General features: G+C 47.5%; 2 protein-coding genes across 2 annotated transcripts; one reads left to right on the top strand and one right to left on the bottom strand.

Moving 5' to 3' along the window:
- The first annotated feature begins 37,130 nt into the window (after window positions 1-37,130).
- C5H5orf58 (chromosome 5 C5orf58 homolog) lies at window positions 37,131-43,554 on the top strand. The gene is made up of 3 exons (XM_076855747.2): window positions 37,131-37,195; window positions 37,964-38,057; window positions 43,403-43,554. Exons 2-3 carry the CDS (start codon window positions 37,964-37,966, stop codon window positions 43,552-43,554), a joined length of 246 nt encoding a protein of 81 aa, XP_076711862.1. The 5' UTR covers window positions 37,131-37,195.
- Window positions 43,555-46,091: 2,537 nt separating this feature from the next.
- On the bottom strand, window positions 46,092-89,470 carry Lcp2 (lymphocyte cytosolic protein 2). The gene is made up of 21 exons (XM_076855683.2): window positions 89,195-89,470; window positions 84,862-84,924; window positions 81,993-82,039; window positions 70,996-71,061; window positions 70,521-70,552; window positions 69,378-69,412; window positions 65,753-65,954; window positions 64,452-64,561; window positions 63,039-63,105; window positions 62,864-62,947; window positions 60,083-60,108; window positions 59,971-59,990; window positions 59,763-59,870; window positions 58,298-58,328; window positions 56,396-56,408; window positions 55,599-55,728; window positions 54,561-54,610; window positions 50,472-50,566; window positions 49,973-50,050; window positions 48,314-48,469; window positions 46,092-46,840 (listed from the first exon to the last, which is right to left on the bottom strand). The coding sequence occupies exons 1-21, from the start codon at window positions 89,270-89,272 to the stop codon at window positions 46,718-46,720; spliced, it is 1,614 nt and encodes a 537-aa protein (XP_076711798.2). The 5' UTR covers window positions 89,273-89,470; the 3' UTR covers window positions 46,092-46,717.
- Window positions 89,471-120,967: the final 31,497 nt, after the last annotated feature.

Below are 120,967 nucleotides of genomic sequence, written 5' to 3'. Positions count from 1 at the left end.
ATGTCCTCGGAAGCAGAATCACCTCCGTGGATCTCTGGCAGGACCACAGTGTGAGGCTGAGAACAAACTTGGGTGTGCAGGGCAGAAGTATAAAGGCAGCTTCTGGCCGAGGCAGAAACTCCGGCTCTGGAGTAGAGTTGAGTGTGAGCTCCACTGGCACATCTGGGACAGCAGGACGGCAGAGAGCTGGCCCCACACCTGGGGTACCGCGATGGCCATGAGGCTCACACCCAGGAGGGACTGGCCCAGGCTTCACGCACAGCCTTCCTTACTCCTCACGGTGACCTTAGTTGGCATCCACAGGAAGCACACCGAGAGCCAGGCCCAGTGACAATCTCAGCATAAATCCCAGCCACTCAGGAGGCTGAGGAAGGAGGATCTCAAGTTCAATGCCAGCCTCAGCAACTTAGCAAGACACTCTGTCTCAAGATAAAAAAAAAAAAAAAAAAAAAAAAAAAAATGACTGAGGGATAGCTCAGGGGTAGAGTCCCCCTGAGTTCAATCCCCAGTACAAAAAGAAAAGAAATGAAAACACACCAAGGTTCAGCCATAACTGGTTAAGAGATGGAGGTGAGTCCCAAGGGGCAGTGGCTTTGAAGCTGGACATATGGGCATGCGGTCATTGCTGTTAGAATGACACACAAACTCCTAGGATCAGACCTGGCGACCTACATGATGCCAGATCTCCTCTCCCCAGCTGCGCTGCGACTTATTTGATTAGAAGGTTTGTATTTCTATTTCCTGTCCCATCCCCACTCCCAGGGCAAAATGACTCCCACATTACAGAGGCCCGTGAAATATCCACCAATTGACATGACCAGGCTTTGGAGAGCCTGAAACTTGGACTTTTTAGCAAATGGACTTTTCTTTCCCTCTGCCTATTAAAAATAAAAGGTCATCTTAAACATAAATGCCCCAGTGTAAAAGTTAAGAGATCAAACGCAGAATATTGAGAAACCATAAAGGTGAGAAGGAAAAAAAGTTTACCATCCCACCCCAAGGCACCATTTTTTCTTACTTCCTTCCAACATCCTTATGCAGAAGTTTATGTTATTGCTCTTGATGTAAGAGATGGCTCTTTCTAAATGTTTATGTTTTACAATAAGAATAGTGTATTGGTGCATTGAGAATGGGAAAATAATTGAAAAACAATGCCAGTCACTCACAATGTCACAACCAAGAGTTAATTATTCACGCTGGTGTGTTTTAACTTGACTTCATGCTCCACTCTGGGGACCCTGACTGCCAAAGTGCTTCTTCGGCTGTTTCAATCTAATACTGAGTGTGGAGAAAAGAAGGATGGCTAATTGACTCTTAATAACTGCATAATATTCCGCTGTGTGGTTAAATAAAAAAATCATTTAGCCAGGTCCAAGTGCCACCAGTGCCACCGCCATGGGAATCTGTGGTCGCTGGATGGAGGTAGGGGCCCCTGGGGCGTCCCCTGCATGGCTCTCTTCCAAGGCTGCTCTTTTCAGTCTCTGAGCCACCTGTTGCATCTGAGAGCCACCGAAGGCTTTGATTCTTCTGGAGGAGCTGGCAAAGAGACCACTCCATGGGTCCCCAGGGCATCTCTCACCACCTTTCTAGAGTGTTGTCTGGTCTCTCCTGTGGACAGATGCCCAGGAATAGAGGACAAAGAAGGAGAAAGGAGATTTAAAACAGATTTGTGCACATGCAACCATTCAACAGTCAGAGAGCAAGGAATGAGCAAAAAAGTAAACTTCCCCCCTCCCCGGTACACACCCCCCAGGCTCCCCATGCCTTTCCAGTGGTGCCCATCATCCACAGTTTTCCATGCATTCTTCCAGAACTGCCCACACGCACACCATGACCTCCCCAGCCACATGCAGCCTGTCCCTGTCTACCCACCTGTCTGCTCACTCCTCCAGGCCTCTCTTCTCGCCCTCCATAGCTACCTTGCCTACCTGCTTCCCACCCATCAGTCCATCCATTCCCGACTCTGTCCATGCACATTTAAAAACCAGGAGTCTTTCAACAAATGGCTATCACCGAGCAGCTCAGAGGGGACATCAGAGCTGGCCCCCTAGCTCCCCAGGACAGCCACCTGCTCACTTTGTAACCCTGGCCAAGATGGCCTTGCTGCTCTCTGACTCAATCTCATCTTAGGTAAACCAAGGCCCCGTCCACCTACGACGGTGCCTTGGAAAGTGGAGATATGGTGGCCAGGGAAAGGCCGAAGGGGCCAGGCTCTCCTCTGGCCGGCAGGAGGTTTTTCCATATCCCACGTGGTGGGATGGTGAATGTGGGCGTGGGGAGTCCAGCCACCGCGGGCACTGTTTGGTCACGCCAGCACCCTGCGGCCAGGTGGAAGGGGACACAGTGAGCTTCCATAAACATTACCTCACGTGTTTTGCAGGAGATAAGATGTTTGCTAAACTTTGTCTCAGCAGCAGGTCTGGGGGGGGCCTTTCTCGTGACCACCCCCCCCCCGGAGAGCTGATACCTGCTCTGACTGGCCATGGGGGCCGCCAGCTTAGTTTGCCCAAAATACAGGAACCAGCAAGTAGAACTGGCTCTATTTAGTGTAAATAGAGGCAAATGCTCTCAATGTTGAAGGACGAAGAGGTGACACTGGGAGAGGGACTATCCTGGGGTCAGGAGCCGGTACCTATGAGCACACCGTAAGTCAACGTTTTGCCATTGGACCTCAGCCCCCGTGGGTGGCATTAACCCAGCCTGGGGTGCTCTCTGGGTTGAGGCTAACACTGGATGAGGGGTCATGGAACAACCACACGGGCACACTTACATACACCCCACGTGAAGGCTGCCCCTGGAGTTGTGTCATGGGAAGCCTGTGGCCACCATGCACTCACAGGGCCTCTGTGACCCTGGGGACCCACGTTGGCCATTGGCTCCCCAACCCCCGTCCTTTACTCTCCCCTCAAACAGCAGGGCGCGTGGCTGTGCGGGTTGCCACTGGGTGGTAAGAGCCCTTCCTCCCGCCCCACACGTCCATGTCCAGTGAGGGTACACGAGGCCCTCCCTGGACCCGTGCTCCCTGGGCCTGCCCCAGAGTCAACAAGGAATCGACAAGGAGTGTCCTTACCAGGTCCAGGGCCCTCTGAAGCCTGGGACGATGACTAGGTTACATCCTGCTTCCTTTCCCATTTAGGATTCCTCGTGAACCCATGGGGACATGCTGATGCACACCTGCCAAAACCCCGTGATAGAACTGAAACCTTGGCATTTTAACAGATTGAAAAGAACATTCACTCAGAGAGGATGGGAAGTCCCAAGTGGGAGGCCTTCTTGACCACGAGGCCAGGCACATTTCCCCCGGCCTCGACCTGTCATCCGAACACTAGCATTTAACTCAGTTAGTAGTGACGTCCGTCCCCATCCCTGGGGACAGGCAAGCAGAGAGAACGCAGCTGTCTGGGAAACGTGAACTGCAGGGCCTTTATGGCACCGGAGGTCTCTTGGTCCTGAGTGTAGGTGGAGGGGACAGACCTCCGTGCTGGCTGCTAGGGCAGCGGCAGCGTGGGCGGCACCCCAGCCTGGACAGCATCTCTGCAAGATGAGAGCGAGGATTCCCACCCTGCTGGGCTGAGATAGCACGTGAGCAGACACACTCAGTGTCAGGCGCACAGTCAGCACACGTCTCAGGGGCACAAGAGGTGTGAGCAGCCCCTGATGAGCGGGGCTCAAGCAGGAAGCCTCTGGTTTTAGGCTGCGCGTGCCTAAGTGTCCCTTCACCACTTCTGAGAACAATCCCCAAGTCCCACAGATCACTAGGCCAAAAACTCAGACGGAAGGGCTTCCTCCTCCCCTTGCCATTCCACAGCTCTGCAGTCAGCACCCGACGCCCCTCCCCTCTGAATTCCAAGCCTGGTCTTGTTCTGCAGGGTGAGTTGCACAGTAAGACCAGCCTCTGAGCAGCGCAAGCGACCTTTCTTGGAACTTACCTGCAGCTTCCAGGCACATGTTATCTGTGGGTCTTATTGACCTTGATCATTGGGCCAAAAGACATAGATACTCACCTTATAATAACTGTCATGTACACTGCTCTTACTATTTGCTACTCTATTGCTGTGTGACCTGAGCCAAGTCACGTACATCTCTGAGTTTCAGAATCCTTAAGTATAAATCAGAGAAAATAATCCTGTCTATTCCTAGGGGAATTATGAACATACAAGTAGTTCTTACATATAAAACAGAATAGTGCTTGAAGCACAGCAATTTAATATGCAAATATAATTAACAACGTACACATCTTAAAAACAATATAAAATGTGTGGTTTGCCTGGCAGTGGGCTTTGTAAGTTTTTTATGTGTCTTCTTCTCAGATCAACCTTTTTGTTATAATCCATATTATAGTTGAAGGAACTGGGAAGGAAGGAAAATATTGCCCTAGACAACTTGGCCAGTAGTTGGCACATCCAAAGTTCAAAACTGATTGTCTCATTAAAAATCACACATTTCTGCTCTTTGGGTGCTTATCAGTTAGTGTCCAAGCAGGGGATGGTCACAGGTCAATTCACCCCCACTTCCCTCTTTCCTTAACAACAGCCATGGTGACTATGATGCCAACAGCCAGGACCCTGAACTCCATGTGTTCCCCCAGTGCTATAAGCTGATGGCATCCATCTGGACTTTACTGAAGGGAAGCCCCCCAGAGATCCCCACATCCAGAGTCCTGAGTCTAAATTCTGTACTAGTCAGAGACTTCTCTGCGGGGGACTCAGCTGCCCCCTGTCCTGGGGTCTCAGCTGGGGAACAGCCCCCAAGTAGTCATGTGCGCCTCACCCACAGCTAGGGGGAGGCCAGCCTCCCCGAACCCGGCCTCCTTCCTTCCTACCGCTGCCCCAGGCTCCTGCCGCAGCACCACCCTGGAGCTTAGCCTCTCGGGCCATTTATCACAAACCCTCCTCCTTGGGACCTGCCAGCCATGCAGGTCTCAGGCACACTCCTCACGCACGCCCATTGGTCCTTGGTTATTTAAAGATTCTGTTAATTCAGCCCTCCGAGCTGTCCTGCAGGCACCGGGCCCATCCACGTGTGGCTCTGGCATCCTGAGCTTCCTAATTCCATTCCTGGGGCTTAATTATGATTACACAGCTTTATTACATAGAGTTGATTTTAAGTAATGGCCCTAATTAAGAGTGAATCTTAATTAAGCTTAATTCAGCGCCTGCCTCTGATTGCCCAAGATTTGCAGCCTGAGATGAGGAGGGGCTGCCGTGCGCAAGACTTGCACGTGACTTTGACTTTGTGCTGCCGAGTCGTCTCGGCCAAATGGGTTTGCTTGACTTTCTGGCCTCAGGAGCTCATTTCTTCAGCAGGCTGCAGGGGGTAAACTGTATTCCACATCCCCTCCCCTCCCAGAAGCAACCTGGGGTCCTGGCAATAAAAGAATAAGTCAACTGGCCTAGAGGTGGGCGCCTGCACCTTGGGGAGACATGAGTCAATGCTCTCTCTCTGTCCTAGGAACTGACGCTCCCTGCTCTTCTCCAGCTGTTCCTCAGACCCACTTTACAGATGGGAAAACAGAACCAGGAGGCCAAGGCACACAGTCAGTGAGGGCTGGGAAGATTGAAATCAGCTCTGATCCCACAGCCCGGGCCCCTCTGTTCCCACCAGCCTTGAAGTAAATGGCCATCATGCCTGGGCATCAGAGAAGCCAACTTTCTTGAATTTCTAGCCCAAGGCGGCACATCCCGCACTTGGGGGCTTCCTCCACTGCCTCTTGAAGTCTTGCCATATCTACATCCACAGACACATCAAGGTTGTTTTTGCAAACAACCTTAAACTGATTTATTTTCAAATGAAATTTTTTATCTTATCTCAAAATTGCTATAAAGCAGGGTTATCATAAATTTTTTTTCCAAAAGGAAATAAAACCACTGTATCTAAGACTAAGGTCGGATCTGTCTTCATCTAAAACCCAGAGATGAGGAGGAAGTTGCAGACACAGAGCACAAATTTAAGACTTTGTCCTTCACAGGCTCAGAAGGATGGAGCCGTGGAAAGGTAACCATACGTCACTGTGGGATTCGGGTTATTGCCATCTCCTCCAAGTGCCACCTAAAATCAATTTTCATTTGTCGGGCTCTTTGAGACCTGGGCTAAAGCCCGTGCTACCAGGCTTTGCTGGGTCCACCTGCCTGCCACTGCCACACAGATGACAAAGCTCTGGATAGGAGTCCAGCTGTCCCAGCTTCCCAGCCACGGCCCAAGGACAAGGCGTGGACATTCCTCTGGTATTTCAATTGAAAACACAGTGACATCGATATGTTCTCCTGGGCTGTGTGGGAGACAGCAGAGGCCGGTCCTGACCACCCCTGTCCTGAACACCATCCCCTGTCTCCTCTGTTTGGGGACACTGACCTCCCACCCTAGGAAACCACCCTCTGAGGAGTCAGCGCAGCTCTACAAACATTTGCTTTTCTGGTTAAGTGAAAATTGGATTTGATTACCTGGAAAACAAAGGGGGCAGAGTCATTCACAAATGTTCTCCTTAAAGGCTCGATTTGAAAACAGGCATTTGACTAAAGCCCCCAATAAGTTAAAAGCAAAAAGGAAGGAAAAAAATTAAAGGAAATCATGTATTCGTCCCCTTCCAACTGCCGCTCTTTCTTGAACCCTCCTGAGACTTAAAATAGAAAAATGGGCACGGTTTAAAACACAATAAATAAGCATTTTAGGGATTTGATAATTAAAGCCAAGAACTTTTCCATTAAACTTGGGTATTTTGAGGACCATTTCCTTAACGTGACCTAGGGGCACAGAAAGTGCCAGGTCTGGGACTTTCTTCCAAAAAGGGCTCACTCAAGCAGGGGTTGCCTGCCCCACTCAGAGCTCTGTGAAGACATCATCACCAAACCCCTCAGCCGAAGCCTCTTCCCTGTGCCTGGGCAAGGGAATCCCATCTCTGCACCTGAGAAGCTTCCCTCAAGAGCAGGGAAGACAGCCTTGCCTGAAATAGCCAGGTTGTCTCCCAGGATGCCTGTGCCGAGCCACTCGCCACATTCCACCCTGTTACACCCACTACCCGGTTCATTCTCTGTGTTCTGCAAGGTCATACATGCAGGCAGCAGGAGGGGCTTCATGACCATCACTAAAGGTTTCCCAGAGAGTCATTAGTGTCCTTTCTCCTGCCACCAATTACTCTCGCCAGACCTGTCCAGAGCTTGAATTCCTATTCTGCAGGATTTCAGCTGAGGAGCTCTAAGCCTCAGCTTCCTGGTCTGTAAAACAAAGATCACAGTAGCACCTACCTTGTAAGGCTGTTGTGAGGATTACATGAGATAGTGCTTAGCACAAGGCACGGCACACAGAAGTGCCCAGAGGGCCGTCAATGGTCAGCACTAATAAACTCAAGCCGTGCCACAGTTTATCTCTGCAGGTTTTTACTGACTTGCCTGTTGGAACAATGCTCCTGCTCTCAGAAGTATTCAGAAGCCCCGCAGGGAGTGGTGAGAGACTCAACTGCTCTACAAGCCTCTCGGATGATTTATGTCCTCAGTCTCATGTTCTGCCCCTCACCTGAGCCAAAGAGCTTTGGCCAGAGCTGACACAGGTGCTGACCACTTCTCTGAAGAGCCAGCTGGCAGGGATGGGCCACAGGTAGCACATGGAAGAGGCACATGCACGGACCGTCTCCCTCTTGGAAATGGATTTTGATTGTGGATCCAAAAAAAATTACGGAGGCTTCACATGCATATGTTCAAGCCTGCGTGCACATCCACAAGTCTTCCTGTCCATGTCTTGCCCCTTCACAGCAGGGCAGAAGGTAATCCCTGCAGGTGACATCCTGGGCACATAGCTGTCCGGCCCCGTGACAAAATGCACCATTCTTTCCTGAGTGAAGCTTAATGCTCCTCAGCCTGGGGATTTATATCAAGCAATAAAATCCACAGAATAGAGAAATGCAAATAGATTGTAGGATATAATATTATCATTGTCAACATGAAAGGCTTTTATTTACTGCCCCCCAAAAGAAAATATGCCATAGTGTCATTTGTTTCAGGGAATGCAAAAGAGGTTTCAACAACTAACAGGGCATGTTTCTGAGCAAAATATGCCCCGTATATGATGCTGGAACACATATTGTCAGTGGCCACTTGCGCGTCTGTGTTCTTGCAAACAAAACCATGGAATCGAGTCACAGAAGGTCACTTGTCTCCATGTCCACAAATGAACCAAACAGCACAGATATTGCAGGGGGAGAGGCCCCCAGGGCAGGCCATTCTGGAGGAGCGTCTCTAGAACAAGGTGTCAGAGCAGTTGGTGACTCGAACTCCAGAGGAATCAGGGCAGAGGCTGAGCAGGCTGATGGTCCAGGTTGAGGGCGAGGGAGGTGGGAAGGAGGAGAGGGAGCAGAGGTCAGGAGGGAGGGGTGACTGCCATTGATTCCCTGGGACACATCCTCACAACACTGCACCTGCCCCCAGATGCTAGAGGTCATTAACCAGGTTGTTTCTCTCTTGCACAGAACACAACAACGCACAGGACCAGTGAGTTCAATGCGCTTGGGGATAATACGCCTGTTCCTGTATTTAGGGGGTTCAGCAACCACTTAGTTTCTGAGTGGGAAGGATCTAAATTTATAAGGCCTTAAACAGCAATAATTTCCTGAATAGCAATTTATGCAACAATATTCTGGACAGTCCTTCCAGTAGCCCCAGGAAATATACGACTGTCTCTCAGCACCCCAGGAGCCCTGAAGGTACCAAAATCCACACATGCTCAAAGCCTCTCATGTACAACCACGTAGTATTTGCATATAACGTGCCATATCCTCCTCTGTTCTTTCCACGACTCTAGATGATGACTTATACCTAATACAATGTAAATACTATGTAAATAGTTGTTATTCTGCATTCTTTAGGAGATAGTGAGAAAAAAAATCTATACATGTTCAGTATGGATACAATTATTTTTTCTTTCTTTTTTTTGGGTACCAGGGTTTGAACCTAGGGGCACTTAACCACTGTACCACATCCCCAGCTCCTTTTTTTATTTTTTTTTATTTTGAGACAGGGTCTCACTAAGTCGCTTTGAACCTAAGTTGCTGCGACTGGCTTTGAACTTTCGATCAAAGTTCAAAGAGCCAAATATATTTCATTTGTTCTTGGTTGAATCTGCAGATGTGAAACCCAAGGACACCAAGGGTCAACTACATTATTCTAGCCAATTTGCAGGTGAGAAAACAGAAGCTGGAGAGAGGTGACAAGCATTACCACCAGTCACCTGTGCTGTGGGGGAGTCGAGATTCACACTCAGGTCTGACAGGCTCCTGAAGCCTCCATCTTGGGCTACACTGATCACGCAGGTGGCTCTCTCCTGAGGCCCACGCTGGGCACTCTGTGTGGGCAGGACACTCTCCTCACAAGCGAGGCAGGGGTTATTTTTCCTGCACAGGAGGACACTGATTCTCAAGAGAAGAAAAGCATTTGGCCAAGTCATGGAGATACATGTAGCCTGCCAGGGATTTGAGCCCTAAGTCCTGATCCCGGATGCTGAGGTGGGAAACCAGAGCTTAAAGGTGTCCTACACCTTATAGGCCCAGGCACCCTGGTCACCCCTGAAGGTTGAATGAGCTTCAGGACTTTCAGTAACCAAACCATAAGCTTGTTTCACACCCACAGACTCTTTTCCCCCCTTGCAGCTCAGCTGGACAGGGAATGCCCCGACACTCCCAGGGTATCTGCACCCACGGGGAACCGATGGGATCATGAGAACCAGTCATCTCCAAAGAAGAAATCCAATCCCAGGGAGGAAGCTGGTTTTCCTGCTCCCAGGGGTCAAAGCCACAATCCTGCTAACTTGTCCTAACTCACCCACCACAGAGACCCTCCCGAGTTCCCAGGTGTGCCCTCAAGGTCACGCCGGGGCGTGGGCCATGGTGTACTCCACCACTAGCCTTTGGGACTCGTCACCACAGAAGGGCCAGAGTGGAAGTGGCTTCACTTATTGAGGCAGCAAATACTGGTGACCAATGAAATTGGTGACCACCATGTCATAGACTGGGCATTCGTTGGAGAGGAGCAGAGGCCTGTTCTCCAACATCTGTGACTTCCAGATGGTACGGGGACATGAAAGTCAGCTGAACAGATGTGAGGCCAACTGGCACACTCTGCTAAGAGACAACAAGACGGGGGCATAATTCAGGAGTGGGGGGCCGACATCAGATGCAGATCTCGGGAAGACTTCCCCGAGGAGGTGGCTTTGAGCTGAGACCTGGCCCTGGGGAGACCTGGGGACACATTCCGGAAGGGGGTTGCTGAGCCCTAGAGGGCTCTATTTTGGGCATTTGGCTCACATCAGAGTTTCCATGATGACTTGAAGGTCATGTGGATCCCCAGACTCTGATTTTGATCAACAACGAATCACAGCCACCAGGGACTACCACCATCCTATCCCTCCACCACACCCACCATGGCAGCCTGTTTGACCAACACAGAGATTACCCCAAAACATGCTTGGTGAAAAACAGCCACAGGGAGGGTGCCATTTTCCAGTTTCTTCTTTAAACAGCTATCATCTCTGATATTTGGACCTCTCACACGATCACACCTGCTATAAAGGTTTCACCCCATCAGTGATGGCCACAAAGCTGGCATTGTCCTTTGGAGAATTCCGCATGTAAGGGGTGCGGATGGGGGAAATGGAAGCTTTATTGGCAAGAGGGGAGTCAGCACTTGCAAGAGGAAAGGGAGCCAGCTTTGAGCTCGTCAGCACCAGCCGCACATGTTTCCTTCAACCCCAGGAGGAAGGTATTAAAAGCCCCACCCTTACCCCTGAGAACGCTGTGTCTCTCAGAGGCAGAGAGCAACTTCCTCAAGGTCACACATCCAGAGGTGTGACAAAGCCAGAGTGGATGACATCACATTAATTACTAACTACTTTATTTTTTATTTTTTTTTTTATATTTATTTTTTTTTTTTAGTTTTCGGCGGACACAAGATCTTTGTTTGTATGTGGTGCTGAGGATCGAACCCGGGCCGCACGCATGCCAGGCGAGCGCGCTACCGCTTGAGCCACATCCCCAGCCCTACTAACTACTTTAATCGAATGCATTGATCACTTGCTAGGTAACAGGCACCTCGTTAGGAGTCTTAGGGCCATGCATGATTTCAAGTTTATCTACATATTTTGCTTCCACTTCCATCTATTTGGATGCTATTTCCACTTCATTACTCTCCCCATTAGGCAGATGAGGAGACTGAGACTCAGGAAGGAGAAGTAGCTTGCTTTGGGTCACTCAGCTAGGAAGCAGCGAAGCTAGGATTCAAACAGGTAATTCTGATGCCTCCTGTTTTCAGAAAGTGGCTGATGTCAAAGAGAGTGAAAGTTGGAAATGTTCTGCATTAAAGGAGCTTAAGGAGACATGACAAGCCGATGCACAGCTGATGCCCGAGTGGAAACCGTCCTGAAAGGGGAGACGCCACCCAGGCGTGTTATGGTCACTTGACAAAACAGAATGTGAGCAGCCTTGGAGACAAGAGTCGTGTTGAATTTGAACGTCTGTGGTGGGATCTCTGCTGCGATTGTGTAAGGGAATGTCTTCGTCTGAGGTATCTAGGGGTCAAGGGCCGTGTTCCCTGCACCTCCTTCATGTGGTTTAGGGAAAGAAGTGTGTGTGTGCACATGAGTATGAGCATGTACAGAGACAGAAAGAGCCAATGCGGTAAAATGCTAACATTAATCTAATGGGTGCATTTACTATTCTGTAGTTTGAAATTATTTTCAAATATATATATTTTTTAAACAGGAAGAAGCAATTGTTGGGTGTCATATAATGAGCTGATGGGTGTTTCCTGAGACTCACTCCATGGACCTTCCACCTCTCTCCTGTCTCAGTGCGTCCCCTCTGTCTGAAACCCCAGCATTGCTGATCCATTCCTGCAGGTCCGCCCGCCCCGGGTGGAAGTGCACATACCCGGGACAGGTATCCCTCCTTCAGATCTTGAGGATGTCGAGCTGTACTGCAACGTCTCTATTCGTTGCTAGCCGAGACCTGGGGTGAGGATTGTCACGTGCTTGTGGCACAGGGTGGTGCCAAGGACAAGGCATCCTTGAGGGAACTGTCAAGTGGGCAAATGACATAGTATGAAAAACAGTGGGCTGGGAAAGGCACAGAGCTGGGAGCTGCCGGAGGAGGAAGAAGGAAAGAGCAGAACAGATCTGACGACCACCCACCACCTCACCTGGCATCTCCAGAGGGCTGCTCCAGGTTCCCTGGGATGGGGAGGAATGCAGTCTTCTTACCCTCCCCTGCCAGGGCTTCGTTGTCTCTGCAAAGTGAATACACAGCCACTTTGGTCCAGGGACTCCCCACCCAGTGTCACCCTGTACGTGTCTTTTGTTCTAATAATAATGATGATGTTTTTCCACGTAAAGAAACTAAAACTTAATCTTGCTTGTTATTAAAGAAATGGAACAAAATGAATAACTATTTTAAGTGATTTACACAGTCTCCTGCCTCGCCACATCGCCTGCATCTCGGTGATGGTAGGGAGCTTGACAGCAGTGACGACACAGCAGTGTCATCAGGCATCTCCTTCCCAGGTGGTCTCCCACGGGCAGGCCATGCTCCTCAAGTGGGGCCGTAGAAGGCTGGTCACTGTGGCTGATGGCTCATGAGAATCCCAAGCTACAGCTTTTTTTCTAGAAGCTCCTGCCACCCCAAGAATCAGGTATGAACTCTTGCAAAGCATAGAAACCCCTGGACAATCTGGTCCTTGACTCTCTACTATCATCTCTGACTGTCCCCATGCCCTACCTCCAATTCAGAGTATACTGCATTTCTTCCATTTCCCAGATATTGTCTTACCTTGACTCATATGTAAGCAAATAATCTTCCCTTTGCCCAGAATGCCCCTTCTCCTAACTTTTCCTGCTAAACTCTGGATTAATTTTGGTGGTGGTGGTGAGGGGTTTTTGTTGTTGTTTTGGGGGGGTTATTTGTTTTTTGTATTGAGGATTGAACCTAGGGGTGCTTTACCACTGAGAGACAGCAGATTCTTGCTAAGTTGCTTAGGGCCTTGCTAAATTGCTGAGGCTGGCTTTGAACCTGTGATCCTCCTATTTCAGCCTCCTGAGCCACTGGAATTACAGGCATGTGCCACTGTGCCCATCTGACATGTTCTTTTTGTCCAATCTAAATACCACTTCCTCCTGGAAGCCTCCCCTACATCCTAACCTCCTCCTATTGGCTTGCTGGTACCAAGGTCTTGATGTAGGATCCTTCCTAACCTGGTAAAAGCCTGTGTTTCCGATGACAATCCCAGGAAGTAAGGACTACATCTTATTCTCTCAGTTACTGTCCACAATCTAGTACTGAAGGATGACTCAAGAAATATTTGTTTCAGCAATGAAGAGAGAAAAGGGCACCAAAGAGTAATTTTAAACTGACTCTCCAAGTCTACCATGCGGGCTTTGAGTGAAGCTCATGATTTTGGTATGTGACAGGTAGTTTTGGAAATTAGCCGGTCTCCGCTGTACAGGCCTGGTTTCAAAGCCCACACCTGTGACTCGCTAACCTCTGTACACCTCAGTTTCCTCACCTGTACAATGCAGATGGGCACTGCCTCCAACTCCCCGTGTCACTGTGCAGATCAAAGAGCACCAACCCATGCCATGTTCATGCTGTCCCCAGCCCCAGTACACTCTGGATAAATGTTAGTCATCATGATCAGTGTTTGTCATGTTATTATCATGATTACGATGACAAAAGTCACATTAAAAGTGAAGAAAAGTCAAGCATAGATGTTCAGGAGGCTGCTGCCATGGAAACCTGGTTAGGTAGCTGAAATGTAACTGATGCCTCAACCAGATGTCGGATGTACCACAGCATCTGGGCATCTGCAAGCAGAAGCTACCTCCACAAACAAGATCTCAGTTTCCTTTGTTAAAATCAAACCTGATTAGGTAAAAATAAAGCATAACATTTCACAATTCTGGACCTCCGATGCCAGCAAAGACAGGTGTGTTCTGCTAAATCTGGTCTGAAACCAGAGTACCCTTACCAGGCACATTTACCTATAGAAAATAGTGTCCTAGCTATGCTCAGTCCTGCAGATGTGGCTCTAGCAGGTCCTGGAGCCCACGAATGGAAAGGCAGCCTGGCAGAGGTGAGGCTCACTGCCTTGAGGAACACCACCCCAGCTTACCAGCTGTGCCACCTTTGGGAAATGACTTTACTTCTCTGTGCCTCAATTTCTTCATCTTTGAAATGTGGCTGACAACATCATCTATCTCATAGGATTCCATAAGGGGAATAAATGAGTTAAAGTTTGTAAAATGCTTAGAACAGCATAATATCCTATGTATTTGGTTAAAAAAAAAGTAATAAAACTTTGAATCCAACTCAAACCAGAGAGAAAATTATAGACTGTGACCTCAGAGCCCCGGGGACTATGGATGTGTGTATTTATTTCTGCATTTGTGCTTCAAAATAACTGTTCAGAAGGGCATAAAGGAGGCAGAAAGAAAATCCTATTTGTTCTGCCTGTGAAGCTGGCAATTCCTATGTGGGAGAAATCAATGAGCATTTGATAAACAGTCTGCAACCCTCCCCGGTAAATCCCTAAGATGGATTCTGCTAAGATCCCTGGCTTTCAAGCCTTCCATGAGGAAGACAACAATAAACCCAGGCTTTTCTCTAAGGAGGAGGTGAAATTTCATCATTTTCCGTAATAATAATACTTTTTAAGAAGTTACTTCTGAGGGGCTTTTCAGGTTTGGAATATGATAGCAGAATTCATTATAATAACCCGCTACAAACACACAGCATTGCATGCTGCTGGGCTACCTCCAAACATAACTGCGTGTCTTAATTGACTTCCAGACATGTCCCCTCCTCATGGACTGCAGGATAAAGGGCAGGCAGGCGACCTGGAATTAGGTGACTGCCAATGTTCTGGATGAACTTTCATGAATAAGCAAGCGATTTTGTGCCTCTGGGGCTCTGTTTCATTGTCAATGAAATGGAGCCATTATTCTCCACCTGTAGTCTATCTCAAGCATTAAGCCAGTGAGCTGAGTCTGTAAGGCCCCTGGCAGAGTGACTGACGTGGGTCTTTGGTATCCTTGCTTCACATGATTGATTTTGAAGATAACCCAGTGTGAAAGCCAGGGTAGATGAAAGAGCCGCGAAAACGCAACATCACAAGGTAGATTTCAAGGGGGGACATAAGCAAAAGAATGGCTGTTCAATCGCTATGTGTAATAATAGTTACAGGATCCTCTTTTTGAAAGGATTCTCCTCCAAATGAAAGGCTCTCAGTGCCTGGGGAGGATGGCGAATTCCAGCTCTGGAGAAGGAACAGCACCATCTCACGCCAGTCAAGGGAGCCAGGGGAAACACCAAGCCTGTGACCAAAAGACTCCAAGGCTGTTATGGGTCCAGAAGGGGGAATTGGGGCTTTACTCACTTAATCCTTGCAACAAAGATAATAATATAAAGGACCACAATACATGAACCATGCTCAAATTCTTGAGTTTATACCTGATGTTTCAAAATGACCACTTTTGGAAGATGCTAGGGAACTAGATATCATTTTCAAAACCACTTAATAAAGGAGGGGGATCAAACCTGTGTCCGACTCTCCCAGGTGAAGAGTTCCTCTGCAGAATCCAGCAGTGAAAGAGGCTCCTCTCACTTCACGTGTTTTTCAGATTTACCCATGTTGAAGCAGGGATCAGAAGAACTCCATTCCTTTTTAGGACTGAACAGCATTGTCTCCTACATTTGGGTCATTGATTCTTCTCTGTATGGAGGATCTCAGCCAATAAATGCAGAGGGCAGGGGAGACGGCCACATACTCGCACACCCCAGGGAATTCATGGGTCTGGCCAGTGGTCGTCTCTGTCTGCTCATGCCACCGAAGACAGGCTGTTGGACATGGTGTGCCCACGAGGTGGTCATCCTTCCAGAGACACAAAACAGAGTCTTGCCAAGCTTCTAGAACTAATGGTCAAATCACAGTAAATGCAGGGGACAATGGAATATGTCTAAGAGCACCACAGGGGACCGTGCTCAATATTCAGAATCTACAAAACAAATGGACCAGTCTCTTCAATCAAAAGAAATTAGGAGAAAGAGAGATAGGGTGGGGGGGGGGTAGAGAGAAGCAGCACATAGAAGAGGAATCTATAGATTAAGAGGCAAGAAAATATGTCAACCATTCAGAATGTGTGAACCTCCCTTGTTTCCCAGATGAAGCAAGCTGTTGTGTGTTTTTATAAAAACAGGAAAATTTGAAAACTGCTCAGATATTGGATATTAAAAAAATTAATGTTAAATTCTTAGCTCTGAAAATGGTAGTATGGTTATTTTAATTGAGGTCAAATTCACAGAGCATAAAATCAATCATTTTAACGTGAATGATTCAGTGGTGTTTAGTAAGTTCACAGTGATCCAGAACGTTTCATCACCCAAAATGAAGCGCCCTTTCCCCCGAAACTGCCCATCTGCGCCATCTCCCTGGGTCACCTATTCTGGCTATTTCACATAACAGATTATACAATTTGTGGCTTTTGTGTAGGCTCCTTTCACTTTACGTGTTTTTGAGATTTACCATGTTGAAGCAGGGTTCAGAACTTGATTCCTTTTTAGGACCGAACAGCATTGTCTCTTACATTTGGGTCATGGATTCATTTTAAGTTACTTTTTGTGTATGGTGTGACGTAGGGGCTCAATTTTATTATTGTGCATATAGACTAGTTTAGAGACATAAACTGTTCACATAGGCATTGAAATGTCTACAGTTTGTCTCAAAATAATCTATGAAAAAGAAGAATGAGGAATATAGATAACATGAGATTGGCTCATGGATTTACCATTGTTGAAGTCAGACAATGAGTACACGGAATTCATCAACCTACTTCTATATTTTCATTTTTTCATATTAAAATGAGGGCATTTTTTTAAAGTATATTTTTTTAGTTGTTGATGGACATTTATTTTATTTACTTACATACATGCAGTGCTGGGAATCAAACCTAGGGCCTCACACCTGTGAGGCAAGCTGAGCTTCAACTCCAGCCCCGATGAGGGCATTGTTTTTAGAGGGATATTCAGAAATATTTGCAGATGAAAATGCATGAGGTCTAAACTTCATTTCAAAATTCTGATTTTGGAGTCAGGATGATGTAAATGAAATGAGATTGTCTATGAGTCGACAGTTATTAGAGTCGTGAGATGATACATGTGGGTTTATTTTTTTAAATATATATTTTTAGTTGTAGATGGACGCAATCCCTTTATTTTACTTTTTTATTTTTATGTGGTGCTGAGGATGGAACCCAGTGCCTCATACATGTGAGGCAAGCTCTCTGCCACTGAGCCACAATCCCAGTTTCATGTGGGTTCATCTTACTGATCTTTCTACTATTGTTAAGTACATTTGAAAGTTTTCCACAATACAGTTCTTTAATGTGATCTATAATTCATTCCCTAAGATTTTACTTAGTAATAATGAGAATCTTTGCAAATGAAGACAAGAGGAGACGGCTGCAGAAGTATTGGTAGCTGATGTTTATCCTCCTGAGAAACCACCAACCTCGGAACTGGATGAAAGAAATATGGTGGATGAGCCAGGTTAAGGAATTAATTCTTCCAGAAAAGAAGGAGTGGCATTTGACTGGGCCTAGAAAAGTGATCACTAAGTGTTTAAGTAGACAGCAGACAGGGGTGAAAGGGACAGAATATTTGACAGGAATGGGGTATAGAAGAGTCCAGGAAATCAGCAACGGACATTGGCGGTTGGCTTTGAATATCATGCCAAAGATGGACTTTCCAATAAGCCAGAGTTGAAAGCTGATGGTCCATGGCTGATATAAAGTCTCTGGCCTGTCTGTGTAATATGTGTGTTTCAATTAAGTCAACATTAATAGAAAAAGAAGATGTAGGAGACTTTACTTAAAAATCTGAATTTCTTTTAAAAAAATATAGAAGATCTAGATGCACTAAGAACACAGGGCCTGCATCCCCCTCACCCCAAGCAGGCCTTTCATACAGACCACACCTTCACTAAGTTCATCCATCCTGTGTCACATGTGGCACAGGAACAGCAGCAGGGCTATTTGTCACCACAGTTTAGCTGGAGTTTTGGGGTTTTTTTCCTCATAATGAGGAATATGCAACTCCTTTGGCCTCTATGGAAAGTGAGAAGGTGAAAGGTGGACACGGGGTCTGAGTGTCTCAGCGAACCCTTGAGACGGCACATTCCTCTGTGGTAGGAAGACAGCTCCACTGGACAGCTCCCAAGGTGTAGAGTGCAGCCACGGGGACAAAGGCCATCTAGGGTGCCAAAGTAACAACGAGGACAGTAACACCCCCAGGAGAGCGCACCGTGCCCTTCCTCCTGCCTTCCAGGTGTTTCAAAACTTTCTTCCAAAGACCCTCTGTCTCTCTTAGGAGGAGGGCATTTTGTGGTGGTGTTCACAGCCAGAGGTTAGTTAAGATCCAAGGAAGACCCCAGAGCTCCAGAACACCAGGCCAGGCACCAACAAGGAAGGGGTGGCTGAGAATTCCCCAAGACTCCTGGATGGTGAGCTGGGGGCTTCCTCCCACGCCCCCACCTGCCACATACTGAATGCACCTGCCTGGCATGCGTCCTGCCCCGACCTCCGTGCAGTTATGTGGGTAGTTTATGTGGGATGTCACGTCTGAGCTGCCTAGGAGGAGGAGGAGCCACCTGGAAGCCGCAGATCTGGAGGTGCGAATTCCTGCGCCCTCAGAACCTTCCAGAAACCCTTCCTAGGGCAGCGGCTTTCCGTGATTGCGATGATACCTTCACAGCATGCCGCCCACAGGCTCTGGGGTCAGCCCAGTCTTGGCTTTCACTGAAGTTAGTGACAAAAGCAGAAAGAGGCTGGTATGTAGGGTTCCAAGCTTGGGAGCGACACTCAAAAGATTGCTGTTCAGAACCTGCCCAGTTCCTGCGCCTCAAACTTCCAGCTGGAGTCTCAATCGCTCGCCTTTGGCTCATTATTGAGGAAACGGCGCCCCCTGCTGGCTCTCCCGACTGCAACCGAACCTGCTTGGCAGTCTGTTCGCGGGGCTGCACCTAGAACAGCCCAGCTCTATTCACATGTCAGAAAGAAGTCCAGCCAGACCACGAGCTTTCCTTTCGTTTGTTCTTTTGCAAATTAACTAGTGCTGAGAAGTTGGGAACATTATCTGACAAATCATTTTTACCAATAATAATAATTACTAATTATCAAACTGTAGAATGTGCCAGGCAGTGAGCTAAATGCCTGATTTATTCAAATCTCTCTAGTTTATTCAATCTCTGAAGATTATTATGCCCATTTTATGGATTAAGAAACTGAAAACACTGATCAATTGGTGTGATTGTCATCTGATAACTTGAGCATTACTTATTTACTGAGCTCACCTGTGCTGGGTGCTGTGGTATCTCCTGTTGTGGAGATGCATGGATTTCCTTAAAAAATAAAATCACAGCACAGCAAGAAGGGGACCAAGCTCTAGTCTGTGCTGCTCTGCCAGGTATTTATATTTGACCTGTTCATCACATCCTCTAGTGGTGAGGACCTACTATGTGCTAGGCCTTTTACTGGAAGCCAGGGAGATGGTGATGGCCAAGCTAGTTCGATGAAGCTTAACCTCTGGGAGCTCATTGCTGGGGGAAGGGACCTAGCAGGGTGGTGGAACTCCCAGCAGCCCCTCCAATTGGGATCAAGTTCAGGGAAGAGAGAGGGCATGCAGAGCCCCGAGTGAGATGGTGTGTTTGGGAGGCCTGACTGGGATGTCACGTCTGAGCTGCCTAGGAAGGCCGGGAGCACAGAGGGCCACGTGGAGAGAGGACAGAAGAATGGCCCAGCTGGGAGAAGGTTCAGGTCAAGGAGCAGGTGGGAGCAGGATTCTGTGCAAAGGACCCTCAGAGAGGAAGATGAGGCAGTGGAGCAAATGGAGGGCTTGAAACTTCAGGCGTGGAGCTAGCTGTGGAGACCACGAGCTCTGCTTTGCCTCTCCTCCCTCACACTCCAGGCTCTCCATGAAGTGCAGTCTGCCCTCCATAGCCACGGGCTCCACATCCATGGATTCAACCAACCAGGAGTTGAACACATTGTGGGGGGAATGTGCCTGCACTGAATACCTGCAGGCATTTTTTCTTGTCATTATTCCCTAAATGATGTGGATCAACCGCTATTTGCCCAGCCTTCACTTCCTGCTAAGTATCATAGGCCACGAGCGGAATTAGAGGATATGGGAGGATGTGGGTAGTTATGTGCAAATGCTGCTCCATTTTGTAAAACGGACTTCAGCATCAGGATTTGGTGTCCGCAGGGCTCCTAGAACTGATTCCCTCTGCATACCAAGGGATGACTGTACAATAAAAAATAAATTAGCAGAAAAACAAAATGAAGAAAGCAAGACATGAAAACATGGCACAAATTTGCTATAGCCAGACTCAACAGATAAGAAATCACTCACACTGCTGTTACCGTACTCCCTCATCAGGGAGAGTTTGCTCACAGGTACTTACCAAGGACCCATTTTGAGAAGACTGCTTTGGAGCCCCAGTGAGCCACAGCATCTGTGTCAGAAAGGGTTAAGAGTCATTCAGCCAGGGGCCAAGGAGAAAACACCAGGTGGAGGGCATCGTGGGCAGATGCAGAGCTGCAGAAGCTGGCTGGTGTGTTTGGGGACTGACAGATTGGCTAGGTGGGCTGGCGAGGTCAGAGGTGGGGCATGCAGGCAGGCTGCAGTCCTGGGGGCGCTGTTGGCTGTGATAACGACTTGAGCCATAAGAACTATCCTGAGTAGGTCTTAAGTCTCAAAAGCACATGCAAACCCAGCCAAGCTCTGCCCCACCAGCATCCACTGCTGTTTTACCCATTGGATTTTTAACCTCAGCACACCTCTTGCCCAGCCAAAAGAGAGGAAGGAACGGAAAGCACTGGCCTTCATGAGATCAATACAACTGACCCTTGAACAACAGGGTTTGAATTGTCCAGGCCCACTTAGACTTGGGTTGTTTTGTTTTGTTGAAATTTGTGATCATTTTGACAAAACTCAGGTGGTCAAGAATTAACACTGCATAGCCTAGAACTATCAAAAACAGTTAAGAAAAGCTACAGTTAGGTATGTCATAAATGCATAAATTAGATCCATAACAGTCTAGGTTATAATCACTACTATAAGACATACACAAATCTATTATAGACAGTTAAAATTTAACAAAACTTTCACAAACACTTACGGACCACCCACGGCACCATTCACAGCTGAGAGAAATGTAAACAAACATAAAGATGCGGCACTACATCATAATGGCAGGAAGTTGACTGTGGTACACAGACCGAAATGCTGTGATCATTTCGTAGCCACCTCCTGTTGCTATGGCACTGAGCTCAAGTGTGCTGAATAGCCTCTTAAACACCGTGGGATGCCAATCATCTCTGTACGAGCAGTTCATCTCCTCGGTAAATTGTGTGTTGCAGTAAAAAGTGATCTCTTGTGTTCTCCATTATTATTATTATTTTTTTCTCTCCTTTTTTTTTTCTTTTTTTTCTCCATTATTTTTAACCACGTATTCTGCATACACAAAATACAAGTTGATCCACTGTTTTGTTATCGCTAAGGCTTCCAGTCAACAGCAGGTTACTAGGAGTTAAGTTTGGGGGAGTCCAAAGCTGTGTTTGGAACTTAGACTGTGCTCAACCCCTGCATTGTTCAGGGGTCAACGGCGGCTGTCCACACCTTCGTTATGGAACTCAGCAACACAGGAGCTGAAGAACTTGAACCGGGAGGCGTGCCCTAGACTGGATAGTAATCATTGGACCCCATCACTGGGATTTCATTTTATCATCCCAAGTATAATAGAGGCTCCTCGAGGGTAAAATTAAACCCTAAGTATAATGGAAATAGTTTTCATTTCCAAGCCCTGGATCCAAATGTCTGTCAAGCTTTATTCATGAATGAAGAAAGGGCCTCACCCAATTCACACGAGGAAGCCAACGGCAGCTACTGGGTTCCACTTGGGCCACCTGTGCCCTGAGGCTTCTGCTGCCCACACCAGCCTCTTGTGGGGTTGGGGAGCCAGGTGAGCTCATGGAGGAACAAAGTGCAGCTGGAGGGTACACATTCAACATCACTAAACATTTCCACAGCCAGAAAAGCAATGACCAGCAAGCCTCTTGCAGTTTTTATTGAAGTGGAAATAAAAAACTAAATGACTTAAAAAAAAAAAAAGATCTGTAAGCTAAGTGGCTAAGGAAACTAAAACTAGATCATTTTAAAAGGATCCAGCAGACGTGGCAGATGAAAAGTCTGATCCAGCTTTGCCATCACTGGTCACCGCCACTCATGGAGCACGTATTCAGTGCCTTGTCTGCGCCATCGCAGTCTAATCTTTATAACCCCAGAAAGCAGGTTTGCATATTCCCATTTTGCAGATGGAAAAGCTGAGGATCAGGAAAGTTAAATGAATTGCCTTGCATCTGGAGCTAGTAAGAGGAAAATTCAGAAACGGAGCCCAAGTTTGTTGGGATTCAGAGCCTGAATGCTCAAGGTCATTGTTGCCTCCCAAGCCAATGGCAGACAATGCTGTGGCCAGGGAAGCGGAGGTGACAGGGTCCTTGGAAGGCAGCCTAGTATGTCTCTGTGACTCCTGATGTTGGGAGAGCCAGTTCCTGATGTGTCTAAAATGTCGCAATTCTTCTTTAGGCACCAAGTAAATGGAGAACCCCCTCCCACAGCTCCTCTCGAGTAGCTTATGATAAATTATCTGGTTGGACATGGGTGAGTTTATCTAGCAAAGGAATGTTCCACCTGATTCCTTAAAAAGTGCTCATCAGGACAGGAAATCCTCTCTGGAGGCTGGGTGGGCCTCCCTCCTAGCACCCTGCAATGTGCAGCCCACAGACGGGGTTGATACAAATCACTGGCTAAGATGAAGGTGACCTTGGCTAGGTCACTGTGGTTCTGATGATCGGCCATACCCAGGGGGAGATCTGAAAACCAGCCTCAGCTCTCGCCCTGAAGAAGGCGTCCTGGAAGGGCTGTTCCCGGAGGCAGCCACCAACAATTCACTCAGCTGCATCGATCACTCCTTAGGCCTTCTGTGCACAGTCACAGTGGTGCACAGTCACAGTGGCACTGTGGAAATACCCCCCACACCCACTTCGCAGGAACACTTGATAATAAACGAGTCAAGTCCTTGTCCTTTTAAAATGCACACTTGGGAGGCAGAGAGACAGTAAGGAAGCTATTCCATAGTCAATGAGGTGACTCCTGACAGTGGTTAGCATGGGGGAGGACACAAATGGGGTGATGAGTCCGAGAACAACCATGGGGACTCACCTGGCCTCAATCTGGGTGATCTCTCCAGCAGACAGTTTGCCGTGGTGAGGGCAAACCTGGAAAAAGGAGAAAGTTATGGGGGTGTGCCCCTGGGGCTAAAAACAGGGGGGCTCTGTTTCTACCCTAAGGCCTAAAAGGGCAAGGGAAGAGCAGTTTCCAGAACCTGCAACAAGAGGTCACTGAAGAGTCCCTTCTTGACAGGAGTAGTGACCTTCGGAAGAGACACAGCCAACCAGAGGGACCCAGCAGAGAAGAAGCGGGATAACAGTCAGGACTCTCTCCCTGGGCCCTCCCTGGGAGGCTTCCCTTGCAGGAGGAATTTCTCTGGATGTGAGGCTTGAGGAAGCCAGGGTAGAAGGTCAAGATGGCCCGCTGACAGCCAGGCTCAAGACCATGGTCCTCCCACAGTGACACACACACACTCTTCAAGGACAGGGGCTTAACAGTCCCCCTGGGACCTGACCCGAGCGAAAGGGAATATGTGCAAACCAGGTCAATTTGAAAAGGGTGAACTTCAGCTTCCTTCCCTGCTGGAGGGAAGTATTCCTTAGACCTTGAGGATGACCTTGGGCATCAATATTGGCAAGCCTAAGTTTTCTCATTCCCCAAAAGGGGGCCTTAGGCTCAATGACCTCCAGGTCCCAGATAATGCTGGGCAGAGGAGGAGGCACAGGCTCTGGGTCAGGCAGCTGTTGACTTCAAACCTTTTGTACCACAACAGTCAGCTGACCTTGTGCTTGGGCCGAGGCTGGGTCTCAGCTTCCCTCTCAACAGGGGTGACAATACCTATGGCTCTTCCACTTTCTAGCCAGGGAGCCTGGGTAAGTCACTTACACTCTGTAAGCCTCTACTCCCTTTTCTGTAAAACAAGGTCAAAAATGCTACATTCCCCCTTAGTGTTTTTTTGCCAGGATCTAATGAAATAATATATATTAATCACTTAAATTACAAAGAGCTTTCCAGAATGTTCTATGAGATTTTTCTGAGTACTTTTAGTTCAATGAAGTTACCTGGGGTTGTTATATATACTGTTGCCAGAATTTTCACTGTATGGGAATTGTACCCATAAGTCCCTAATATGTCCTTGCTCAGGGTGACAAGCATCCAAGATGGCAGGCTGTGTGTGCCACAGAGCACACCAGAAGAGCACTAATCCCAACTCTCAGCATCTCATTTTAGGGCCTTCACTGCTTTTTTAGCCCCCTGGTATGACTTGGTATGAAGCACTAGAAATTCAGGTGACCGAGGAGGGAGCTGCTAATTTAAATGAATGGCTTTGGCAAAAAGAGCCCCCTGAAGAACTCAGAGGGAGATAATGGCTGCCCTGTTTGGAGGCTGGAGTCTGGAGCTGTTTACTGCCTCCAGGGCCAAGCATCGCTATAGCAACAAATGACTTGGCAACAGCTTTGAACAGACTGCTTCTTCGAAAGAGTTTACATAATAGGGATTACTCAGGTTCTTTCTGAAAGGGATAACATAAGGACTTTTTTATCCCCTCTTCTCAAACATAAGGACATTTGAAAGAATAATCCTTTTTCAAAAACTGTACAATAGAGGGGGAAGGACTAGAAGGCTTTGCACTAAAATGTTAGCAGTTAAGTTTCCTAAGTAGAGATTACAGGGGTTTTTTTTGTTTGTTTGTTTTGTTTTGTTTTTGTGGGTTTTTTTGGACACTATTCTGAGTCTTCCATGATGCGCATTTGGTTTTTGTTGTTTTATTTTTTTCTTTTTATTTAAATAGTGTTCCCATTCACTTCTAAATAACATCAATGTATTTTTTTAAATTTTATTTTTTAGTTATAGTTGGCCACAATATCTTTATTTTATTTATGTATATTTTATGTGGTGCTGAGGATCGAACCCAGGACCTCACACATGCTAGGTGAGTGCTCTACCGCTGAGCCATAATCCCAACCCAACATCAATGTATTTTATTCATTCTTCTTTCCCACTAACCCATAATATATTTGTGAAATTAAAATTAAATATTTAGATTTCTTTATTAAATTTATTTTTAAGCTAGTAATGAAATGTAAAAGATATACATTATAGGGGTAACAATTGATATTTTGGTACATATATATCTTTAATGTTTAAACAAATTAAACATATCTATCTCCTCAACCAAGTATCATTTCTTTATGATAAAAGGTTTCAGTTTTGTACTAGAAATAAATTTACATTAAAAGCAATAAATAGATCATGATAAGGCATAAGACTAGAAATGTGGAAATGATATTTGGGGCCCAAGTAAGGGTTAGACCTGGCCTTGATGGAGAAGGATACATACGGGTTTCACAGCACCAGGGTCTTCTAGCTTTTGCTGGCTTGACTAAGAAAAGCAGCTTGAAGGTTAATGTATGACACATGGCCAGGTTACATCTTGCTGAGGGGACACTTGGATCCTGTTGTCCTTGGAATGCAAAAAAAGGGGCCCCACCAATGCCCACTCCCATCTTTCACCACCTCTTCATTCAGCAGTACATGCAGTGATTGTCCTAAGGAAATCAAATCCATGTTTCATTGTGGAAAGTAGAAACTGATTAATAGGAAAAAAAATGTTAGTTGTTAAGGTGTGATGTGAGGATTTACCCAGGATCTCATGGCCTTGGAGGAAAAGGAGATTGAAGAGACAGCTAGCATGAAGTGTGGATGTTGACTTTTATATTATGGATGTACCAGTCAGCTCTCCTTCACTGTGACAAAATACTTGAGAGAAACAACTTAAAAGGAGGAAAGGCTTATTTTGGATCATGGTTTCAGATGTTTCATTCCATAGTTGCCTGGCCATGTTGCTTTGGGCCTGTGGCAGGACATTACCTCATGGCAGGAACATATTCTATTTTGTGATAGAAGAGGCTATTCACCTCATGGCAGCCAGGAAGCAGAGATAGTGAAATTAAGAGCTGGGATCTCAATATGCCCTTCAAGGTCAAGAGCTGGGGTCTCAATATGCCCTTCAAGGTCAAGTCCCAATGACTTAACTTCCTCCCACTAGGCCCCACCTGCAAAAGGTCCCACCACCTCCTTAGAGCACCAAGCCATAAGAGTGAATTTGGTGATTCGTGAAAATCTAAATGTTTTTCTCTAAAATGCTTTTTCCAGTAAATAATAAAATTGTTTCAAATTTTTGAAAATAAGATGGTAATATTTCCATGTGCATTTATTAAGCTACTTCTGTATACTAGGCATTCATTTGAAGGAACTCATAGTTGTGCATTAAAAATGTAAGCAACTATGCCATGCTACATTTACAAACCATGCAGTAGTCAAACACTAGTTTTGGGATCAGACTTGCTTCTGAATCCAGTTATGCAAATAATCAATCGTGTGACCTTCAGCCGATTGCTCAAGCTTAGAAAGTAGAAAGTGCAGCTGGAGTTTGCACCCTTGCATTTGTGACCCTGGAGCCCTGAGATCCTTCAATCAAATGGGCATGGACTGGAAGGATTTGTGGCTTTGGGTGGAATCCCCAGATTCCTCTGATCTCTTCAGACAGCTGCAGTTCTTGCTCCAGCTGCTGTTCTGGCTGGGTCGTGTTCTGCCCACAGGCCCCTGTGCCTGAGTGTCCAGGCTTTGGGACACTGTTTGCTTATGCTTTCCCACCTGTCTCCATTTTTAATTTTGTCAGAGCCATGAATTAAGCAGGAAACAGATCTGATTTATTAATTCCATTCCTGCTCCACGATTGTGCCCAGAGGCTTGTAGACACACACTGTAAATCACAAAGAGTAATAATAATAATAATAAAGGGCTTTCTGTTGAAAGCTGCCTTGGGGACATCTGTCAACTTGTCGGGGACCCCCAGAGAGCCAACTTCTTCTTTTGCCATTCCAGAATCAACCACAGGAAGAGGCATCAGTAAGTGACAGGAACTTTAGGGCTGAGTGGAGAACAGTCCCTAGTCCATCGGCTTTCTGGACTAGCCTGCAACTTCTTCTCCTTCTTTTCTACAAAGAAGGGGCTCACACATTAACATGTCGAGTTCTTGGCACAGAAGATCAAATGCAATCCTCGCAATAGCATTACTGGATAAATGCCAAATTATCCTCATTTTACACACGAGGGCACTGAAGACTTAGGATGAGTACCTGTAAAATATACAGTTTCTACATCGTAGAGGTAGTGTTTAAATGCAAAGCCCTACTCATCCAAAGCCAGTGTTCGTTCAAACCCACTTGAATGTTCCTTCTTGAATGTCCTTTTGAGCATCCCAGACTGAGTCCCAAAGTGTGGTCTTGGTGCAGGAGAGAATCAGGCCAGTGAGAATGCTCTTAAATATGCTTTGTCCTCACTCTGAGCCAAGCACTGAACTAAAGGCAGTCGCCCCCTTATCTGTACTTCCCCTTCTGTGGTTGTTGTGTTCCGTGGGACATTCTGAAATGTCCCCCAAAGCTCAGGTGTTCAAGGCTTGGTCTCCAGGGCAGCAGAGTTAGAGGTGGGGCTGTGGGAAGAGACTGGATCAGGAGGGCTCTGACCTCATTAATGAACTAAGCCCAACCCTTGATGGACCCATGATTTGCCAGTCTGTTGGGAGGAGGTGGAGCTTGGGTAGCCTTAGGTCCCTGAGGGCCTGCCCTAGAATATTTCTTCTCTCTTGCCCCCTCTTCTCTGCCTCTCTGCCTCATGGTGACTGCTTTCCTCGCCACGTGCTCCCCGCCATGATGTTCTGCTTCACCACAGGCCCAAAAACAACAGAGCCAAGGGACCATGGAACGAAATCTCTGAAATCATGAGCCTAGATAAAATGTTTCTCCTTGTAAGTGGCTCATCTCAGGTATTTTGTCACAGTGACAGAGAGCTGACGAACACAGTGTGTGACCACTCTCATGGTGATCACAATATTAAGTAAAAATTTCCAGAATAACCAATTTAAGTTTTAAATACCTTTTATTACTACATATAATTATAAAAATAACAAAATTCTATTTTGTTATTGTCGCTGTTAATCTCTTAGTATACTCAATTAAACCTTATCATAGGTCTGTATGTATGCAGGAAAACCCACAACATACATAGGGTTTGCCATCTCATTTCCATCCCTTCTGCCACCATTTTGAAGAAGGAGCGGTCATCTTTTGTGTGGGCTACTGCGATACATGCTACCCTGGACGCCTCCTCTCTGTTCTTCCCCCTTCTCACTATGTTCTTCCTCCTGAAGTCACGGTCATCTTTTCAAACCACAAATAGGTTCCTATTGCCCACCACTGTTCCATGAGAACTCTCATGGTAGTTTCTGTCCTGTACCAGGTCAGAGGTCACATCCTTGACACCTTAGATGACCCCGGGCCCATCTGCTCTTGGCCTCTCCTTGCCTGGGCCAGCCTTGTTCCTCTGCTCCAGTGAGGCTGCTTCTTCTCAGTGCCCTGCAGGATGCAGTTCCCTCCACCTGAAATGCTCTCTCCTCCTCATCAGTGCCCAGAAGTCTCTTCCTCAGGGAGGCCTTTTGTAAAAGCCACCCTGGCCATGTCACATCCCCTCATGACATGCCTCCCTCCTATGCAGGGTCTAATTAAACTGCCTCTTAACATTCATAGCCACGTGCCTCATAAGAATGCCTAGCGACGTCCTAGCTGTCTTGGTCATTCTGTGATGCCCAAATCACAAAGACTCGCCTAAAGACCCATTTCTCAGAATGCCCCTCGCTGTCTAGCGCTTTATGGTGGTCTTTGTGGTCTTTGAATTCGGTTTGTCTCCATCAGTCCACAGGCCCTGTATTAAAAAGAGACCTGTGGGTTTAGATTTACCACCCTGCACCTAAAACTCGGCACAGTGTCTGACACACAAGAGATTCTTGAGAAAGACCCACTGCATGAATAAATCCATGTGCACAGTCAGTTTCCAGAAGCAGGAGTCCTTTTTCCTTGCCTAGGCTCTTAGAGTTGAAAGTTCAAAACATTGGCCTTTGTTTGGTGGGATTTTACTGAAACCGATGGTTTGTCAAAACCTCCCAGCAGTGAACACTATTTTTTCCTCTGCAAGAGATGGTCAGCAGAGGGCCCCCCAGGAGCAATTATTGAGGTCCAGTCAGTGAAAGCATAAGTCAGCTGGGAGACAGCAGATCCTGTTCCCGAATCTGTGGACCCTTGAGCAGCTCAGAGACCACCAGCAGGCCCTACAGTGCAGTGGCACTCTAGCCCAACACCCAGAAACCATTTGGTCTATTCTCCAAAACAGAACTCGGAGGGCAGAAGGGCAGAGCCCTCTGCAGATTAGTTGAATGCAAACCCACAGCTTGCTTCTGCAATTGTCAGTTGCATGCTAAGCAACTTGTAATCAAGATCTCACACTGCTTGGTAGAGTCATGCCCGAGTGTCAGGGGAGACTCGCTTTCTGTGGGGGCCACTTTCCGCTTGCCAGTCAGTAGTTTTATTTCCATTTTAATTTTCAGAGCATCTGCCCCCCAGCCACAGCCTGTGGTTTGGAATTCATGACTCTGTTGTGTGTTTACGCTCTACGCTTGCTTGTAATTGACAAATTTAAATTCTGGTCATATTTCATTTATTACGCAGACCCAGGGAAAAAATCCTAGGCGAAAACCTAATTATAGGGAAAGTGCCACAAGGTAATTGCTGTGAAGGAACTCCTGCCGTGGCAGGGCTGAATATTTCATCCACCCATAAAATGATTATGCTGACAAGATTCTGAAAAATAATAAAATCTGTTTAATAAAAAAGAAGCAAAATATCAGTGTTTTTACACACAAAGTATTAAAACATCCTTCATTTTGGACAGATCCTAAGTCATTTGATTTTTATTCAAATCATGACCCACAGCCCTGATAGTTCTTTAATCCAAGACTGGAGTACTGCAATCCTTCCACACGAGGCTGTTTGGAAGCTTTGGGGCCTGGTGTGGGCTTTCAGAATCCACTTTTTATTGCTCTAGTGGATCTTTGGAAGATGCTCCAGGATCAGAAAACAGACAAAACAGGATGAAGGGCGGGGGGCAGTGCCCTTAGATTGGACTGCTGTGTCTAGATTGCTACAGCACATCCACTCTCTCCCCAGCTGCCTTGCAACTGCCCCTCCTTTAGAGGGCTCAGGAAGCATGAAAATGTGGCTTCTGCTACCAAAGCTTTGCTGAGAGTCCTGCAAGGTGGTGTCAGGGGGCAATGCACATCTTGGCTTCTCAGACCATCCAAGACACTACAGCAGTGCTCCATCTATTCATTCAGCTACTCAACAGAGACATTTTGAGCACATACTCTGTGCCAGGAATTGTGCTAGGTACAGAGTAGATGAGGGAGAATAAGACAATCCATTCCCTCCCTTAATTAGAAGTACATCATAGAAAAAGAGACAAAGCTAAAACCCAAGCCGAGAGAAATAAAAACATAAACAACAATATAACCAATTAAATCAGGTAGCATATGGAAACAAAGAAGCCACTCATCTAAGAGAATGTACCCTAAAACATGAAAAGAAGCCCCTTGGGAGGCTCAAAAGGAAGCAATTGCAGAACCACTGTTGGCATGGACCAGGGTTGAAAGGAGGGGGAGGAAGGGCCTGGCACCATGCAGACCAGGGCAAGAGGGCAGCGTTTGTTCCAGGTTCTAGAAGGAACAATGGGAGCAACTGAAGGACGTGATCCAATGTACACATTCAAAAGCTTGCCCTTGTAGTGTGTAGAGAGAATCGTAGAAGACAAGAGTCTCAGTGAGAAGCCAGTAAGGATGCACTTGCAAGCAGCTCAGGTGGCGGGGCCGATGTCCTGAACCAGGGGCATGGCATCAGAGGTAGTAAAGTTCTGAGTATAAAATGTACATCTAAAATAGATATATTTTAAAAATCAAACCACTTCTCAGTCTCTAGCTCTTGGCTCTCCATTATGATGGCAAATAAAACTAGAGACCAAAGAAATAAAATAAAACAAAGGCCAGGAAACAGAAGAAATAAGACCTAAGTTAAAATGAGGCTGGTGCACCCATCCCTCCCTCCCCCACCTGAGAGCACAGCAGACCCTGTGAGTTGTTTCCGGCTGGCCCAGGGAAGGCCTTGCAGACCATATACTTTCCTCTCTCATTAAGTGGACCTTATTTAGATCTAAAATTATGTAAATAAACGTTTTGAATGCACTGAATCCTGGCATCAGAGCCAAGGTGAGTTTCCATGGTGCTCCTGCACTTGTGGCTTATGAATGCCCAGGAAGCTGAAGTCAGTGTTCCGCCAAGCAGGGCACACAGACCACGTGGGGTACAAGAGCAGGTGGTGTAAAGGTACAAATCTGGGGAGCCCCACCTTAGGTTTACTAAAGCAGAGTCTTTGAGGTAGGCTTCCAAACCTGCCTTTCACAAGCTCCCTGAGTTAACTGACATACAGCATAAAGCTCAAGAAGGTCTGCTTTAAAGTGATTGATGTACCATGCTGAGATGTGACCTGAAGATAAAATAGATAGGGTTAGGGTGAAAATTGTAGCTGGCCTAAATAAATAAACACAAAGAAATAAAACCCCCTTAAACCTTATAATCATAAATGCTAATAATGATTGTTAACATTTTGGTGAAATTCTTCCAAACTTAACCTTCACACACATTCAGTCCTTTCTTCATAAGGAAAGATGAGTGCACTCTTACATTCTAGTGTAACTAACTTCATAAACACGTCATATGTCTTTTCATAAAGAGGCTCATTCTTCATTGCACAGCGGGCTGCTGAGGGTGCGGTGTGGGGTGGGGCAGTGCTCAGAGGCAGAGGACCTTGGATCAGGATCTATGCCTTTAATAAACAGAAAATATCGTTATGGGGTGGATGGCTGACATAATAGAATTAGAAACATGCTTTTATTTGGGGACAGAGACAGGTGTTCTCTGATTGGTGGATCTCTGGAAATAAACACAACTTGTGTCATGAACATGCCTGACTGGAGGAAGGCATCATCTAAAGCAGAGCACAAAGAGTTTGCAGACAAAAAGACAGGCAGGCAACAGTGACAACACACTGCCTTGTTGAAACCATCAGCGTCTGTCCATCGCTGTCTCAAACACCCAGAAGGAAGAGGAGAGCCCGTGCTACCTGGTAAGTGCATCCAGGCTCCTATTCTGAACATCACCTTGGAAGCCTCAGCATCTCAGGCTTACAAACCTTCTGAATCCCAGGGCTCCACACTGTTTGCCTTTCTTCTTTCTTGGCTGAAGTATGCAGGGTTAAGACTCGCCAGATTTAGTAAATAAATAGCAGGATTTCCAGTTTCATTTCTGAATCTGAGTGCCACACGACACTCAGGACAAACGTACTATAACAATCATTATTTCTCTGAAACTTGAATTTAACTGGGTGTCCTTTTTTTTTTTTTTTCTTTTTCTTTTCTTTTTCTGGCAACCTTACTTGGTTAGCTTCCTATTTTAGAGGGAAATGTTGATACAGAACTGTAATTTCTTAGAAGTAAAAACACCTCAGCTAACCTAGGAGCAAGGTAGGTTTTTGGTAATATCTTTTTGTGTTGCAGAGTGTTTTCTTCTCTCCTGGAGGGAAAGAACATGCTTCTAATATAACATCAGCTACTTGAAGACAAGAGTGGCAGCAAATCCAACTTTCATTTTAGATCACAGAGGCTGTGATCTGCTTGTTTCTTACTTCCTTTATGTGGCTGGCCAGGGGAAATCACTGGTTGAATACAGAGGGGTGTCTTTGATCTTTCCAAGGTGGTCCTGCTTCTCTGGTAAGAATCCAAGTATGTGCAGGGTTGCTACTTCCAAAATTTGTGAAGACTGGATTGTTCAGAAGGGAGTTGGCGCTCTGGCAGCAGCAGGCCCTTAGATACCCAGGCCAGGACTTTTAATTGATAATGAGCAGGCAGAGGAGGGAAATGGGAGCCCTGAGATCCAGTGGAAGAAGTGAGATAATTTACTCAATTTGTTTTCCTGGAAACCAGGACTTTGTGTCAATGATTTGTAATAAAGCTAACTGAGGCACAGACTTGGCTCCATAAAATGCTTAATCGCCCAGTTTTGATAACTGCCATTCTCTTTAGGGGGGAATTTACTAGCCTTTTAATCTCCTTCATTTGATTAACATTAGAATCAACAACAGCAACACAACCTGTGTTGGGTTCCAGGAAACTGTTGTATTCACAGACTGATTGAAGAAGACAGATTTTTTTTTAAGGGTCTTAACTATAATAGTCTCACACATTAAGTAGTATATCATGCTTTTAAAGTTTTATCTTATTAGGGAAAAACCAAAAAGACAGATGTATAGTTGTTTAAGGAGGTAAAAACACAACAATAAGTAGTCATCATTCCTCCAAGATAATTTTATGGATGAAAATACATTATTATAGTTTTTTCTGAGTTTTTAATCTGTTTTTTCCTCTTATAACACTTAGTTAAAAGAAACACAAAGTTGAAACTTCTTTGTGAATGAACAGCTCAATGAGGTCCTGTTTCAAATGCAGTCATTTGAATCTATTTATAAGAAAAAAATCAGAGCTTTGGGGTGGGTAGACGGGACTTTAGATCCCATGAAAAGTTCTGTGAGTCTGGTAAGGTAGATCCTAGCCATGGGTTAGGCAGGGCAGTTCCTGAAAATTCCTGGTTCATTCTTGAAACAGTTCCATGAGCTTGGGAGCTTGGGACACCATGTCCTGCCTAAGCCAGCTCTGCCATCGCTTGATCTTCAGGGTCCTCGGTCTTAATGCTATGCGCCCTCACCTACTGTTTTCATCAACTTCTCCCAAATAGCTTATTTTCTTCTGCTGTTATCTACAGGGTGCTTCCAAACATACAGAGGGAATCCTGTAGGTCTGGGGAAAAGTCTTCTTTTGTCTGCATCGAAATAAGGATATATCTGGTAAACTTTCTGTTAGGTTAGCCTTATTCTGAAATTGTATTCTTCCTTTTATTTTTCCTGTTGTTTTGATGTTAAATTAAATTACCCTTGCTTTTATAAAACAGCAATGCCGGCTCTTGTATTTATTTGTATTGTTAATGTCCTTAATTCAGCCCAAGGCAGGTGGCACTCTGTTCTACAAGGCAACATATCATAGAGGAAATAATGGAAGGACCCAGAATCGCACAAATAGGATGTACAAGGTTCTGTCCTTTCCTGGCCTTGAACCCTTGAGCAGGAACTGAGGTGAGATTAAGTTTCTTTGTCCACAGATTGGGTTATCAGAAAATTAAAGCTTCTGACATACATATGACACACAGTGGGTATCCAAAGAGTTTTGTTCTGTTGAGCCTTTTTTATACCTTACTCAGCACTCAGAGTATTACATGAAACACACTCAACACACATACAGAAACAAATACCACCAGTGCTTACATTTAAACTATCATGCGAAGCATGCATCAGCACAGAGGCTTGTGTGAAACTGCAGAGTTGGGTAAGGTTGATTCAAGAAGCTGCCTATGGGATTTTGAAAGGAACATACAGCACATTGAGAATTAAGAAGTCTTAGAAGGGGAAGAATTATTGGAGAGTATAAAATGCTAAATTCTAAAAAGCAGGGAACATGTCCCACCAGTAATATGAGGGATATCTACATGTGGCAACATAGGCATTAAACAATGTACACCCAAGCAATGAGAGTTATTCCTCTTTCAGCTCTTTAAAAATCTTTGATTTTATTCAGAAGAATGTCTGTTTTCCCTACACTGCCTTTTACACTTCTCTAACATTAAGACCCTATATATTTTTTTTTTTTTTTGAGAGAGAGAGAGACAGAATTTTTTAATATTTATTTTTTAGTTTTCGGCAGACACAACATCTTTCTTTGTATGTGGTGCTGAGGATCGAACTGGGTTCGCACGCATGCCAGGTGAGCACGCTACCGCTTGAGCCACATCCCCAGTCCAAGACCCTATTTTAACAAAGATCCCTCATTGATCAGGAAACAAGCTCATCTAATTATTTAAAATACTGTCTTATTTTCATTGTCTTTATTTTCCCTCTAACCTTCTGTTAATGTTTTATTCCATTTACACTGATGACCTACAGATTTAAAAGTAAACTTAAAATTTCAAAGGAAGTAAATTTTAAAATATAGAGGTAATAATAGTAATGTCAGTAGTACGAGGTTATGTCAAGCAGACATTACCCTGACCATCCCTGGGTGAAATCTGGAAAATACTGGTATGGCCCATGTGTCTCACCTAGCTTTGGGTTAGATAATAAATTCTCCATTGTTAAAATGAATAATAACGAACCGGCTACTCTGTGGCTTGTCAGGAAAGCACTGGTTCAAGTGGCTACTGTGCATTACAGAGGAAGCTTAGAGAAGGTGAAGACCTTCCCAGCACCTGAAGCTGCAGGAGACCTCACCAAGACTAGGACAATAACCAGGGCACCACGTAAAACCTGTGGGCCAGCACCAAGGGATGAGTGAGAGTCCCCGTGCAATCCAGCAAAGATGGCTTGAATCCCAGCCTCTCCGCTTGGCCAGACACCATGGTACCTCTCAGCTTACTGTACCCTTTACTCATCTGTAAAAAATGTATCGAAATAATAATAGCTAACAGTTATGGGGCACTTATACAGCACTGAGCACTTTGAAGGAATTATCTCAACTCTCAAAATAACAAAGACAGCTGTCATCCCGTATGATAGATGAGCGCACTGGGACTCGGTTACACTGCAGCTAAACAAATGGCGGAATAGGATTCAAAACCAAGCAGTCTGGGGCCCAGGGTCTGGCCTCAAAGGGGGACACGTCAGCACCTTCCTCACCCAGGGGTTCACTTGCAGCCTGGCTTCCAGAACCTTCTCCTTAGTGACGAAGCCAAGAGCTGCACTTCCCAGGATGCCTCGGGCTGTAGAGCTGGCCAATCAGGTAGTCCCAGGCGGAGGAGCCGGCCAATCAGGAAGCCCTGCCTTGAGTCAGCGCCTGCTCAGTGCGCCTCGCAGTCAGAACTTCGGGGACGGTTGGCCAGGTGGGTGCTGAGGACCGGCGCTTGAGGGGCAGGCCAGGGTTACTCAGTTAACTAGCCCAGTGGGGTGTCGGAGGGCGAGGACGACCACACTCTCCAGGCTCCTTCTTCAGCCACCGGGCAGGCAGGGGGTCCTTGCGGGGGCTCTTCCTGGGATCCTCCGGGTGGTTAGGTGGGAAGGACCTGGGCTGGCAGGTGGCCAGGGACCCCCTCAGCAGCGATCCAGGGCGGCTGGGGAACCATCCATTTACCCCGGGTGCGGCGGCCGTTGGGCAGCAGTTGGGCACCGGGAAGGCCGGGGTGGGCTGCCGCAACAGTTGGGTCAACAGGGCGGGGTTTAGGGAAAACCTGCCCGTGGTCCTGGCCACTGCGGACCCTGCCCCTCGGGAAGGGCCAGTGCTTCAGTGACCTGGGTGCCTTTGGTCTGTGACACGTTGACTTCCCTGGACCCCGAAATGCTGTCCCCAGAGCAGTGTCTCCACTTCTGGCCTCTTGCCTCACCTCCTGGTGAAGTGCAGTTTAACCACCCCACCACACCGCCAGGTGTGTCCAGCTCCCTGGAGAAGGCCAGACTCTTCCTGGCCCCGGTCGCCTGTTGGGTGGGATCTGCCCACCCACTGGGCACTCACACCCAGCCGGCAGAATCCATTCACTTGGGCATTTCGCTACCCACTTGGTTTTACTCTTGCTTTTAATTTTTAGTTTTTACACATATTCTTTGCTTTTAAAGTACTTTAATTCCACCACCCCAGCCCTGCCCACCCTCTTTATTACTTTCTCTCTTTTTTTTTTAAATCGTGTTTCCTTTCCCCTCAGTCCTTTATCTTTTGGTTTGGCATGCCCAGCTAAGGTTGTTGACACTCCTTTTGTAGCACAGAGAGCCTTAAAAGGGGGTGCGAAGTGCATTTTACTGATTGATGTCCGGAAAACAAAACTATTTCTGTTACAGTGCCTCTGAAGTGAGTGGAATAGGATAAATTCCTCTGGTTCAAGAAAAGGCAGTTGCAAGGATTGATTTAAAGGTTAGTTTTCATTATTTTGGACAAACAGCCTGACCCTTAACTGCCCAGCTTTCACACTGCTGGAGGAATTGTGTGCTAATTGTGTGTTATTTTTCTAGTCATTTTGAGAGACATCTGAGGGCTGAGGTTAGTTTCCATTCAATCACGAGTCTTTATACTTGTATCTGATTGGATTAAGGACATGTAAAATACTTTGTATATAACATGGTAATGTGTTGACTTATACACTTCCATTAACCCAAATTAAAATGTGTGCTGCTTAACTCCTAAACCTAAAGTAGTCATTTTGTCATCTGAGTTATAATCAAATCCTATTTTGATTTTACTGTGTACTTAACAAAAATCATAAGTGGATCATGTCATTCAAGAATAAATTAGACACATTGACTTACATAAACAACATCAGAAAGAGTGTTGTACAATTGCTGAATTGTAAGGTGGTATATAAGTACTGAGGCTTTCTGAAAAGAGGCCATCTTCATTTCCATTGTAAGGGCCCCATCTTGTGGATATGGTATAATTAAAGAAGAAGAAAAAACCAAAACACCTTCATCCCAAGAATTCCAGTAGGAGTTGTTTTCATTTGGAAAAATATTATAAAACACATTGATGATGTCTTTCTATGTTAGATGAAGCCAAATACTAAGCCTAAAAATAAAGTATCAGTTCTGAAGTAATTTTTTTTTTAGAAATACTAAAAGTTCAAGTATTTTTAAAGTCCACATAAATACTTCTGGTTTATATGTCATTTTTCTTCTTTTAAAACAGATGTTTAAGAATAATGTTACTGATCATAAACAAAAGGTGGAAGCCATGATTAAAGACATTAACACAATCTCTTTGGAGTTGAAGAAGATGAAAGGTAAGAATAAAATCACTAAATTAAAACGTTTGCATGTTGTTATAAAGTAAATGGTAGAGCAAATTTGTGTTGGATTTCTCTATTAGGAAATGTTGACAGTACAATCTGTATTAGATCTATAAAAATGAATCAGGTCAACCCAGGAATTAGAAGATCCATGTTCTTATCCCTAACACTAACAAGCTTCTCATGTTGTCTAATGTCTAAGTTTAACTCTCTTCCTTTCCTTCAGCACACTATTCAGTGATTATGACACATTCTACAAAATTCTGCAACTTTATTGATGAACTCAGTAAGTCCGTAAGGTTCATTCCAAATTAAGAATTTTGATTCTGTGAGTTACAGATTCTTTATTTCAACCATGTTCAGAGAGTGATAGCAGACCTTATAATTCATGTTTAGTCAGTCACCAAACAAAAATATTCCATTATTTTATCTTAGGTATGTGAAATTTCCATGATATGCTATTTCCATGGATAATCTATCCTTGAACAGACATTCCGTGACTTGGGGAACTCCGTATCTCACCAGTCAACCCAACCCGTTTTTGACAGTTCCTCTTTATGGACTAGCTGAATCTGTCCCCTTGTTCCTTTTATCTGTGGGTCTTGTTCTAACCATGAAAACTACATCAAATATGTAGTTATTCTTCTTGCCACTCTTGAATATTTGAAGATAGCCTTTATTAGTGGTGAGTCCTCCAGCATCAAGTAATAAAATATCAACTTAGCGTGACTTCTGCAATAAGGAATGTTTAGATCTAATGGAGGGCATCCCCAGAATGAATTCAGAGGCTTAAAGATTTCATTAGAGACCAGATTCTTCCCATCTTTTTTCTCTGTCATGTTCACTCTCTTTATCACTCACTGCTCATGGTCATTACCTTCAGAGATGGCCATATACAGACATTATCTCTGCCTGTCTCTATTTAAGTCATTCCCCAGAGGCCTGCAGCACATTTCCCCTCTCCTTTCATTGGCCAGATTTGCATCACTTGCGGATTCCTACAGCAGCCAAAGCCAAGGGGAATGGGACTGCCAAGACCAGTTTGGACCAGTCAGAACACACTGCTGGAGCTGGGGAAAGGAGCACCTCAAATGGAACCAAGTTGTGCCACCAAGAAGAAGAAGGGAGTGGCTGTTAGTTAGGCACCAAATAGTGAGTGCCTGTTCTGCTTTGTCTCCACGAAAAGTGCTCCCTAGGGTAGCATTTTTCAAACTTTGGTCTGTGAACCCTGCTGTCTCAAGAAATGTTAATAGATGATATGCAATAAAACAGAATATGTTCTAATGGTCAAAAAGTTGGGGAAGTGCTTTATACTGTATATTTCACAAATTCACAGTGAATATTAATAGAATGAGAAGTTTGTTACAAAGAAATCTTATTAACTTTTATTATCTCTCAAAATATCAACACTATGTGAAGATTCTCTTCCTAAAATGAAAATCTTCTGAAAACCTTCCTTGATTCAACATTATCCTCAGGACGAAATCCAAGACTTCTAGAATGGATTGTATAATACATCCTTTTGAGATCTGGCCCTACCTCCCTCTCTAATCTCACCCTTTTTTCCCCTGCATATTTTGTGCTTCGACCATACTGAATTATTAGCGTAACCATGCATCTGTTTTGTGTCTGTGCCCTAATACATAGGCCTTCTGAAATCCCATTACTACACCTCACCTTCTCCATACTAGGTTAACTGCTCCTTATTTGTTGAGGTCATTTACATTGCTTTTTTTGAACCTATATGTTTTCCTTTTACCCTTCCCTATAACGTATCATATACTGTGTTGTAATTATATATCTATTTGCTTTTTCTCTCCCTGCCCAACTGGAAACTCATTAAGAGTATTTCTATCACTTAACACAGTTTCTTGATAGGGGTTCTTGGAAATTTTTATTAAATAAAAAATAATGTTTCTGGATGCTTGAACTCATTTGAAACAATTAGTCTTTCCATTCCTCCAAGGTTTGATTATTTGTGAAATATTCTTTCAAGAAGTAAATAGAGATGATAAATATGATAAACATGTTCCTGAAAAGTTGTGTGGGTAGGGTAGTCAGGCATTTAGTATATGAGGACCTAAAGAGTTAGACTAGAAGGGTAAATTTCTGGTAAGGACTAAATGAATGCTCCATTTATACTCACTTCTTCCCAAAATAATAGTGTCAATGGATAACAGAATTTAACATGATTTAGGTATTCTTCTAAGAGCTCCACATAAGTGAATTCATTTAATTGTAATAACAGTGCTATAAGGTTGTACAATGACAGATGTGTAAAATAGGTTAGTTAATTTTATCCAAGACAAGCAAAACTAGTGGGTAGTAGACCTAATTTTAAAATTTATAAAGAGTCAGAAATCTATATGGTTTAAGAGATGAATAAATAACAACAAAATAGATACAAAGGGAAGCAAATAAGTCTAAACTCTGATGTCCATAAAATTCTGAACTCTTAAGATGACTGGCTAAAACCAAGAAATAAACTCTCAAGACTCAATACATGGTGACCACAGAACTGTCCAGAAATGAGGGTGGATCAGAGCTGGATAACTGGGAACACTAGTTAAATGTTAAGAAATCATAAATCCCTGAGGTCTCTTCTGCCCTGTAACTGGGCAACCATCCCCCTTCTGTGACATTAAAGCCATGGTTAAAACAAGGAATGTCTTCCTGGAGCCACCAGACACAGTTTAGGGAGAGGACTATACTGAAAATAGGATATTAGACAAAGTTTGCATACTAAATTGTTAGACATCCTAAAATGGCCACCAAAACACTTAAAGCCAGATTTATACCCTTCAGATTTTTTTTTCAGGAATTTGATCACTCCACCAGGCCGCCCGAGATGGCTCTCCCCTCTGGCTCTCCCCTCGAACCACCCAGTGGGGCAGCAAGGCTTACTTAGGACTAGCAGGAGAGAGAGAGAGAGAGCACGCCAGGGAGTGGCCTTTTATTGGGGAACAAGAAATTAAGGGGAAAATTCCATCCAATGAAGGTCCAGGGGGGCAGCATTCCAAAGTCAGGGTTAGTGATTGGTCTCAGGGTCAGTGGTCAGTCACACCCCCACAGGGACAGGCTCTCGCACCTGGAGAGGGCAGGGATAGCTCCGACACAGTTTGGCCAGAACGCCTCACACCCAATCAGGGAGGTGCCAATCACCTGCGAGAATGGCTTCCCACATACCTAAGAATAAATACCTAAAGAAAGTAGAGATTCCCCCAACAAAACAATCCAGAATGGTTACCCGATAATATAAACACTGTGAGATAGAGTTTCCAGTTCTTTTTATTGTCATGATCTTAAACATCTTCCAAAATCTGTGGTGTAATAGATATTTGAGGAAGGCATTAAATATGAAAAGCAAAACTTAGAAATCAGTGAGAGAGGGGCTAGGGATGTGGCTCAAGAGGTAGTGTGCTCGCCTGGCATGCGTGCGGCCCGGGTTCAATCCTTAGCACCACATACAAACAAAGATGTGTCCCCTGAAAACTAAAAAACAAATATTAAAAATTCTCTCTCTCTCTCTCTCTCTCTCTCTCTCTCTCTCTTAAAAAAAAAAAAGAAGAAGAAGAAATCAGAGAGAAACAATTTCTGAAGGGAGATAAAACTTCAGGAAACTACTGTTAATATCCACAGAGAAGTTGGGAAAGATGCTAAAGCCACTAAAAAGAAATAAGATACTATAAAAATATTTAGGGAGCAAAAGGGAATGCTTGGAAATTAAAGTATGAAAGTAGAAGTGAAAAACTCTAGAAAAGACTGAAAAGTAAAGTGAAGAAATCCCCCTAGGGTATAGAGCAAAACAACAGAGATGGAAAGTTTTAGTAAGAATAGTGACAAGATCAGTGAAAGAAGTCCAACATTTAATAAATATTGTTAGAAAACAGACAATAAATAGGAAGAATTCATTGAAAACATAATCTGAGAAATTTTCCCAGAGCCAAAGGACAGGAATTTCTACAATGGAAGAGCCCAGCACAATGGATGAAAATAGATACATACCAAGGCATAGTATTGTGAATTTTTAGAATACTGAGAGAACAAAAAAAGCATTCAAATGTCTGAAAAGATGATAGGGATTGAGAATATCGTAAAAATTCTCAATAGCAACATGGAAGTTAGAAAACAGTGCAGCAATACCTTTGGAAATCTGCAGAAATAGTTTCCAATTTGAATTTCTATAGGTAGACAACCTGCATAATTGGACATTAGTATATAAAGAGAAATTTTTAGATTATGTACCTCCTCTTGTCCCTGGAAGTTACTGAACCTGTGTCCAAACAAGTAGCAGACCAGAAGGGAGATGCATGGAGATTCTGGAAAAAGAGCCAATCCACAGAAGGGAAGGGGTAGAAAGGAAGTCCCTAAGATAGTGGTGAAGGGAGCTCTCTAGGCACACACAGTTGCACAGCAGTCCTAGAGAGCAGTTGTCTCAGAGTGCTGCAGTGGAACTGCTAAGGCTTTGAGATATGGTCCTAATACACAATGAAAAAAGTAGAATACAATTATTGTGCTTGGGAGGTAGCTTGCAAGAAACAATGTATCCTACTTACAAGACTCAGCTATGAAAAATATTAATATAATTAAGCATTAAATATTTGAGCTACCAAGAACTGTCCTCTTATTGGAGGAGTAGGGATTGAGTGAAAAGAGCTATATCCACAAGCCACAAGCCTCCAAATTAGAAAGAAATGCCAGTTAGAGATATAGGAATAAACTACTTAATCCCCCTCAGTCCAACAAAAAAAAAAAAGAAAAAAAAAAAGGAAGGAACATGATACAACAAAAGCAACAAAGTTAAAATGAGAGAAACTATTTTTTGTAACTTGCCTTGTAGACCTGATTCTATGTGCATGTATAACTTAAATAAAGATGTTTAAAAATGTAGCCAGGTGCAGTGGCACATACCTGTAATCCCAGGCTGAGGCAGGAGGATTGCAGGTTCAAAACCAACCTCAGCAACAGTGAGATGCTTAACAACTCACTGTGACCCTGTCTCTAAATTTAAAAACTACAAAATAGGGCTGGGGATGTGGCTCAGTGGTTGAGTGCCCCTAGGTTCAATCCCTTGTACCCCCCCAAAAAAGTACAAATCAAATTTGTAAAAAATCTAGTTAACAGTATAGGAAAATCGCTGACTATTGGGCCTAGAAAGTATTTCCAGTCAAGTTTTACATCATACCTGTGTGTAGTATATAAATCTAAGGCAGCCTGAATTGTAGTTTGATCAGTAATCATTTGAAAAAACACACTAAATTAGGAATAGCTTCTTAGAGCAATAAGAGTTACTTATGACATGTGTTCTATAATGTCTGCCATGATTTTGTTTTACTCAGAGCTCTCCCAGTTATTGCTTTGTGACCTTATTCTACATTTTAATCACCCTGTGAAGATGGAAGACTTAAAGGAAGCAGAAAGAAGCAACCCCCTGTTTGAAGAGTCTGAATTATCTGATGTATCCCTTACTTCTAACAAATATTCTGTCTGACTTCTTTCTTTTTTTTTTTTTTGGTTTATAGTGCGAGAATTTTCTATTTTTATTGTTGAATTAACAAATTTGTGGGGGAATTGAATTTACTAATATACTTAATATACTAAAAAAAATAATAGCTGTAAATAAACACTTCATGTTCTCGAAGGTCGCTTCATTATTTGCATGTTTCAGAGTGGCTCAATTGTTTCACCATGGCAAGAGCATGACATGGGATATCCACTATGGGCACTGTTATCCTTTTTGTCTTATGCTTGAATTTGGCTTCGGTTGCCAGTTACTAAATTATTAATGGAGATCATATGAGTTTACATTAATCAGAGCTCTGCTGGTATTGCACACACAAACAGGGAAACATTTATTGGGTCGTATGACTTGTCCACAGTTGGAGTAGATTTCAGGGACTTTGCACATCATCTGATGTCTCTGTTATGTATCTGTGTGTTGACCTCATTCTTTCCTTTGATTGACTGGTTTCCTCCACAGGGTGGGGAGAAGGAGCTAGCAGACAACTCTAGGCATATAGCATTGTCTTAGGGGGCCCCCAAAGAAGAAAGATCTGTCTCTCTGCCCATGTTTTAGTTCAGAGAAGGACCCCAACTGGTCAAAGATGCTTATCCCTGAGCACAGGCCTGTGCAGTGATGATTGGGACCATAAGGCCTGAGGGCAAAAAAGGAGCAGCTCAGCCAGAAGAAGGAAGCAGCCCCTGTTTAAAGAAAGGAAGAAAGTGTGGGTCACGAATGCATCAGATTTCCACCACAGCAGCGGAATGGAACACCTTTATCCTAAAAGTTCCCAACTTCCCTCCCTTCCCAACAGGAGACTTAAAAAACTAAGCTCTGGGTTGTCCTCATGATTCACCACCAAATAGATATTTTTTAGCAAAAGAGAATGCTGTGAGGCAAGACCCAAGTTGATTTCACTTCATCCTGGAGTGTAGTGTCAGCTGACCTCACTGCCCAGCACCTGGCTCAGTGTTTAACCCAGAATTGACACTAAATAAATACTTGTTATAACATGTCCTGTTGAGCAAGCATGCAAATGAATACAGGTCTTTCAGCTTTTGAACATCCAATTCTGGATGTTCATTGGTTAAAAGCCTCCATATTCCACATACTCCTTATCTTAGCATATCAGTTTTAACGAGGTAACTTGTCCTTCTTCCAATGCTCTATTAGATTGTGAAATTTAAAGTATAAGATAACTCAGAAAACTGGTAGGTTAAGCAGAGAGCCCAAAACTTTTTGTTAATAAAACTTGTGTAGTAGTAAGTCCCCAAAGGGAAACATCTGAAGGTAGGTTTTTGTTGTTTTGCTCAATGTGGGTTTTGCTTCCTAAATACCCACCACAGATTCTCCTTGATTTATGATGAGGTTGCGTCTTTGAAAAAAACCACTATTGGTTGAAAATACTGCAAATAAAAAATGAATTTTCCACACAGACACCACAGCCCAGCCTACCATAAACATGCTCAGAACCTTTCATTAGCTTACTTTTGGGTAAATCATCTAACATCATCTCTTTTACATTATATTGAATGCCTGTATCCAAACACTAGCAACATGGCCACTAGCTAGAGCGCTGGTGGTTGCCCTTGGATCACATGGCTGGCTGGCTCATCTGCTGCCTAGCTTCCTGAGAAGATCGTGCTGTATAGCACTAGCCCAGGAAGAGCTTCAAACTACAATTTCTGCTTAATGAATATTGCTGTCACATCATCATAAACTTGAAAATAAGTCAAACCATCACAAGTCAGTGACTGTATTTTTTGTTAAGTGAAATTTGTAAACTGAAGGAAAGCGTTTAATTGCCTTTGGGAAGAAAGAGAAGGGACTTTATGACAGGTTTATCGGGAATGAAAAGACCCAGAAGAGCAGTGCTATTATTTGGATAAGTATCCCTGAAAGGCCCATGGTGTTAAAGCCGGTCCTTAACCTTTGGTGCTATTGGAAGCAGTGCTGCCTTTAGGAGATGAGGCCTAGCAGAAGGGAAGTTAGAATACTGGGGTTGTGCCCTTGAAAGGGTAGGGTACTGAGACCTCAGCCCTGTCTCTCTGTTTCCTGGCCATCACGAGAACAAACCTCTTCCACATGCTCCCACCTCAATGTACTGTACCACCAGAAGCAACAGGGCCAAGTAACCATGGACTGAAACCTCTGGAACCATGAACCACAATAATAAACTTTCCCTCCTGAGTTGATTATCTCATTTATTTTGTCATAGTAACAGAAAACTACCTAACACAAACAGTGTCTAATAGCAAATTTTGATGAAATTGCATCACCGTCTAGGCACTGCTCCTTCATCTCCCCAGGAAACTCAGTGAAGCCTATATCACTGAGCATTGCTTTTGGGTTGGGTGGTAGAGGGTGTGATGGGGGTGCTAGGTACTGGGAAGGGATGAAATGTCAACATATTTGATACCAAAGTCTCATCTCTAAATTTAAAATGTTTCCTTTTGATATCTGTAGATTAAATTTGCTTTAAAACAAACAATAATAGTACGGACTAAACAAAAAAGTCAGTGAAGTCGTTATAGGAAGCCAAAAGAAAGGCAAAAGACTAGTTTAATCCCAGGAAGTTATCCCAACATGCATTTATCTTGTCATTAAAAAGTACACAAAAATCCCCCCAGCAGAAAACACCAAATAAGAACCAGTGGCATTATATTTTTGAAGCCTCAAATTATTGCTGCTGAAAAAAAGAATTTTAGTAACTTTTAAGTTATATAAAAAAACTGATGATTACCTCTGACTGACAAAGGCTTGCTATGTTCCATGTGATATCAAAAACTACTACTGTTTCAGTGTTTCTAAACTTGCCCCAAATTTGCTGTGGCTATGTAAACTACTTCACTTCAAAATGGGCATTCAAAAATACACATCTTTTTTTTTTTTTTAAATGAAGTACGTAGTACACTACTAGACTTCAAGTGTGAACAATATTACCCTTGCACTTTATAAACATTGAAGAGGAATAAATAAATTATGGTATATTCGACAGTCTTCATTTCAAACACTGTTTTTAAAGGGAAGTACAAAACGCTCGTGTCCATGTTGAGGGGTTGGTTTCAGTACCGTTGTCCATTCGCCAAGGTCGGTTGATCTTCTCAGGTCCACAACAGAGGCAAAAGGAAAGTCAGTCTCCTTGACTCACTTGCTACAGACACCCTGCAGCGTGCGTTAATGTGCATTGGTATCTAGAGCCTCGATTTTTCCCATCAATGAGCAGAAGTGGCATTTTTCTGAAGTAGTCAATAATATCTGACACCGACAAAAAATCCTGGAAAGTTAAAAGAGGAAGATAAGTCATCACTGAGTGGATAGTGTGAATTTCACTGTTTTTTTTTTTTTAAATCTGCATAATGTAGCCCCTGTAAGTAACTAGAATGCGGGGGGGGGGGCACATAAATTGTGGCAGATGTTTTAGTAATTTTTGCTATAGAAATTTGAAAACATTCCTCATCAACACCCAACAAATAATGAATAAAAACCAATTTCTTAAAATTTTATATAGTGAGTCATAATCCTAAATATTGGTTGCTCCTTGGGTTTCTGTTTTGGGTCTTGGTTTCTATACCTCCTATTCACCCCAGTAATTAATGGGGTTAGGAGGAAAGGGGAATCAGGAGGTCAGACACCATTCACAGTGTCTGGAGGTGACAGCTACAGCATGACATAGAAGTTCCTTCACAGCCTCTGCTGCGTGCCCATTGTACCTCCTCAATCACAGAAACTCAGCAGCCAACTGTTCTCACCCACAGCCTGTACTATACTATCCCTGATGGACAAGAAAGGCCCCATTCATCCTTATGTATGTGGTCAGAAGTCACATGGTGCCCCACAGAGGAATGTGTACTCCTCCAGGACTCGGGGCCTGGGTGCCTCCCTCCAGGGCAGTCGCAGTCAGCAGTCTTTTGCCTGTGTGTTTCCACCCTAGGCCAAGGAAATCTGGGAGGGCAGAGCCTCCAGTGGTTCCAACATTTAAACAAAAGCACGTGTTTTGTCCCACTCATCCACATTGTCATCGCTTAAAAGTGTACATCATGGGTGAGTTTTTTCTCATTCTGGAGATGTTCACTTCCACTGGTCTTCCTCCTGCAGCTTTGAACTCGAAGAAAAGCACGATTCAGGATGGTGCATTTAGTTGACAGCTGTCTTTACACAAGGCAGCCCAGAGGACCTCTTTCATATCAATTCTGACAACCACCCCCAAAAATGTCTGGCACGAGAATCTAAGCCTTAGCCCAACAATTTAGTGATCTGGCCATTGTCACAGAACTGTACCTCCTGCTCAGTAATAAATGACCCTAGTGTCCAAATAACCACCACAGCAAGTGTTCTGGTTCCTCCCCTTTCCCAGAGGTTATTAATTTAAAATACAGCCTTCTAGGTACATTGTAATCTTACACTAAAAAATATATGGCAGAGGTCAATAACAGAAGAGACTGAACTTTGATTCCATCTAACAGAGTTTTAAAAAATGCTAACCTATTTTTTTTTAATTTTGAAAGTTATAATGTGAGGTTGGATTATTTAGACTAAAAAATACAAGAAGGACTCCTACGGCTGAATCAGTCACTGTTAATGTTTTGCTCTATTCCCCTCCAAATAATGAAGGACTTTGCTAATGGGAATTAGCTCTAAGTTGCTGCCCGGCACGAGCTCCCAGAGAATATTAAGCGAATCTCCCTGTGGGGAGGCAGGCAGGCGTAGAAAGAGCATGGGGAGAAATTCTGAAGCTCCAAGTCCTTACCTCCTTCCCCCGGAGTCCAGTTCCCAGCATGTAGACCTGGCTTTCCTCCTGATAACGGATCTGGATGTTGTAGACTTTATCTTTGTACAATACCATGAGGACATACGGGTTGCTTATTGTTTTTTTAGAGCTGTCTCTAACCAGAAAAGTGCCATCCTACAAAGGGAAATTCTTGTTAGTAGGGAACAGTAAAAGTCAGGACTCTGTTGCCTCTGAGAGCAGCTGACCCTCTCCCAGGACCAGAAACTTGTCAGTGGAGACCACTGGCCTTCAGCGGCAACCCTAGCAGTCACAGATCCGTATGCCCTGTGTTTCTTGGTTATCAAGAGAGGCTGCAGAAATGTCATCAGAGATGTTTCCAAGCCAACCTCTCCAAAGCCTCTTCCTAGAAAAGGAATCTTTTTTCAGTAATAAAACACATAATTGTTGGTTGAGAGGATAAAGGGCCAAAAAAGAGGACTTTAATGGCCAGCCCAAGATACAGCTTTCTACTCCTGCGAATTAATTCCCTAAGCTTTCCTTTCCAGATCCACAGTCAGAAAACCCCCATAAGCCAATGACATTCACCCCTTTCTAAACCTCTTGATCTCTAGATTCAGCGTTTCTTCCATCAAACACCTGAACTCACAATTGAATGTGGACCATGTGTATTCTTCCTACCTTTTTAAAATAGTTGCTGAACTTTAAAAAAAATATATTTGTTGTGATTCATGCTTTCCTTTAAACTTTCACTCAATAAATCACCACATCATCATAATAAAGAACTAATATTAATTGAGCTCCTTAGGAAGACTCATTTAAACCACTTCTTCTCCACCTACTAAATCAGGAAGGCTTTTACATAATCATCAATCTACAATAAGAGTCTTCCTTTGTTCTTTTTATCCCAAGTTAATTGAGTCAGTCAGAACATCCCTGTCAGACAAACACACCTCTGGATCCGTGATTCACAACCTTGGCTTGGAATCAGAATCTTCAGGGAGCTTCAAAGACTCCCTCATCCCACAAAGTACTTGGTCTAATTAAAATAAAATCTCTTCAGGTGAGACCCAGGAGTCAGGATGTTCAGAAAATTCCCCAGAAGGTTTTAAAGTGCAGCCAAGGTTGGGAGCTACTGCTGTGGACTTTAAATGGGAACGGTGAAGAACCTTTGCTTTCCCACCTCTGATAAAGGGATTTAAGGTTAAAGGTCAGCACTGGGCCACAGGGCATCTGCTTAGGACTTGATATCAAAGAAGTAGCTAAAAATTTCAGGAGGAAGAACAGAAAATGGCTGCTGCCTCTCTGCACAGAGAGGTTTGTGCCTAGATGAGAAGGGAGACTGCATTAAGAGGCAGACAGAACTGGCAAGACGTGGGAAACTTGGGAGCATCTCCTTTTGACGCTAGACAACAAGACAGACTCTCGTTAACAAAAATCTCCTAAGATCCTGCCAATCAGATGATTGCCTTGGTTTAGACGTTTCTATCAGCCAAATGAGTCCTGGTGCCAGGAGTCACTGCTATGGACCCTGACAGGTGGGAAGCTAGACCAATGGGTGTCCTCGGAACAGCACCTCACAGATCTCCCAGCCAATAATTGGGACTCAGTCCAGGTCAGTTCCCTTCTTCTCCTTCCATTAATATTTATAACTACTTTCAAATAACTGTAGCACAATACCTGGTTTATCTTTCTAAGGGCAGCTTCTGCCTCCGGCCGGGTAATGTAGGAAATGTACCATTCTTCATCCAGTGAATTCTGCAAATGTAAAAATTTTTTTTAAATGGAATAAATTTGGCTGGGGTAACATGCTTAATGAAAAAAAAAAACTGTGTTCATGGAGCAGTGGTGCAACTTTTTCAAGTTCATAAGCTGAGAAACAGAAAATGGGATTATTTTTCTTATTGTTTAAAGCAAAACATACATTTGCCACTGCAAGGGTCTGAAAGAACCAAGGAAAAGGCACATGTTATTTTTCACGTGGATCCTCCCCTTTAATAGAACCCAGGAAGTCAGGCATAATGGGCAGGTGCTCAACTACTACTGAGCTATGTTCCCAGCGCCCTCCCCTTTAATTAAAAACAAAAATAGAAGACAGAGGCCTGGAAGAGTATTCAACAGGGTTTCTTATGGTCCATTTGCTAGGGAAAGAAAATAGTCAAAACATGTGCTTTATTACCTCTTCTTCCCCAGCAGACGGGGGCTGAGGTCTGCTCGGCACTGGAAGGGGCAAGGTCCTGCCTTCAGCTCTGAGAGGTGGGCGGTTGCTGGGGCCTTAAAGGAAGTACAACATTTTGACAATTAAAAATGCAGCGTGAGCTACTGTTTACTTCTCCTAACACTTAACCAAATGCCCTGTCGCTGTTCTGATTATTGGCATCTCAAGAAAACGAAGCTTTAAAAATAATTCCTACCTGCTCAAAAACACAAGGGCTACGTTATTCTGTAACCATATCTGTGAGACTTTAGAGCAGAACCTCAAAATTTAGAGATTTCCTCAATGTTCTTGCTCTGTCATATAGAGGGCCTAGATTTACTTATAAAAATGTCACCATTGTTTTAATGTGAACATCAGTAAGAACATTCAAGCTGTATGTCTAAATGATTAGAACAAAAAAAAAAAAAAAAAAGAACATTCGAGAGACAGACCTTTCAGAGACCCTGGTGATATCAGTACATGCAATGGATTCTCATCCACCAATGCATGGTGATTATCTTTCCCTTGTCTTCACAAAGAGAAATCTGTTACCCGAGATGCGGTGAAATCACCTTGAGAGTATTATTTCTCAGCTCTCAGAACCAACATTTGCTCACTGCTGGTTTGGTGGAAAGTCATCACTGGAACCTACAAGGTATCCAGTGCTTGTGTCTCACTTCCTCTAAGACCTTTTTCTAGCTTAGGGTTCCCTGAAAGTTTCTGAGAATGTGTCTCCTCATCTCAGGAAAGGTTTGATTGAGTGTGTGGACTAGAGTTGCAAGGCTGTTCAATTCCAGAAGAATTGGACTACTGAGTGTTCTCTTAATTATTCACTCATTTGCTCATTCAACCCATGCTTTCCAGCTCTCCTCTGTTCAGATCTTGAGCGAGCACTCTTAATCCACCCAGCAGCAGCAGAGGTGGGTATTATGCTCATTTTGCACAGGAGGAAATGAGCTCAAAGAGTTGAAGCAAATCATGTGACAGTGTCAGGGCCAAGACTTCAACCTGTGGTTCTCAAATGTCACTGTGCACCAGTGAGAACCCCCCAGGGACCTTTGAATCATAGGAATCAGGGTCTGCTCTGCTACCCAGGAGGAAGAGAGTCACCTGGGAAGGGCTGAGGGGTCCTGGACTATGTCACCAGGATTATTTAAAGTGCCCTTCCTTGTTTCTAAATGAGTAGAAGACTGACCCTGAGCTGCCAGTGCCTTCCTTCTCCAGGATCCCAACACCTAAACAGGCCACATTTTGTGGTCCAGCACTTATATATTTTTGTAATGCTTGCTGAGTGGATGAAATCGAACAGTATAGGAAATAAATAGAACCAAAGCATATTCCGCACGGCTGTTTCAGTGTTGAGGAATTACTCTCTGCTTCTGCACCCACTGGCCAGCACCAGAAGGCCATAATTCACAGCACACGAGCACATATGTTCTTTATTACAGTCACTCATCACCCTTAATATCTGGCTTCTCAAGGGAATTGCAACTGGCTTTTGACAATGCATGACATGACTTCTCCCTTCCTGGGGTTGCAGTAGCCACAGACGAAGGAACAGGTATCCTGGCAGTCTTGGGAGAAAAGGAATCAATTTTGATTTAGGTAATATCTGCCCCAATTAACTGTTTGCATTAATAATCCCCATGTCGCCAACTCACAAAACAAGAAACCTGTGGCATGCACTTAAGTAAGTACTTATATTATTGCTATCAGTGAAGTGTCCAGAATCCAGATGCTTATAGGGGACAGGTAGGTAACACAAATGTAGGTTTGAAAACAGTGAGTTTGAGGGACTGTGAAAAGTTAGGGCAGGGAACGGGAAGCCATATAGAATAAGGACACTGATCTCAAATGCTTAGAAAACGTGGAAAAGCTAGTAGGTGCCGCTGGCGTCAGCAGTGGTATCTCGCATGTGGAATGATGTGTACAACTGCATACAGTTGGTGTGCTCCAGAAGAACGTTTGCTTTGGGGCTACAATTCAAACTTACTAATGGAATCTCCTATTTAAAATCCACACTGGTGTTGCTGCACATGGACCATGACCACCAAAAAAGGAAAACAAGAAAAAAGAAGAAAAGTCTTCTGTTTGTACTTCACAATGTTTTCTTTCTTTTTTTTTTTAAATATAAGTCAACATTTAAAAATTGGGCACTTTCACAATAAAGGCCATATTTTCTTAAAAAAATAAATTAGGGAATTCAGTAACACTAAGTCAGTTTCCTGGCATATGGTGAAGTCCACTTAATAGAGTTGCAACTTTGTGGTCTTTGGAGATTCCATCGTTCAATAAGCATTTTAAGAGTTCCTTGTGCTAGTCACTTGTTTAGGAGTAAAAATAAATGCAATTTAGTCCTACTTTGGCTTTTGCTGCTACTTCAGAGTGGACCAGTAATATCTGAATTTCGTGGGAACTTGTTAGAAACACAGCATCTCAGGTCTTAACCCAATCCTACTGAATTCCCAGGTGATTTTTGTTTTTTCAGGGCACAGAAGAAATTTATTCACATCCAGCCTAGACTGGCCAGCTGCCTTCTATAGTGTAAGAGGAAAGAAGTGGTCTACAGGGAGGCCAGGCTGTTATAAAACTGTTTTAATGTGCTCCTGGCCTCTGAGCTCAGATAAAATACTGAGCCTGTAATCGCTGTTATCAAAACATACACGACACCATGAAGAACCGCAAAGCACCACCTCTGTGTCTCCCAAGGTATGAAAACTTACAAATATTTACAACCTTGTCACACTCTGCTATGGATCTGGGGACTCGAGGAGACCAACCCTGCTGCTGGGGTGGTGTGGAGGGTGGTCAAGACCTAGACATTCCCACTGCCTGGGGACCCAGCATCAGAGCAGGCAGGAACATACAACTTTAGTCCAAAATTTGAAGGATTAAAACCCCAGAAAGTTCTAGAACTGGTCTTCTAAGCAGATGTCAGGGAGGCTGGAGTAAGGCCACTGGAGGCCGAGCAGGGCACACATCGGGGTCGTGGCTCAGTGGTAGAGTGCTGGCCTCACACGTGTGGAGCCCTGGGTTTGATCCTCAGCACCATATAAAAATAAATTAATTAAATAAAGATATTGAGTCCATCTACAACTAAAAAAATATTTAAAAATAAAAGAAGAAAAAAGAAAGTACAACATACGAAGTAATAGCAAGATGACACAGGGGTACAGTTACTTAAAACTATTTCTTTTCCATATAAATGAAAAAAGAGTAGGATATTTGATCGACTGGAAATATTGCTCTACGACCACATCAGAATATGATACAAAGACGATATTAAAAAGCTAAAAGCTGAAGAAGGTCAGATTGGTGCCCTCCAGGCCTGGCTGGGCAAGGAAGGGACCTGGGTGGCTGGAGGACAGGAGGAGAATCACATCACTTGATTACATAGGGGCCCTGGCTGGCACCCTGTGGTCTCTCCTCCCACTCAGCACTGGGTACATGATCCTCGGGAGCAGGAGGCCATTTTGCATTTGCTGAGAGCAGGACCCCAGACTGGGGTCCCTGGGTTGCTCCCAGGTGATTTGTATGCACATTAAAGTTCAAGAACACTATAAACCCACACTTAGAAGCAGTACCATTTGAAATATCTATCCCTGGGCCTCCCGCGGACTCTGAAACTCACACCCAAAGGCAGATTCACCATGGGAACCTAACACTGCAGAGAAAGCCAGCAACTCTTCTGAGCTCTGTATGGAAACAGCAGGAAGGAAAGGGGCATCTTTGTGGGAACATCAGGGAGTGGGGCCGATTTCCTGGTGAAGAGTGTGTGTGTGTGTGTGTTGTGGTATGTGTGGTGTGTGTGTGTTGTTGTGTGTGTGTTGTGGTGTGTGTGTGTGTGCATGTGTGTGTGGTGTGTAGGTGCGTGTGTGTGTGGTAGGCTGTGTAGTCTCCTATCACTCCAGCAGTCCTCGATGCCCCGCAGACATTGAACTAAACCCTGGATGAGGACCTCAGGTGCTTTGGGGAAACCGCAAGACCTTTGCTGAAGGCCTGTGAGCCAGGCGGGGATCCAGTCCCACAGACGTGGTGGCTGGCAGGGGTCACAAAGGCTCAGGTACCAACCTTGAGAGAAGTACGGCGGCAGAGAGGCACTCTGTGGGAAACTGCTGTTACTGTGGAGACAGAAAAAGAAAGGATTTTAAGTGAGTTGGGTGACGGGGCCAGAGTGAGAACTGGGAGAAGGAAACCAGGCTCTCCTTGAATCCTGCTGTCTTGTCACCTCTCCTCCTTGAAATCATGGGATCTGAGCACAGGAAAGGAACTTAGCTGACACAGTTTGGTATGTCCCAAGGTGGACCACGGAGGACCTCTGTGAGTCCAGGGGCCTGCGAGTCTGCAGGGAGAGGACAGGTCTGTGCCCATGTGAGCACCAGGTAGGGCCACATCAGGGAGTGACAGTGTTTCCCAGGACTGGAGGGAGGAGGGAGGGTCTGCTCCTCCGTGCCAAGCCCTTAGAAGTCTGCTGCCCACCACCTCTTCTGGGGGGCATTCCTCAGGAGTGAAGGTTGGGGTTGGGGCCCTGGGTGGTGAGCAGCAGGAGAAAAAGGCGGACGTGGCAACGAGAGAAAACCAGCCAGAAGACGAGAGGAAACTGCAGGAAAGGAGGACAAGAGGCTCCCAGGGAAAGAGAAAGATGTCGAGCATCTTGCCAGATCTTGGGCAGGACTGGACATGCCTCACTGGACACAGGCCTGCAGCGGGGAGGCTGTGCCAGGAGCAAGGCATGTCTCGTCAGTCTCCTCCAAGATGCAGGAGGAGCTCTAGGACTGCAATTAAATGGGTTTCTGAACATCTGCTTGTTTGTATTTTTTTTTAACTTGTAAAGTCAAAACATTTCCCATTTTCTGCCAAAAAGTTTGTTCCATCTGGAATAATCCGGGAGAAGTCAATGCTGTGCTCCTCCCGCCCAAGTACAGAACTTGCAGGGGCAGGATCAACATCTGTACTGGAAGCTCAGCTCAGCTTTGTTTCCTTAGACCCAGGGGTTGCTCAGATGCCGCTACCCCAGACTTTTTCCCCCTCCAGCCACCTGCATTACCTCAGCATCAGGTGGCCCTAGACGCGACGTTAAGTGAGAATTTGACGACCACAGCCACAGACCTTTCTGAGAATGTCCCAGGCCCGTGAGAGGACAGGAGCGGGTGCTTGAGGGCTGGCTTGGTGGATCTTGAGGGGAAGGTGTTGGAGCTCATGGAGAGCAGTGCAGGCTGGGGCAAGGGTCTTTGATGCACTGTGGGAGAAGGAGGAAATTAATCTCCAGTTTCTTGGAACGTTCTAGAGATGCTCCCTAGTTGAAAACAGCTGATATAAAATCCCAATGCTCAGATGTATTGGAAAGTGGTAGGAGGGAACCCCCAGCCTCAAATCTTTTCTAGATGATTTACCACCCAAGGATGCATTATAAAAGTATTGCTATTCTATATAATTCTCTATAATACACTCCCCTCTCCCCCACTCATTTTTAAAGTGCTAACTTGGCTGAAAATGGTCAACTAGAAACTTATAAATTTCGGAAATGATTCACAAGTTTTGTTTTGCTTTGCAAAAGCCAAGATTGCATGCGATTCACCTGCAAGTTATGATCCTTTACCCATCTGTGTTAGAGGACGTAAATATTACAAGCTTTTCTGTCAAGCTACACATGTAATTTTAATTTTATTATACAATTAGTTAATCTGCACTGTTACACATGAGCTTAAATCTCCTTGGGAACTCAACCAAGTAATTCCTTTTACCATAGCTATGTAGCATACCAGTTGACACATGTCGACTTCATATTAATTTAACAGTTATAATTGGTTTTGCTGGGCTCCCAGACTACGTGATCCCATTGGAACACCTCAGCAGAAAAATGAGAGAATGAGATAGAAGTGGTAAGAAATCTTTTCTGAACCTACCATCATCTTCATCCTGGCAAAGGGAAAGAAAAAAAAATTAAAGATATTAACTTATCATCAGAACACAATTCCTAAAATGATAACTGCATTTCTGAATCCTATAAATGTGTCTGGTTCTTTCCTTAGTTATAGCTTCCCATAATACATATATTGTGGATAATAGTAGAATTTGATAAGTGGTTTACAATTTTCTAATAAAAACAATCACCTGAGGACACTCCAATTTGAAATTTCCTCATATACTGTGCTTGAATTAGCTCTGAGGTTCCTAATAGGGCTCAAAGATATAATAATGTTTATAATATCTGTGATGTGCCCCCAAGATGCATATACAGTATTTCATTCAATTCCCCGGTGACCTACTGAGAACTTACCATCCTCATTTTACAAATGGGAACATGATGCTTAGAAGAATTCCTCATCTACCATGGATTGCAGAAATAGATCCAATTCCAAATCTATCTGACACAAGGCTCAGAGATACAGGTCTCACTAAGTTACTGAGGCTGGCCTCAAACTTGCAATCCTCCTGCCTCAGCCTCCCTAATAGCTGGGATTACAGAATTGTGCCACCATGCCCAAATCAGCCTTCTTTTAATCTCTGCTTTATGGTGCCCACTCTTTTTAAAATCAGTAAGACATTTCTTTTTCCCAGTGTGGCTTATGAGTTGCATCTACAACCCTGGTTATCTTTATCTTCAAGGTCACCTTGTGAACTGGACAAGAGAAGAGCTATTTTCTTTTCTCCTCAGATAACAAATGAGGTTCCAAGAGACAAAGTGACTTTGCCATGATGCCTTCCTGGGAGTGTCCTGAGGATTCAATCCCCTGCTGTGGGCTCTATGCCCTTTAGTGGGTTTGCCATCGTTGGTCTGCAACACGCTGAGATGTGGAAAGGACCACATTTAGAATTGCTTGTCCCAGTGGGCCACCTGGAGTCCTGGCAAAGGGCTGCACAAATAAACACACACAGGCTCCGCACACCCCAGGACACCGTTGCTCTTCAACAGTGTGGCTGCCGCGTCCCCTCTGGCTCCTTGACCTGTGTCTTCCCTGTCACCTAATGACCACCACAAATCTCTCCTCCCTTAAGAAGTCCTCATTGGCTCCTTGACCCTCATGGACCTCTCATCCCTCTACAGTTCACTCCATGGAGGTATGCTCCCTAGCACATGTGCCATGGAGGTGCCTGTCACCATAATACCTCTGCACTTCATTTGACCAAACAAAGCATGGAGCAGAGAGCCATGGGAACAGTAGACTCATTGGCCGAGCACTGGATCAGGGGCAAGCATCTGATGGCCCTCAGAGGCTTAGACAGGCCTGGATTCAGAACCTGACTATTTATTAGCTGTGCAACTTGAAACCAGTGTATTACTCTTTCTGAGCCTGAAATTCTTCTCATGCAAAGAGAAAGGATAATTCCTCATGGAATAATTAAATATAAAGCCTAAACATAGCTGGTAATTATTGATCATCCTGGTTTGCATGGGACTGAGGAAGTTTCTGGGACATACCCTGGAGCATTCAGTAACACTGATTCCCCTGTTCCCCCAGGTCATGGAGGTGGTTAAGGGAAAGTAGAGGCATTGGGAATTTTTGTGTGATGCTCAGATTCTTGGGCATCCCTCAATCCCTGCCCCTTCACCCCACTAATCACCCACTGGCTACAGGTCTGTGAGGAGCCCAGCTGGGGTGGGGGAGAGTGGGGCTCAGAGGATGGGAGCTAGGCATCACAGATGGATGGGCTGCAGAAAAGCCCCAGCCCCCAAAGACAGAGGAATTATGCTCAGGTCTTGCTCTAGTTCAGGGAAGACCAAGGGCGGATAAAGCCCCGAGCTCCACAGAACCTGCATTGCTTGTCCCTGTGCCAAGCACTTACAAAATGACATTTGTACTCACATTCTCTCTTCTGTCTGGTCCCCATCCATGCCTGAAATGAATGAGGGTAAAGAAAAGAAGTGAGCGACCAGACTTTCCAAGGGTCTGCTTCAGAATGCAATTTTCTAAATCGCAGGAGGAGACATCAAACCCACTGAGCCATGGTGGAACGGGCAGCTGCAAGTCCCATCAGAGAGACCGGGGAGGAGAGGGGAGAGGGTGGGCTCCTCCGTGCTCTGCTGTCTTTGCAAGCCAGGCAAAGCCTTGCTCTGTACAGTTACTGCAGCAAATAATTATGTATATGTATATAAAGGTTTAGTCAGCAGTCTACTCTTTAGTAGCTACTAAATTTCACTGAGTAGATGTTTCTCCAAGCAAATGGAAACATTTTAGGTTATATTCTTCTTTGCTGATGTTTTAAGCCAGCCACCCTTCAAGTAATGGGAAGACAGTTGGAAAATGTGGCCATTTGGGGACTTTTCCAAATGGGGCCCGGTACGTTGGCCAGGATGAGCAAGCCAGTCACACACACATGGTGACTATGTGCCTGGGCGCCCCTGCTCTTAGAGAGGGAGGGTGGAGGAGGACACTTTGCCAAATACCTCCTGGGTCTGGGGTGTCATGTGTGCTGAGCTCATGGGAGCTCATTCTGTGTTTAGTGATCATTTTGATATTTCGGTCATTATGATTTTTTTTGCATCAATTTTTATTTTTTAACAATAATGCATTGCAATGTTGTTAAATTCAGGGTTGGTTTTTTTGTGTGTGCATGCATGGGTGTATGTATGTGTGTGTGTGTGTGTGTGTGTGTGTGTGTTTCTATTTTTTGGTTTGTCTATTTTTTCCTTTATTTATTTTTATGCGGTGCTGAGAATCTAACCCAGTGCCTCACACATACTAGGCAAGCACTCTACCACTGAGCCACACCCCCAGCCCTGTTTTTTTTTTTTTTTTTTTTTTTTTCTTTTGGGCACATCCCAGCCCTGGTCCTTTTGAATCCTCATAGCAGCCAAGCGAGGGCAATTGTTCTGAAACCCAACTGCTCAGATGAGCTAAATAGAAGCCTCAGCAGCTGGGTCTTTCCTAAGCAGCAGGGCTGGCCTGGACACCAGGTACGTTTGTGCCATTTGTTAAAAATGACTCTACAGCACAGTTAGAAATACTACAGTGGACTGGTAAGAAGTGGACGGACAATAAGCATGACATTTATGTTGATCTGCAAACCTCCCTCTGCTCTCTCCACTACCTGTGCTGAGAAACAAATAGGCAGGGTGGCTCTGCTCACCCAAGTTCCCCGCAACACAGTTCCCCCGTGCTCCCAAGCAAGCATCCCTCCACTCGTTCCTGAGCTAGATCCCCCACATCCCAAGGTGCCCACTCCCACCCGGGAATGCCCGAGATGCTCCATGCCCCGGGGAGATGGCCACGGCAGGCTGCCTGTGCCATCCACTCTGCAGGGTGAGCTCAGGCAACAAGGGACGCTTACTTTGGCACAGGTGGCTTCTTCCCAGGCAAGGGACCGCTTCTTTCATGTCTCTCTGTGGCTGGTGGTAAAGGAGGCTTTGGGATCTTGGGTAAATGGTCCCCAAGAGTCCTGGCGAGTTCAGAGAAAGGCACGTGAGACGCAGGTCACGGCTGGGCAGGGCCCTGCAGCCAGTCCCGCGACCCCTCGCCTCGATGCCAACAGTTCTCACCTTCCCGCCGGGGCCGAGGGCTGCAAGACAGGAGGGAGATGGGTGAGTGCCAGGCACTTCTCAAATAAGGACAAAGCCAAAGTGAAACCATCAAACCAGAGAGGCAGCTTACCTTGTCAGAAAACGCAGGCTTCTTCCCTGTGGACAGAGAAGCAGGGCTCAGGACGAGGGCGTGACACGCGGGGTTGGTTGAGTGCCAGTCCCTCGGGGCAGGCTGGGTTAAGCGTTGAAGAAGCCCAGACTCTGGATTTGGACGGGTCCCTTGCAGAGCCCCTAACCTTATAGGCTCAGAGAGTAAGTGGCTCTTGCCAGGGACACAGAGCTCTGTGTACATAGGGACTGTGGGTCTGTGCCTCTTTTCAACACTTTACTCAACATAATCCATGACCAAAAGAGGTTTTTGTGCCTCTGTCATGGGCAGAAATGTTCTTCGTACAGTCTCAGTTTCATTCCCGTATCTGAAATAAACCCGGGCCACGGAGGGGCTAATGCTCCTCCAGCCCTGGGGTACCCTTGACATCGCATAAAGTGACCACTTAGTTTTTTCACTTGGAAGAGAGGTTTTCGGGAGGTTCTCTTGGGGGGGGGGGCTGTTGTTATTTTGGTTGTTTGCTTTTTTACTTTTCTCTGAGAAGAAATGACATTCCTGAAGGTGTGCCAGGTATACCCGAGAACTCTGCCTTGCCAAGCTACTCAAAGCAATTTAAGTTTTATTCCATCTGGAGTCCCCTAGAGGAGGCAGGCCCTTTGTTTTCAATGCGATACAAGTATTACTCGCTAACGTCCACTAGGTCTGGCACCGAATCCTGCGGACCTTGAATAATGCACAAGTTTAGCTGAACATGTTGAGCCTCTATGTCTCCAGCTGTAAAACAGGGATGACGGGCAAAGTCTGCACAGGTTTGCTGTGTCACATGACAACCTATATGTAAGATCAGGGCACGATGGGTAGCTGCTGACAAATGCTAGCTGACTGCTCTTTCTTTCCCTCCCTTCCCTACCCAGACACAGCACCCAGGGTGACCGGTGGCCCCATCTCCTAGGATCATAGCTCCTTAACATGATTCATTCTGTAAGCACTGAGGATAGGCCAGACCCATGATGAGTGCTAAGTCTGCTGTCTCACAGTGGAGAGCTCCCTGGCTAATGCAAGAGAGTTTTCACGGTATAAAAGATGTTTATTATTTACCATACTTAATTTGGGGTGGAACTCCTAGTATAAAGCAATTCCCAGGAAATGAATTTATATCCTTCAGCCTGAATTGATTTATCTTTGTCAAAAATCTTCAGATTTGCCAGGTACAGTGGTGCATGACTGTAATCCCAGTGCCTTGGAAGGCTGAGGCAGGAGGATCTCAAGTTCAAAGCCAGCCTCAGCAACAGGGAGGCGCTAAGCAACTCAGTGAGACCCTATCTCTAAATAAAACACAAAATAGGGCTGGGGATGTGGCTCAGTGGTTGAGTGCCTTTGAATTCAATCCCCAGTACCCACTCCCTGAAAAAAAAAAACCTTCAGATTTATGCATATTCTCTGGGCATGTTGGGACTGTCATGTTGGAAGTTTAAAAGGTTTGTTCTTCCAAAACATCACAGACAATGGAGTAACTCCAGGGTCAAACCGTTAAAAAAAAAAAAAAAGAATCCTTTACAAGGGTCATGGGTGTGGGCAGTTGTGAGGGTCTGATGTCAGAATCCCACCCTTCTGATGCCCTGCTCAAGGAAATGAGCAGGGTTGGACTCAAAGTCAAGTCTGTCTTCTATTTTGTTATCTGTGCAGCTCTGCCCAGCGGTCAGCTCTAAACCCCAACAGACATCGCAGCCTTGAGCGCCTCAGCACAGCTGAGATGCAATTCAGGAAAGCAGCAGCTTCAAACCCAGGCACAGAAAGTCCTTTTGCCCAACAGAGGAGGAGACTGAGACTGTGACGGCTGCAGTCCCTGTTCAGAGCATCACCAAGGAGGAGCTGGAGGGGCGGGGATTCTGGAGTTCTTATCTGTCCTGTTTCAGGATTCCTTCCCCAGATCCACTCATTTACAGCAAGTTAAGACCCTAGGTCCTCAACTGCAGTAGGATGTGGTGGGAAAGATCCCCACTTTGAAGTCAGAAGGACAAGGTGCAAATCTCCTACCTCCTTATGCAATCTGAGGCCATCACTCAACCTCTCTGACCATCAGTTTCATCATCTGAGAAGTGGAAATAATAATGCACCTGCTTTGTTGGGTGGGCATAGGATTAGAGAAGGTGTAGGATAATTATTTGGGGTAGGTAAGGCACTTGTCCCATAGTAGGTAGTGGATAAATGGTGGCTAAATTTTAGAATTGAGCTGTGGATAGCTGCATGTGGAGGTAGCTGGGATCTTGGAATATTGTGTGTAAATCTTTGGGGGAATAGACAGTAGTGGGCCAGCGTGAGTTGCACACATCCAGGCATCCTGGAGCTTTATGAGCACTTCCTCTTTACAGAACACTCGCCAAACAAATAAGGATCTGTGCCCTGAGAAAGTACTACCCTGCCGGCCAGCAAGCTGTTGGGAGACCACAGCCCTCCCAGACCTCCTGTCTCTTAGCCCATCTCCCGTGCTGCCCTACGGTGCCTCCTGCTGCATCTTGGCTGAGGACAGCGAGATGTGTGCCACAGTGCACACCCACGGAGAAGCAGGCACAGTGGGCGCTGAGAGCGGGAGCTCCCCAGTCGGGCTGACCTGGCACCTGGTTCTACCCCATCCCCTGGTAGCTGAGCAATCGTTATACCACAGTTTCCTCCTTTGAAAAATGAGGATGATTTCCCAGCCTCCTCCTCATGGTTAAATGAGATGGTACACGTGAAAGGCACACAGCAAGCACTCTATAAATGGGGGCTGCTGTTCTGGTGCATCAGATGCATCCTACCAACCTGGTATGATGGGCTCTCTGTCAAAGGGAGCTAGTGAGCGATCCAGGGGTGGTTTGGTGCTTCTGTCGATGGAAGGGGGTGGCACTGGAAGGAGAAAGGTGAGGTCAGGGAGAGAAGGAGGCGCTGGCCGGGGTGGGCGGGCTGGTGGGCAGGAGAGGGCAGCTGGGGTGCTCACGCTTCGCAGTTTTGTGGTTTCGGCTTCTGCTTGGCTCTTCCTGGTTGGGCTGGGGTGGGGGAAGTGGCTGCATAAAAAAGATACAAAAGTTAGGAAGCGTTTCCCGTGTAGGGGCCAGACCTGGCAGGCCCCTGCCCAGATCCACAGCCTCTGCGCCATGACCCACCGGCCCTGCCTGAGCTGGCGCTGGCCCATCTGCCTGGCCCAGTTCTGGTTCTCTCCAGCGGGGCCCCACCCTAAGGGTCTTCTTGCAGCTCTTGGAAACTCTCAGGTTTGTGCCCTCTAGGGCAGCTCTGTGCTTGGGTCTCCTCTGCCTCGAATGTTCTTTTTCCAGCTCTTCCCACAGCTGGCTCGTTCTGTCCCAGCTGGATGTCATCTCTCTACCACCACCCTCTGTCTCCCTAGCCACACATGACCACTCACATCATTGCTACATCTGCTTAGCTGTGTATTCTCTGTCTCCCTGACCCAAATGAGAACTTGGTGAAAGCCAGGACTTGGTCTTGTTCATACTTTGTCCCCAGCACCCAGAACACTGCTGGCCCCTGTGTCTGACTGACTGAGGGAATTCTGCATCCCACTGCGGAGTTGCAGGGCTTTGTATTTCAAAAGCAAAATGTACTTGTCAATCAATGCAGCCCCGTGAGCCTCCTTTGAAGTGGAACCCTATGGGCAGGAGGATGCATCTGTTCTCAGATGGAAGGTCCCCACTGTAGTGCGGCCTGAATTTTGAGCCTTGGTTAAAAAAACCTGGGGTCTCCCTAGCACTTTGGCATGTGCTCAGGTCACTTGTGAGGAGAGCATATTCCTAGCTACTAACTCTTTGGTCTGAGCTTCTCAGGGCCATTTTGGGGTTTACCAGATCCCTAGAGCTAGAGTGCACTCTTGAAGACAAGCGAGGAGTGTGCCCCCACCGCTTCCCCTGCAGCTCATTGTATTGTAGGTCTCCTGGTTTGAAAGCATCTGCCCTGTGAACTTCAGGATCTGGCCAGCAGGTGGCGCACATCTTTTTGCAAGAGCCAGCGAGGCCAGCTGGGACCATGGACCCCAGTAAATGCCCTTGCCTTATTGAGGTTCCCATACTGTTCACTTTACAGGGTCCACCTATTTTAAATAGTGGGAAACAATAACACAGTGCATATTGGACGGGGGCCTTTTTATTAGATAAGTAGTTTATACTGTTTATGGTACAAAGAAAATGCCAATAAGCATGACAGTGTCCATAAAAATCTCTAGTATTTCACTCCCCAAGGAAGCACAGAGCTTGTGGGTAAGCCTTTTCCCAGCCTAAACGAATCTCTTCTTGCAAAATTAGGATTAGATAAAGGTGTTTCATTTTTTTTTTTTTTTTCTGTCTGGTAGAAGAAATAATGAGCAACTACAAAGTGACATAAAAGAAAGGGAGAGACCTACCGAGTGGTTCCGGCCGGTCGTGCTGGTGGCTGGCAGAGGAGGAAGGGCAGCCATGGGTCTCTGCGGGGGCACTGGAGGCTGCTGAGGGGCTTTCCCCGCGGGGGGCCGGTCTGTAGAACCAGGAGAATATTCCCATGAGAGAGAGCATGCCGCCAAGGTGAGCCACCCTCAGGGCCGCTCTCCAGGAAGGCACTGACCCTGGCTTTGGGAGTGTCCGCTCCTTGACCTTCAGAGTGCCACCTGCACCAGCCAGAGCCCCAGCCCTAGGGACACCTGGCCTGGCTGCTACAGGCGGGCGTGCTGGACCCCAGCTGGCCCTCTCCTAGCCTGATTCACGTCTATACAAGGAAACACCTCGTGTCACTTCTCAGGAACAGCAGAGAAGTTCCCAGAACAAAAGGCCTCTCTGGAATGAGCTCAGCCCGTGTTGGGCAGGAGTGTTTTCAGACAGAACTGTAAAAAGTCAACACACAGCTTCTGCCTGCACACACAGTCACGCGTGTGCAGGCACATACACACATACGCACATGTATGTGCACATACATGCTCACCCTCGTGTGCACACTCACACACCACAGCTGTGTGTCAGGTCTAAGTTGGTCAAAACCGCTCATGAGGACCCTGCACTCTGTCCCCTTCCTTTCCCTCACAAAGGCTCTGAGTCATCTCTCTCTCTCCCGCCTCATCCTTTTGCTCATCTCGCCCCTTAAAAGGCAGAGCTGGCCACCAACTCCTGTCACCAAATCGAACAGTCTTGCATGCTACCTGGACCTTCTGTCCCCCAGTAGGACAGCCACCACTTTTGCTGAATGAGGGAGAAGAGACTGGCAGAGCAGGAAGGCGATACAAATTCTAAAGACTGTCCACGGGTTCTTAAAGTTGGCGTCAAACCCCGCTCAATACCTTCCTGTCGATTCTGACTGTCTGCCCTGAGCAGTGCTGCATGACAATGATTTGGTTCAAAGATGGCAGGAACAGAAACACGAGTAACACTCAGAATAAGTTATGACTGCCAAATGCCCTTATGTGGCCGTTCATGCAGATGGCAGCCGGCCTAGGCAATGATTTGCCTACACTGGTAACAATCCTCGTGGCAAACCAATGTGGACCATACTCTTATTATCCCACTTCACAGATGAGGAAATCGAGGCCCAGAGAGGTGGAGACGCTCACCCAAAGTTACACAGTTGTTGAGAAGCTGAGCTGGTACCACCACCCAGGGGTTTCTGCTACACGGAAAACTGGGGCGCTGACTGCCCGGGCAGCAATGGGGAGCCCGGCGGGGGCTGCAGGGGGCTTACCGATGTACATGGAGTTGGTGGTGGGGAACGGCTTGGCAGGCAGGATGGAGTTCTGCAGAGCTTCCTCGTCGTTGGAGGGCGGTGGTTCGTACTCTGCATCGTCCTCCACTGGTGCCTCTTCTTCCTCCTCGTTGGGAGATTCGTAGTCCCCATCGTCCTCCCCGTCCGGCTCGTCATTGGGGCTTTCATAGTCGTCCTCCTCCTGCCAAGGTAGAGCAGGCTCAGAGCAGCCGCAGAGGGTGCGGAGGACCCGGAGGACCTGGGGCACCCGGAGGACCCCAGGAGCCTGCTCTCTGCAGGCCTCACAACGGGGCATGCCATGCCACAGGGCCAGCAGGTCAGGGACCTGGGACCTCAGACACTGCCTTTGGACTCTTGGGTGGTGAGTGATTGTTCCTACACCTGTGTGTTCCGAGGAGGAAGAAGGACAGGGCTGTGTGCTCCGTCCTGGGTAAATGCGGCCTCTGCCCCAGGCACCAAGAGAAAGGACAAAGGCGCAGGACATCGTTCGTGCCACACTGGTGTACGCCACGCCTGTTCTTAGTGTGCCTCGGCTCAAAGAAACTCTGCTCATCGTGAGCTACAGCAGCACTGAAGGCCAGGTCCGCGGAGGACAGGGAAAGCAGCCTGTGCCCCCCAGGATGGACTCCACCCGTCAGGGAGGGCAGCCGGCCTGCGCCGTTCCTCCTGCCGAGAGCTGCGTGGACAGAAACGACTGCCCTTCACGACATGGGACACTGAAGTCACAGCTGCCCTCTTGGAAAAGAATTTCCACCACTTCCAAGATCTAATTGTAATTTATTTTTGCTTCTTTGTGGGCCTCAGGGATAGGAAGTCCGTGGTACTGTGTGATGGCCTTCGCAGGCATCCATGACACCAGAGGGTCATGGCAATGATTTCCCAGCAGCGGTGGCACCTCGGCCACCAAGGGACAAGCAGCTCATGGCTGTCACAGCAAAGTTAAGCTGGTGAATGAACATGCCCCAGGGCTCCGGGAGGAGGGCTGCAGGGGAAGAAGCAGCAGTAAGGGGAGGACCCTGTCTATGGGTCCCCTATAGGTCCCCACAGCTTCAATGGTGACTTGGGGAAGATTCCTTGTGCGTTCCCAGCTGAGGAGAGAAATGCAAATCAAAACCACCCTAAGATACCATCTCACCCCAGTAAGATTGGCAGCCATTATGAAGTCAAACAGCAACAAGTGCTGGCGAGGATGTGGGGAAAAGGGTACTCTTGTACATTGCTGGTGGGACTGCAAATTGATGCGGCCAATATGGAAAGCAGTATGGAGATTCCTGGGAAAGCTGGAAATGGAACCACCATTTGACCCAGCTATCATCCTCCTCGGACTATTCCCTGAGGACCTTAAAAGAGAGTACTATAGGGATACTGCCACATCGATGTTCATAGCAGCACAATTCATAATAGTTAGACTGTGGAACCAACCTAGATGCCCTTCAATAGATGAATGGATAAAAAAAAGTGGCATTTATACACAATGGAGTATTATGCAACACTAAAAAATGACAAAATCATGGAATTTGCAGGGAAATGGATGGCATTAGAGCAGATTATGCTAAGTGAAGCTAGCCAATCCTTAAAAAACAAATGCCAAATGTCTTTGATTTAAGGACAGCAACTAAGAACTGAGCAGGGAGGAAGAGCATGAGGAAAAGATTAACATTAAACTGAGATGAGTGGGGAGGGAAAGGGAGAGAGAAGGGAAATTGCATGGAAACGGGAGGAAACCCTCAACATTATACGAAATCACATATAAGAGGTTGTGAGGGGAAAGGGGGGGAAACAAGGGAGAGAACTGAACAACAACAGATGAGGTAGAGAGGGAAGATGGGAGGGGAGGGGAGGGGGGATAGTAGGGGATAGGAAACACAGCAGAATAAAACAGTCACTAATATGGCATTATGTAAACATTGTGAATGTGTAACTGATGTGATTCTTCAATTTGTATTTGGGGTAAAAATGGAATTTCACAACTCACTTGAATCAAATGTATGAAAGATGATATGTCATGAGCTGTGTAATGTTTTGAATAACCAATAAAAAAAAGAAAAAAAACCCTCTAAAATGCAAAGCTGAAAAAAAAGGTCAAATTTCTTTAGTAAGACAATAATGTCAAGCCAGTTTATAATTTTAAAAATAAAAATAATGCTGCTTAAAAAAAAAAAAAAAACAGTGACTAAGAATGCAAAGCGAGGGTCGAACACCTTCCTAAGCTTCCCTGTCCCTGTCTCTGAAACTGCAAGCAGTGGACCACACCTTTGAAGGACGGGACTTTGGAACAATGGCCCAGCCATGGACAGATGGCCCCTCTCCAGCCTCTGCCTCCGAGGACCTCAACACACCCCCCTCAGCCTGTCTACCTCAGACCGTGGCTCCTGACCTTCCACCAGCCCCAGGAGCCTGTCTCCAAGGCACTTCTCCTTCTAGAACCATGATTTTCTCCCACCTGTTTGGCCCTTAATGTGCACCTGTGTTTTGTTGGTGACCTTATTCTGCCGTGTGTATGCTCACGTGGTTGGGCTCTTCATCTCTGCCTATGTGCCTGTAGTCCCCAAGCAGAGCGGGGCACTAACGGAGCTATGGAGTTTTCTAGCCACCAGCGACTGGAAACCCCGGGTTTACAGAGGCGTGGGAACAGCTGCTCAGGCTGAGTGCAGGAGTGTGAGGCAGACTGCTTCTCCACAAAAACACAGACAGTTTTTGTTTTGGAAGTTCTAGCCTTATTTTCCCTTCTGTACCAAATAAATCTGTTGTGTCTCTTTGTTTTCCCATAGAAACACCAAATGTAATGTTTTCATTTACAGGAGCCCCACGGAGACAGGGCAGCGGGCACTGCTCTCTGCCGGCCCCAGAGGTGGCGCTTACCAGAAAGACGGCTCAACGCGGGGTCAGGCGGCCTGGCCCAGGGCTGCCCTTAACTGACCATGAGCGCTAGCTACACCAGGCGCACCCCAGGGGGCTCTGTGGCTCCTGAACTGCTCCTTGGACACACTGGACTTTGATCCTTCAGGGTTCTGAGCTGAGTCTGGCTTTGTGGGCGCTGGGTGTGGTTTGCGGGGAGGGGATGCACAGAGCCCTTCAGACCCTGAAAGGGGCCACTGTGACCCCTCAAATGTAAAAGTCAGCTGCAGTCGGGAGGGAGGTCTCTTCAGGGCTCATGATCTACTCTGAAATCCCTTTCTCTCTGGGCCACCAACGGGGACGTAAGACCATGAGGAACATCACTATAGCCTCGAGCTCTAGGAAGGAAACGGTGGAATTGGGACAGGGACGGGGAAGGGACTTCTGTGGGCGAGACAACGGTGAGTGACGGCATGGTCGGCAAACTCCTGCGGGGGACTGGGTCCAGCCCCTTCTGCTTTTGTGACTGGAGCTTTGTTGGCACCCAGCCAGGCTGGCCTGTGGCACACTGTGGGTGGCTGCTTCGTGTTTCAGTGGCAGGGCTGAGCAGGAGGCAGGACCTAGGGCTTGCAAAGCCGAGCCGTTTAGCGCTTGGCCCTGGGCAGCGCACACGCTCTGAGCCCCGGGGGAGCCACCACCTTATCAGAGGCCTGTCCCCCTGGGCACTGCCTCTCCTTACTACAGAGGACAGCCCCGCCATACTCACAAAGGATGACCAGCCCCCGTCCTCTTCACGGCTTTCTGTGGGAGGAGACAACACCGTCATCAGCACCAAAGAAGCCATCTTGAGGGAAAGTCAAAGCGGCTCCCCCACCGGCGGTCCCTCCCCAGGCCTGCGTCCTTCCCTCTGTTCCAGTTTGGATGCCATTAGCCTCACAGGCTCCTGTGGAAACCTGATCCCTGCAGTGGAATTGAGAGCGGGTGGGACCTAGAAGAGGTCCTCAGTCCTGGGGGCTCCCCGCTCCCAATGGAGTGAGGTCTTTCTGCAGAGATTGGTTAGGTCTCTTGAGACAGGACCAGGTCTCACAGGCGCGATTTGAGTCTCACGGGACTGGATTAGTCACCGCGAAAGCAAGTTGCTATAGAGAAGATTACCCGTGGTGTTTCGGTCACTTCCACAGTGTGCCACCTCCTCACTTTCTCAAGGGTCCCACTGGGTGAGGACATCGGCCATGAAGGCCTCTCCAGAAGCTGAGCAAATGCCAGCACTGTGCTCTTGGCCCTCTAGGACCATGAACAAAATGAACCTTTTTTCCCTTTATAAACCTCATAGCCTCTAGTTTTTTGTTATTGTAACAGAAAACAGACTACAATAGCAACTTGCTATCACCCTGGAATTCTATGTTGGAGCTCACTCTACCAGAAAGTAACAATGACTCTCAAACTTTCATGCACATAGAAGTCATCTCAGAGTGTTTTAAAACATGCAGTCCCCTGGGACCCTATCCCTAGGGCTTCCTGTTCAGCAGGACTAGGTGGGGCCCAGGAATCTGCCTTTCAACACTACATGCAATTTAACAGCGGAAAACTGCTTTGAATCTACAGAAGCAGGGGACCTGGCTCAGGGCAGGTGCTCAGGCAAAGGCTGGGAGTTTCCAACAGCCCCACAGAGCTCCCAGAATCCCTCATTGTCTCTGCCAAGGAGCCCAGTGGCCTTAATCCAGGCATCCTGCAGAATGCCATCTTTCCTGCTCTCTGAGACCCAAGCTTTCTCTAGGTAAAAACTGATGGGCAGGCAAATGAGTAGGGTCACCTCCCTGGCACCCGAGGAGCCCTGGGAATCAGAGGACAGAAGACTTGAGGAATCTATCACCCCTAAAGCAATGCCTCTCATCCCTAACACCCTTACCTGTCTCTTCTGGAAACCGCTGGACTTGGGGTCTGCAAGGTAAAGAGCATGGCATTAAGGGTCCTGCAACTTGAGGAGCGCCCCTCCCTCAGTGCCCCCCTGCCCATGAGCCCCCAGCGGATAGCATGCCTCACTGCCCAGGAGGGTGTCCTGTGGCAACCAGGGCTCTGCTGCCCCCCAATTCTGGAAACCACCAAAGCCACATTGGTGGAACCACTGGGAGTTTGTGACTGCCTGCCATCTTGGGGGGACATCCCCCTGATGTCCTAGATGCCAGGACAGGGCAGGGCAGGAAGAGGGGACCCCTCCCCTCCTCGGGCACCATCTTCAAAACCCCCCAGGACTTAAAGGATCCCTGCAGGTCAAACAGTGGAACAAAACTAGTTCTGTGGCTTCCTTTGAGGGTTCAACTTGGGTTCAAAAATTCTTGGGTCGGTTAGATCCACCCCGAGCCCCACCTGAGTGCCCCACTCACCGGCGTGTGAAGATGCTCCTTCTCTCTTCGTTCTTGTTGATTTCTTGACTTAACTTGCTGAGAATCCTACAAATTAAAAAGAAACAACATCATCTCCTGGCCTCAAGGTTTCCGCTGAGCCCAGAAGTGACCTGGAACTCTCCGGCTTCAGAGCCCCTGGGCCGACTTTGACCAGCCTTCTTTTTGAAGGCCCCCAGCCAGACTCACACCTTCAACTCCAAGGGGGTCTCCTCACCTCCTCCCAGAACTTGCCACCTGACCTTGGCATCAGAGCTTGCCCTGCTGGTCCCCCAGCTTCTGCCCCTGGGCTGACCTGCATCTGGATGAGCATCTAGCTCTGAGCCCGTCCTTGGGACTTGTCAGCTCAAACCTGGTCCCCTCCTCTGAGATGCTGCTGCCTTGGGATCTGGATACTACAGGGGCAGAGTTTATGGTGCTGTTATTCCTGAGGATGACAACCCTTGACTCTTGGTCAAACATCCTTGTGCTGTTTTGTTGTCTTACTCCCAGCATCCATCAGACCATCTCCTGGCCTTCGAGGCATCAGCTGCCCGTTGCATATTTTTTATCACAAACTCTGCTCTTCCCTGCCCCCTTTGGCGGTGCTAGGGCTGCGCATGCTGGGCAAGTGCTCTACATCCCCGCCCCTTACTGCAACCTCTCATGGGGTGTTCTGCGTCCTGTCGTCTACCATGCTCTCCTCCCTGCCTCTCCTCAGTGACTTGGGTTCTCATGGAGACTTGGAAAAACCGTCTGTCTCCTCGAGGGCACAGAGAGAGGCTTCCTGAGTCGCCCATCCCGAGGCCAACCTTGGCCAAGACTCCTCAAGAACCCCTGTGTTCAGGGGCTTGCGTGTCGGAACTGGCAAGTCCTCGGGCCCCAGGACAGAGAGTGCCTTTGCCACCAGGACCACACCGCGAGCGCACCCCAGCAGCGGGCGTCCATGCCAGCTCTCGCGCCTTTGCTCCCCAGAGACTTGGTGCAACTGTGAGGGGCCGTGGAGACGGTCGGGTCCAACTTCATTCTACAGAAGAGGCAATAGAGGCCCCAACAACAAGAGGGACACGGAGGCTGGGGGCATAGCTCAGTGGTCCAATGGTTGCCTAGCGCGAGTGAGGCCCTGGGTTCCATCCCCAGGACTGAAAAGGAGAAGGAAGGTAATGTGGGTGCCCCCCAGTCTCCCAGTCTCCCCAGTTCACACAGCACCCTCCAAGCCAGCCTCTCTGGTGTCCAAGCCAGAGTCCTTTGGATGCCCCTGTCCTTGGGTTACTTCTCTGTGTGGGAAGCTCCCTGGGAGTAGACACAGTTGAGCTCTGCCATCTATGACAGTGACCTGCCATCTACATTCCTTCACCTAATGACCATCTCCAGGTGACAAGTTTGGTCTAAGACACACTTGCTGAGTTAGCAAGTGCAGTCCTCAGCCCTTGAGATCCACTGCTCCCTCCATCCCTCCATCGACTCGCACCCCCTCCTCTCCACTCCCCAGGGAACTGCGGCTACCCAGGACAGTGGCCAGGCAGGTGAATTTGATAACATACTGGGAGCTTAAGAGGACAAAGAAGGAGGACAATGGTTAAGCCTCCACAACCACATCATTGCTGGAACTCAGACTTCAGCAACCCCCCGGCCGGGTGCTTTAAAGCAGGGCCCAGGGCTCCCTAGGCACCTCTGGATCATGCCATCAGAATGTTTGTGACATGATTATTTGTGGCTCCTTTAAATGGTTGCTTAGTGAGGAGGTGGGCATGCTGAAGGTCTCCTACCTGTGGTCGGGGAGGCTTGCTCTCGTCCTGCACTGTGGCCAGGTCAGGTGCTGGCTACAGCGGCCACTCCCATTCAATGCTGAGTCACTCAACAATATGCACTAAGGACCTCCGGGCCAGGGAATCTGCTGGGTGCCCAAGGTGCACCAGTGAGAAGAGCAGACCCAGGAGCTCATGGCTTGAAGGGCAAGGCAGGTGATAAACGGTGAATAAGGAGGTGACTTCAGAATAAGGAAATGCCATTATATACACGCAGTGGTGGGGGGCTGGGCGGGGGCGTGCATGTGCAGGGCTGGGCTGGGTTGCAGTTTAAAACACTCCAGCCTCAACAAGGAAGGAGGTGACACTTCAGCGAGGCCTTGGGAGGCAGGCTGAGCCTCACCTCAACACCCCCGTCCCACGGCACTCAGGCCAGCTCACAAAGCTGCTTCAGACCTCCACAAGGCCTTGCGCTCTCTGCGGTATGGCTTCTTACCGTATCACCAACAACCAGACTGCGGCTGCTCCAGCTCTAACGGGGTGAGGAAGGAAATGCCAAACCACAGAACCCACGGAGCGAGCGGCACAGAGCTGAGGGGGCAGCGTGAGCCCCGAAGTCCAGCCTGTAGCAAAACATGACCTTCCAGGACCCTCTTGTTTTGACGGGCTTCAGGGAGCCCCGCTGAGCCAGTGGGACCCTTATTGGCCCAGCCAGGTGGCTGGGTGACCATGCTGCATACAGGGCTGGGAGGTGGCTGCTCCCTGTGCGCAAACCTGCAAAGTTATGTGTCACCCCAGTGACAGTGAGTGGCCGGTGGTGACTCATTCTCCCTCTTGTCAGCAAACACCAGGTCTCACTCTGGACCAGGAAAAGAGGCAGAGGGGAGAGGCAGCCTTAGACAGTAAGTAGTTCTCTCTGCCTCCCCTTGTGTGGGGGCTGTGCTGGCCCCAGGGAAAGGGCTCCACCACCCACAGGAAGTCAGGCCTCTGCAGCAAGGTGGCATCCTATGATGATCCAGGTTCCAGCCCAGTTGCATCCCTAAGTAACTTCATGATGGAGCCATATGTCATCTTCACAGTCTGAGGTCTCTCCTGATGACGCACAGGCATGGAACCTGCAGGCACAGAGACTTTGACTGTGATATGTCCTTCTCCAAGGCTGGACCCTGCGTGTGACTTAGATGAGGCATTGACCCTTCCTAAATCCCGGATTTTTTATAAGCATAATAAGGGGTTGGGTCTCAATGGGGAATCCCCGGCAGGCCTGATCATCAGGATTACCTAGGTGCATCTGCTGCAAACCCAGATCACAGGGCCCACCTGAGGTCTGAGTGATCAGACTCTGCAAAGAGAGGTCTGGGGCTCAGTCACATCAGCCAGTGCCCAGGTGGCCCTTATGACCAGAAAAGCTTGTGAAATAACTCCTGTTATCCTTGACACTGAGGATTCTTTTAAAATAAAAAGGGGAACCAGGAGACTTGGAGACCACCTCACTACTAGTCAATACCTAATATCCCTCGTCAAGGACTGGAGACCCTGAATCACCCAGGGAATGAGAGGAGGTGAAGTCAAATCAATAGCTACTTCCTGTTGAGTAGGACATAGGCCTGAGTAATCGCAGTGAAATGCAGGCAAGGTCACAAGTGTTCTTTAAACTACTTTAGGGTCGTCTTTGAACAATTTCCAAAGGGTGATAGTTAATTTTGTAGAAAATAAACAGAAGCAAGGGAGCTAGTTGGAAATCATGTCACGAGAAAAGGATAAATGGGACTAACTCTTGAGAGGGTCCGTTGATGTTGATGTAAAGCTAAGAATTTGGGCTATCAGTATCTCCAGTTATCTGGGAAGAAGAGTCCTTTAGTAGCGCAGGCGCACTGAGGTAACTTCTGACCAGCTGTTGACCCGTGTCCACACTAACATGGGATTGACTCGTAGATGAAGCCCCCCAAATAGGATGGCCACCATGACAGTTCTGGGGAGGACCGACTAAGGTTAAAAACTCCTCCACCCACATGGAGGAGGAGTTGCACACCTGATTGTCAAAGAATACAGAGGTAGTCCCCAGCCCTCCTGGTGACATCAGACAGTAACAGATTTGGAGACAGTGTTGTCTGCTTTGTCCTTCGATGCTCAGAGCGCCCCCCTCAGGTGCTCTCTGCTAGAGCCCCCCTTTGCTTTACTTTCTTTTCTCCTATAATAACGGCAGGCAGGCAGGAGACAAGGGCACACAGTTAGAGCAGGCGGTTTCTCACGAAAACTCTACTGTTGCAGCCCGGATGGTCACACAGGGGGCTGAGTCCTCACCATAGCTCGCATAGCCAGGTCTCTGGACCACTCTCCTCCTTTCCTGCCATCCTGGGAGGCTTGCTCCCTTGACTCCAGCTTCAGACTGGGTGCTGATCCCTCCCAGGACAGCATGTCCCCAGGCCCCCGGGAGGGCAGGCACCTGCACAGTGGGCTCTGATGCCCCCCAGGACCCCTGGCCTCAGCCCCTCCTCACACAAGCAGCCTGCCCTCTGCTCGCATCTTATCCGTCCCTCAAGGAACAACGTGTTCTGCCGACAAAGATCAGCCTCCGAGAACCAGAGCCAGACCTTCCAAACCTTCCTTGTCCATGAGGAGCCAGAGAGGAGCCAAGATGGTTCTCTGCAGGCTGGTAGGGGCTCTCGCCGCCATCTGTGCCACAGGAGAGCATGGGTGTGGGTGGGAAAGAGTCATCGGGGGTGCAGTGTGGTCTTCTCACTTCTCGCCCTCGTCCTTGACCACAGTTTCCCACGTGGGTTTCACTTGTGCCGCACGACCCTTCCAGCCACATGCGACCAGGAGCAGTCCATTTTCACCAAAGAGGAAGGTAGGCATGCAGAGAGGTGCCTGTCACAGGCCACATGGCTTTGTCAATGTGGCGCTGAGCCCAGAAGTCAAGTTCACTGACCTTGCCTCGGAGGAGAAGGGGTGGCAGTTGGGGAGTAGGCGCCCTTCATGAAGGAGACGGGGTACCTGGGAGGGATCAGTCAATAGATGGAAGGGCGCGGTGTGGGGAAGGGACATGTTGGAGTCAGACCTTGTAATTGCTTCAGTTTTGCGGAGGGCTGGTTATAGCTTTCAAAGACCTAAGAATGCTCTTTGTACCTCTGAGTCCCTTCCTCTCAACCATCCTCTCCCGCCTGCCCGTGTTCTCTATCTCAGGAATAGAACGAGGTACTATGCAGAAGAGACTGGAGGCCATATCTGCTATAAACAGATTTTTCTGTTACTTCTCTGATGGAATCTTAAGTTTCCCAGCCTAATTCTGCTACTGGTGATGGGACCCTGAGAATGCTACAAGACAGTATTATCTAACATCTATCTGCTAACTACACCACCCACCCCAGCATGCCCGGCTCCTTATTTTTTAAGGTATGCTGGGATTTTAATATAAAACTCAAACATCTTCTCCTTCAATTAATTCCAAATAGACATCAGCAGATCCTAACATGTGTCCTGCCAACCCCCCCGACCATTCTCAGACATGCCACAAGGTTGAACCTGGGCCCTCTCAAAGGAACCCTCACTGTTTTCTTTAAGAACCTTCTATTACTACAATATTGGGGTGTCTTGGGATCCACAGTGTCCTGAGAGAGGAACGACATTTGTAAGACTGAGAGAAAGTCTTCCTCAGGAATCTATCTAAATCTGATTTTTTTTTTTAATTTTTTTAAATCACTGAGGGAAGAAAATAGAGATATTCTGAGGAGCATAATCCTGTTTTGGGTGCTATACATAAAAAACATGATTTCTTTTCCATGGCTTTTTAGAGTGACAATCAAGACAAATCAACCTCTATACAAGGGAACAAAATAAATTAGAACATCTACATGTGTTAAGGACAGTGCTAGGTAATTTAGGTTCCTTTGATATGTACCACTCCATGAATGAGTTCTTTGCCCTTCTGCAGACAAGGAAACTGAGGCTCAGACTGTAGAAGCAACTACCCAAGGTCCCACCACTGGTAGGAGGCAAAGTCAGCTCACGCCCTTTTTATTCTTTAATCCTCTCTCTCTAGCAAAATAGAATAATTGACAAAAATTTGAAGTGATGCTAATCAAGATTTTTAAAAAAGGAAGAATTACTCGCTCTCATTTTCTGATCAGTCCTTTGAGGTAGGTTTTATTATTATCCCCACTTAATAGAGGAGAAAACTGAGCCTCAGAGAGCTGAGATAATTTGTCCACACTCCGTAGCTCATGGATGGCAGAATTAGGTTTCAAGAATCTGGCCTCCGAGTGTGCACTCACCTCATTAAGCACTCCTATCTGCCTGTTTATACCTAAAATAGCACTTAAAACTAGCCACCCAGCTGACACTCCCCATGGTCTTCATGTTACCCTTCATATTCCCTGGAGACCTCATGGCTCGTCTGGGGCCTACATTCAGTCACAGTGGAGGGTATTGTACCATAGGCCACGCTCGGTTTCATTTTTCATGTGGCTAGAGCAGTCCCCAACCCTGTCCACCTGCAACACAAGAGCTATGACTGTCCCTTCCACATCCTTGAGCAGCCACCTCTCACCCCCCTTATCCTTGTAGCTCAACGGCATCAGCTGAGCTTAGCCTCAGCATGAAAGGGCATCTTACAACCTGAAACTTCCTTATTCATCTCTGTTCTACAGCTCTTATTAAGTCTCCCTACTCCAAATCTTCACAGCTCCAGTCCCAGGGCTACCTTGTTCATAGAATCATGCCCAGCATCTCCTAATTAGGTCCCAAGTGTCCATCTGAGACCTCCTCTAAGTCTTCTTTATGCTCCGCTGGATATGGATAGATCCAAGACCCAGGTTGACTCTGGTATCACCCCTGGTGCGCTCGCTCCACTAACACTCTTAGGACCTTCATGAATTGTGACCCACACATGGCTACCCACCAGTCTAGACTCTGTTTCGACACCCCTGTGTAGAAGCCCAGCCTCTCTGGTCCACTAGTTGTTCCACCAAATACATGGGTGGCCTGTGCTTTTGCAGTATGCCCCCACCCCACCCAGACACACTCCTAGAGTAGCCTGCGACCCATTTTTCACCTGACCACCATGGCATATTTTAAGACCTAACTTGAAGTTCCTCCTCCCAGAAGTGTTCCCTGAATACCATGGGGAAAATGACCCCTGTCTTCCTGTTCCCCTTGGACTGGTTCATGCAAATGCCACAGCCCTGCTGGAGTTGTAGTACAATTACTTTGATTATGTAGCTGAACCTCCCATTAGAATGGGAGTGTCCTGCAAATGGGGATTTTTAACACATGGAATAAAGTTCTATAATCCAGTTCTCTCTATTACCTCTGTAGCCTGAGCGATTAACAAAGGCTCAACTCATTGAGGGTAACCAGTTCCCTAAATTAACGAAGTATGAATTTTGTATAGGGATTGGAAGATGGGAATTCAAATAACCTTAAGGGTCAAGTATATATGTAGTCCCACATAATTACCATTTTTGGTACTCTTCATTCTCTTGATTTTATAATTCTAGATTAACATTTGGTGTCATTTCCTGCTTAAAGGACTTTCTTCCATGTTTGTTGTGGTGCAAGTCAGCACTGGTGACAAATTCTTTCAGATTTTGCATGTCTGAAAAAGTCTTTATTTCCCCTTCACATTTGAAATATAGTTTTGCTGGGTATCAAACTCTAGATTGACAGTATTTTTCTCTCAGTACTTTAAAATGTTGCTTCATTGTCTTCTCACTTGCCTTATTTCTCATCAGAAATTGGCTGTAATCCTTGTATTTGTTCCTCTATACACAATGTGACCTTTTTTTCTCTGACTACTTATAAGATTTTCCTACATAATTGATTTCTAATCAATTATTTTAAGCAATTTGGTTGTAATATACCTTGTGTTAGTTTCCTTTCTGCTACTTGGGTTTAGGGTGTGTTGAAACTCTTAGATAAGCTGTTTTTTTAAATTTTATCCAACTTTAAAAAAGTTTAGCTAGTATTTCATCAAATTATTTCTGTCACCCACTCTCCACATGCACTGTTTACTATCCTTTAGAACCTTTAATTATACACCTATTAGGCTATTCCAGGTGTCTCCAAAGTCCTATAATACTCTTTTGATCATTTCATAATAATTATTTTCTTTTTTTGTTCTGTTTTGAGTAGTTTTTATTTCTGTTTCCAGATTCACCAATTTTTTTCCTGTGATGTCTAACCTACTATTATTCCCCAACACTTTATTTCTTATCTCAGAAAAAAAATAGTTTTCACCTATAAAATTTCTCTTTAGGTCTTTTTGTATTTCCCATGCCTCAAATTAACTTTTTTTTTAATCCCATGGGATACAGTTCTATTGTTCTTGAATGCCAAAGCTAATGTCTGTGTCAGTTATGGGTCACTTTTGATATGTTGGTCTTCTACTCATTCTGGGTCTTATTTTTCTGTTTATTTGCATGGAAATGGGTATGTTTACTGTCCGATTAGATATCTAACACTGTAAAATTTTATTTCATGGGGTAATGAATATTTTTGCATTCCTACACATATTTTTGGAAATAATTTGATTCTTTTGAGTCTTTCTCTGAAGATTTGCTAATCAGAACCAGAAACCTCTTTAGATTAGGGATAACTATTTCTCATTACTGAGGCAAGGTCCTTTTACACACTCTACTTAGTGACTGTTAATCTGGACTTTTTCCAGCAGATTGGTAGAAACAGGCACCATTTCTGGCTCTGTGACCACTTGACTACTGTTACCTCCACTCTGACTGGGGGCGGGGTTTGGTTTAGTTTTGTTTTGATTTTTGCTTGGTGAAAGTGGTCTTCTCACTTGTGTATACTGATTAGCCCTCTACTGAGGAGGGACCTCTGAAACTCTCCAGAACTTTCTCTATCCAGTTTTCTCCCCTCTGGCATCTGCCTGAGGTACTCTAGACTGCTGGACTCTCGGCTCCGCCTCCAAGCTGTCCACAGAGGCTGCCTGAGTTCCCTGCTCCCTGCAAGGTGGCCTGGAGACTCTCAAAGCAGTGGACAATCACAGGACTCCTCACCTTAGCTTCCTGTCTGTCATTGTATGGCATCCAGTGTCTTGAAAATTGATACTTAATATGTTCTGACTGGTGGTAAAGTAAATCTTATTCCTAGTATTTCATCTTGGTCAGAGAAACAAAGTCTCCATGCATAAGATAAAAAAAAAAAAAAAATGGAGCACCTTAGGATAATCACTTAGGAAGTGGTGAGGGCCATGGCCAATTGGGGAGCACAAATGCCAGCTAAATGAGACAGTGGACATCAGACCCAGCTGACTGTTGCCACAATAATAAAAAGTGGAGCTTGGATCACCACATCTTCCATTTGTTTCTAAAGAAACTGGATTTGTGAGACTTTTCTTGATTTTAAGACACAGCATGGACCAAACCTATTGTATCTATGGCTGGATCTGACCCACCAGCCACCAGTTTGACCCCTGGGTATTAAGGTCTGTCCTTTAAAGAAGCACTGTGGTTGGTCCCTAGAGCATTCCCTTTCTGCACTCATGGACATGTTCTATAGCTTTACTCTCCATTCTGCAGCAGCCCTCCCTTTATTCATAGGGCATATGTTCCCAGCCCCCCGGGAGATCCTGAACCCATGGATAATACCAGACCCTCTATGTGCTGTGCTTTTCCTACACATACACACCTCTGTTGATATTTAGTTTAGAAACTAGACACAATAGGAGATTAACAATACTAAGTAATAACAAATAGAACAAATTATAACAATGTCCCATTTTAAAAGTTTGGGGAATCAATCTCTCTCTCTCTCCTTCTCCCTCTCCCTTTCTCCTATATTTTCAAACACTATTGACCATGGGTAACTGAAAATGTGGAAAGCAAAACTGCAAATAACTGCCAATGAGGAGGAACTACTATGGGAGTCACCACATACCTGTATGGAAATACGGCTAGTGCTCTGCAGAACCGGATTTTACATTTATTTTACACTTAAATATCCACATGTGGCTAGAGAAAATTCTTCGAAAGATTGAACAATCTTCCACAATACTTGTCCCTAGAGACAGACAGCTCCAAAAGCCAATCCTTACTCCTCTTTTCCTTCATCCCTTCCATCAAGGGAAACCTAATCATCCTAGATGTATTTTTCTTTAGCTACTCTGACATTCCTACCTACTCTAATATCTTTCTTCCTGCTCCTTCAGGATATTTCCTTTTGTCATCATGAGCTCTGAGAAGGAACCTCAGAGAATGCCCAGAATAGACATCTCAAAGTAGTAGCACCCAGAGTAAATTTAGTCCATAGGTTAATTTAAAAATATTTGAGCCAATGTTTAAAAATTGAGATATATCCCATAAAACCCATATTTTCCGCTACTCGGGGTAAATTTGAAGATTGGACATCAACGGGTCCACGTTGGTTGATGCTGAGTAGCTGTAGCATTCTTTGAATGGGACCTGACATCAGTGCCCACCATCCCCTATTGTTTCACCAACAATGAAAGCTTTAGGATGGTTACTATTTAATCATAACTATGCTATACAATCCTCCTTCTAGCAGAGGATTATATCTCCATAGTCACATTTTATTCAAAGGTGGTAAAATGAAAGACAAATCCACAGGCCTTAGTGTTTTAACCTGGCCCATTTACACATTCATATCATCTGTCTGGCTCCTATAGGTATTTGAGGAATGAGAAGGACAGGTCACAATATCTGTACCACAACTTCCCATTTCAGCACCCACAGCAGACATCGGTAATCAATCACAGCAGACATCAGTAATCGATCACGGCTGCCTTTCTCAAGACTCCTCTAACACAATGACCCTGTCAGCCATTCCCTAGCAGTTAGTATTGACCTCCACCCCCCATCCTTCAACTGCTTTAATTCTCATTTTGCTGAGCTGGAAATGGAGGTACAGAACACTCAAGCCATCATCAAGTCGACGGTGACACCATGATGAAACCTCAAGCCCCCTGACCCTGGTACTATTGTCACAGGCCCGAGCTACCCCATCAGAAAGACGCGAAATGAAAACATGGTTCCAGCTTGAGTTTGTCCTTGACAAGAGCATCCACCTACCAGCTGGGCTCTGTCTGTGGCTTCCTTTCTCTAAGTCACCATGAGACCCCTCTTCCCATGGCCTGCCGTTGTCCTCACCCGTCCTACCTGCCTTCCTCGTTCAAGTGACTGATTACGTGCTACTGACTCATCTACCCCGCAGATAACTGACTCCCCATTCCAAACTCTGCCTCCCAAACTGCCCATGGAGTCGGGGAGTACTTACGGTACCCGGAGCTTAGGGAACTTCTGGATGTCATTTTCTGTCAGGTTCTGAAAGGAAGATACACGTGGCAGACAGGTTACAACCCACAGGTGGGGCTCGAAACCAGGCACAAAGTCACACGTCAGACACTAGACAGTAGAGGGGACCAGAGCACCGGAAGAGCAGCTGGGATCTACTTTTCCAAAGGGAATCCCAAAGTCGGGATCTTAGGTGAAACAACCCAAATTCTAAATGTTGACAGTTAATTTTGAATTCAATAACTAAATAATTGCAGCGAGGTCTAAATCTGGGCAACCAAACAGAATTGGTTTTGTGGGCTGACTTAGCCATGTCATGAATGTTTCCTATACTTCTATCCCAGGATTCAGAGCCCTCCTCAGTTTTCTTGGTAAGGTGCTGGTTGTATTTATCTGATCCAGATCTTTGGAGAAGTTTCTGACCTGGCTTATCAGACCTCCTGAGGCAGGATGGAGAGGGTGAAGGGTGTCAGCCAAAGTCCAAAGGAGATCAGGCTTTGGCCAGGCCTGCTTTCTCTCCTTCCTCCCTCCTCTTCCTCACCACTGAGCATCAGCATCTCCTTCCTCCAGAATGGTCCTACCCCAGGGTGACACATTTACCATCCACCATGCGCCTCCTGCCTTTCCCCTTCCTCCTGTCTGCAGTGCACACTGAGGCCTGGAGTTGAAGTAGCCAGCTTAGAATCTTTAGTTCAGTAGCCACCAATTTTTCTGTAGGCTGAATGGAGCCTGTTTTCTTTTTGACTTCCTTGAGCATCTCACCAGCTGGAGCACCCACCTGTACCTTTCTTATTATTTGAGAAAGATCACCCCCTAAGCCACTGTGGTCAGGTTTTGGCGATGTGCAGACACATGTAGTAAGCACATTTCCTCTCCGGCTTATGCCTTCTGGAAGCATAGGAACCCCTTCCCCAGCACATCGGATTCTATCAAAAAGTGGTGGCAAAACAGATTTAGAAGACCTACTACTCTGAGGAAGGAAGGAAGGAAGGAAGGAAGGAAGGAAGGAAGGAAGGGAGGGAGGGGGAATGAAGGATAGCTAATTCCTTCAATAGCAGAATGGCCCTGGATGTTCTAAAGCTGGAAGGGATAACAGATGGGTCATTAGAGCTTAGACCAGGAGTTCCAAATTGTACCCAGAGCACTTGTGATAGAGGGTGGAACCTGCCTGTAAATATTCCAGGTCCTAGAGCAGGCACCGAATTCTGCAACCTACTCTTATGCTTCTATTGCCCCTCTTGTCACTTCCTCATGGTCACACAATGAGTGGAATGTGTGCATTCTCCAAAGGACTGATGGATGCCAAAGAGTGGAGCAGAGCAGGTGGCTGCTCAGATGACATCTCTCTACCAGGGAAACAGCGGTCCCATCACACCTGACACCCACAGAATCAAGGAGCTGAGAGGAGCCATCATCTGCTATGACCCCATGTGACATGCTCAGTCAACAGATGAGGAAGCAAGGGAGGCTCAGAGAGGGCAAGGGCTTGCTCAAGGTGGCCCAGGCAGCCAGGACCCTCCTCAGAGACGTCTCCTTCCCTTCCCACTCAAGAGTGATGCCTCTTTTCTCAGTGCTAAAGGTACAAGAAAGAAATATTAGTGTTTTGTAGTAATTTCAAGAATGACAACAGCAGAACTCCAGGAAGTCTATTGGCTTAAAGCTCAGTATGAGCAAATAAAATTGTTAAAAACCCATACAATCTTAGAGTAAAGTGATTGTGTGATTAGGTTGTGATAAGTAACTGTATCAGGGCTGTGACTTAGGACAAATCTCTTCGCACCTCTGCACATGTTTTCTTATCTGGAAATGAAGTGGTCGGAGGCCTTCCTGAAGATTGCTTTCTTCTATAAGATGAGCTTCCAGAGCCAGGAATCATGTCTTAATCACCTCTTCACCCATCACACAGCAGGGGCCAGCAGGGAGGAAGAGCTCAGGGAAGTGCTTGTCAAGGGAGCCCATGGTGAGGGAATGAATGACTTAGCTGGGTGGCCTGACATGGCTCCTGACAGCAGAACTTAGACTAACGTGACTCCATGTTTAGTCTCAGCACAGGACCCAGAGGTGCCCAGAAAGGGCAGGTAAGTATGGGTGGTTGCAAGCTCACTGTTCCTAAGGAAGTTCCAGCAGATGTTGGTGGCGGGGTTGCCACCTAAGACTGGGATGGGTGTGCTGAGGGGCAACTGTCATGTGATTGGCCTGAAGTCTCACGGTCATGTTCTTTACTGACCGCAACTTACAGAGGCACACAACTCAGTTTGTCCTCCTCACTCTGAATCCCGATGGAAACACCCTACACCCACAGAACCCTTGAAATCTTGTTCCATTTCTTTACTAAGGAGTGGGGCAGAGTGCCCAGAGGGTGGCTTGGTACAGCCCAGGCTCTCTCTTGACCACAGGCCAAATATCCTCTCCAGGGAAATTCTCAGATCCCCTCCCTGACCACAGCTCAGTGCCTCTGCCTTCACCTTTGGAGTTGGACCCTTTCCTTTAATGGCTTGGTCCTTAAGTGTCCCTGAACTTCAGTCTTATACTTTATTTATTTTATTTAATTATGTATTTATTTTGTGGTGCTGGGATGGAACCCAGGGCCTCGTGCATGCTAGGCAAGAGCTCTGCCACTGGGCTATATTCTCAGCCCTTCATAACACTTTTAAAACTATCATACACTGAAGACAGCATTATCAAAAGTGTGTTTGGTATGTGTATGAACTTTCTAGTGAGAAAGAGGAGAGTAGTTAAGATAACGAAGGTGATGTCCCCCACAGGGACCAGGTAGACCAGCTGGCCCTATGGTCATTGGGAAAAGCATGGAACATCTTTGGCTTCAATGCATCCCACTGGCCAGAACTTACCAAAAACCGGGCACCATCGATGTTGAACCTCTTCACTGCCTTCTCGCAGTCCTTGTAGTTCAGCTGCAGGGAGAGAGGAAGGTGCCGTCAGAGACAGGCAGGCTCCCGCCATCGGTTTCCCTCCCTTGCCTGCCCCAGAGCTTAGTGATTTGCGGTCCTGGTGGCTAGAGAGCCTCCCCTTCTCCCTGTCTAACAGTGGGGCCCGTCCCCAGCGCAGCCCTGCTGTAGCCACTCCCTTGAGACTGCCTGAAATTGAGGAATTGCTGGCCCTCGGGTTCTGGGGCTGAGCCCTCAGGGAAGATATTGCCTTCGAGGCCCATGAGAGGCCGGCCATATGCTCCTGGGGGAAGTGGAGAGGAGCTGACAGCAGAAAAGAAGCACCATCCGTGGTCTTGTCCCCAAAGACCACCTTGGTGACCTTGCTGCATCTCCCACAGTCCTTCTTCCCTTGCATTTTTCTGAACATAGTGAGATGATGATTTCTCCTCTCTGCCTTTTTCCTTCTAAAGTACTAAAAATAAGAATACCAGCTCTGCCTACTGTTATGACAGACTCATTTTAAACGCGATTTTAATGGCCACAAGATGATTTAATCACCCCCCTTACTGCTGAACATTTAGGTTGTTTACCAAACTGCCACTCTAATAATGAAAATTAAAACTGCCAATTAATACCAAATGCTTGCTCTGTAGCAGGCACAGTTCTGAGTGCTGAAGCCATTATTTAAGTCACTTAGTCTTCCCGCTTTTTAGATGAGAAATCAGGGCTCAGAGAGTCAAAGAACTTGCATGAGATTCCTTGGGTTTCAGGTGATGGAGGTGGCACTCAGACACCAAAGGATGGCTTTTAGTCTGTCAGGGACATCCTCCCCCCTCTTTTTTTTACCCCCTGCGATGCTGAGGATTGAACCCAGGACCTTGTGCATACAGCAAGAACTCTACCAACTGAGCTATAGCCCCAGACCCAGGAACACTCCTTGTTTAATAACAATATTACTTACAAATAGTAGGTGAAGTAAACAAATATAAGTACAGTTTAATAATCCACCCAGATCAAAATATAGAGCACTATGAATATTCTTTTGCAAGAGTTTTAATCTGCTTATTTAAGATAAGTCAGATTCTCAGAAAGGTTGTAGGATCAATAGCAATAATCATTTTTAGGGTCTTGGTTATTTCGCAAAACCAACTGGTAACTGTGTGAAGGACCCATTTCACCTTGTCCTCAATAACTCAAAATATCTCTAAACCTCTAAACTTGATGTCTGGAGTACTGAGTGCTAAATATTTGTACTTGGGGGTTCTAGGTTCTCCTCCAAAAGCATGGAACTCATAGTTTGTAGCCTTCTTTGAGGACAAGTTCAGGGCTGGGGATGTAGCTCATTGGCAGAGGGTATGTCTAACACGTGTGAGGCACTAGAGTCAAAGCCCAGGGCCAAACCCCCCAAAATTAAGTGAACCTAATTTAATTCAGTAAGTTCTTATCTCATGGCCAACATACATTTAAAGTAAATACAATTGTTGTCACCATTTGATTGAAAGAGCAGAGTGAATGTTATATTCAGAAAACTGGGTTAGAGGTCAGTGCTTAAAGCACTGTGGACCCTGGCCTCTCTGATCTACATGCAGGCGTTTGTTTTTTTGAAGAGTCAGTTGACTTTAATTAATCATTTTTGCTGTCATCATTATCAGATGAATGGCTGGTTTTTCAGAGTCCCGGCTTGGACTCTAGATCCTTGGATAGACCTCCAGACTAGAACCTAGACGTTGGATTCCTAACCCGTGAGATCTGGGCTGGGGTCCTGGAGTCTGTATTCTAACAAGCATCGTCTGTGATTCAGATGACCGTCCAGGCTTGGTAGCACTGACTTAGGGAAGTTACCTGGCTTTGTAGGTAGAATGGCTGAGGTCCAGGAGGGGAAGGATCTCTCCTAAGCTCACACAGTGAGCTGGGAGCTACGCTGGGATTGGAACAATGGCTGGGAGCCAGTGCCCCCCCACCCCTCCACACACTGCACAGCTTAGGGTGCTCTCCTGGCAGGCCCAAAGGAATTGGAGGAGTTAGAGGTCTCATGTCCTCATGTCCTCAGGGTCCTACATGCCAGATACAGGATGAGACCCACGTGTCTGAGGCACTGGACACAAAACTCTGCCAGTCTGTCTGGTCATTCCCAAATAGGGACCAAGTAATGGACCAGGAAAATTGAATATTAATTAGGTCCCTCTCTGCTGACTGCCTTGGGCACATTATTTTCTTTAATCCTCATGATCATCCCATTGGTTAGTTGTTAGTATCTCTATTTTCTTGGGGAGGAATTTAAGAATCAAAGGAACCCAAGGAAGTCACCAAGCCAGCAGATGGCAGCGGCAGGACTCAAACCAAGGCATGCCTGACTCCAGAGGTGGTGGAAGGTGTCCTGGACATGGCCTGACCCTCTGCTTCTGTGGACATTGCACTTGCTGACCGATGCTTTAAATGGCTCATTCCAAACGACCCTGTGGTGAGTTTCCCTGGTCAGCTCCCTCCCTGGGGGCTGGGGCTAAGGATGTGAAGGTCTCTATCCAGCTCTGTGCTGGGCTGGGACTTCCAAGAACACAGGTCATCCTCAGCCCCCTTGTCCTTTTATTTCAGGAGGGGAACTTGCTCCAGCACTGTGCATTTCTGCTGGGGTCTGAGATCTCTGAGAACTCCTTTCCCAACTCAGGCAGACTGGTGTCTCCCTGGATCATCCCTGACTGTGGGCTGTCTGCCTGCTCCGCTGGGAACTTGACCAACAGAACCTCAGTCATTCAACCGGGTTGTATAATTTTCCTGGTCAGCCTTGAAGATGGCGCCTGCCTGAGCCCCTCCGCCTCTCCCCAGACTTTGCCTCCATGACCCTAAATTCCTTTGTCCTTCCTTCAGTGAGCTAATGGGTCATCTTGGAAGTTTTCACTTTTTTCTTGACCTGTGGTCTACTTTGAGAAAAGCACTTGGAAATGCTATTCGGAAGTCAGTCCCCCAGTGATCTTTGTGCCTACAATGCTGAAAGCTAGATTTATGATAACTTATGGGGGAAAGTAACAGAAATAAAATGCACAAAAAGTAGCAATAACAGGATCTGGGGGCTGAGGCCCCCCATGCCACACCCAGATCAGCACACTAGCACTTTCTCCTATAGGTTGGGGAAGAACAGTTGTGACTGTAAACACCATCGCACTGAATCGATCCCGGGTTTGACCACATGTCCTAGGGAGTCTATTCCAGCCCCTTGGATCCCAGTTTGCCCAGGAGAAATAGAAAGTTGAATTAGATGATTTCTATGGTCTTAGCTTTATCATCGCATCTGTATCATGGTCTGGAAGATCAGCTGAATTTGATGCCAGCCTGCATGGAAGGGGGTGTCAGAAGCTCAAAGACCTGTCATAAGACATTTTGCCCCATAGACAGGGGTAGAGGGTCTCTAACCGAGTCACATGACTTGAGGTCTGCTCAAGCATCAATGTGGTCCCCATCAAGATGACCAAGCATAAGGACCCTTGAACATGCCTTCCAAGTTTGGAAGGTCGGAGAACAACACCGGTCACCGCTCTGCCAGAAGCTTAGCTTCTGCCTCTGCCTCGCTGAGCCCCACACCTCCGGGGGCTCAATTTCCCTCCCCTATTCCAGCCACTCTTAGCAGTTTTCTGCCTGTCTCCGGAGACTCGTGAAACTCCATTGAGACTCTGGCTGATGACAGAGCTTGAGGACTTCTCTTTCAGGGCCATGAGCAATGAATGCCCAAACACCGTAAGTAACATCGTTCCCTGTGGCCCTCCATCCATCCCTCCTCCCCTGCCCGTGCCTCCCCCACCTTAGGACTCTGTCTGCCCTTTCTAGTAAGCAGACTTGACCTCATTAGCCATCATAGCAGTTTTCCGCATCTCAGAGGAAGAACTTGGAAACCAAAGTGGCACCTCTCGACTCCTGCCTCCGACACATGTGGTCCCTGGGGCTTTGGGCCATTTAACCTCCCTGGGCTGGTTCTGTAGCTCAGCCAACGGGCTGACAGTATTGACCTCACAAGACAATGGGGCATGTGCAATGGGACAGTGGCTACATAAAACACCCAATTCAGATCCCGGCACACAGTAGGGATTCGAAAGCTCCCTCTCCAGAGCATCCTTCCCTCCAGAACCCATTGCCAGGGAAACACAGTGCTCTGCACAGCACCCACTTTGCCAACAAGGTTGCCTGAGGTGGGTGCCTTGCTCTCTTAGACTCCTCCTGGGTTCTGCCCAGGTCCATCTCCAAGCCTCCGCCAGCTCACAGAGGGCACTAGCAGCCCGACCACCTACGAAACAGCAGGGCTCACCTTCTTGAAATAGTCCGCAAGGCTGTCTGAGTCCCAGGCCAGGACCTCTGAGCGGAAGGGCACATTCCTGAGTGCCATGGTTGTTGACCTGGCAGGAAGCTCACCAGCTAGGCCGAGGTACAGCACCCATGGACAGAGAAAACCCCTAAATCCACAAGTTGAGGTGTCTTTGGCTCTTCCAATTCCCAGCCACCCTTGGGAGCACCCCTTGTTGGAGCAGGGGCCGTTTCTGCCGTCACCAGATCCCAGAAAGCAACGGCTTCCTCTGCAAGCAAATATGGTCTCTTCTCAGAAAACGACTCAGCCAGCTTCCTTTACCACTTCCTCTGCTGGCTTCTAAATAAGTAAACAAGGAAGCTGGGCTCCGGGGGCTCGAATGCAGAGAGAGGAGACAGGCTTGGTAATTCCCCACTGGCCCCAGTCACCCTGGCCCAGTGGGAGGGCAGTGATGGAGACCTAGGCTGCAGGGTCAGTCCCAGTATTTTGCCTTCAACTCTTGGCCCCCAAAGCCCTGGACCCCTCTCCTGCCTGGCTGGGGCTTTGCAGATACAGATCTACTTTGACAGTTGACCTAAAATAGAGACAATTCCCACATCACTGAGCTGGGGGGTGGGGAAGGTGGCCTCTTAGCGCCTCACAGCCTCCTCCCCTCCTAACCCTCCATTTCCATCCAAAGGTCTTCAGCGGCTTCTTCACTTCTTTCAGGATGAGGGGGTCTTGGGTGAGTGGCGGGTTGGGCACCCAGGGTTGCACGGGCCCCGCAGTGGGGAGAGCAGGGTTCACTGCCTGGTGTGAAGGCTTCTGGGCTGGACAGTCTTAGGCAAGGACTGAAAATCTAGGCCTCTCAGTTTCCACAGCTGTGAAGAAAGAAAACAGGATTCTATGTGCAATGTTGAGATGCATTTCACTGGATATACTTAAAGGGAAAAATTAGAAAGAAAAAAATTTAACAATTTCTATTTGACAGTGTCGTATATTCTATTCACTGGGTTTCCACCTTATGTGCTGACTGTTGGCTCCTGTGTCCTACTGATCCTACCACATATTCTAGCCAAGGAGCACATCCCCTGAAGTAGGAGACAGGAATCTGCTGCTTTCTTCCTCCGCCTGAGACTCTGTGAACTTCTCATAGACTGAGCAGCTTGTTGGCATGGGTGAGTCCTGGGTCTAAAAGCAAAATGTCCATGCAACACGGTGGCCTCTAAATACAAGTTAGCTTCTTCATCCAAAGCTCCATGCATCTGTAAGCCCACACGTGCACACACACACGCACACACACACACATGTGCACACACACACGCACCATCTGTCACAGTGTCAGAGGAAGGGGTCAGCCTCTCTGCTTCTACTAAGTGATCCTCTTCAGTGCCCACGGTGATGCCTGCCTTCTGAAGGCCTTTCAAGAGCAGGTTTGGCCACCCATGGTTTCCATCTTACATGTTGTCTAGGGGACCCCGTTATTGCTGTCATGTGCCTGTCTCACTTACAGGGTTGTGGGATTCAGGGAGATGTGCGTTCAGTCTCGGACCCAGCGCTTGGAAAGTGGTCCGAAATGGTGAGCGGCTATTAGCCTCACTTCTGAGGGCACCGGGACATCAATCCAGGCTCTCCACAGGGTGTGGTCTCTAAGAGCTCTCCACAACCTAAGAGCTCGCCCTGGTGAGGGACCGAGCTTCATCTTCCCAATCACTGGCACAGCAGGCATTTGAAGACGGAGGGAACAAGAGAAGTCGTGTTCAAGTAGAATAATCAAAGACAGCGTCACCACATGAACTGGGATTTGAGGAAGATCTTGGAGGATGGAGCCGACAGAGGGAATCCTGGACCTCAGTCAGTCAGTCCTCTCTCAAAACACAGCGCCTGTGGAAAGCAACATTGCAGACCATCCTTAGAAGTCGAAGCAATAATGATTTTTTAATGATGCTCATCCCAACTCAGGAGAAGAAAAAAAACTATGGAAAAGCAAAAGTTGGAATGAAGCTGTCATTCAATATTAGGCTCCTTTGGAAGAATTATCCAATAAAAAGTGGCTGAGATGAACAATCCCTGGAGCTCAGTGAGAAGGGACCCCCAATGGCTCAGAACCCTGGATGACAATGACGATGATGGCGACCACACTTAGGCAGAGCCCTGAGCCCATGCCAGCTAGGAACGTCCCTCTGACCGTGTCCCCTGTGGGCACTGCTGCTACTCCTGCTTCACCACAGAGAAGACAGGCTCAGGGAGGGAGGCAAGGGGCCTACTTCCTGCTTCCCGCCAGCAGGCTGTGCAGCCAGGTCTCACCCAAAATGTGTCTCAGTCTCAGCCCCTGGGCCCTTGCCATCTGTCCCCTCAAGACTCTGAGAAGTCACGTGAGTTGCCCAAAGCGGAGTCGGGGTTCAACCCAGGTTTCTCGCCTGAGCCTGCGCAGACCCCCTGTATCCACCAGGCAGCTCACAGTGTCTCCCAGGAAGAGCAAGTGAGGCCGTCAACCTCCTCTGGATGTGAACAAGCTCAGAAATGTCTACTGCACTTTGAGTGCAGGAGGCGGGCGGGTGTCTGTGCCCGCTCCCCACACAGAGCAGCCAGGCCTCCAGAGCAGGTGACGTAGGGGAAGCTGGTTGCGTCAGGCCTTTCCTCTTCCCCAGTCTCCAGTGGGCGGGTTGCCCAACACTCACAAGTTTCACATCTCCTGGCCCCAGAAGGACAGGGCCACTTAGCCCCCAGGGAAAGCAGGAGGGTCAGTACGGCCCTGTGCAGGCAGCTCATGGGAGCCAGCCTCAGTTTCCTCACCTGGAAAATGGACAGTCCTGAGAACAGTCCTCCACAGTGACAACGCTGTGAAAATGCCACCTCAGTTTGGTTTAGAGCATAGGTCTGTTGTCTTCCAGCATGAGGCAGAGTAGGGGTGGGGACCAGGGAGGGCACAGTGCCTTAAAGCAGTAAGCAACTCGAGCTGGGACACTCTCTGCCATCCCATCCCACAGTCTGCCCTCGCCAGGTGGAGAAACCCAGAACTCACGAGGGGAGCAGGTCAAAAGGACCACGAAGTCCTTCTCAGGCTTGGCAATCTGCACCGTCCCTCGGATCTGTAGCAAATGGGTCACAGAACCCTCTGTGTATATTGAAATCCCTCGACGCCTGAGTCCCTTATATAAAATGTCCCAGTGTCCCAGTGTCGGGGTGTAATATTCTCTTATATATCGAAATCATCTCTACAGGACTTACAATAGTAACAACTACACAAGGAGTTGTTATACCTGGTTGTTTAAGGAATAAAGGCGAGAATAAAAGAGTGTCCCAGTCATACAGATGCAATGTTCAAAACTATTTCCCATCGGCAGTCGGTACGGAACCCGCGGGTGTGGAAGGTCGACTATGTACCTCGAGGTTGAGAAGGGGTGGTGGCCTCTGGGCACCCTGAGAAGAGCACCGCACTAGTACCCGGGGCAGGATCCCAGGACGGGGTCTCTCACGGGCATCCAGGGGTGGCTGTGCACAAGAAGCAACACCCTCAGGGAAGGACACGTCAGCTCATCAGACCTAGGGTCAGAAAGTGGATGCAGGGACAGCGGAGTACATCCCAGATTGGAGGAGCCCCCCTTCTCCCCTCTCTCTCCCTGTCTCCCAGACCCACAGCAGAACCGGTGAGCTGACCTCCTTTCTCCAGCTCATGTCAGAGGTGAGAAAAGGGACAGCTCATTAACAGAGAAAGAGAGACCTGGGACTTGCGGCCCTTGTGTGTTCAGGTGGGGAGGGGTCTGAGCAGTTTTGCTTGGTGTCCAGGAGAAGGAAAAGTAGGGACTCCACAGACGATAACTTGCTGAGCTTCTTGGGTCAGGAAGCTAAGGAGTTAGCAGGCAGGTGGGCGGAAGTGCTCCTTTGATCTGATGTGACCAGGGCCTCAAAACAGGCAGCCTGAACCCAGATACGTCTACTACAAAGAGAAACTCCCAAAGCCGGGAGCTGTGGCCCACAGAGGGTGAGGACTTGGGGTGCTGCAGTCAGTCAGAGGGTTTCCTCCCACCTTCCTCCCCCCTCACCTCCTCCAACTTCACGTGGCTTGGATTTATCTTCAGAGGCTGAGGTTAGGCTCGTTGGAACTTTCCGGAGGGTTTGCGTAGGTTTGCCCGTTGGACCACTGGAGGCTGCAGCTCTCAATCCCCACAGGGAAGGGACAGTCTCCCCTCCATTCTTAGAGGCAGAAATAGCATCCGTGCCTGGGGTTATTCCAGATGGCAAGGGGCTCTAGCGGCATGACAGGGCCCAGTGGAGTGAGGGCAGCATAGAGTCCTGAGGCACAGGCAGCCCTGCAGGAGGGCACAGAGCCCTGGAGCTGCCTCCGCTGAGGTGCTGGGCAGTGGGAAGCCCCAGTGCTCACCAGCGCTCTGCAGGTCCTGGGCTGGGAGGAGACCCCCACCAGGCCTTCTCCAGACCAGGCCTTGCTCTGCCTTCACAGTGGCCCACGGCCTGCTCCTGCCGCAGCCTGGACAGTGGCTCACCTCCCCCCTCCTGGGATAACGCAGGGGGAAAGCATGAGCTAGCCACGTTGGCCAGACAACCACAGGAAGCAAAATTTTCCACTTCCTCAGAGCTGACAATTTCATTCTTTAAAAAAGATCTTTTTTTTTTTTCTTTCATCCTTCTCTGTTTCTCCTGCTTTGCTGTTTGAGCCGAGGTGCCTCCGAAGTTCAAAGGTGAGTGGGAGGAAGCACATATTTGGGCTTCCTGTCTAACCTCCCCTTCTTATCTGCCCTGTTTTTCACTTTGGCAGCCTGAACCCAGATACGTCTGCTGCAAAGAGAAACTCCCAAGTGTCGGTTAAAGGGTGTGGGCAAAGGAGAAGAGGGGAGGGCAGCCTTCTCGGATCATGGAGGAAACCCCCTGGGCTTCTTCCTCAGCAAGCTGGGGCAGGGCAGAGCTGGAGGGAGCGGGGTGGGTGTGAGAAAAAACCTGGAACAGGCAAAGGCAAATGTGGCCTAATGTGACTGCTTCTCTACAAGGAAGAGCTGGGGCCCGGGGTGTGAATATGTGCACCAGAGACCAAGGGGACATTTGCAATCACCAAGAATAACAAGAATCAGAGGCTTGGGGTAGGTCTGGGCAGAAGTGTAAGAATCCAGAAAGCACGTAATTTATCTAGCAGCTGTTCCATGAGGACTCAAGAATCCAGAGAGAAGAAATGCTCAGACCTTACACATATTACATCATGTAACTCTGTCATAACTGCTCTTTGTGGAAAGGCTATCAAGTCAGACAGACCCATTTTATAGATTAAAAAGGAAAGGCTGGAGAGACCAAACGCTTATCTAAGGTTTACAGATAAGAAGATAGAGACTATAGGCCCTGCAACCAGGTTTGTCCAGTACTAAGATTCTGCCCTGAAAGCTGTGGTTTCTAAGGGTGGATACCTTACTAGGTGAGTGTCATTATCAGTCTTGCCAACCATGTTTACTAGGCTACGAAAGACAAGGTGTTTTGCCTCTGAGTTCTCCTAAAATGAGGATCCTGGGTTTGCATACATTTTTTTCTCCAATGAAGAAGAAACAGGCCTAGGGAGTCCAGGCTGGGCTCGTGGTGTGGGCTCCGAGTCCCGCAGTGGTGCTCTGTAAGGAGAGATGCTCACTAAGGTTGGGCTCGGCTGTGTTGGAGATGGAAGGTGGGACGGTGGCAGAGCCAAGAAACCCAAGGGGGAGAAGGACAGCCAGGCTTTGTTCATTCCCCTCTGAGGCGTGAACAGGCCTGAGTCACTGACGCCCTGGAGATGCTACCGCCTGGCTCCTGTGTGTCCCAAGCCCACTTCTAGAAACTGTCCTGGTGGTCATGTAACCACTCCTGTGTCCTTCTAGTAAGGTGCCTGTGCTCAGGTTGGACAGGGCTGCGTTTTAAGCTTGCAGCTAAAACACCCTAACTCCCTGAACACACAGACCCTTGCTCTTCATTCTGTCCAACAATCTGAAGAGTAGTAAAAGAGGTTCCCGGAGTATCGAAGCCAGCCGTCCAGTGGGACCCCAGGCTCAGGTTCTCATCAAGCAGAGCCCCAATGGGTCTCGCCCTGGAGTCCCTCTTAACGTCTCCTCGTGTTCAAAAGGAGCTAATAATACTTAACGTCTCTCACGGGCTTCGGTTGATAGATTAATTTGCTTGTGTTAAACACCCAAATTGCATATGATGTATCGTAGAGAGGTTTCTAAAGAGTCCACTTCTTTTCTCCCGACAATTTCTAGAGGTTTCTTTCAGTGGAAGCTATGGTCCTCTCAGCAGCTGCTTAGTTTTCTGTCCGCCTCTCTTCAGGGACAGAAAGGAACAAAAGAGACACAATCTGGTCACGAGGGAGGATTTATTCTGAAAAGGTTTCAGGGGGTGGTCAACATGTCTCAGTCCCACCGAGGTGCTTTTCCAGGTGGAAGGTTTGGAAAATGAGGAGACTGCTATCGTCTGGGGCCACCTGTGCAAAGGTAAGGCCCCTCTCATCTCAGAATCCTCTCCTCCTCATGTTGCTGGCTTGATCTGTTTCCCTGCAGTCTCATCTGCCTGGGTGAAGCTGAATTCCCCGTCCCTTTCTTGTTCTGGCAAATGATGACCTCATTTGCATTTAGCAAGAAATCAGAATCCTATTCGCCACAGGCAGAAACTCCAACTGCAAATCAGGCAGGGACATGTCCCAGCATGTGGCAATCCTGTGCTCCTGGAGCCCAGAGCTGAGCCCCTGAGCAGCCTGCCCTTGCTGCCCTGGAGGGTCTGCTTTATCTTTCTTTCTTTCTTTCTTTCTTTCTTTCTTTTTTTTTTAGAGAGAAAGAGAGAGGGAGAGAGAATTTTTTAATATTTATTTTTTAGTTTTCAGCGGACACAACATCTTTGTTTGTATGTGGTGCTGAGGATCGAACCCGGGCTGCATGCCGCACGCATGCCAGGCGAGCGTGCTACTGCTTGAGCCACATCCCCAGCCCCTGCTTTATCTTTCAATCAAGGAGATTATGCAGGTTCTCAGCTCTCACTATAACACGTGGCCAGCCAACAAAATACCAGCTTCCTCCAGTAACACACACACACACACACACACACACACACACACAAACACACACACACACATACACACACTCTGCCAGATTCTCACAAACCAGCTTCCCTCTTCCTGTCCCTCCCATGCCGTTCCTTGTCATCTACAGTAGTTTCGGGCCCTCTGCTCCCTGACGGCCAGCCTTGTGATTTAAGAAGTCTCAGGGAGGCAACTTCAAGGTCAGAACTCCATGTCAGCCAGCACTCTCAGATGGAGGGCTTTGTTCCTGGCCTCCCAGTGTGAACCTGGGATCCCAGCAGGACTCAAGTTCCTTGTGGAGATTTGACAGAATGGTCCGTTCCCTCAAAACTCTAACACCATAGTCAAGTTTCTCCTTCTGAAGACAGATGCTCAGGAGCCAAGCCGCAGGCTTAGGAGTCAGATAACACTTCTCAGGCACAACTCGGTTACACCCCAGCTGTGTGGTCTTGGGCAGCTTGCTTACTTTCTCTGTGCCACAATTTCCACCAGGGGATGGGGAAATCTAAATAAGAGTGTCGTCCTCATTGACTTGTTTTGAAGATTTGGTGACATGAACTTGGAAGGGCCCAGCGCGGCCTCTGGCAGACTGTAGCCAGGAGTTCCTGCTGGCACTGTTCACTTCTGTCAACACATCTGACTTATTCATTCGTCCCCAGAGACCAGCCCAGAGCAGCTTCCCATAGCTGGGCAGCCTCGAGGCACATAACCTTGAACTCCCTCTCCCTGTATCAGCATGTGGGTGCGGATCAACTGCAGACGCTACCCTGTAATAGTTCAGATGTAGACAGATGGCAAAAGTGGTAGATTAGGCTTTCCTAATAATTCAGAAGAAAAACCGCAGGCTCAAGGTTGCGAAGGCCAAGGGGACACTCAAGCAAGGGAAGCAGGCCTGGGGGAGGAGCAACCCACTGTAAGACAATGGTCACGGCATCCTGCTCTGGGCACTGGTGTCAAGGGGATGATAAGGCAGGGTGGGGACTGGGGCCAACAGAGAGTGCTCAGTTCAAGCCCTCTGTCTCCGTATTGTAATAGAGGTCCGTTAGGGCAGGAACGGGGTCCTCTGTTGCCAGATCATGGCTTAAGAAAAGCTGGAAAGTTAGATTGCATTTAAAAACGCATTTGAAGAGGGAAGTGTGGTCGATTGTGGTAGGTAGAGGGAAGATGTCCATGTCCAAGTCCCGGAATCTGTAAAGTCTATCAGGTTACCCAGCACAAAGGAATTTAGCTGCTAACCAGCTGGACTTAGGGACATTATCTTGGAATATCCAGGTGGCCCAGTGTAATCCCGAAAACCCTTAAAAGTAGAAGAGGGAAGACGGGAGAAGAGAGAACACATGTGGGCAGCCTCGAGCGGCGGCACAAGGCCAGGCAAGGGACTCTGTCCCAGAACCTTCAGACAGGAGTGCCTCCCTTGACTGCAGCCCTGCAGGCACCTGAGTCAGACTTCACCTCCTCTGTATGGCAATGCATTGACGTTGTTTAAAGTCACCCAAATGTGAAAATTGTTACAGCAGCAACAGGAAACTAACACAACAACTCAAAAAATAAAAAGCCAACCGTAGAAACCAAACCCACCACATTGCTGGCTGTAGGAGGAGCAAGCCACTTCTGATAAAATCCCCAAATGACACAGACTTATGTTTTAAGCTGGAAGGATTTGGAAAGCACCAACAGGGACCCCACAACATAATCAGAGGCACCAAGGGACCCACCGTGACTCACACTAGGGACACTGAGTCTTAGAACAGCGCTGACGTCATTATCCCAGCATCCCCGCAAGGCGTATGGGGTGAACTGAGGTGGGCGAGTCCTGGCCAAGGCCAAATTCCCAAGTGGGAGCCCGTCACACACGCACAACTGCACACGGCTTGATGGTGGAGGCTGCCGCCCACTGTTCTACTAAAGACCCAGCGCAAGCCCAATTCAGCTGAGAGTCAGAACTGACCTGCCCAGGAAGGTTTCCCACCTGGTCCTGGGCTGGCTCCCCTGCTGTCTCCTCCCTGGCTACCTCTGTTTCTCAGGCCAGCTGCTCCTGTTCCCTCCACCCGCCTTCCCTTTCCCAGGGCACTGGTAGTTTTTGCACACCATCCAGTTTCACCAGAAACCTCCGCACAGTGGGAATGCAGGCAGCGTTGACACAGTGCTGCCTGGCTCGCCCATACCCTGGTCCCAGGGCCTGGGTTCTTCACACACCAAGCACACCGACCCACACGTGCGATGCCTGGAGGTGGCTTGTCATTACAGTGTGGCAAGGACCCTTAAAGGGAATTAGCTCCAAGTAATAGCCCTTGGGCATCTTTTAGCATTCTGTTTGGACTCCTGGCTGTCCTCACTCTTCAAAACTGGGTTATATTCTCAATCCTCCAGGGTGCCCCATCCCCCTTCATTCATCCATGTTCCCCAGCAAGCCGGGAGGAGGGGGGCGGGTTGTGACACATTCTCCTTCTCCAAGTCCCTCCAGTGCTCAGCAGTCGCATGTGCCCAGCGGCTGCCCTTTTGGACACTCTAGACGCAGAGCATGTCCATCATGGCTAAGCCCTACTGACCAGTGCTGGCCGGGGTGCTGCAGCCATGGTAGAGGCCCCAGCTGGAGGACCTTAAGCAGACTCCTAACTTCTCTCTGTCTCCGGTTATTGATCTCCGCAATGGGATTAATAATAAAACCACGCTCCAGGAGTTTGGGGGGAAGAGGAATGAATCCTGCGTTGTCCAGTGTCCAGCTCACAGGCAACATTTGTTCCTTTATAGTTACATTAAAAATGATGGGAAGTGACAGTAAATGTTATGAAGAAAGGTAGTGGGTTGAGGAGATGGAGGGTGACAGGGCCTGGCTTTGGCAGGCCCATCAAGGATGTCCTCTTGAGGGGTGGCATCTGAATGAAGTCGGGGGGCCAGGCTGGTGGGTACCTGGGGTAAGGGAGCAGAGGCCCAGGATGGGGGCATGCCTGGCCTGTCCCAGCAACAGCAGGGAGGCTAGTGTGACCGGGAAGGAGCGGGTATGGGACAAGGGAGGGCGGGGGGCTTGGTGGGAGGCCACGGAGGGGACTCAGTCCTTGGCACTGAGTGTGGCACAGGAGCACAGGTAGGTTTCCAGCAGGGAAATGACAGAGTCTGACTAAGAACTTAGAGTCACCTTGACCAGCCATGGTCAGGAGTGGAGGCCAGGAGGCTGGGAGGTTTGGCTGGAGGGGCTGATGCTAGTGGGCAGCTGGAGAGTCTGAGAGGAGCACAGTGGAGCAGGGCTCACCTCCTGAGCAGCCCTGGCACAGGGCATCGCCTCTGCTGGGAACACTCTGCCCAATGTCCTCCTGGCTCACTGGCTTCCTGGGGTCTCCACCTAGAAGTCACCCTTTCAGAGAAGGCCCCGCCCCCTGCCCTGCTGGATTTTCTCCTTGTCCCTTGAAGACTGTGTTTCGTGCTTTGGTTGACTGAGTGCAAGGACCCACACGACAATATGATTTTTGTGCTCTTTGTTCATTGCTGAATCCCTTGCTTCTACAGCAGCACCCGGGTGCTCCAGAGATATTTTTGATTTAATGAATCAGTGAATGAATGGCATGCCCCAAGGCAGATGAGCAGACCCTAGATGAGAAACTGAAGCCCAGCAAGGGAAAGCCACTGGCCTAGAGCTGCACAGCTATTGGGAGCAGAGCACTTGCTGAAAGCCAGGCCTCCCAGGCCTGACCTGCAGCCTCTGTGCTCCTCACCATCTCCTGGATGCTCCTCCGTGGTCTCCAGCTCCCTGTGAGCATGTTTCTTTCTGTCCAGCTGTCACATCTCCCTTGAACCAGCTGTGTCTTGACTCTTCTCCGCATCCTCCACCATCAGCTGTTCTGTTTAACTTTCCATTTTTCCAGAAGCCTGGACCAATTGCTACATCTGGACAAGTGACCACATCACATGGAAGGACAGGAACGGGAAGCCAGCCAAGATGGCCAGCTGACTGCTCCCCCAGCAGCCTGTGCAGTAAGATGGAGATGCCGCCTCATGGCCAGCGGGTGGTGGGGGAAGTGGGTTGAGGAGCCAGACCCAGCTCAGCACCTTCCTCTGAAACATGATGCTTCTGAGCAACAATGGTGGGCCATGCCATCTTCTCTGGACCCTTCCCAGGGATTTCTCCTAAGAACCTCAATAAATCTGCCTCAAGAGCAGAAAAATCCAGGAAGTCTTGTCTCTTAGGCTGTTTCTTGTTGCTATTAAAAAAAAAAAAAAAAATCCCCGAGGCTGGGTAATGTGTAAAGTGCAGGTTTATCTAGCCCACGGTTCTGGATGCCAGGAAATCTCAGAGCAGGGCCCTGCATCAGGGGAGGGCTGAAGGCATCATGGTGAGACAGAGCAAGCTGACCAGAGACAGCGGCTTTGGTAACAAACGCACTCCTGCCACTACTCACCAATCCATCATCCACGAATGGACTAACCCCGTCATGAGGCAGAGCTCTCATGATCCAATCACCTCACGAAGCTCCCAACTCCAAATGCCACTGACCTTCAACTTTGGGGATCATATTTCTCACAGATGAGATTTGGGGGGGACACATTCAAACTATAGTCTTGGGCTTTCTTCCGCCCACCCATGTGGCAACATAGATGTCCTTAGATCTGGTCATTCCATCCTTTCTCCCCTTCCTGACAGACAGAGGTCAAGACCAATGTTACCTATTTTGGATTTCCACTCCATCCCACATCTGGTATCCCAGCAAAATTCCCCTCCACGTTCTAATACTTTAATAAATAGCTCCCTTTTAGAACACTTATTTTACGTTAGACGCTTTGCAAATCCACAACCGGCATTTTCCCATTCTGTGAATCAGGACACCGGCTCCAAGGTTACTCCTGGGGTGAGCAGTGAAGTTGGGCCCAGTCTCAGGGTCTGTCTAGGTCTAATTCTAAGCTGGTTTCCTTGCTCCACAGACGATCATCACTCCTTCATCCACCATGTGTTCCTTTATTCAGCAGGTTTTTCATCAAGCCATATTGTGTACCAGGTAGACAAGGCCCTGCCCCCTAAGAACTGACCGACATTCCACTTGATGGGTCACTGCTGGTGGCAGGGCTTCTTGATTGGCCGGTTGGGGCAGATAACTCGATGCTGAATGGGTGCAGATACCGTAGGACGAATCGCTCCACCCAGAGTTGGGCATCCAGGTCAGAGGGCCCGGAGGAGCATGGCTTCCCTCTAGGAGAATCACGGGGCTGTGCAGATCTTGAACCACTGTGGAGGGGCCTACATGCTCCTCATCCCAGCCCCCCCCCACCTTTTTTTTTTTTTTTTTTTTTGGTACCAGCTATTGAACTCAGGGACATTCAACCACGGGTTACATCCCGAGCCCAATTTTGTATTTTATTTAGAGACAGGGTCTCACTGAGTTACTTGGCGCCTTGCCATTGCTGAGGCTGGCTTTGAACTCTTGATCCTCCTCTGCCTAAGCCTCCCAAGCTGCTGGGATTACAGGTGTGCACCAGCATGCCTGGGCCAGCCCCCCTTTATTAACTAGTATACAACATCTCCCCCTAGTCAGTCCTTGTCCCCTTTCCCTTCTGTGTCTGGTTGATCCCCTAAAGTTTTTCTCTTGCTGACACCAAAGGCTGAGGAGGCCTCGAGAACACTCAGCAGAGACAGCGGCAGCCGCCACAGCTACCTGGACGCGTTCCCAAGCTGCCCCTGTCTCCTACCCTCTGCTCTTCCATTGCTGCTGGACGGCCTCTCTCTTTTCCCCTCCCCTGGGCTCACAGATCCCTCCAGGCTCTTCCCAGCTCCTATCTGGCCACCTCATCAGCTCTGAGACTCCATGAGAGACCCAGAGCCCCCAGACCCACTGATCTGGGAAGTGACTTCAGAATCACTGATTCACGAGCCATGGATGGTAAATTGAAAGAAGGCATCTTCCCATATTACTGCACCCCTTCTGTGGGAATGCACAGAACCCTTCCCCTAGTCTCTCCCCTATTAATGTTGAGTTTCGCTGTCTGGATAACTTCCTTGAACCCCCAGCTGTGGGTGAGAGGTCCCTCTTGAGTGCTTCCTCTTACTCCATCTCATACAGCACAACCATTGCCACTGCAATACGGTCTTCTGAAGGGCAGGCCAACATGGCATCGCCATGGCTGACAGGGTGTCGGACCCCACAGTTGGGTCACTTGAAGCCCCAAGGTGCCCAACCATGAGGTTGCTGCAGCCCTCCTACCTGGCACCCTAGGAAAGCAGAATGTGTGCACATTTCCCTTTTTGACTTCCCACCGCATGGCAATCCTTCCAGATTTGGTGGCTCTTCAACTTCTTCTTTCATTTCTCCTAAAAAGCTTGACTGGGAGCCCTGCAAGCTCAGCAAGAGTTGAGAGCCTGAGCATGTGTGTTGAGAACACCCTCCGATTGCTCAACGGCAGCCAGGAAAATGGGCTTCTTGTGAGGTCATCAGGCATCACGTAGCCTGGCAGGGGGATGTCTTCACTTCCAGAAAGACTGAAACACCACTGGAGAGAAGGCAGTCAGACCTGTCATTGTCACAGAGGCTCCCCGGCTAGTGAACTTGGGAAAACGTTTGGACCTCTGAACCAGAAGGCAGAGATGTGGGAGACTCCAGAGGTGGCTGTACAAGCGCAGCTTCAAACATCCTCCACCTAAAATTCTTCAAGCTGTGATCCTATTTCATTTTGTTTGAACAAAGTTATGATATTTCTATCTACAAAAGCACAACACAATCATGAAAAAAATAAAGGAAATGCAGATGACAAAAAGAATGACACTCAAACTGTTGGCATATTTAAAAAAAAAAAAAAACAACTTGCTGTTAAAATGAGATTAACAGGTCAGGTGCAGTGGCACACACCTGTAATCCCAGCAGCTTGGCTTGGGAGGCTGAGGCAGGAGGATGGTGAGTTCAAAGCCAGCCTCAGCAAAAAAAAAAAGGAGGTGCTAAGCAACTCAGACCCTGTCTATAAATAAAATACATAAAATAGTGATGGGGATGTGGCTCAGTGGTTGAGTGCCCCTGAGCTCAATCCTTGGTACCCGCCCCCGCAAAATGAGATTAACACACTTCATACAGTTCTTAATAGCCTTTATTAAAAGAAAGAAGAAGAAAAAAAACTTCAGACAAATAATAGAATTTCTTTCCAAAAAGTACAATTCAAGAATCGGCAGCATTCGGTAGACGCCCTAAGCGCCCAGCATCTTAAACTGCGGGCTTTTATAAGCCAAATGCGGAGCAGGGAAACCACCTGATTGGCTGCAGCTATGGCTGGTGTAATTAGTTGGCTGTCTATGATTGGCTGAAGCATCACTGTTTGCGATTGGCTGGAACCTGCCTATTTGGTACAAAAAAATATACTCCTAAAGCAGGTTCCCGATTTGTTTCGTATACTATGCCAGAGTGAAGTTCAGTACATAGGAACTCAATGCACAGAGGCAGCCTCAGGCTAATGGCGTCCTGCTTATTTAATTTAACACCTTTTTGGAGTACTTTTTATTGTTATTTTCATATACGCAGCATATTGTGATTAGCCTTCCCTGTGATTGAATGTCATCCCAGGGCAGCTTTTGAAATGGCTGCTGAGCGTCTTGTGGTATGCAGGTACTAGGATTTATTTCAATAATTCCCTATGGTTGAATATTTAGGTTGTTTCAGATTTCATTATTGTAACTCAGAAATGAGGATTCTCTCAGCTAAACAGCTGCACACAACCATGATTCTTTCTTTAAGATAGTTCGTTGCAAGATGTCGCCTTGCTAGATCAAGGATATGAACTTTTAGAACTTTGATACATCCTCAGTTCGTTTCTCTTCCACAAAGAAAGTTTACATTTGGCTCCTACCCGTTGGGCAAAGCGTGTGTTGTCATTTGGTGACATTTCCTTCTGTTGTGGCTGCCTTTAGTGTCCACTGAACCTATTTCACTGTGACAGTGGATGATGAGTCAGGCAGTTGGCTCTAGTACCCACCCAGGAAAAGCCCCAAAGAAACCTCAATAAGCCTGGTTTATGCCAGGGATGGCCAGTGTAGACATCAGTAAAGTAAAACCATGAGTGATTCAAGGAATGTCATCATGGACCTATTGAGAAGGCATGGAGGTGAGCAGACTCCGGGACCCCGCAGACCTGGGTTCCAATATTGACCTAGACTTGGGCAATCTCTCTCTCTGTGAATCTCAGATTTCTCAGCTGTGAAATGGAAGAATAGTCTCAAATTCTGATAGGGTTTGTTGAAAGTTAAATGAAAGTAGGTCTGAGAAATCCATAGCCCAGCAACAGGTACTCTGTGGGCCTCAGCACACACTGCCTAGAACTGTTATTAAGTGGCACAATAATTTGAGCTAATACAACCATCTGTTTAGTGGAGGCCCTTAAGAGGCCTATTAAGTTACTGAGAATGATTTCTACCTAGTGCAAGCACCATTCTCCTGGGAAAAGACGCCATTGGAGTTAATTTCCTTAAATACTAACTATAGTCTATGTTGCATAATTCAATGTTTCTTTACTTCCCTGGGAATTTGTATTTGGCTTAACAGGCCCTATTTTCATAATGCCTGCCCTAGCAAACCTTCTCCACAGCAACGGAAAGGCAACTCCAGGCTTGGCCAGCAGGCCAGAGGCTCCCCAGCTAGTGAACCTGGGAAAATGCACATCCTTGGGTTTCACCAAGACCCGTGGTTCAGATGTCTGGGTGGGTCCCAAGCATACAGATGGCACTGGCAAACCCACAGGTAATTCTTAGAGCTGGCCTGGCCTAAGACTGCAAACTGGTGTTGGAACTGCTCAAAGATAACCATGGATTGGCTATCTGGGGACTTCTAGAAAGGAAGATGACATTTTTGTCAGGCTTAACATTAGCCTCAGCAGTATACGCTCAGCATACGGGTGCCCTTAGGGGTCCGGCTTTCTTCCCAGCCTTCTTCGGGATCTGCATACCCAGCCTCATGGACGCAGGGGCTGTTCTCTTGCTTGTGGAGTTCTGCACTGTCTGTGTTTTGTAAGGTTTGGCTCCTCTCTATGCCAAGAACTTTGCCAAATGCTCTCATATTCCTGATATTATTGTTAAATTTTCAACCATAATAAGAGATAAAAAATCCAGCTGGGTGTGGTGGCTCACATCTGAGACTCCAAGGTCAAGTCTAATCAGAGGAACTTATCAAGGCCTTGTCTCAAAATAAAAATAGAAAGGGTGGGGATATAGTTCAATGGTAGAACATCGCTTGGTTTAATCCCCAACACTGTGGAAGGGAGGGAGGGAGGGAGGGAGGGAGGGAGAGAGAGAATGAAAAATCTCAATGTGCACCTCACCCTAATTTACAAAATAATAGTCTGCCCATTTGCTTTAAATCCCTTTTGTTTTAAGAAATAAAACTTCACAGATACAGCAAAATCCTACCCTTCCCAATCCCATTTCTGGAAACAAGTCTTGCCAAACATTGATCAGCAGCCTTCCCTGCATGTTTTTATACATTTTCACATGTGTACATACTCATAAACAGTACGTAGTATTGTTTGATCATGCCTTTTCTCTTTTTTCACTCTTCTGAAAAACATGAAATCTACCCCCTTCACAAATTTTTAAGCATGCAGTACTCTTTTTAACTAAAAACACCTTCTTGTGAGGCAGAACTCCAGTATTTTTCCTCTTGCTCATCTGCATCTCTGTGCCCACTGGATGGCAACCGTTTCCCTGGCCCAAGCCCTGGAACCTACCACTTTCTTTCTGTCCTTATGAGTCTGGTGACTTTAGATTCCTCACACATATGGAGTCATGCACTATTTACCCTTCTGTGACTGGTTTCTTTCACTTCGTGTAGTGTCCTCAAACTTCAACCACGTTGAGGCATGTGACCTAATTTCCTTATTTAAGGTTGAAAAGTCTGTCTCCTGTGTTCAGTACCTCCTTATTCTCAGGAGCCAAGAGCTATAAACAACCTCAGCTCATGATGAATAAATGGATAAAGAAAATACATCCAGTGGAATATGATTAAGTCCTTTCTTTTTTATTTATTTTTTAATTGTAGTTGGACACAATACTTTTTATTTTATTTATTTATTTTGATGAACCCAGGGCCTCGCACATGCTAGGCAAGCGCTCTACCGCTGAGCCACAACCCCAGCCCTGCTTAAGCTCTTTCTCCTTTAATACAGTATCTAATGTAATCTGTGGGATGTTACTATTCGCACTCTACAGATGAAAAGACGAAGATGCAGTTAACTAATTTACCCAAAGGGCAAACACCTGTGAGGCTTAGACAAGGCTTCCTGCACCCCTGCTTTAACCTTACCATCCCGCTTCTCCACAGAGGAGCAGGATTCCTCCTCCTCTACCCTTTGGGCCCCAGTGCTAACCAGTAGCATCACACCAACCCCAGTGAACTAGATGGGCAGGTTGCTACCTGTCTTCCTCTGCTGAATGTGCACGGATCCTCGTGCACCCGGGGTGCCAGTATTCAGAACCATTTCAGCACCTGATGAGCAAGCAATAAGTTTTCAATGAAAATCGAAAGAAAACCGTGAGCAGAGAGAAGGAGACTCTGGCCTGAGCTTCTCCAGAGTCAGCATGTTTTAGTCAGCTATTTTGCTGCTGTGACTGAAAGACCTGACAAGAAAAATTTTAGAGAACAAAAAGTTTATTTGAGGGCTCCCAGAGGTCTCCGTCCATGGACAGCTGGTTCCATGCTTCAGGGATCAAGGTGAGGCTGAACATCGTGGCGGAAGAGTGTGGCAGAAGGCAGCAGCGCACATGGCGACCAGGAAGCAGAGACTGACTCCACTCTTCAGATACAAAATATATACCCTAAAGGCACGTCCCCAGTGACTCACCTCCTGCAGCCACACTCCTCCCACCCTCTGTTACCACTCAGTGAGTCCCATCAGGGGATTAATCCACTGATTGTGTGAAGGTGCTCATAACCCAGTAATTTCTCCTCTAAACCAAGAAGCAAGAAGCTTCGTCTCACACGTGAACTTTTGGGAAGACCTAATATCTAAACCATAACACAGCAGCAATGCCACACTTGGAAAGATGCTCTTGCCTAGGCCCTTGGGTCGCCATAGTTAGTTTTATTCATTCACTATATTACTTTAATTCAATTCATCTTTTAACTTCAGAAAGATCTTTTCCCTTTTCTACTTTTTTGCACACTCAGTGAAACTCTGCTCAATAGCAAGCGGTCGTTCTCCCTTGACCTGGATTTGGCCACATTTAATAAACAACTCAGGAAATACACTTGTGCACAGGCCTCAATGAGGAAACAAAACTCAAGAGTCATCATCCCTTTGGGACACAAGGGTTCTAAATCCAGCCCAGCCCAGCCCAGAAAAAGGATTTCTCAATACCTGAGTTCTCAAGGACAGATTTTTGCTCAAAATCTCCAGCTCAGAATCCAGCTTCCTGATCTGTAAACTGGGGTCACTAATCCCTAGAGGTGAGACCAGGTGCTTGCAGACAGCAAGGAAAACCAACTCCCCTTTGAACAACCAGGGGAACGTGTTGAACAGTGTTGGGGTCTGAGGGCTCCCGGTCGGTGGGAATCGGAAACAGACTAGAACATAGAAAATGGGCAACAGCCATGGGACCTTCAATGGCCAGGCTGCAGGGGCCACAGTCTCCAGGTGCTCCAGCTGGGCCCAGGCCTTTCTCTGCATCGCAGGTTCAAGGCTCAGGGTCTTGGGATGTAGAGTCTGAAGGGCCAGGTGGACAGAAGAAAGCCTGGGGACACTGACCTGTTTGAAGTTTGCGGGCAGCACAAACATACAACCATCCTGCCTGCCTGCCTGTCTGTCTGTTTGTCTGTCTTTTCTTTTCTTTGGCAATGCTAGGCATTGAATCCAGTGATGTTCTACCACTGAACCATCCCCATCCCTTTTTATGGTTTATTTTAAGACAGGGCCTCACTAAACTGCCCAGATTGGCCTTGAACTTGCATTCTTCCTTCCTTCACCTCCTGAGTCACTGAGATCACAGATGTGAACCCAAGAGAAACTCAGAGTGGGAGTTAGTCTCTGAGGTGGTGACACTGGACAACTAAAAGAGACGCCCAGCACTGTGCTGACCTTTTTAAACTGATGGGACTCAATTCTTTTTTGGGGGGTGGGGGCAGTACTGGGGATTGAACTCAGGGGCACTCCGCCACTGAGCCACATCCCCAGCCTTATTTTGTATTTTTATTGAGATATAAGGTCTCACTGAGTTGCTTAGCGCCTCACTTTTGCTGAGGCTGGCTTTGAACTCTAGATCCTCCTGCCTCAGCTTCCCTAGCCACTGGAATTATAGATGTGCACCACTGTGCCTGGTTGGGACTCAGTTCTAAACACCAAACTCCTTTATGCTTCCTACACACCTTATACACATATCCTGAAGACAATTTTATATAATATTTTTAGTCCTCCTGAACTTTGACTGAGACCCGCCCACCTGAGGTCAGGTGTGGGATCTTCCACTGCGAATCCTGTTCTGACTTCTGGAACATTTTGGAATGGGGATCTTCAGATTGTGTCAAGTGCCTGGTACCCAGATCTTTAATTCTAAGAGCAAAACGCTATATGGGATCCTTTAAGGAGAGAGGGACATAGGAGCTCTTACTTAAAATCACATGGAATGAAATAACAGTTATCTTCCTGGGAGACTTGAGAGAGCCAGCATAGAACCACGTTCCAAAAGCCGATTTCCTCCAGACCAATCTGTCAGTCATAAGTGGCCTCTGCAGGCAGAGTCAGCTGGGGCCTGCTATTGGAGGCAGCACTTCTATTGCTAAAGGACATTTAAGTGGAAAATACATACCCACCAGAATCAGTGTGTCCTCACGGAGCAGGTAGAATGGCTGACCCTTCTGTCCTAACACCATGAAGCAGAGGCCAGACTTCAGGGCCTCATCAGGGACTGGTTCTGGAGTGGAAAGAAAATTATAAAGTCACAGGAGAAAGTTTAAAGCTGAAGCTAGCCTTGTTATTTAACAAGGCCATGTCACCTGCTGGATCCAAGGCCATGTTACCTGCTGGATCCCACAGAAATGATGCTTCGGATAGACCTGCAGGGAGGCAAAGCCTAGCTCCCCCTCTAAGTGTGGGCTGCACACGGTGCCTCCTTCCAGACAGCACCTGTGGACAGGGAGGACAAGAGCACCTTTACCATGAAGGAACCTGATGACCAGTGTCCCAGCCAGATAGATGTCAAGGTCAAGGTCAACACCAACAGCAAGAAGATGCATCAAAGGTGTGTATTCCTGACATCAAGAAGGGCAGCTTGCCTCTGCGGTCTTGCTTCCAAAACCCATAACCCCAGCCTAATCTGAGAAATTGTCACAGCCAATAGAAGCCTCAGAAAATATGAGGACTAGATGTGACATGGTGTCCCAGCTGGGAATAGAAAAATAATACGAAGCAAAAGCTGAAGGAATCTGAGTGAGGTATGGATCTAAGCGAATACTAAGCCATCAATATTAATTAATTGTTGCAAATGCATCGTATTAATACACGATGCTAACCATGAGGACAGTGTCTGTGGACCACATGGGAACACGGAACTCCTTGCAAGGTTTGTGTGAATCTTAAGCTATTCTAAAACAAAAAGTCTGTTTCAATAAACAAGCTTAGCAAAACCTGAGTGGCGGAATGCAGGAGGCGAGTACATGGATCTTCTGGTAAAATTCTTTCAACTTCGTTGTATGTTTGAAATCACTTACAATTGGAAAATAAATCAATCTGTAAAGACTTTGTTTCAACTGTGGGCTAGGAAGATCCTGAACTGCTTCAAGCAGCCGGAGCAAGCGAAGGTCAGGGTCACGTGTCGGGAGTCTTATGGGGCCATAAAGGTGTGCCAGTGGCCTCCACAGCGTCCTCACGTGGCATGGAGTGTCTTCCAGAGCTTTATGGCAGCTGGTGAAAAATATTTTATGAAGCTATTAATAACTTTACCATCAGCTTTGGTTCCTCCAGCTCTGGTTTTCCCCTTGAGATTTTAAGTTTCTTAATCATAATTTCTTCTAAAAGCCCCGCAGTTAGGGAAAGGCCACATATTTATTTATTTCCTCAGTGGGGTATTATCCTGCTTCACAGCAAGAGGCTGAGGTGCTCAGCCACACCCCCACTTCCTGTCCTCCCACCTATGTGCTTATTTACAGCCTCCCAACCTGCACCCCCGCTTCCAGCCCAGAGCAGTGGGGTTGGCGGCACCCTACTCCTGAGCCCCCTCCCTAATGCTTCTGGGAGATTCATGTTTTCCATCGATTACTTCGTTGCTTCCCCAAATCTCCCAGCCTTCTGCACCTTCTCTTCCCCTCAGGCCCCACCGCCTGCGACTCTCATCTTGGAACCATGAGCCGTGCTCTCCAGAAGCAAAGCGGAGAGGGCCACAGAGGGCCTCTCTACCTCCGTTCTCCTGCAGTCCTGCTTCGCGTCTTTTCCCCAAGGCCAGGGTTCTCCAGAGGACAGTGCGCACTGGACATGTGTAGACCAGGTCCTGGGTACTCCACTCTCCACCCAAAGTCCTCAACAAGTCACTGTGATCCCCCAAGGCCCTTGCCGGCCCCTTCCTATGCCGTCTTCTTGTCACCTCATCAGGTGACACTCATGAGGAGCTCTCAGGACCCCCCTGCCCTGACCCCAGAGGCCGATCCTGTCAGTCCCCTTTGCTGGTTTCTCTTCTGCTCACCATGACAGATAGCAGAGCTCTGTCCTTGGCCTCTGGCCGTCACACACTCTCCTGTTCAGTCCAGCTCTCCCAAGGCTCCCCGGCCCCGTGACTCCCAGACCTGCACCTGCCCACAGAGTATCGAGGGCAGACATTCAAGGTATCTTGGTGACCTACTGTGTGCAGGGTGCTGCTCTGAGCACTTTGTAGATATTGTCTCACCTGATCTTTACAACGACCTGATGAGGGTGGGAAAATTGTTAACTCCTTGCTTTTCTAAAGAGCTTAAGTGGCTTGCCCAAGTTCAAACCCAGACCTGCGCTCGGCTCCTTCAGAGCATCTCCACCTGGAGGTGCTCCGTGTGCCTCTGACTCCATGCGCCCCAGGTGGAACTCACCCTCCCTTTCCAGAACTCTTCCCCTTGAACTTCTAGGGAAGGGTCTAGGCATGACGGGGCCTGAAGTTTCTACAATTAGGCTGGAGGAACTCAGGAAGAAAAGACAAGTGAGAAGAAAATAGTGACCGTGAAGTTAGATCCAAGGCCTTGATAGGGGCTCCCTAAAGGCCTGCATTGGCTGCCCTGCTGGCTCTTCCGATGACCAGCCGGCTCCCTCCTTTCTGTTCCCTCCCCTCCAGGAGGGGTCCAGGAGGGCATCCTGTGACATCTGTCTTCTTCAAGTCCTTGGAATCTCTCTCTAATCCTTCATATGTTCTATGTTCCACCTTGATGTGGCTCAGTTCCTAGAATCTCTCACTCACACCATGGTCATTGCCTTACCCGCCCCCCATCCCTGCTTTAGTCTGGACTTTCCCCAGCACGTTTCCTGTGCAGAGCAGGGTGACTGTCAGAAAGAGGCACCTTGTCAACCCTCCATGACTCCCCGCTCTCCTGGGGCCAGTGGCTAGATTCCTGAGCCCAGCATCTGACTCGGGTCGATCATGCCAACTTTGCATCTCACCATGAGCGCCTGCTCCTTTCTTCAACAAGTTGGCATTGAGTACCTGCTCTGGACGACCATTATCCAGGGCCACAAGGGTAACGGGGGGGGGGGGGTAAACACAGAAGATCCAGCAGAAAACAAGACCAAATCTGACTTATCCCAAGTCTCACCACACCATATCTGACTGTGCAGCCACTTTGCCTTTCCGTGGGATGAAGGGGGGCTTTAAATTCCTTGATCACTTCACTAAAAGCCATTTTTGCTTCATGGCTCAAAATGTCATCGCCCCTGCAGACAATTCCCCAATCAACCCTCAAGAAAACTAAGCCCCTTCCTCGCTTGCACCCCAAATGTACCTCCATCTTCTCTCAGAGCATCTATTACACCTCCATACACCTACCTGAATGTTAAGACGGTCTCCTGCACGACACAGTGAACTCTTTGAGCAAATAAAATATACTTCATTCATCTCTACAGCTGCACTAGGACTTAGCACATAGCGGATTCTAACCATCCACCCAACCATCCATCTATTCATCCTTACATCCACCCACCTACCTACCCACTCATCCATCCACCATGTATATATGCATCCACCCATCCACCCACCCCACTAATCTATCCATCCATCCACCCACCCTCTATCCACCCATTCATCCTTCTATCTATCCATCCACCCATCTACACACTCATCCATTCATCTATCTACCCACCATCTACTTATCTATCCTTCTATTTGTCCATCCATCCACTAACCCATACATCCATCTATCTACCCACCATCCACCCACCCATTCACCTACTATCCACCCATCCATCTATCCACCCACCCACTAGTACATCTCCCATTCACCCACTGTCTATCCATCTATCCATCCACCCACTCATCCTTCCATTCATCCATCCACCTATCCATCCATCTACCCACTCACCAATACATGTACCCATTCACCCACTATCCAGCCATTTATCCTCCCACCCACCCACTCATCTAACAAACATATCTGAACTTCCTCCGTATATCAGCCATTTCTCCAGGATCTGTGGATGCAGAGAAGAACAAGAAAGATGGGTCCCTTGCTGTTCCTAGCCCTTCATTCTAGTGGGGGCCACAGACAATGGAAATGAATAGGATAGTGAGGGAGAAGTACTAAAATGATCGAACAGAGTGACATCCCAGAGGGTGCTACTTTAGAAGAAAGGGCCAGGTGGATGCATGAGGGTGTTATAGATACCCAAGAGAAGATGGAGTCACATTTGGGATACAGGGGAGGAAGGATAATTGGTGATTAGTCAATAAAGTGACATTTTTGATGGGATGTAAATGATAAGAAGCAACCAAACAAAGGAGGACAGAAAACCCTAACATGAGTCTGCCCTGAGGGTTTGAAAAACAGAAGGAGCCAAATAAGCAGGAGGAGGAGGGAGGGGTGGAGCCAGGGAGAGTGTAGGAAAACTCAGGGAGCTTGGCAGTGGGCCAGATGTTTAATCCTTTCTCTAGCATTTAGTCAGGTACCTAAGACCTCGGACTAGTCTCCCCACCTCCCTCAGCCTCAGTTTCCCCACCATGAAACAGGTTCCCCAGTGCCTACCGCTTTGGGAAAGGAAGATTAAATGAGGCAGAGGAGTATGTGATGGGTTTCCACAAACACTTCCTTTGCTATTCTGGCTTTGAATACACAATAGTGCTATTGACTGAGAGGTGGTTGGAGCCATTAGAAAGCACCCTTGCTCAACCAGTGTGAGAAAATGGCAAAACCACGTGGTGGGTCTCAGTTCCCCATTTTGTTTATATCCAAGTTGGTGTTTCCCTTTTGTGATGATAACAATATGCAAAACCAAAGCAGCTTTACCGCTTTGTCCCCCAGGATCCGGAGCTGTGACCCCGACAACTGGGGTATAGAGTGCGGCTCTGGGGTCGGGGGAGACGCCCCTGGCCTCTCTCCAGGCTGTTAGAAACCAGCTGTGGTGAGGCAGCCGCAGCAGCAGAGGAGGGAGTCCGCTGAGCCTTCCAGCGCTCCTTCGCTGTCCCCGCCCACCTCTCCTCTGCTGACCACCGGCAGCTCATGGCCTCTGCTGCCAGGCGGTCTGCTCATCCTCCTTTAAGAGAACGGCCAGACAGGCTTTGAGTCATGCCACACAACCTTTTAGTAAGCGGATGGATGGTTTGGGAGCTGCTTTCCTGAGAGATCGGAGAGCTCCGGTTCTGGGGAGCTTCAGCAGCCCGGAAGCTTTGCAGCCAGAGAGCTGCGGTTCCCCCAGGAGGCCACCTGAGGAGCAGGCACACCCTTCCCTGGCCCCCATTCCATCCACCCCAGCGCTCAACCCCAGGAAGTAGAGTTCTCAAAAGGCAGGGCTGGGTATGAGTCACAGGCCACTCCGTGTTGTTTGGGGACATGAGACCTACCCACTGTTGGGGCCCAAAGGAGTTACTGAGAAGACATGATCCTGACCTCGGGGAAATCCCCACGTCTGCAGCTTGGCTGGGGAAGGGCAGGGTTCCTTTTCCCGGATCCCTGGAGGGGCCAGGGGGCCTCGTCCCTGCTCCAGGGCTGGAATCCATGGGGCTTGGGCTTTGTGGAGTATGGCTGGTCAGGGGGTGGGGGGAAGGGGAACAGGTCGCTGTGGGGGACCCTTCAGAGGCTCTGCCCAAGTCGGAGGGAGGGGAGTAGGTGTGCGTGGATTGCGCCCAGGAGCAGAGGAAGGGATGGGGAGGGAAAATCAAGTGTAGCCTCAGTACCTCGTGGTCTCAGGTCCAACCTGTCCTCCTAGCTACAGCCTTTAGGGAGGGAGAGCCATGCAGGGTCCAGCCTCCCAGCCTCCCAGCCTCCCTGTCCCCACTGTGGCCTAGAAGGGAAGGAGGACAGAGCTCACCCTTCCCCTAGGTGCTCTCCCTTCCCCTTCAGGATCAGCTCGGCCTGAGCAGCGACTGCGGTTGGGCCCCCTCCACAGAGCGTCCTGGTGGTAGAGGCGAGGGGCTGCTGGGAGGGAGCATCCTGAATCCCCAGGTCCCCTGGCTCCCGGAGAGGTGCAGATGCCTCCTCAGGAAGGTTCGGCTTCTGTTCTCATTCCTTTCTTGTGTGAAAATGCTGCTCCTGTCCTCGTGGTCCACATGTGGGGTGCCCACCACCCTGTTCTCCCACCCACGGGAAGGGACGGAGGGGAGGAACCCAAAGGGAAGGCAGGGACTGAGAAAGTCACCACAGCCCTGATTGTGAGGCTGGCCCTGGGGTCAGCTCTGCCCACAGCTTCCAGCCTACGTCACACGGAGGCTGCCACAGGGCCGTCTGATGGCCAGAGGGTCCTGTCACCACCATCCCACCGTCCCACCATCTCCATCAGGAAGCAAAGCTCTTCGGTCCACTCCAGCTGGCTTCTGTTCCGGGGCCACGAGCTGACACACGACAGCACCGTCCAGCAAAACCACAGGAAGACAAGAAATTCAGACTGTCCCTCAGCCCACAGAAGACACTCTGCTGGACCCAGAGGTCCCACAGACACCTACATCTGGTGCAGGAGCAGAGGGAACATGGCAAAGCAAGGGTTTATGAGGAAAGAAAGTCTTCCAGCACGTGTCCTGGGTAGATATCGGAGAGGGCCACCTGAGACCACAGTCCTGGTCACCAGCTTCCCCAACCCAGGGCCAGGAGTCCATGTGGAGCCAGAGGGAGATTCTCCAAAGAATATGGGTGACAATCTGGGAAGGGCCGAGCATGGCAGTGAGAGGCCATGTCATGCATGTCACATGGGCGTGTGCACAGGGAAGTTTTTAAAGGCAAAAAAAAATGAGGAAGATCACATAAGATATTTTGAAACACCGATCTTTGTCCACGGGGATTAAAAACAAGGGCAGTGCTAGCCCATGGTTGAACACACCCTTGCTGGGCACCTGTCCCCGCAGACTGTGGGATGGAACTGCTGTGGCCTTTGTGCCCCGTTGAGGTTCGGGCAGAGGCTTTGTGATGGTTACTGTTACCAGGCAATTGTGCCTCGAGAACTCTCCCTTCCTAACAGGTGGGTGTTTATGTTTGGTTAGGGTTGACCCCAGAGACTTGGTTTCAATTCTGACGACAGAGAACAGAAGGTAGAGTATCTCAGAAAGATTCTCCCACAAGACCTGAAGCTACCGAGGCTCATCCACTCAGAGAACCTGAAACCCAGGAAACGCCAGAGCTTCTCCTTGGCCCTGTACCGGGGAGATCTTGCTGAGTCTCTGGCAAGGGGCAGAGCCACATCTCTCTTCTCTCCTCAGCTCCAGTTGCTTTTGAGCAAAGCTCAAAGTCCAGTTAGTTCAGGGTCCTCAGCTGTTCTGGGTGCCACAAAGACTCTGATGTTACTGGGCCGGCCCCAGCACTGTGGATTGTGCCAGGGGATCTGGGGGACTGTGCCTGGGCAGAAGCACCTTCACCTTCCATGGTGAGATGGGAGGGGCTGAGGGTTCTTCTGAATCCACACCCTTGGCCCCTTTAGACCCCATCTGGTCATTTCCTACTAAGATGGCCGCAGTACTGGACAACCTTTCCCTTTTAGTCAAACTAAATGACAAGTGTGAATTAAGCGACAGTGTACACTCCTTGGGAAACGCAGGGCGGGTTCCAGAGGCACGCGCCACATGGCTAAATCCGCAGCTCGGCAGTTCTGGCCTCGGAGTCAGTCCAGCCAGGAGAGAAGGATGAAGGGGTGGTGCTTTTCCAGTTCCTGGGGCTAAGTGAGCTTACTCGACTCTCTTACTATTGTCATTAAGTCTCTCGCAGCCTCGGCTTATCTGTCTGTGAGATGGGAAACCCAGTGGTAAATTCCGCACCAGTGGAAGGCGAGAGATGGGGGCTTCTTATGAACCTTTCGTAGCGTCTCCTCTTTCTGGATCACCCTCTCTCTTTCCTGCCTTTGGCTGGTTCGTTCCCTTCCTCCCATGCTCCTAGACTGTCCTTGGTCCTCCTTCATCATCTCTCTCTAGGTGGGAAGACAAGGGCAAGTGCCTCTTTCTGGTTAAGAAGTTCTGTTTTGCAGAAACATAGCCAGTTCCTGAGCCTGCCCTTCCCAGCTGGGGACAGTGTTTATTTACATTTAGGGACTTGAGGAGGGAGGCTTAGCTGTGAGTTCCAGAAAATTACAGTGATCCATAATGGTGCTGTCCTCCCTGAAGTGCTGAGCTGGTGCAGGGCCCAGGAGGCAGCTGGCTGAGCCCAAGAGGAGGGTTTGCAGAGTCCAGGGGGGACTTGCTGCGACAGTCCTAAGTCAGAAGAGGAACAGAGGGGCAGAGGGAGGCAAATGGAGAGAGAGAGGGAGAGAGAGAGAAGAGCAAAGACCAGAGAGGAGACAGAACATGGAAAGGGAAAGGAGAGAAAAAGAAGCTTCAGAATTCTTGAATATTTTTGAAAATCACAAACAAGATGTGAAGAAAGGGACACAGGTTTAAGATGTTCTTGTGCTTTATTTTTGAGGGATTTTCTTTGGTGGCCACTCACTAAAGGCCTTCAGCAACAGCTGACTGACAACCTGGGAAGAAGGTTCCATAATTACCAGGGTCAGGGGGCAGTCCCCAGGCCCCTGTTCCCTCCTACAGGGTGCTCTGTACCTCATGCACTCTTCTGGGTGCAGGGTGGTTGGGAGGTACACTGGCCAGACACTGAAGCTTGTCCTGCAGGCCAGTCCTGGGTTGATCTGTCCACATTGCCTAGTGTCCCTCTGTCCCCCGGACACTCCTGTCCTAGCAAAGACATCATCTCTCCTTCAGCATGCTCCCCTGGAGCTCAAGATGGTGCCCTGAAGAGAGATCATGGGCTCAGGATCACCCAGAACCTGACTGGAACCTGGATCTGCCCCTTACAAGATGTGTGTTTGAACCAAATTTCCTAGACTTTCTGGGGCTCAGTTTTCCCATCTTTTAAATGAGGATCCTCCTACCTCAGGTTATGCAGACATTGTTAATAATTCAGACACACCATTAAACACAGGACAAGGTTTCTGCTCATCACTCACACGCGGCCCTGACGGGAACTGGGTTTCACATTCAGGATCCAGGGGCCTCCCATCACCTCCACCCCATGAGGACCACACCCCTCCCTCTTCAACTGATGCCAGAAAGATGAAGACCAAAGTGCTGAGAGGAGGCTCCAAAGCCCTTTCCCCTCAGCAACCAAGAAACAGCACCTTCCCCATCTTCCACCACCCCCTGTGCATTGTTGGGGCCGGGGTCCTTTGTTGACAGGCCTGGTCCCAGCAGCAGGAGCCCAGGCCTGCATTGCTGCCAAGCCTGTGTCAAAACAGCTTGGCCCAGGGATCGGGGGAGAGGAAGGACAGGGGCAGCCAGGAGGCAGCTCCACGGTCTGCCCTACGCTGAGCATTGAGGACCCAGGGAGAACTACTGCTAAAGGGACAGCAGGGTTCTCTCCTCTCCCTGGGCCCTGCCAGGAGCCTCCCGTGACCTCTGAACCCTGGGGGTCCCAAGGGAGAAGATGAGCTCAAGCCAGATTCAGGCTGGGAGAGAAGGACCCCACATCCAGGAGTTTCCCCAGGTCTGGAAGCTTGACCTCTGCTTCATTGGCAAAGCCATGAAATTTTAGGATAAACGTCCCAGACTCGGGTGCAGGGGCTTCAAGTCCCTGTCCTAGCCCTCACCAAGTATGGAACGGGCAAGTCAGGGTTCTTCTGAGCATTCGTTTCCTTATCTTTAAAATGGGAGTAAGACCTGAGCCTACCCACAGGGTAGGTGAAACAAGGTCAGGTTTAGAAAGCACTGGTAAACACGCATTCACACCTCCGCTGTGGCTCCTGCACCCCTGCAGAGAGCCAGCTGGGCTGTGCCCTCTCCCTCTGCAGCCCTCTGAACCTGCAGACCTCGCCTGACCACCTCTGCCCCAAGCCAAAGTGAGTGCCATTCTCAGGGTCCAAGAAACAGCATTTGAAAAATGAAGGCTCGGCGCTGCTCATGGATTTTCTATTTAAACGTACTGATCCCTAATTATAATCTCAGCAAGAAGGAAAGGGCTGGGGACCAGCAGGGGTTGTCAAAGAGCAATTACTTGGCAATTTTCTTTTTTTTTCCAGTGGAAGCAAAGGGGGGTGGAGCAGCGGAGACAGAGATGCAGGAGCTGGAATTCTCTCCTCCCCTTTTACTGGGCTTCAAGCTCTCTGCAGGGCCGGGCAGCTGCAGTGGAGCAGACTCAACACAGTCCCAGGAGGACAGTAGCGGAGGTGCCCAGGGCTAGAGGAGGAGTGTGACTTGTTTGTGCTGAGTGTCTTTGGCATTTTCCTCCTTCTTGAAAAACCAAATCAGAACCTGCTTACCCCTCCATTTCTGTTTAACAGATCACCAGAGAGTTTAGAAAGCACTGGTCGCTAACTTAGGAGGTCTTTTGGTTTGCCTTTTTTTTTTTTTTTTTAATTTCCAAAGACAAGAGGAAGAGACCCTTGCATCAGCATTATCCAGGGTGCTTGTTCAAGGTCCAGGTCCCCTTAAAGGTCCAAGTCCCCATCATCCATATGCAGCGTGACCTGGTGTTGAGGGACAGAGACATGTGCTGCGCAACTTCACCTAATGTGAACCCTCCAAAACCTGATCTCAAACTCAGTGGAGAGCAGAACGCTGGGTCCTGCGGCTGCGAAGGAGAGGAGAGAGTGGTCTGTGGTGCAGAGTTAGCAAGGAGGGAAAGCTCAGGTGTTCCTTTGCACATTATGAGGATGAGAGTGACCAATAATGCAGCGTCAATTTCAAAAGGAGGTGGCTTTTGGAAGTTCTCATCATAAAGTAATGGCCAATGCTGAAGGTGATTGCTGGGCTCCTGGCCCTGATTCGATCATTGCATATACATGTATGGAAAAGCACATTGTACCCCCCAAATGCGTCATGACATGTTGACCATAAATAAAAGTAAAGATGTAGGTCCAAAATTTCACTGCAGCCCTATAGAAGCAGCATCTGTCCCAGTTGGGGGCTGGGACAGGTAGGGCTTTGGCTTCTGCTTTTGAACAATTGTCTGATGCTACCGGTGGATTCTGAAGGCTGAGAGCCTGGATGTGGGTGCAGCCTCCTGGAGCCATCTTGTCTGCACAGGGCAGCATGGTAGACACGTAGGCATTGATCTCTGGGTCTTTGGGTGACTTGGCTTGTTGCCCCTTGGGTGGTCAAAAGCGTTGGGAGTGTCAGGTGCAGATGAGGATGCAGGAGATTTGCTTTGTCCTCTGCATGAAACAACCCAAAGCAATGCATTGTCATTTGCAGAATATCACAGCCAGAGGACTCCAAGCAGCCAATTTCTGAACACAGGAGCAAAACCATGAAGTCCAACTGCCTGGACTTAAAACTCCAGTTCCATCAGTACCATCATCCAGATAAACACAGACGCACCGCTGAACCCCTCTGTGCCTCCGTTTTCCCAGCTGTAAACAGAGGAGGATAATGAGAGAACTGGCCTTCTTGAAACACTGCCTGAGGTCCTAGTGTGCACTTGCGCTCACGCACACTCACGCGCGTAACTGCTGAGCAGATGCTAGACACCCAGTGGCAGCCTTACTCTTCCTTAAGCACAGAGCAGAGGGCCTGAGCTGGGTTTTCTTAAATAATCCTCACTGCCACCCTGTCTGATTAGAATGCTTTTGTCCCATTTTACAGAGAAGAGAAATGAGACTCAAGACAAAGCAACTAAGGTTCAAGGTTAAAGAGGCAGCCGGGATTGGAGTCATTGGCTTTTCATGAAATATTTAATGCTCTCTGTGTGCCAGGCTCTATTCTAGGCATTGGGGCTTTTGTGGTACACAAGGTAGACAAGGTTCTTGGTTCACATCTAGTTTGGAGAGATCTGGAACAAAATTGTCTGAATCCAGAGCCGGTGAGTCTAACCACCGTGCATCCGGCTGGTGATGGCTTCTCATCACTGATGAGCTCATACCTGGGGAGAACAAGCCCATCACAGGGGCAGGTATCTGAAAGAATATGGGATGTCTAGGACTCAGTCCTGGCTCTCCAGAGAGGGGGACATTTCCCAGGGTGCCCACTTGAGTGTCCTACACTTCTCCCCTCTCTCGTCCCTGGATCGGGATCCCCGGTCTCTTTACTATACTGGTCAGAAGAATTCTGAATCCAGGCCCTCAGATCCTCATCTTCTCTAGGGCAGAAGGAAGACTTCATCTGGCCAGGTGGGCTGATGGTGGGAGTGAGAGTGTGGGCTCCCCCTAGTGGTAAAGTGCAGCATTGCAGAAAGCTCCTC

Source organism: Callospermophilus lateralis, chromosome 5 (genome assembly GCF_048772815.1).
Source record: "Callospermophilus lateralis isolate mCalLat2 chromosome 5, mCalLat2.hap1, whole genome shotgun sequence".
NCBI lineage: Eukaryota > Metazoa > Chordata > Mammalia > Rodentia > Sciuridae > Callospermophilus > Callospermophilus lateralis.
Note: the sequence above shows the minus strand (reverse complement) of the source record. Positions and strands in the feature narration are given on the sequence as shown.

Bases quoted from the DNA above. Each gene is read 5' to 3' on its own strand.
- C5H5orf58 (XM_076855747.2), top strand. From the start codon at position 37,964: ATGTTTAAGAATAATGTTACTGATCATAAACAAAAGGTGGAAGCCATG. The intron at 38,058-43,402 runs GTAAGAATAAAA...TGTTTTACTCAG, and splicing joins GGAGTTGAAGAAGATGAAAG to AGCTCTCCCAGTTATTGCTT.
- Lcp2 (XM_076855683.2), bottom strand. From the start codon at position 89,272: ATGGCACTCAGGAATGTGCCCTTCCGCTCAGAGGTCCTGGCCTGGGAC. The intron at 59,871-59,970 runs GTGAGAACTGTT...TGAACTCGCCAG, and splicing joins CCCTCGGCCCCGGCGGGAAG to GACTCTTGGGGACCATTTAC. The intron at 46,841-48,313 runs GTAAGGACTTGG...TTAACTTTCCAG, and splicing joins CTGGACTCCGGGGGAAGGAG to GATTTTTTGTCGGTGTCAGA.